Source organism: Haliotis rubra, unplaced genomic scaffold, assembly GCF_003918875.1.
Source record: "Haliotis rubra isolate DU_JTF1 unplaced genomic scaffold, ASM391887v1 Scf622, whole genome shotgun sequence".
NCBI lineage: Eukaryota > Metazoa > Mollusca > Gastropoda > Lepetellida > Haliotidae > Haliotis > Haliotis rubra.
Genome location: NW_025767327.1, coordinates 11,990 through 146,062, shown reverse-complemented (window position 1 = coordinate 146,062; position 134,073 = coordinate 11,990). Strand labels below are relative to the sequence as shown.

At 41.3% G+C, this 134,073-nt stretch overlaps 5 protein-coding genes across 5 annotated transcripts; 3 read left to right on the top strand and 2 right to left on the bottom strand.

The window, feature by feature from the left end:
* The first annotated feature begins 15,094 nt into the window (after nt 1-15,094).
* LOC124256272 (protein phosphatase 1 regulatory subunit 7-like) lies at nt 15,095-23,782 on the top strand. The gene is made up of 10 exons (XM_046690242.1): nt 15,095-15,150; nt 15,720-15,902; nt 18,002-18,067; nt 18,559-18,689; nt 18,911-19,073; nt 19,695-19,811; nt 21,217-21,321; nt 22,087-22,160; nt 22,223-22,235; nt 22,687-23,782. The coding sequence occupies exons 2-10, from the start codon at nt 15,738-15,740 to the stop codon at nt 22,882-22,884; spliced, it is 1,032 nt and encodes a 343-aa protein (XP_046546198.1). The 5' UTR covers nt 15,095-15,150; nt 15,720-15,737; the 3' UTR covers nt 22,885-23,782.
* Nucleotides 23,783-29,308: 5,526 nt separating this feature from the next.
* LOC124256271 (GMP synthase [glutamine-hydrolyzing]-like) lies at nt 29,309-61,663 on the bottom strand. Its single transcript, XM_046690240.1, has 17 exons — nt 61,559-61,663; nt 59,981-60,078; nt 59,152-59,243; nt 55,640-55,754; nt 42,264-42,361; nt 41,314-41,417; nt 40,983-41,176; nt 40,222-40,387; nt 39,934-40,085; nt 39,095-39,155; nt 38,547-38,659; nt 37,770-37,875; nt 36,882-36,997; nt 36,088-36,213; nt 34,599-34,714; nt 32,766-33,069; nt 29,309-32,199 (listed from the first exon to the last, which is right to left on the bottom strand). Exons 1-17 carry the CDS (start codon nt 61,620-61,622, stop codon nt 32,098-32,100), a joined length of 2,127 nt encoding a protein of 708 aa, XP_046546196.1. The 5' UTR covers nt 61,623-61,663; the 3' UTR covers nt 29,309-32,097.
* A 1,118-nt stretch (nt 61,664-62,781) lies between these two features.
* Nucleotides 62,782-67,420, top strand: LOC124256288. The gene is made up of 6 exons (XM_046690262.1): nt 62,782-62,898; nt 64,151-64,259; nt 64,374-64,611; nt 64,828-64,977; nt 65,730-65,934; nt 66,474-67,420. Exons 2-6 carry the CDS (start codon nt 64,161-64,163, stop codon nt 66,508-66,510), a joined length of 729 nt encoding a protein of 242 aa, XP_046546218.1. The 5' UTR covers nt 62,782-62,898; nt 64,151-64,160; the 3' UTR covers nt 66,511-67,420.
* Nucleotides 67,421-70,758: 3,338 nt separating this feature from the next.
* Nucleotides 70,759-84,274, bottom strand: LOC124256274 (inhibitor of growth protein 4-like). Its single transcript, XM_046690244.1, has 8 exons — nt 84,208-84,274; nt 82,441-82,512; nt 80,721-80,887; nt 79,744-79,855; nt 77,960-78,044; nt 76,989-77,139; nt 71,857-75,273; nt 70,759-71,824 (listed from the first exon to the last, which is right to left on the bottom strand). Exons 1-7 carry the CDS (start codon nt 84,242-84,244, stop codon nt 75,172-75,174), a joined length of 726 nt encoding a protein of 241 aa, XP_046546200.1. The 5' UTR covers nt 84,245-84,274; the 3' UTR covers nt 70,759-71,824; nt 71,857-75,171.
* Nucleotides 84,275-88,591: 4,317 nt separating this feature from the next.
* On the top strand, nt 88,592-133,602 carry LOC124256282 (neuralized-like protein 4). Its single transcript, XM_046690254.1, is given in 29 exon segments — nt 88,592-88,762; nt 92,574-92,928; nt 93,847-94,145; nt 96,717-96,840; nt 97,487-97,530; nt 97,532-97,576; nt 98,384-98,642; nt 101,652-101,739; nt 102,236-102,503; nt 102,991-103,153; nt 104,338-104,580; nt 114,691-114,769; nt 116,215-116,384; nt 119,311-119,445; nt 120,302-120,411; nt 120,413-120,442; nt 120,941-121,153; nt 121,630-121,728; nt 122,263-122,388; nt 123,113-123,286; nt 123,810-123,968; nt 126,932-127,111; nt 128,111-128,189; nt 128,936-129,043; nt 129,475-129,533; nt 129,535-129,614; nt 130,208-130,323; nt 132,452-132,599; nt 132,876-133,602. Coding segments are annotated over 29 exon segments (4,329 nt in total). The 3' UTR covers nt 133,081-133,602.
* The last annotated feature ends 471 nt before the right edge of the window (nt 133,603-134,073 follow it).

Below are 134,073 nucleotides of genomic sequence, written 5' to 3'. Positions count from 1 at the left end.
TTCTGCTGTCCCCCGCAGTGATATTTCTGGAATATTACTAAAAGGGACATAAAAATAAGCTCATTCACTCTTTCCACCATCAAACTGATGCAATTAGAATACCTTACAATAGGGCATTGAACCCAACAGTCACTCACACATCACTACCTAGTATTAATGTTCAATGACTCAACAAAAGTGATAGATTCAAAGAGACTATAAAACCGTCATTTGACTGAGTTTGTGTGTGTGGCGAACAATGATCAAGGGCCATACAGCCCCTCGGATACTCTGGCCAAGAGCTCTTCAGGGACCCTCATCCCAGAATCAAGGGGCCCTTTGTTCCATCGCGGTCATTCACCTACTACAGAAGTCAATACTCCCTCTTGAAATCCCTTTTACATGGAACTCAACAGCTGGTATGGAAGTTTACATTCACAGAAAACTATTAGGTACGTGGGTACCAACACCGTATCAGTGACATTTTTACTTGAAACATTGGTGAATTAGAAACGGAATAGAGCTGTAGTGGCAGGTTAACGATAAATCTAGCCATGCTATTCCCCTGCTAGCAGACATGATCTACGGCCATGGTGCCCACGTGGCTCTTCAGGGACCCTCATCCCAGTATCAAGGGGCCTTTTGTTCCATCGCGGTCATTCACCTACTACAGAAGTCAATACTCCCTCTTGAAATCCCTTTTACATGGAACTCAACAGCTGGTATGGAAGTTTTACATTCACAGATAACTATTAGGCACGTGGGTACCAACACCGTATCAGTGACATTGAGCTGTAGTGGCAGGTTAACGATAAATCTAGCCATGCTATCCCCCTGCTCGCAGACATGATCTACACATGGTCCCCACGTGGAGAGTCGAACCCGGACTAACAATTTGAAGAGCATTGTCATTATTATGGGCGGTCAAGCTTCTGTTGACGATGTAGCATGGCAGTGTCCAGGTTACAGGGGAGAACAATGTAGAGAATGGTGTGGGGTAATGAACGTAAACACCGCCAGAAGGGCTTGTGTAACCTGCCATCTGGAATACTGATGGTGCCAATGTGGTTTTCATGCCTGTCATCAATATGTTTAAGACATCCAACGTCCGCAAACGATTCAAAACAATTCCTAAAATTATCAAATGGCATAAATTGAAGAAAAGAGTACACTCAAAACAGTATTTTTCTTATGTGGAACAAAACGCAATTTTGGCATTAGTTGTTTGAAATTATGGACCTAGTTTTCTCACATTAAGCACAATATAAGTGTTGAAGTGCTATGTCATTATGATGCCTTTGTTTTCCGAGCAAAATAAACCAGAATTAAGCCCCTTAGATTATAACAAAATTGGTGCAAATTTAAACTGGACTCCTGTCTCCTGTGACTCCACGTTTATTTTCGTGTGACCTTGCCCTTTAAACTGAAAATGTTGTTTCATGGTTTCATGTACAGTAGATGGAATCCTTGCACTAAATCAATTATGTTGATATCAACCAATTGTGAACAAAAATAAAAGCCTCTTTTCTCCCGAAAAATCTGGCCTGTGGTAACATTAAAAGGACATAAACTACCTTCCTATAATTCGTTCGCTTTAAAACTAACGCCCGGAAGAATGGCGTTTCATTGTATGTTAGCAGAGGTTTTTTTAAGATGTTGCAGGTTAATTCCTTTGTTGAGGTATCACACCCCTTTATTATGGGCACCCTTCCACCTAATCTAACCCATCACCCTCGGCTTCCCAAAACCAACCATCTCTCTCCCTCCGTACAACAGTCATTACACAACGCTGTCTGTAACGTCACCACCCCACCTCCACCCCCATCCTAAAACTCTTCACCTCATTTTACCCCACATCCCCACCCCACCCAGAAGTTCACCCTCACCTATGTGTTAAGGACGTATGTGAGATTTATAGTAGCCCGCACCCCTGCGGGGCACGTGTGGGGTACTGCCTACGGCACGGCCAGACACCGTATGGACACAGGACTCCATATGTACCAGGCATGATAAATCAAGGTGATATTTCGATCTGTATAAGTGGTGGAGTGGCGGCCGGGCGTGAATTTGATTGACACAGCAATCGGTCGGATGTTTATATGTAGAAAGGTTAAACCGATGCTCGACATCGCGACGTCGAGATCAGGTGCTGTAAATTTACCAGGAACCTTGGAAAAACACAGTGATTACAGCTAACAGTAGTACGAACTGGTAATTCTGACAGTTCTCAGTTGTCCTTGTAGGCTATTTCTCTACAGCAAAGGTGGTGTCTTCGCTTCTGTTGTACAGCAGAATTGCGCATCAGAACAAAGTGAACTTTACTTCCGGGTACAGAAAGCATATACTTGTAAACTGAAATAAACATACCCATGTACAGCAAGATAACATATATATGTGAATTGATAGTTACGTCGTGATTGTTGTGCTGTCGAATCGTAAGACGACTGCACGTTATGACAATAATGTATAGATTCATTAAAAGCCACGTCTTAGTAGTGGCGCTGACGTCGTATGTGCTTACGCCGTTGAAGACGCTGCTGAATGGTAGTAACTACCAGTACTGGAACTGGCGCTTGGACAAAATTAGGTGAGTCTTAAACTTCGATCATCTGAGTATATAAGCGTAACTAAATTCATTATTTTCATTCTATCAGTTCGTATTCTGATGGTTCATTATAAAAGTCCGATGCGAAACCAGCAGAAAATAAGTGCATCGTAACTGCTTACATCACTGTAGCAGCATAGCGCTGCATTCATGTGAGCGGGCACTTGCTCAACAAATGAATAACACATTGTGAATATATGTATTAAATGTTTACTATGTAGTTATATTGATGTGTTGGCGTACATGTACCATATGTATTGTTTGTACATGCTTCTATAACTTGTTCTTCTTGTTGGAATAGAGTTCTATTAACGCTAAATCGTAACTCATTCACTCACAAAATGTATGTTTGTTAGATGAATGTATTACATCTGTAACATCACCTATACGTGCGTCAAGCGTGTTTATATAAGCAATAGTATATTTATACCCGGGTTCTAATAACGACAATACCCAGTGAAATCTTGATCAGATGATGGTGGGGCACAGACTGAATACTTTTCAGATATCTTTCTTAAAAAGGCGTCCAACAACTTGTTGCAGTTTTTCACAACACGCTTTCCAGATCATATAGCATATCCTTTTTGTGTAAAACGTGAGTCGAACAGTAATATACTGTGATAAACTATGAGGCCTACGGTAGGACATCTATAGTTTTCAGAAACAGTTAAACAGGTATTTTCTTAAACAGGTGACTGCATCCACTGTCTGGCGGGAAGGTCGGGGGTTGACTGGCGGGAAGGTCGGGGGTTGACTGGCGGGAAGGTCGGGGGTTGACTGGCGGGAAGGTCGGGGGCTTGACTGGCGGGAAGGTCGGGGGTTGACTGGCGGGAAGGTCGGGGGTTGACTGGCGGGAAGGTCGGGGGTTGACTGGCGGGAAGGTCGGGGGTTGAAATATGACACCTGCCTGTACATCGTGGGTTAAAACAAGGACAGGTCTGCTCGAGGTCAGAATAGTACATATGTTGGCACCTCGTGTATGGTATGTCAATTATGCAATGTAGGTCATCGGCTCATTGTACATTTAGCGTTTCAGGTACACAGATGACATTAGAGAGCATCTAACATGCATGGCATGGAATATACTTGAAGTGCCATAGCGAAAGATTTTCATGGTTTCAACATATGTTAAACTTACACAAAGTAGGATGAACATCGTAATTTCTATATAAGTATTTATATAATTACGTCTAAGATTAGTACATATTTTGAAAATTATAGAGAATGGTATTCCTTATGGATACAACCGGTGTTACAGGGGTCACAGAGTCTTTGGCCTCGTGGGATTAATGATATCTGCCCACTTCAGTATGAAGTGTGTCGTATCTCCAACAGGAGAGTGCAGTACGACATTTATTATATCAATATTATATTTATATTATATTATATTTAATATTATTAATATTAATGCTTAGAAGATATGGTTCACAACAGACATCCACTTTAAATAAGGAATAGGTACACAAAAAGGACTATTTCCAAATGCCATTCTTGCTCATGAATATATTGCAGTCGTGCTACAAACTCCGATATAAATAACATTAGGTAAGAAACTGCTTGATTTTCGCAAACATAGCCCAAAACCAATTTAGTAAAGGTATTTTTAACCTCGGATACCCAAATATTCTTGTCATTTACAGCTTCTATAACAACAGGTTACAACCCTTTCTGAGATAATTAGGGATATACATCATATGTATTGACTTAGACCAATAAGTGATAAAACGCTTGTGTGCTGAAAAAAACCGTGGATGCCTTCCGCACTCGCCCCTTATGACATGAACAGGTGACGAAGATTTTACCCCTAAAATTTGCTTACATGCTAAAAAATGTATCTGGGCAAATTCTTTATATTTACTCAACCCCCAAATTTCAGCTCTATATAACAGTATGGTTCACACGTTGATTCTATTTCTGAAGCCATGCCATATATTATTAAATAAAGAAGGGCTTAATATATAACCTTGACGAATTCCAACATTACACGGGTGTTGATTTTCAAGTTTATCGAAGGAGATGACATCTTTGTAGATCTACTAGAGTGATGTTGCTCGGCTTCGAGTCCCCACCATACCCAAACACACACACACACACACACACACACACACACACACACACACACACACACACACACTCTAACCGTGCCCTTTTTATGCTGATTGTCAGCTGTGACAATCATGAAACTAGAGGCGTCACAGCTTACAGGAAAGCACGTGTTCACCACAGCAGCCTCGCCCTACTAGTATCAAGAGTCAAAGCATTGCTGCAACAACAACACCAATATGTTCCCCCTCACATCAGCATTTACCCCTTGGTCAACTATGACCGGGTATTAACACGCTGGAATGTCACCAGGAACTATGTTAGTATACGCAATATATCCTACCCGTAGACATCGCGGTTCGAATTGGTCTTCAGCAACCCATGCTTGTATGAGACGACTAACGGACGGGATCGGGCGATCAGACACGCTGATTTATTGGACATGTCATCGTATCCCAATTACGCAGATCGATGCTCATGATGTTGATCACTGGACTGTCTGGTCCAGCCTCGATTATCTATAGACCGCCGTCATATAGCTGGAACATTTTCTCGCCTTAAATGGTCATTGCAAGAGTGGACGTGTTAATATGGCTTTCAGCGATAGCCCCGCAAAGTCTCGGCGCCAGTCAACAGAAATGGACTACGTGGAGCTCACACTGTTCTGCTGGTGGGATGTCCTTCCGTAGTTCCGATCCCTAACACTGAATACAGCAGTGTAGGTTGACATGTGGACACTTCTCACAGTTCAGGTATGCTGTGCTTGCGATACTGTTTAAGCAGCTTGGCTTCAACATGCACAGTGAGTCACACGCCTACCTATCACAGCATACCACACCCACCCTCTCAAGAGACTTGATGGGTGTGGCTCTGGATAACTTTCATGGGTATAGGTATAAATCGCTTGAAGGGTGTGGGCCAGTTGCTTTCACTGGTTCTGAGGGGTGGGTCTGAACCGCAGTCATGGGTATGGGTAGGAGTCGCTTTGAGAGGGTAGATCTGTGTCGCTTTGATTGGTCTTGTTCAGTTGCACACCAACACAGAGCAAACATCCAGTGACTCAGACCCACTCTTCAAGACCGATCTCGATGGAAAGGGCTCTGATGTGAGCTTCCATTCTGAAACATACACAGTTACCAAGATAACATGTAGTCAGTGAACCTCAAGGCCGAACAGACACCGAGAATCCGTCCAATGCTCTCTCTGGGGAGGGTATTTTGCAGCCTTACATGCACATACATACTATATCAAAACCATGCCATATAACAGTGTATGAAATAAGGCCCGTCCGACCGCCTGAGACGGGCTAGATTTCTGACGGAAGGTCTAAATTTACAGCTTGCCAGCCCGATGGTCTGGTAATTTTTTCGTAAATTTGAGTATATTCACCATATCTTGTTGTTTGGTCTGGTAAATTTGAAGTAACCAGCCCTGATGTCTGGCTTATTTCATGTACTTCATATAACCTTATGCAAACGAAATCTTTCAGGACGGTCTTGCATGCATACATACATTAAGTAACGTTTTGTGAGAAAAGCCAACGTCAAGCCATGGACTGTGAGAGCCGTGAGTGCATGTGCCCGATCTCATCTAGCAAGCCGTCTATCAGGACCACCCGGAAGTACGACAGGTGTCCCCGCCACGAGCGACAAAGGACACCAGAAAGTGACGTCATACATTGTAGCCATGATGGGAATCGATCCCGGGTTTTCGAACGCTTAGACCACATGGCTACCCCACCGCCCCTTATGGCAGTAGAAAAAAGACTGCAAATTAAGACGCTTCATAATCATACTCTGTGGTGTTTGTGGTGTTTGGATCGTCTTGACACAGTGAAGCAGTGACACCATGTAAAGGATGAACATGCATGATGTTGTAATCGAACGCTGTGGGACTGCATATAGTTAAAGCATGGGTTACTGACGTGCAGCAACATCCGTGTACAGTACACAGTGCAATCCTACGTCAATGGATATCAACTGACTGTATTGTCGGATGTTGTCGCTTGTGAACACAATACGTTTTATCAGCGTGTCATTAATATTACATGGGTCACAACAGTCGAGTCTGGACCAGTCAGGCAAGTGATTGACATCATGAGCATCAATCAGTGCAGTGGGACTATGACGACATGCATCCACCATATCAGCAACCCGGCTGACCACTCGATCCTGGGTGTCGCCTCTCACGAAAAACGGGTTCTGCTGAGGATTAATTCTAATCCTGAATCTTCAAAGATATCATGCAGTACCACAATCTATCTTCCCACTGGTGCCCAGGGAAAGATTACAGTGCGGAATCGGTCGAGAACTGAGACTGTGTGATTAACTCCGTTATCAACATGGTGTCGTCTATGTACATGTAAGATATGTATTGTAGTGAATGGTGTCAAGGACGGGGGGCGGTGGGGTAGCCTAATGGTTAAAGCGTTGACTCGTCACGCCGAAGACCCGGGTTCGAATCCCCACATGGGCACAATGTGTGAAGCCCATTTCTGGTGTCCCCCTCCGTGATGTTGCTGGAATATTGCTAAAAGCGGCGTAAAACCAAACTCAGTCAGTCAGTCAAGGACGGATGGTGATCTTCGGGCGTCAGTATGAAACACGACATTATGTCGTCGTCGATTGCACACTGAAGAAGGTTGTTAAAAGCTATTAGGAACAGTAAAACCTTAAAGACTGAAAATGCTTTTATGTAAAGTTTATTCATACAAACATTCAACCTAACATTCAACCAGTTTGAAAGCGGATGCCATCTTAGTCACGTTTGTCCAGTCTTGACAAGGTTACTTCCGGTTGATGAGGTCACTTCTTATCGTCTTGAGCCACCATGGGGGATATGCTGTCACTCAGTTCCGTGTCCTGAAAGTTTCAGGTGTGTAAATATATAGATATGATACATATAGTGTTATATAAATACCCACATTATTATTATTATTATTATCATTATAATATAATCATCGATACTGTCAGCACAATGACCTGACATAACTGTTAGGGGCTGTTTGGTAGCCATCGACTTCATAGATTCCTTTGTGTATATCATGTGAAACCCATTCAAATGATTGTAGTTATGCATACGGTATGTATATGTTCTTGACAGATTATGTTCTTATAGGGATACTCCAAGACAGACCCACCTCGACTAGTTTGTAGCACTTGCAGGCGCTCTCGACGCAGATGCCGATGCCGGAGTCGCAGCGGCTGGCACAGTCCACGTGTGAGGAACAGAGCAGGTTGGTGTAGACGCAGTAGCACAGGTACTCGTGGCAGACAGGGACGCCCCAGACACAGCTGCAGTGTCGGTGGTTCGTGCACTCATACATGGGGTTCTCTGTAGGTGTAGACAGACAACTGTTAGTGAGTGAGTGAGTGGGTAGGGCTTAACTCAGCTTCGTATTTCAGCTATATTACGGCGGGTCGGGTATGTGTGTAAGGAAAACCCATGGACACGCAACGTTGTCAAACCCGCAAGCATAGAATTTGACTGTTTAATCAAACATTCTGCTGTAGACTAGTTTAAGTGAGTGATTGGGGGTTAACGCGTCAACTACTACCACTACTACTACTCCTACTACTACTACTACTATAACTACCACTACTACTACTACTATAACTACTACTACTACTACTACTACTACTACTACTACTACTACTGCTACTTCTACTACTACTACTATACTACTACTACTACTACTACTACTACTGCTACTACTATAACTACTACTATGCTACTGCTGTAACTACTGCTACTACTGCTGCTACTACTACTACTACTACTACTGCTACTGCTACTAGCTACTACTACTACTGCTGCTGCTGCACTACTACTGCTGCTGCTGCTACTGCTGCTGCTGCTGCTGCTGCTGCTGCTGCTACTGCTGCTGCTACTGCTGCTGCTGCTGCTGCTGCTGCTGCTGCTGCTGCTGCTGCTACTGCTGCTGCTGCTACTACTGCTGCACTGCTGCTGCTGCTGCTGCTGCTGCTGCTGCTGCCTGCTGCTGCTGCTGCTACTGCTGCTGCTGCTGCTGCTGCTGCTGCTGCTGCTGCTGCTGCTGCTGCTACTGCTACTACTGCTGCTGCTGCTACTGCTACTACTGCTGCAACTGCTGCTGCTGCTGCTGCTGCTGCTGCTGCTGCTGCTGCTACTGCTGCTGCTGCTGCTGCTGCTGCTGCTGCTGCTGCTGCTGCTGCTGCTGCTGCTGCTGCTACTGCTGCTGCTGCTGCTACTGCTGCTGCTGCTGCTGCTGCTGCTGCTGCTACTGCTGCTGCTGCTGCTACTGCTACTGCTGCTGCTGCTGGCTGCTGCTGCTGCTGCTGCTGCTGCTGCTGCTGCTGCTGCTACTGCTGCTGCTGCTGCTGCTGCTGCTGCTGCTGCTGCTGCTAACTGCTGCTACTGCTGCTGCTGCTGCTGCTACTGCTGCTGCTGCTGCTGCTGCTGCTGCTGCTCAGCTGCTGCTGCTGCTGGGTTGCTGCTGCTAACGCTGCTGCTGCTGCTGCTGCTGCTGCTGCATGCATTATGCTGCTGCTACATGTTCATATTTTATAAAAGATCTGGTTGCCTCTACCTCGCCCAACCAGCATCTTCTGAAGTACCGAGTACCCAGTCTAAAGCACGATGTGCTGACGCTGCACATTACTCTGCCACGTGTGATGTCACGCGTGACATGACAGATTTTGACATTGATCTCCGTCAACAAATCTGTGTGGAGGAAACGGTGTGTTAACAGAGAGGGGTGGGATTTCTGATCATGTTATCACGCAAATACGATTTAAATTCCCAAATATTTACACATTGTGCTCTAGCCACGTTATCTCATTGACTTAGTATCACAGTATAACTGAGTTGTACCAAGAAATTCTATTTCCTCTGAGGAGTTAATAGTGTTAAGCCGGGTGGATGCTGTAGGCGAGGAAAAACGACTCACCAGGTTTGACCACGACCAGAAGAGACACAAGTGCCAGTGCTAAAAGCATGACTGTGGAGTATGCTGCCATCTTTCTTCAAAATCCCGGCTTGTTTACGGAGACACAAGTGATGTGAATTTGTCGTGGCAACTTATCTGCGTGGGACAATCGGCGGTTATCTTCCCGTGGATACAACTGTGAGGTTAAAACTGCTCCTTTATTTATATGGGTGACACTCGAGGGTTTGTCGAGAGAGAGAAATCCGGGATATCGTAGTCATTACTGCTTTTATTCCACTAATTTATGGCATTCGTCTCCTGTTTACACACTTCTCAATCCTCGTCAAGTCACGTGACACACTTGAACGAGAAAGTGGCGTGGTGTTTTATCGGAAGATGGAAAACAACAGCTTTACAAAAAATAACATCAGAACACTAACCGTTAGTTGTAGGTACAGTTATGATACATTTGCATGTAAATATTTTGTAGTGCGTGCATGTGCCAGTTTTGGGTGAAAACTCGGAATTATTAGAAAAAAAAACCGAATGCTGTTTACTTCGTAAATGAGTGCCAATTTTGGTTTCGAATAACATCTGTGTCGGTTTATCGAACAATTTTTATTCTTATCTGAACAAACCTATTAGTCAAACGTGATACACTTATGCTTGGCCATTGAAGCATGTATATGACATGATCGCCTTATGTGAACAATGAGTTTAAAGGCATCTACCCGGCTGGTTGGATAGCCAGCCTACCCTGCATTGGCTACAGCCCAGTGATCCTTGACTAATGGGGCCGGTAGGGTAGCCTGCTGGTTAAAGCGTTCGCTCGTCACGCTGAAGGCCCGGGTTAGATTCCCCACATGGGTAAAGTGTGTGAAACGCTTTTCTGGTGATGTTGCTGGAATATTGCTAAAAGAGGCGTAAAACCATACTCATTCACTCATTTAACTAATGCAGGTGACCGATGTGCTTTGCGCTTTCTACAGCAATATTAATGTAATGTCCCGATTGATGACAATATATTTTACCTGGGAAAACACCAATGTTGTATAGGACGTATACTGTAGGTTGACGACTTATCTAGAATCAGATAGCACATCGACCGAGGTCGAAGGATGGATCTTCGTCCTGGCATATAATTGTCACCTCGAAGTGTTTAGGTGTTCAACCAAGGAGGAGTGTGTTCCATATAGAGCGATTGAAAACACCATTTTTATGACCATGCCATTTTGTATAAATGAGAGGGAGACGCGTCTATATTCAACTCCAACAGCGAGCACTGCAGAACCAGGATGCTACAGTCCTTCTGTGACCTCTAAGTCATCAGATTCCAATACGACCGGAACCCTATTGGTGTCGTCCTGGTTCCAGGATCTGTAACAGAAAGACCTTGCACTTCAAGCCGAGTGGGAGGCCATGGGGGTAGTATAGTGGTTAAAGCCTTCTCTCGTCACGCCGAAGACCCGGGTTCAATTCCCCACATGGGTATAATGTGTGAAGCCCATCTATGGTGTCCCCTGCCATGATATTGCTGGATATTGCGGCGTAAAACTAATCTCACTCGCTCACTCAGGCCGAGTGGACTAATATTCCCCAATGTCATGTGAGTGAGTCACGAGCGAACACTTTAATCAATGGGCTACCACCGCCCCCATTCAGCCCAGAAGATTCCAGGTGGCTTATACAAAAGGCGGATACATGATCTATTAATGCAATTTATGTAATTCACGTTTACTGTTACTTGGAAGTTATTGAATTATCCTGTTGCTTTTTAAAAAAAATGTAGGCATGTGTTTATACAACACGTTTTAATCATTCACATTTTTTAAGAAAAGCAACAGGAAATTTCAATAACTTCCAAGTAACAGTAAACATGAATGAAAGACAATTAAATTCATAGAATCATACCAAACTCCCGCTCATTTGTAATAATACTGCTCTAGTTCAGTATGAAAAGTTGGCTTTGTATCTTTGCATGGAAAAATATGATTCTTTACAAAGACTAATTATGAGGTTTTAATAGACCATTACTTCCAGACTGGAAGCCAAATAAGACATGTCGTTTTGGTGATTTGATTTGGGTGCTGGTACTTAGCCGAAGATTCAGTGTTGGCAGCACTGGCATGATACTTTGCATAGGCGGATCCAGAGTGGGGGTGCAGGGGTGCGCACCCCCCACCCCACCACCAGCCCCACCCCCTTTGTGCTGAAAGTTTGTTAAATGACCATTGAAACTCGGGTGAAAATGAAGTGTGCACCCCTCCTTTTCTCAATAGTGTGCACCCGCCCTTCCTCAAAACACTGTATCCGCCCCTGCTTTGTTTTGTTTTGTATTTAGGTTGCTACCGCCCTTGTTCCCTACAACGACCTTGAACGTACATTCTGTACAGGAACTACACGAGAGATTTATCGAAACTGTGATCGGGCAGCTGTCACTGGAGAATGAGACGTGACAGCGGCACAGTGCACTGTGGGGTACAGTATAGACACAGGACTCCATGTGGGCTGTATATCAAGTAACTATTTCTACACACAGGTTCTATATATAGCAGAGGTCCCCTCCGTGGTGTGAAGGTGACAGAATAATCCTGCTCGCTCTTTACACAATTCTACCAATACCGACTCAGATTGTAAACGACCTAAACGGTAAACAGTCATATGTGTAGAGGTGACCAGAGGACGCATGTCCTTATTTTTAAGTCATATTGTGTGCGAGTTATTCTATGTAGTGAAGGGACATGTGTCCAAATTGGAATCTGACAATTAGTTTTTTAAAATAGAGAAACCCCATCTTCTTAAACCTGCATGTCGAAATATAACCCAGACATATTTTTTTAAATACAAATGTTCCGTGTAATACCTCTTTAAGTGTGTCGCGTTAACTAGCGGGGTGCTGGTGTGATCACAGACGTAGCATTTAACAGACGTTGTTCAGAGCGACGTAACAGACGTCCGTCCTGTACGTAGCAATAGACAGAAGAAACTCTTAACTTCTTTGAGTGGCATTTTAGAAGTTGGAAAGTACAATATCATATAAACCAAACTTTATGGAAAACAACTTCTTTTATTTCGTGAATGCGTGTTGTTCCTTCATGACAACGGTAAAAGAATCTGTATGGAAACCTCGCACTCACGAAATAAAAGAAGTTGTTATCCATAAGGTTTGTTCAATATGGAAGAAACTCTTGGCAGACATTTAATTTTGTGACCTTAGAAGAAAACACTTCCTTACGTCTACTGGGTTGTATTTACATGAATAGTTTGATCAGAACATACACCAAAAATGAATAGGTTGAAAATATCCGAAGGTCAAATGTTAATGAGGAAAATGAATACACATACATATACTCATGCCAATAATGGTTGTCACCCTCCTCCCATCCCAACCCCCACACACCTCACACCCCCACCTCACACCTCACCCCACACCCTCTCTCCAAATAAAAAAATTGAAGGGGGTGACAACCATTATTTTCATGAGTATATAAACACATACAGCACCCCAACCCACACATCCAAAGGATGCTCTGGTGTTTGAATGAACTGTGAACTGTGACAGTAATATATTATATACGTATTACGTGCCATTAAATTTCCTTGGTGTTAAAAGTTACCATAGTTTGGGTATGTTATGTTTATTCAGTAAGGGGGGCCACCGGCCCTTTATACACATACATGCCAGAAGGATTCAAGATATGACATGAAGCGCCATAAAAGTGACGGATAGAGGTATAATTGTAAAGAGATGTAAACACAAGATGAGCAGGATGGAAAATATCTCATACGTTTTTTCATAGCTAAAAATATATATTTAGCAAGGTTGTAAATAACAGTATTATTTTGAGAAGTAAACAGTAGAGCTATAGCTTGTTTTCAGAAGGGTATACATGATAAAAACGTGGTATGAGAGATGCTCTCAGATCGTGATAGAATGGACATTCAAGGCAAAAATGGTATTCATATTCGATCATAGGAAAAACACACAAGGGACACAACCGTTCGTTGCGTGCAAGACTTAAACGTCTTCCATATTCAATCATTAACATATGATTTGAACAGCGAAATCTACAGAGGACAATACAATATACCTTCACATTTACAGCACTAATGTAATATTCTTCTGACACAGTCATTTTTATCCGTCTGAAAACATCTAGTTTAGTATATTTTCAAGATCTGGAGCCCACGTTTGAAGATCAATATCAATACACCTCTGCTTAAATTGTATGAGGAAATTGTTTACATTTGTAATTTGTTGATCAACCCAAACATTTCCAAAACCATAGCTGAAGAGAAGTTTCTTAACTCTCAAAGCCCAACAATCAAGATTCATTGCAGCTAAAGGATACTGATATTTATATACTTTAAACAAAATAATATTCTTATCTTGACTTATTAACCTGGTCCAGTATTTCACAATGTTGTAGTAAGTATTAACCTTCAAAGAATAGCGACTTATTTCACCACGTGCACATATGTTCGGAGTTGTAATAGATTGGTGAAGTATTTGCTTACAGAACTTGTCATGAATATTTTGTATATTTGGTGAAGGATGAAAACCTCAAATTTCAGAACCAACAGTCACAGGACTATATGTATGCAGGTAGAGTGAAACACATAAGCGTACAGGTTTTCAGTGTAGTTTTATACTACGCTCGGGGCGGTGGGGTAGCCTAGTGGTTAAAGCGTTCGCTCGTCACGCCGAGGACCCGGGTTCGATTCTCCACATGGGTACAATGTGTGAAGCCCATTTCTGGTGTCCCCTGTCGTGATATTGCTGGAATATTGCTAAAAGCGGCGTAAAACGATACTCACTCACTTATACTACACTGAAAACCTGTATTCATACTTTAAATTACATATGTGTAAAGACAAAGCCACCAGCGCCATATGTCATGATAAGGGGACATCACGATGTGTAACATGGGTGAAACATTAAGCTGAGATACATGTACGTGAAGTGCCAGTCTTAGATCGTGTTGTACCTCAATACGAGAAAAATGCTTTCCTAAAATAGTGAACTCAGATTCTTTTTTTCATTATTTACATTTTATTTACTCTCATTTGCAAAATGATTGGATGATAAAACTGAGGTAACACTTATAAGAGTGAACTAAGATTCATGGCTTGACAAAGTCAGGGTTCGTATGTGAAAACACTTCTAAGTGAACTCAGTATCCTTAGTCAACAGAGCGCTTTTCTGTCTAAATGAAGTGAGTGAATGCGACTAAACTCACAACCCCGATAACACACCTCGTTACGGGCCACATGTGGCAGATAGCTAGTGGCTTAAAAAACTGCCACTAGTGATGAGCAAGTGGCCCACAGGCCTGATTAACTCAACTCGTGAAGTGAATGTATGAAATTCAGGGTTGCTTCAACTGGGTTTCCACTGTGCAATTTGTTACACATGAAATTCGTGTTTTATTGTGTATATTTTATTACATGTTTACGGTAAACTCTTTAAAATGTGTTATAACAGTGATGTTTGTCCATCGAGCAGAAAGAATTTATTAGTGGGTTTAATCGACAACGCTGAATTACCTCCCTTACATACAATCCAATCAGAATCTATTTTGCATTCGGAGCGAAGCTGAGCTTGATGTAAACTAAAGTTAGTCTTGACGTTTTATGGTGACTAAGTTGCGGAATATAGCCTTTGACGCATGCTCATCGTCAGTTCCTATTTATAGTATACATTTCACAATATTTCATTCCTCAGTGAAACTTACACAGATCAACATCACATTCGAGACTGTCTTCAGACATTTCCCTCAAAACAAAACAAAACAGTAAAGATCTTTCTCCACAGACGTAATATTCAGTGAAACAGTGTTTCATGAAACCCCCTTATAATATCTTTATTAAAAAAATATATTATAAAATAAGCAGTCATAATCACGCAAAATATTGCGACGCAAATACACAACATTGCTTCAATACGATCACTTACCAACCCAAACTAAGCCAATGAATTGTGTTTATTTACTTCAGGACATAATGTAGTAAGATATCTCATGTTGACAATCAACACAATTTTATTTATTTAATTTTATTTTATCTATCATAGTATTATACCACTATTGAGAAATTATTTGTAACAGAAATAGCTGTAATAATGCCCTAAATATTTTGAAAATAATATCTACATTTCTAAACGAGTATTCACGTTTTTCATTTCAGCGACAACAATAAACAGTCATGTCAGACAACAACAAAGATGAGGTAGCAAAACCTGAGGTTGAAAATCAGGCCGCAGCAGAAGCCACAGTTTCCAGCGAAGATGAACTTGAAAAGGAAGAACCTAAACCAGAACAGGCCATTGAAGATGCTCAAGAACTGGTCATTGTTGATCAGGATGCCTTTGTAAGTACATATTTTGGAAACTGTTGAATGTTGTGATGAAGGAACAAGAATTAGCTCTGAAACGTTGTATAAAGAATAAGAATTTGTTATCCATAAAAATACTTTTCATGTACATGTATTCATGTTCGTCCAAATTCTGAATGTCTTTCAAAAACTTCGGTACCATATCAGTTCTTGGGATTAGTTGTGTTTCAATTAATTGTAATATTTGAAGATAGGTCGTAGTGACCAAATGACCAAGCCATCATATTTTCTCATGATCAAACACAAACGCTTTGGGAACTACTGTTTTAGTGTTTGAAACACTTGACAATGGAACATTTCTAAGAAATTGTCAGGGCCTGAAAACATGTTTAATTCTTAGAAAACGCACTTCACTTACTGAAACGTCATGACTGAATATTTCTCGAAGACTCTGGGAAGTTTATGTTCATGATATATTAGTCATCACTTTAAAGTAGCAAGTTACATCATTTTACATTGGATGTGAAATTTGCCAGTACAATTTGCACAGTTTCTAATTATAAAAAAAAAGAACATCATGTTTTTTCTTCAGACTTATCTACAATAACAACCTGAACAGGAAAATCTGAAAAATCACGCTAACCAATTATTTTTGATGATTGCTCGTTGGCAATGAACCAGTCATCAATTGTGAGATTTCAACCAATTCCCAACATTATAGTCTGTTTGCAGTGAAAGCGTACCGATGAATTTCACTTTAAACAAAGAAGTAAATCAAATAAAGTGAAATAAAGATTGCGAATCCTCATAACTTTACCTTGCCAACTGAACATTAGTTTCAAATCGCTATTACTGGTATGTATTTCAAGGGGTATGCACATTAAATGAAATTCCGAGAACAAGAAGGGTTGGTTTCTACGGTAGTCTAAGTTAAGTTAACGCTCATCATGTACCGCACGTACATTTGTTTCACTGTTCCAACTACTGCGCGTACCCCCTTGTAATACAAACCAATAATAGCGATTTAAATCTATGATCGTATGTTAAACAACTTTTATCCTATGTTGAATAAAATTCTGAGATTTAAATGTTCAATTGGCAAGGTAAAATTATGAGGATTCGCAATCTTAATTTCACTTTATTTGATTTTAAATTTTTGTTTAAAGTGAAATTCATTGGTACGTTTTCACCGCAAACAGACTATAGTTGGGATGATTATATTGCTACTGGTGGCAACTCACAAAAGGCCCTTTCAACTAAAGTATTGCGCTCATTTACCATATTTCTAGGTTTGCCAGCATAATGACTTGGCTTGTGAGTTTCATGATATAAACATAAAACATCGTATCACCATGAGATACGGGGCTCCAGATAACTTTTCAGCATCAGGAGTACTTACTCCTTACTTTTTCAATATAGGAGTACTGGAAAAAAGTAGGAGTACATTTAGAGTATTGAATGGAAATTAATGGAGTATCAATCATCTTGTGTTTCGTTTCATATATGCACCACAACATTGCTAAACTTGTGTAAACAGGTCAATAAACAATAAAACAATACAATCAGATAAATATGTCTGTAAATGATTCTCAGATCATACACCATTGCTGTGGTGCGTATCTGCTATGTTTTCTAAATTATTTCCTACCGTAACATGTATATTTTTTATCTGTACATACGCCAATACGGCCCTTATCTGGAGCCCTGAGATAAAAGACCGCCTCCATGGTGTAGTGGTTAGAGCGTCTGCCTGGAGTGCGGAAGGTCGTGGGTTCGATCCCCAACCGCGTCATACCAAAAGACGTTAAAATATGGTACTTGTTGGTCCCTGCCTGGCGCTCGGCATTAATGGGTACAACAAGGACTGGTCGGCTCGGAGTCAGTATAATGTGTCTGAGTGGGGTATTCATGCTTCACTGCGGCATGGTATCTCAGTGGGCTAGCACTATAAAACCAGCTTCAGTCTGGGCTAGTACAAGCAGCCGCACATACACATACACACGCATGCACGTCGTCATATGAGCGAAATATTCTCAAGCACGACGTTAAACCCAATTCCACCACCTGAGATAAAACTGAATATTGTTCAGCATTATGTTCAACCCAGTTGTAATTTCTCCCGCCTCTTGTTGCAGGATGTTGATCTGAACCACAGTCGTATTGCTAAGATAGAAAACTTGGAAAATTTGACAAGATGTGAGGTAAGTGTGCAAGCATGGTGGTAAATGTTGCCAGAATGAAAACCTCCTGATAACATTTCCTGACAGCTTGAGAAGCAGCTCTAGACTCAAGACTGAGGAAGGGGGATATAAAATAGACTCCAATAGTTGTACGAGGAGCTAAATGGGTTGTGGTTGTCCATGACTCAGATGATTAAATGTCATCTTGCCCAATTTCCATGGATTGCTGTGAATGTTTGAAGACACTGGTTTGCCTGGTCCAGGCATGACATGTTTCCAGCATTTCAACATTGTCTTTCAGACACACTGACAAGCAATGTATTGCCATCCACAGACACTGTGTTATTTTCTAGTAAACAAGTCAACATAGATCATGTGATAGGTCAGTAGTGATAATATTACAGTCAGGTATGAGGTTTGTTCATTTTTCTATTGCAAGGTCAGCGTTGGAATTTATCGTCTGGTCACATATTAAAGGATTCTTGTTAGACATATTACAATATGTGTTTCAGACCCTGTGTCTCCGCCAGAACCTTGTGAAGAAGATCGAGGGTTTGAGCACTTTGGTGACGCTACGTGAGCTTGATTTGTATGACAACCAGCTGACCAAGATTGAAAATCTGGAGGAACTGGTAACCCTTGAGTAAGTCAACCTTCCACCACTACACTATAGTCTGTTTGCAGTGAAAAAATTACAATCTTAAATTCCCAATAATTTCTGGTTGTACTGTATAAAGAATGTGAGCTATAATATTTCTGTAATAACAATGGTCTGGTAATTGTATATTCAAAACGCACGCTCCATCCAGTGTATTTATTTTTTCTCCAGGCCGAGTTAAATGATGAACCCCTTTTGTTTTACAGACAACTTGACTTATCATTCAACCACATTAGGAAAATTGAAGGTTTGGAACAACTTACAAGATTGAGGAAACTGTTTCTGGTTCAGAACAAGATACAGAAAGTTGAAAATATCAACCATCTTGTCGAAGTGGAGATGTTGGAACTTGGAGCAAACAGAATCAGGGTAGGTGGTGACAGAATTAGGGTAGGTGGTGACAGCGTCAGGGTAGGTGGTGACAGAATCAGGGTAGATGGTAATGGAATCAGGGTAGGTGGTGACAGAATAAGGGTAGATGGTAATGGAATCAGGGTAGGTGGTGACAGAATAAGGGTAGGTGGTAACAGAATCAGGGTAGGTGTGACGGAATCAGGGTAGGTGGTGACAGAATCAGGGTAGATGGTAATGGAATCAGGGTGGGTGGTGACAGAATAAGGGTAGGTGGTAACAGAATCAGGGTAGGTAGTAACAGAATCAGGGTAGGTGGTAACAGAATCAGGGTAGATGGTAACAGAATCAGGGTAGGTGTGACAGAATAAGGGTAGGTGGTGACAGAATCAGAGAAGGTGGTGACAGAATCAGGGTAGGTGGTAACAGAGGTGTGACAGAATCAGGGTAGGTGGTAACAGAATCAGGGTAGGTGGTAACAGAATCAGGGTAGGTGGTAATGGAATCAGGGTGGTTGCTGAAAGTCAGGCTAGGTGGTAGCAGATAATGAAAAAGGGCCTGCCACGTATGATATTGAAGAGATAGGGATGTAGTGTTTTGTGTGTGGTCTTGTGCTTTCAGTTTGATTTTCCTTTACAGAATATAGAAGGCATTGACCAGATGACTGGACTGAAGAGCCTGTTCCTTGGGAAGAATAAACTCACCACATTGTCTGGGCTTGACACTCTGGTCAATCTAACCTGTCTCAGTATTCAGGTAACACTATTGTTCACTTTTATTTAATTTAAGGAGGCATTTTTTTTTAAAATAATGTCTTCAAAACATCTATTAAGGGATGTGAGGTATAAATGTTTGGTATGACAATTGTGGTGTATTTCAGCCTATACAAACAACATATGCAGTGAATCTGATTTTTCCTTCACAAAATAAGAACAATAGGGCAATAATCGAGGCAGGCTGTTTGGTAGTCACATGGTGAAACAAATCTAATAACTGATTGATAATCAGTTTGATTGTCTGCCTCGTTGACTGAGTTGTTGACTGACTCATTGTCTGCCTTGTTGACTGACTCATTGTTTGACTCATTGTCTGCCTTGTTGACTGACTCATTGTTTGACTCATTGTCTGCCTTGTTGATTGACTCATTGTCTGCCTTGTTGACTGACTCATTGTCTGCGGTGTTGTACTCATTGTTTGATTGTCTGCCTCGTTGACTGAGTTGTTGACTGACTCATTGCTTGACTCATTGTCTGCCTTGTTGACTGACTCATTGTTTGACTCATTGTCTGCCTTGTTGACTGACTCATTGTTTGACTCATTGTCTGCCTCGTTGACTGACTCATTGTCTGCCTTGTTGACTGACTCATTGTCTGCGGTGTTGTACTCATTGTTTGATTGTCTGCTTCGTTGACTGAGTTGTTGACTGACTCATTCTCTGCCTTGTTGACTGACTCATTGTTTGACTCATTGTCTGCCTTGTTGACTGACTCATTGTCTGCCTTGTTGACTGACTCATTGTCTGCGGTGTTGTACTCATTGTTTGATTGTCTGCCTCGTTGACTGCCTCGACTGATTGACTGACTCATTGTCTGCCTTCCTGACTCATTGTTTCACCTCCATTGTCTGCCTGCCTTGTTGACTGACTCATTGTTTCACTCATTGTCTGCCTTCCTGACTGAGTTGTTGACTCATTGTCTGTTTGTATTGTACTCATTGTTTGATTGTCTGCCTCGTTGACTGATTTGTTGACTGACTCATTGTCTGCCTTGTTGACTGACTCATTGTTTCACTCATTGTCTGCCTTGTTGACTGACTCATTGTCTGCGGTGTTGTACTCATTGTTTGATTGTCTGCCTCGTTCACTGAGTTGTTGCTTGACTCATTGTCTGCCTTGTTGACTGACTCATTGTTTGACTCATTGCCTGTTGTTGACTGACTCTTAGCCTTACTCATTGTTTCCCTTGTTGACTGATTGCCTTGTTGACTCATTGCCTGCCTTGTTAACTGATATGTTGATTGCCTTGTTGACTCATTGCGTGCCTTGTTAACTGATATGTTGATTGCCTTGTTGACTCTTTGCCTGCCTTGACTCATTCCTTCCCTTGTTAACTCACTCAATGCCTTCCTTGTTGACTGACCATTGCCTGCCTTGTTCTGCCAGGACAACCGTCTAGTTACGATACAAGGCCTGGAGTGTCTGGTCAACCTGGAGGAGCTCTACATTAGCCACAACGGCATCGAGAAGATCCAGGGACTCGACAAGAATGTGAGTACAGGGCTTTACAGGACCTGAAATGTTGCTAGCTTTACACTTACATGTTTGATCGGGGACAAGAAGTTTCCATAACAAGTCATTTGGGATGCACCAAAATGTGGCTGATTGAATAAATCCATTTATGAAAACTCATAAAACTGTCAGTAGTTGATGGTTCTTGAAACTTCATCTAGCATTGGCTTGAGACTTCTGAGCACACTAATGGTGAAGGTCCATTGGTTAGAATATCGATCTTCATGTGTAACCCATGCTTGTCATAAGCTGGAATATTGCTAAAAGATCGGGTAAAACCAAACTCACTCAGTCAGTGAGTGGTTGACACATGTCATCTGTTCCCAATTGCTCAGATCGATGCTCATGCTGTTGATCACTGGATTGTCTGGTCCAGACTCGATTATTTACAGACCGCCGCCAAATAGCTGGAATATTGCTGAGTGCAGTGTAAAACTAAACTCACTCACTCACTCACTTCTCATTCTGTGCAGTAACATCAGTGGAAGCATGGGACCCCTGTGGTCATGCATTGGATGGCCATATGTTTAATGAGTTCAGGAGTGGGCAAGTCAGTCAGAGCATGATGAGAAGCACATTGCTGTGGTCCCTGTCAGCATGGTGAGAAGCACACTGCCCTGCTGTGGAAGATTGAAAAATATTGCTCACAATCTTCAAGAATATTTCTTATTTACCCCTAGTGTATGTGCATGAAAGTAATAATAATTTTGCCAGATTAATGATATCATTTTGCATGTGTTTCAGCTGAGGTTGACAACTCTGGATCTTGCAGAAAATAAAATTAAGAAGATTGAAAATATTGCACATCTTACAGAACTTAACTTTGACCTCTACTATTTCTGTCATGAGTTTATCCGGCATCTTTCCAAATTCTGAGCAACCGTGAATTTTGGGTAATATAGCTGTCAATCGCTTCATACCTAATGTCTTATTTACCCTCCAAGCTGGAAAAGTCCTCTTCCATATCTCCTCGCTTTATGCATGGAAGTAATAAGTTTATGTTGCTATTTCCACATTAATGTGGGCTTTCCTGCGTTTTCTGCACAGTGGGAAAGTTTTCTTTGGTAGGCCTGAATAAGACACTACTGAAATATACTGACTGGACTCCTGGTCAACACCATCAATGATCCAACAGGATATATGTACATAACATGTCTATATTTCAGGACAATTATATACATGTAGATTTCAACTATGAAAGTGTGCATAAATCTGGTGGTAACAGTGTGTAAATTTGTAATTCAGTGTATATCACTTGAGTGACAGTGTCCTATGTATATCAGTTTAATGGTGATGATGTATGTACTTCAATTATGTAACGGTTTGTGTTGATGTTCATTTCAGTTCAATGACAACCAGGTGTCGAGCTGGGAGGATGTGGACGCTCTCATTCCCCTCAAGAACCTGGAGACTGTCTACCTGGAGAGGAACCCTATCTGGTATGATCCATCTGACAACAAGAAGGTGGACGTCAACTACCGGCGAAAGATCAAACTGGCATTACCGTGGATTCAGCAGATAGACGCAACCCTTGCACGATGATGATCAGCTGCAATTAGTGAATTCTTTGTCCAGGTGATCAAATGTGCTTTGAATTTGCAATTAAGTAAATTGAATATGTTGACAATAGATACAACTGTTTGAAGATGAGTTATATTGTTCAAATATCTTTATGATCAATTTTATATCTAAATCTATGTATAAATAAATTCATGTGTTTTTGGTTTTTAAATATTAAGTGTTATGGGATAAGCTTGAGTTATTTCTTCACAATAGGAAAGTAGTCATAACTACATGGAGATTTCTACCTGTTGATTTCACATTTATAAGGTTAAAGATGGGAACCTAATAGATCTGACACAGTTTGTGGCTTGGTTAATTAAGGGGTCAGTACGGGACAGGGTCCAACATGTTGTCCTTAGGTTCCCTGCAGTGCGATCCAGGGTTAAATGTGGACCTAGGTCCAACATGTTGTCCTTAGGTTGTCGGCAGTGCGATCCAGGGCTAAATGTGGACCTAGGTCTAACATATTGTCCTTAGGTTCTCGGCAGTGCGATCCAGGGCTAAATGTGGACCTAGGTCCAACATGTTGTCTTTAGGTTCTCTGCAGTGCGATCCAGGGCTAAATGTGGACCTAGGTCTAACATGTCCTTAGGTTCTCGGCAGTGCGATCCAGGGCTAAATGTGGACCTAGGTCCAACATGTTGTCCTTAGGTTGTCGGCAGTGCGATCCAGGGCTAAATGTGGACCTAGGTCCAACATGTTGTCCTTAGGTTCTCGGCAACGCGATCCAGGGCTAAATGTGGACCTAGGTCTAACATGTTGTCCTTAGGTTGTCGGCAGTGCGATCCAGGGCTAAATGTGGACCTAGGTCTAACATGTTGTCCTTAGGTTCTCTACAGTGTGATCCAGGGCTAAATGTGGACCTAGGTCAAACATGTTGTCCTTAGGTTCTCTGCAGTGCGATCCAGGGCTAAATGTGGACCTAGGTCCAACATGTTGCCCTTAGGTTCTCTGCAATAGGATCCAGGGCTAAATGTGGACCTAGGTCCAACATGTTGTCTTTAGGTTCTCGGCAGTGCGATCCGGGCTAAATGTGGACCTAGGTCCAACATGTTGTCCTTAGGTTCTCTGCAGTGCGATCCAGGGTTAAATGTGGACCTAGGTCCAACATGTTGTCCTTAGGTTGTCGGCAGTGCGATCCAGGACTAAATGTGGACCTAGGTCCAACATGTTGTCTTTAGGTTCCCTGCAATGGGATCCGGACTAAATGTGGACCTAGGTCCAACATGTTGTCTTTAGGTTCTCTGCAATGGGACCCAGGGCTAAATGTGGACCTAGGTCCAACATGTTGTCCTTAGGTTCTCTGCAGTGGGATCCAGGGCTAAATGTGGACCTAGATCTAACATATTCTACGTTCTCTGCAGTGAAATCTAGGGCTAAGTGTTGAACTGTGTCCTTGGTGTCGACGATGCTGTTTGTTTCAGCTGAAAACACAAGAGACAGATTTTACTCTTCACCTTGAAATATATCCATATCCTTGGAAAATTGTCCTTTGTACCGATACTGTTTCATATTGATTACCATTCCACAGCAGAAGACATGGCTTGTACTCTCGGGACAGTTGAACTTGTTTGTTGTGTTTTTAGATAGTTATTTGCTTACTCCACTCCTAGATTACTGTTACATTGTGTAGACTTTTGAATATCTTTCATTTTGTTTTGTTCATGTATCAAGAAATGATACTGTTGTTTTGTTAGATTAGGCTAGACCAATTTTATTTCTTGTTTTATGGATCCGCCTGTCATATTTTTCAAGAATAAGAAGAAAAAAAAGAAGTTAATTTTCCCCGCTCATAAAAAATAAAATCCTTGTTTTTATTGGCCAAAAATGTAAACATGTTTTTAGATTGTTTTTGCCCCACATACACTTCATAACTTGCCTAAAGTAACATACTTTGAATATTTAGAAGGAATATTAGTTTGACTGGTGATTTTATTTTCATTTTTTTTCCCTCATGCATTTAGGTTTTCTGAGGACCAAAATCCGTAAAACAAGAAATAAAATTGGTCTGGCCTTACCATGCTTTAAAGTGGAAAGCTTTACTTTGCAACAATTACATGTGACACAGTTGATGCTCCATATCAGGGCAAGTACTGTTGTAATTGCCACGGTCTGAGGTTGAGTGTGTCAGTCATGACACAGCTACATGTACTTATCACAAACAACTTGTTTGATTGACAGCTCTTGGTGGCTGAAATTGTACGTGTCCAGGCTGTTTGTCATACATGTACAGGAAAATATCGCCCTAATTAATTCTTAGTAGAAAAGTAACCTATCTGCAGCTGCGTCAGTTTGTTAACATTTTTTATTTGTGTAACTTTTTATGTGATGATTTACAGCATTAATGAAATAGCCATGTGTAATGTGATACTTGTTCTTACCACATCCTGGTGTATCTCATCACACTATGTACAGCTTGACATTATTTTGTATTTGTTTACCATATCACCATTATTTATTATAGATCACTCAACATGTTGGTGTGGAAATAAACATAAATTTTGTACATTACGAAATGTGTTTGTGACACTGGTTTGATATAAGACCGCAGTCCAAAGTAGCCCCTTCCAATAGCTAACATTCGGGCATACTGTCTCCCTTAAGTGAGGGGCAGTGGGGTAGTCTAGTGGTTAAAGCATTGGCTCGTCACGCCTAAGACCCGGGTTCAAATCCCCACATGGGTACAACGTGTGAAGCCAATTTCTGGTGTCCCCTGCCGTGATGTTGCTGGAATATTGCTAAAAGCGGCGTAAAGCCAAACTCAGTCAGTCCCTTAAGTGAGTGAGTGAGTGAGTTTAGTTTTACGCCACACTCAGCAACTCCCTTAACAGGATAGTAGGCTTACAATTGTCAAAGTGCTAATATCATGTTGTGGGGCCTAGAGTATGTATCTCAAAAGACTGGATACTTGATAAATTTGACACGTCCTTCATTTCTTAATCCTTCCACTCAGCTTTGGAAGACATGATGAACAGAGCTATTGTTTGTCGAATTTTGTTGAGGTTTGGAATTAATCTCTTCTTCAATGTTAGGTAGTGCATTGTCAGATTCATACCTTTATGACACCATATCCACCAAGGGCTTCACCGTTTGATATCCTTGGGAGAGGATTTTTATTTGAAAGATAATGACTCAAAAAATGACTTATCATGTATTAACACAAGAAACGTTCACTGAACGTTCTCGATGTTTTGAAAACCCTCTACCTCGCAGAGAACATAAATCTGTTTCTAATGACACCTGGCTAAAAAATACCCTCCTCAGACTATAAAATGGTGCTCCCTTGCTCAATGGTAACAGCAAAGATCCTGTTACTTCTGAACCTCTGAGTTAACCAGCAGGTACTGAGCACTAGGCCAAGTAATTCAGATACAGCAGAATGTTGCTGTAATTTTCATGTCATTAAACATCATGGAACATCCTGCATTGACTTACGTTTTGTGATTAACAATCTTCAGAACTAACTACTTATGCTCACGGCGCAGTAGGGTAGTGTGTGGGGCTGTGTATTGGCAAGTAAATTGTATAGCAGTATATTGCGAGTCTGGTACCTGTATTCAGATTCGTATTGCGATATTTTGGGAATTTCAGTTTTTGACAATCAGTGATATGGATTGTACATACAGAGCATATTTTCTACATTCTAAAGCCCTAAAAATATATGTTATGGTTTTAATAACAGAAATCACGTTAGATTTCATTTTGACGGATTTTCTTTTTTAAATATATTTTTTATAAGTAAAGCATGCTGCTTTGTCAATTAATTACAATGGAAAACTTCAGTGTCAATGAAAGTGTGTAGATTTTACCTTCAACCAAAGAAATAATCACAAAACATCATATATTTGTATTACCCAATATACCGGTCTAAGAAAAGACATTGCAATATGTATCGTCTGAAAGGCGTATTGTCATATACTGGTAATACCATGCAGTCTTTGTAGCCTGGGAGTTCAAGTATTTGCAAAATGTGAATCCATTTCTGGTGAATTATTACAAAAGACAAAATGTTGAAATATCACCGCTGCATTTATTTCAATTCAATCACCAAAAAAATCACACATCATTTCTTTTCCCATGACAAGCTTGAAATTACACAAATAAAACATTACAAGGAAGGTACTGTAAACCATTCAGAAGCAGTTCAAGAACACCTCATTTTACAAATGTTAATCTGCCATGGTTGGTAGGTATTGCAACAGAAAGCCTTCCAATAGTGGGTGTTCTTCAACATGTTTTGAGTAGCTGATATAGTTAAAAGTTACACTTCATTCCCAATACAAAAATATTTTATTTACATACTTACACCATGGCAGTCAAGTACCTAGTAATCTACTAGAAATATGGGTTACAAACAAATGACTGAAGTCAAGGAATAGATACATGCCTCCTCATTCAGCATGAACATTGACGAGAGAATTTGATACCAGGAGAACAATTGAGCACCTCTTTATTTCCACAAAACCCAAACTTGAAGTATCCTTTAGAAATATATATACTTCTTGCATGGATTTCAGATAAATAAGAAAAATCTGCCAACACAGTTGCCAGAGCACTGTCTGTTTCTCAAGATTGGTGTAAATATAATATATGATGCGAAAGAAGCCACTGAACAGTTCAAGAAAGGGACAGTTGCAAAACTTAAGAAAATCCTTTTTTCTCTCTGTATTTCAAGTTTATCCCTTTGAAAAATAAACAGTACAATTTTGTCAGAAGATTGGGATAAGCTCTTAGAAAAGACAACTTCATATCGAAATATGGACAACATATCTACTACCTGGGGTATATACAATTCATAATTTTCTTTACCAACTACTGAGTGAAAGATCCATTTTGATTATCAAGAGTTACTTAGTTTTGTTTAAACACTTCCTTTACCTTACTTCTTCCAGCTTGTGGGCAATATTGTTTTGAAATGTGCAGTCAAACATTTCACTAAAACAAGGAAAGCTAAAACTACTTTCTGCTTGCTCAGCACAGTTTAGAAACTGCATGCTACTACTGTGAATGTATAGTAAACCATCACCCTTATTCCATCTCCTGAGGTTGGGTGGTCAAGTAGTGTAGAGCCAGTGTTAGATTAGATCTGGGTTTGAACCCAGATGTTTCAAACTGATTTGCAGCAGGTTATGACAGGAGTGACATTTAACTTCAAAAGCAATTCCACTTCTGCAACACTAATCGACACAATTACAAATACAAATATTCAAATATCTTTGTCTCAAATAATTTATAATTGCTTTCAAACAATATATCCTCAAATCAACCTCGATAGAAGTAAATAAGGGATGACATGAAAGCACAAGTGTTCCTTTATTTTTTTCCAGGTTTCTTCACAAGCTATGCAATACAGAGCTTTTGAAGAAACCTTGGAAAAAAAATAAAGGAACACTTCTCCTTTCATGTGATCCCTTATTTTTGTTCCTCAGTATATTTTCTTGCCTTTTCTTCAACCTCTGAACATTTTGGAAACGAGAAACAAATAAAGTCTACGGTCTAAAAAAGAGATTTCATTAAAGTGTACGCTGCATATAGGACAAGTTAACAGGGGGCATATGACTGCAGCAAATGTGAGACAATTCTGCCGAAACATCACACTTACTGGTGTATGAGAGGACTGACTGAGTTTAGTTTTACGCCGCTTTTAGCAATATTCCAGCAACATCACGCCGGGGGACACCAGAAATGGGCTTCACACATTGTGCCCATGCGGGGATTCGAACCCGGGTCTTCGGCGTGACGAGCCAACGCTTTAACCACTAGGCTACCCCACCGCCCCGGCTGGGGCTCCAGTTATGTATACTTCAAGCACAGCAAGGAAGTTGCCAAAATGTGAGTCATTTTGGAAGCATTAAACAAGTATGTTCAGACGATATACTCCTACAGATACACAATCCACTCAAGCTGCATGTACGCAGGGATTTTATTCTGAGCCTTGTTACACCAAGCCCTCTTTGAGCTACGATAATTGTAAGCCTTAGCTCTAAAATTACTTTGAGCTGGCCTGGCCTCGGGACCCTGAATAGAACTCTACAAGTATCTGACACAGACAGTTCCTTTGTGCTGCAAGATAGAAAGAGGACCCATGGTATTAGTTTAATAATATTATTAATATATTATTATCAACATTGAGCTGAAAGAATTCTAGATGAAGGGAGAAAAGCCCTTATTGTACTCTGTACTCTGAGCTGTCCTCCTCTGCTACACATCTGATAAACACAATACTGTCCAGGATTGTTGCCTTGTTTCCGTCCTATTTTCTCAGTCGTGCTATTCTCCTTAAGACCATTTACATTTCATTAACAGTGTGGTGTGATTTGTCAATACTCCCATGGCACTATACAAGAAATGTCCAACTTTCAAGTGGACCGAGAACACTATATACATGATGTACAGGATGATGTCAAAATAAATCTCTTTATTTACAAATATTCACAGAAAATAACCCATTTAGCATCAACACAATGTTATTATCCAGTACTTACATAAGTTTGTAAAATGGAATCAGAAGTGAAATGAATTATAAGTAAATTACAAACTTTGGAGTTTCACAGAAATTCAGCAATAAACTCCATATATCTCCACATGGACTTGAGATAACCCTCATTACATAGCCTCCGCTCTGGTAGCGTTGGCAATCAAAAGTTTACATGACTCCTGCTGAAGAAGTCCTTGCCCATACTTCATGATCAGGGAGCTTACAGGACAGAAAAACTTATTTTAATACATTGATAGCTTAAGAAGTATAAATGTACTCATTCATTTCACCATTTTAGTTTTAAAAAGTTCTACTTGTGTCAGCCAAACGTCACTACTAAACAAAGACTAAAACCATGTTCCTCCGCTCATGGACAATCACATATATAGTCAGCACTCAATCCTCAGCACTAAACATTCAGCTATTGGCCAGGAACACATTCCCTTCTCACCTGGTGAACAAACTGTCATTGCAAAATGGCGAAAAAGAAAAAGAATTAAAATTATTGAAATATTTTCTTAAAATATCAAACAGTTAAAAAGATGTAATAAAAAGAAAAGTGAATTTGTCTTCAGCAACCTAGTATCATGATAACATCATCAATTTATACACATGCCTACTACCAATACTCCTCCACACAACCCCCCTTCCCCACCCCCTTCAGTCTGCAGTTATCAGTTTGATACAAAAAGTCTAACGTGTGATTATCACACACGTCAGTATGGCATTTCAAAATTATATGAACCTGAAATAAATGCACACATGTGCATAGAGTGACTATTCAGTCAGGAAAATCAAAACAGCTCTTTAAAACATTGCAAAAGGAAAGGCTTAATACAGTCTTGTTTCAGTAACAAATATCTTGAAAATGTCCAGCTTTTGATACGGAGGAGGATGGTAACAGAGCAAACAGAGTTACTTCCCTTAATTGCTGGAACAAAACATGCACGCTTCATAGACCTCATTATATCTTGCTTCCATGACACTTTCCTGCCTCGATGGACTACTGTCTACCATAATACTTCTTCACGTACAAGACCACAGATGGCACACACTGGAGGTCAGATTCCATAATGTTTTAATAAATATTATACCCATGTACAACTAACATGTGCTTCCACACCATCATTTGTCGAATCAAGTAACACAATCCTCCAGCAAATCTTTCAAGACAAGATGTGGTGAAAAGGAAGACTTAATCCCAATTCATTATTAAATATATTTATCGACAAAAAACAAATCCTTGTGATACTTTTCTAATTTGTGACACTTGTCACAAATATTTCGGAAGTTCAGCAAATGATAATGCTTGGCATGCACTCTGTCAATCATTCATCTAAACATTTCTACTGTTATGAGGCAGTGTTCGATGTTGTACTACAATGTTTTAACTACATTGTACATTCAGTAAGGGCCAGTGGTGGGCAGTGGCATGCTATATTAAGACTTGTACTCGAATTAGACAGAATTATCTGGAAAGTGCTAAAAGGAACTTATTCCAGAATCATCAGCCTTTTAAGAGTATTCTGGACTTTTCTTGTATTTTCTCAGTATATAAAGGGAGTTAACTCTTGCCTCTCATCTCACATAACATCTCATGTCACCTGACAACCCGCATTGTTTGTGATGATCATAAACACCCCGCCTAAGCCGAGTTCCTTAGCCGAGCGATGACTATTACCACCACTGTCTTCAATGCTATAATAACAGCTCTTGCAGTTTATCAGATTGACTTAAAACTGCCATAGTGATACCTGTTTTGTGATTTGTAGTGATTCATGAACTAAATTAATTTCATAATATAACTCTTAATTATATCACATTGCTTAGCTCTTTTATGGACAGATTCCCAGTTAAATATTTAGTTTTGCCTCAGGAATCAACACGTAACACTACTCACAAGCAAAGATTCATATATGGAGACCAAGCGCTGATTGTAATACAGAAGAGCAAGGATTCAAGCCCAGTGTCATACATTGTCCATGCTTATGTTTGTACATACACAAGTTCCTCCATCACCTGTAAATACATGGGGCTGATATGTCGTGAAAAAGGTGATATGTGTCTAATTTTATAGTCAGTGAAATGAGGCCTTTTAAAACTCGAGGAAGATAAATGAGCCTAACTTGGAGCATGAAGTTTGTGTCGACTCCCAGGCCTGACACTGCAGTAATGTGTGGGGTCCAATCATTAGTGCAATAGAAGCTGTGCTCATAGGCACTGACTGGTAGCAGTACTTGCTTGAATACGCTGCTGTTTGATGGTAATGAACAACCACAGAGCAAACCAAACATGTGTCTTCATCTGTCACAGAGGAACATTGTACATACAAACCTGCAAAATATTGACAACATAGCACACCATGTACACAGATGGAGTACACCCAGGTCTTTCAGTGTCTCACAAGGAGAATAAACATTATCGCCATTCACTGTAGACATTTCAATCCCCCTTTCAAAAGCTGAAGAACACTAATTGCTGAGGCAACAAAAGAGACTCTGTCAATGTGATCACCAGTTTGCTCATTGTTATCGCCCTTCAAGAAGTACCCTTGCCTGCTGTATCTCTCCGACAGCATATCAGCAATCACAACCTTGCCGACTGTGGAAAACAATTGTCCGGGCTACAATAATCCCAAAGTCCTAGGGCTGTTGTAACAAAACATGAAATACAGACAGCATGTCCATAATAAATAATGGCCACATATCAGCTGATCACTCCCACTCTGTGGTCCCCGGTGGTTTGGGTGTCAGGTCGTACAGGACGCGGGAGATCCCTGGCACTGTGAGTATAGACGTCACCATATCCTCCACAACCTGGGGAGAAAACAGTGAAGGTGAGCAGATCAGTTACACCGAGCAGTGAATGACAGGAAATCGTGTGATCAACAAGTTTATATACAAGCGAGTGAGCGAATGACTGACTTTGGTTTCATGCGGCTTTTCACCTTATTCTAAGTTATATCATGGTGTCAGCCTACTACCTAGGAAACCCTCAATTGACACAGGTCTCCACTTCAACAAATCTGCTGAAACCTATGAGCACCAACATGCTGCTCATAAACCTACAAACATAATTAGGACAAAATGGTATTTAAACCCAAACTAAAAGGTATCCTGTGTGCTCAAGGGACATAACTCTGCATTACACAGAATCTATCTTAACAGATAGCGCTTCAGTGCATTATTCTCTGCAGTACTGTATATATATATTAGACCCAATGGGTGTAATTCTGTATACTACATTCCAGCGACTTCTATTAATTCTTCGCCCAGTACCAACAGACCCTCAACATGGAACAGCTAGTCGACTTCACTTTAGTTTGATGCAAGCAAGCTGTCCATACATTTGTGAATGGAATAATCACTCAAAGGACCATCACCTTTGTTGACAGCTGTTTTCCAGGTGTTGCTGGGATGCCTGTCATAAAATCGTTTGTAATAAATGTCCGTATGACAACCGATCGCTGGCAGGAGGGGTGGTGGGAGGTCAGGTCCCTGTCGAAGTGTAGCGGGGCGATAATAACTGGCATCTGGCTGATAGCCCCGGTCTCCCCGGCGTCGTGTAGAGTCTTGGTTGCTAGGTGATCTACTTGCCGTAATGTGCTCAAAACACCCTCGGTCAAAAATGTTGGCGTGACATCTTCAATAGGGTGTTTGATGGACTCACCAAAGGCATACACAACTCTGAAATGTAGGAAGTCCACATAAGGATTCAGGGCATTGATAAATCTCATTCAGTCATTGGGGTGAGGAGACCCGAAAAATGTGTTCGAAATGCGTGTGTGTATGGACTTATGCCGGCTTCATAAAATGTTGGAACCTGTGACACCTTGCCCTAGCGTGGAACTGGGTACACCTCACAGACACAGCAAACTGAATCAGTTTCGTTATTCCTATTTTTCTCCCTATAATAAAACAAGCCAGGCAGGGTAATAATAAGTCCCACCTTGTAACATGTTTTGGTATGATGCGTCTGGGATAGAACCATCAACCTCTCTCTCTCCTGACAACCAATCAACTCCACCACAGGGGTAGGTCTTAAGCGGCCTTCACGTGGCAAACTAAAGTTTGACAATACATGTTGTCAAACTCAAGTTTGAGAGTGTGAACATTCCAACAATTCGCCACCAACACCAACTCGCGTTTTCACATGTCAAACACATGTTGTCAAACTTTCGTGTCATTTGAGTGCCATGTCATTTGAGCGCCATATCTTTATCTGTGCGGCCATGTGACAATTTCGTTGACTGCGATTGGTCGTTTCTGAACAACATGAGTTTGACAACATTTCACACGTCATCAAACTCAATTTGACAACACCGAAAGTTTGATGGAAAAGTTGGTGATAATAGAGACCGATCCTATTTATCGACAACATGTGTTTGACATGTGAAAACGCGAGTTTGACGACTTTTAAAAGTTTAAGAACATGCGTTGTCAAACTTAAGTTTGTTGTATGAAGGCCACTTTAGAGTGTTACAGAGTAGCTTGGCAACTTCTTACAAGTCAGAACATGATTATTGCATTGGTTTTGCAGTGTTTGCAACATATAGCAACCAGTGTCCCAATCACTTCCTATGAAAATAATCTCTGAATTGGTATTTTTGTCACAGAAGTGTTACAGAAAATGTGCTCAGTTGTCAGCTAGGTTCAGCTACTGATAAGTAGGCAGATTTGTGTTACCCTCTAGGCAGTACGGAGACACATTTGGGGCCCCGTTCTAGCTTGGCTCATCTGTTCAGCCTGTGGCAGATTCATGGGTCTTAGCAGAGCTCATCTATTAATACTGTGGCAGATTCGTGGTGTCATCTTAGCAAAGCTCACCTATTAATACTGTGGCAGATTCGTGGTGTCATCTTAGCAAAGCTCACCTATTAATACTGTGGCAGATTCGTGGTGTCATCTTAGCAAAGCTCACCTATTAATACTGTGGCAGATTCAGTCATTAGCAAAGTGGTGTCATCTTAGCAGAGCTCATCTATTAATACTGTGGCAGATTCGTGTTGTCATCTTAGCAAAGCTCACCTATTAATACTGTGGCAGATTCGTGGTGTCATTTTAGCAGAGCTCATCTATTAATACTGTGGCAGATTCGTGGTATCATCTTGGCAGAGCTCACCTATTAATACTGTGGCAGATTCGTGGTGTCATCTTAGCAGAGCTCACCTATTAATACTGTGGCAGATTCGTGGTGTCATCTTAGCAGAGCTCACCTATTAATACTGTGGCAGATTCGTGGTATCATCTTGGCAAGGCTCATTAAGTCCGCCCACTCTGGCTGCGAGTCTGAAGAAATGGCTGCCACGTAGCTGTAGGTCCGACTGTCTCCCTGCACAAAATGTATTCATGAGAAGACAAACATCTCACTGACTGAAATGTGTTCATGACGAGTATAGCATGTCCCTAAAGTACTGACAGAGGCGTTACCTGTACTCCAAACAAACAAGTACTGACAGAGGATCTATTCTAACCCTGGTCCTACCAAGGTAATATGGCGTTACCTGTACTCCAAACAAACAAGTACTGACAGAGGACCTATTCTAACCCTGGTCCTACCAAGGTAATATGGCGTTACCTGTACTCCAAACAAACAAGTACTGACAGAGGACCTATTCTAACCCTGGTCCTACTAAGGTAATATGGCGTTACCTGTACTCCAAACAAACAAGTACTGACAGAGGACCTATTATAACCCTGGTCCTGCTAAGGTAATATGGCGTTACCTGTACTCCAAACAAACAAGTACTGACAGAGGACCTATTCTAACCCTGGTCCTACCGAAGGTAATATGGCGTTACCTGTACTCCAAACAAACAAGTACTGACAGAGGACCTATTCTAACCCTGGTCCTACCAAGGTAATATGGCGTTACCTGTACTCCAAACAAACAAGTACTGACAGAGGACCTATTCTAACCCTGGTCCTCCTAAGGTAATATGTAATAAGTTACCTGTACTCCAAACAAACAAGTACTGACAGAGGACCTATTATAACCCTGGTCCTACTAAGGTAATATGGCTGCTACCTGTACTCCCAAACAAACAAGTACTGACAGAGGACCTATTATAACCCTGGTCCTACTAAGGTAATATGGTATGTTACCTGTACTCCAAACAAACAAGTACTGACAGAGGACCTATTCTAACCCTGGTCCTACCGAGGTAATATGGCGCTACCTGTACTCCAAACAAACAAGTACTGACAGAGGACCTATTCTAACCCTGGTCCTACTAAGGTAATATACCTGTACTAAGTTACCTGTACTCCAAACAAACAAGTACTGACAGAGGATCTATTCTAACCCTGGTCCTACTAAGGTAATATGGCGTTACCTGTACTCCAAACAAACAAGTACTGACAGAGGACCTATTCTAACCCTGGTCCTACCGAGGTAATATGGCGTTACCTGTACTCCAAACAAACAAGTACTGACAGAGGACCTATTCTAACCCTGGTCCTACCAAGGTAATATGGCGTTACCTGTACTCCAAACAAACAAGTACTGACAGAGGACCTATTCTAACCCTGGTCCTACTAAGGTAATATGGCGTTACCTGTACTCCAAACAAACAAGTACTGACAGAGGACCTATTCTAACCCTGGTCCTACCAAGGTAATATGGCGTTACCTGTACTCCAAATAAACAAGTACTGACAGAGGACCTATTCTAACCCTAATACTGACAAGGTGATGTGATGTTACCTGTACTCCGACGGTCTTGATTGGCAAGAGTGTGGCTGTCAGCTGGAACTTGGACGTGATCTCCTCGAGCCGATCCTGCTCTTGTTGCACCATGCAGGTCTTTACCTTGTTCAGGAGGGAGTGGGGCTGCACACACAACAACATCATAGTTTCACTAGTCATCAAACACTGCACAAAGTAATCATCTAACAATCTCAGAGTGAGGGAGTATGGTTTTACGCCGCTTTTGGCAATATTCCAGCAATATCATGGTGGAGGACACCAGAAGTGTACTTCACACATTGTACCCATGTGGGGAAATCAAACCCGGGTCTTACGCGTGAAGTGCGGACACTTTTACCACTAGGCTACCTCACAGCCCCACCGTCATAGAATAAGTAACCGACTTAACAAGTTGACTGCCACCCAAGTATACTCATAGTATCAATGTCTGGCCGAATTTGCCACTACAAGTTATCTCGTAGCTATATCAGTGGTATTGTATAACAAGTTTCACATGTTGGCAAAACAGCACAAGAAGCAATTGTCTCCTGGCGGTAACAAAGAACGCCAGGAGACGTTTGTTGTTTGTGCCTTTTTTGCCAACATGTGAAACTTGTTTTAAAATACCACTGATATAGCTACGAGATAACTCATAGTGGCAAACTCGGCCAGACATTGATACTAGAATATACTCGTGATAGGCAGTCAATGTTAAGAAGAGACGAGCCAGTGTTTGATATTTTGTAACTTTTCCACTCTATTCTATTAACAGTCTCACACAACATGCACAGGATGCAGTATATATCACTCACTGTCTTTAGTGCAGTGGCAAAGTCCACGATGATCTTCAGCAGGATATTGGTTTCAGCGAAGTCTTTCTCCATGTAGGGCTCATCCGCACATATCACTCGGATAGCCAGCCCTGGACCTGGAACACCACAAAGAGGATCTGTTTTACACTGTGTTTAGAACGACTCAAGCAATATCATGGTAGGGACGCCCGAAATGGAAATGACATTTCAATACATGTCATGCATATGGTGTGGCATAATAGCAATCTACTAAAACTGCACTTGAAAGAAGTGTTTGCCACTGATATGGCAATGTCCCCCGCTGCTAAAGAACGGAATATTTATAACATATTTAATACTTTTTATTTTTGGTCACATACAAGATGCCTGAAATGACTAGTGTCTGCATAATCACCCAATGTAGACTGTCAACATAATTGAAAACATTGGTTGCAATGTTTTATGAGATATCACGTTTACATAAGTTTGAAAAGTGGTCAAAGTGTCTTGGTGACCTGGAAGGTCAAGGTCACCCAAATCAACTGGTGTCTGAATAATCCCCCCAATGTAAGGTGGTCACCAAATTTGAAGACATTGGGTACAACAGTCCATGAGATTTCGCATTAACAAGAGTTGAAAAGTAGTCAAAGTGTCGTGGCGACCTTGAAGATAAGGTCAAGGTCACCCAAATCAACTGGTGTCTGCGTAACCCCCAATGTAGGCTGTCACCAAATTTGAAGATATTGGATACATCAGTGCATGAGATATCGTGTTAACAAGAATCGGGACGTATGTACGGACGGACGGCGCTGAATACATAGTCCCACGTTCCGCGTTGCGGCGGGTAACAATAAGTGCAAGTGTACAATGATATGCAGGAGTGTTGACATGTATGGCAGGGTGACTCACCAGGAAACGGATGTCTGTTGACCAGTTCCTCCGGCAACCCAAGGTCTCGACCAATCTTTCGGACCTCGTCTTTGTGAAAATCTTTTAAAGGCTCCACTACTCTACCCTGGAATGTAAGAAACACAGTCACTAATCAGCAACTGATGAGATACACAACATCTAAACAAATCCTCCATGGACCACTTGTTAGTTTGTTGCCTAACATCCCCATACAGTAATATTCAAGCCAAGCGACAGGTGATTGTAAATGAGTCTGGATCAGACAAACCAGGAATTATTATTTGCTATGACTGACTCACTGAGTTTGGTTTTACGCCGCTTTTAGCAATATTCCAGCAACATCACGGAGGGGAACACCAGAAATAGGCTTCACACATTGTACCCATGTGGGGATTCGAACCCGGGTCTTCGGCGTGACGAGCCAACGCTTTAACCACTAGGCTACCCCACCGCCCCTTATTTGCTATGAAGCCAGCTCACACATTTTGTACAATGTCATACCATCAACCAAATCACAAATCACAAAGTCTGGTCAACACCTGCCTGAGAAGGGCAGTGGGTTAGCCAGTGGTTAAAGCGATAGCTCGTCGATTCCCGGGTTTGATTCCCCACATGGGTACAATGTGTGAAGCCCATTTCTGGTGTTCCCCGCAGTGATATTGCTAGAATATTTTGAAAAGTTGCCAAAGACCAAACTCACTTGCCTGAGCTCACCACAGAACAAATCTGTTCAAATCTCCAACAAATCACATCTACATTGAGCAAGCCAAAGGGTACCTGTTTCCTGAGTTCACGAACTAGATCGGTATCATTGTGGTGTGTCTTGATGGCGTCAGCTTTCCCACTCGCCAGCTCGGAGGCACTCTCAATCAGGTCTGGACGTAATGTACCTGAATAAACAAGGGATTATCTAAGACTCCAAAATCAGTGTAGGCAAACTGGTAAAAATATGGAATAATTTCAGTTCTTATTTTCTGAAAAATCAGGTATAAGATTCTTCCTCAAGTGAACCTGCTATAAGTTAAATACAACTCACCACAGCCAAGTCCAACTTTAGTTCTTATTGTAATTAAATAACAAGGGACTTTTACTGACATTTGCTGCAGTCCTAAGATAACAAATAGAGTCTCAATAGCTCCCTGAAATCATACGCTGGATACAGGTGTCTACACCTTTAGGTGTGGAAGATCTAGCAGTAAACACAACGTGTGCACAGACACAGGTAAACAACACCAACGAGAAACAAGGATTCAGTTAGCTCTACAAATACCTGTCATTACATGACATATTTAAAGAATCTTCTCAAAGAACAGCAAAATGCTTACCTTGTCCTAAGAACACTTCTTCAGGCTGTAGTTTCAGTTCCTCTATCACCTCGTTAGCTACCTGCAGAATGACAGGTAAAGCATGTAGCCACATCTAATACACGTCAAAAACTCTCACATCACACAAAATTTTTGCTTGTTGTTTATAGCCACAGTCAGCAAGATTCAAAACATATGACAGTGGTCTGTAAATGTTCAGAGCCTGGACCAGACAATCCAGTGATTGACATCATGAGCATCAATGAATGGGGATCCCCCAGTTGGGATACGATAACATGCATCAACCAAGTCAGAGAGCCCGACACCCAGCACAGCATTATTCTAACCCAGATGTTTTCAGATTTTGGATCAAGAATGGTGAGTGAATGGCTGCTGTATCTTATTATCTGTATCCGAGAGCAACAGCCCCAGGTATGAAAACAAATTCCAGAGCTATGAATTCCATTGACATTTTTCAGTTTAGGCACATTCCAATTGGCTTTGGAATAAATCATTACAGATTTTAACTCTTTCAACACCAGTCAACAAGAAGCTTTCACTGCCATGACACCAAGTTTCCGAGACTCTGTGATGACAGATGATGTTGTAACTGATTATTCAGCCAGCGGTGTTGAATAGGTTAAAACAGAATCTCCCCACAATCCCTGAACAGACCAATTACCACAAAAAACCATATCATATCGTTGGACTATGGTTGGAATAATGCCAATGTGACTTAGAACCCAACTTAACTCAACTGAATGTGATACCTGATCACCATGACAACACCTAGAGGCTGCCCCACAGAACTAACATCGCTGAGTCTGATGCACCACTCGCATACCACCCCCAGAACATACCTTCATGAAGGTATCTCCAATGATTTTCCGCTTCTCTTCGGGGTTGGTCGTGGTGTTGAGGGTGTTTGTGCGACGCTTCCGGGAGTTTGAGTTGTACTTGTCAATCGGCACTGAGGTAGTTCCGTTGTAGAATGTGTGTGCCGAGTGAACCACTGATGAAAAGCAAACATGCAGAGTATAACGCATTATGCTGAAAAAATACAAACAGTTCCTTCTTATTAATCTCCTTGATAAATGGTGGTGGTGAGAGAATCTCTACACCATCTACCTCACAGTTACCTCCCTTACCTCGAACTTTCAGGCCCATTCCACTAAGAGACTCTTCAACTTGTCGACTCTCGTGTTTTCGCATGAAACCATTGTCGATGTGTACAGCAATCACCTGGTCATCCTTCAGAGCCTTGTGGAGGAGCGCGGCACACACAGTGGAGTCCACACCACCACTCAGCAGCATCTACACATGGAGGGACAGAGATTAAACAGGTCACCCCAGAAGAATGCAAAGAACAGTTCAGTAACACTGAACTCTGTCAACTTCATGTGGAAGGAATATACAATGGTATGAGATGTGTTACCACCTCGGTGAAACCTATGACCATCGGTATGGTGCAGACAAACCCCCCCAAAATGACCGTGGGCAACCTGGATTTGAACCTATAGTCACCCGCAGATTGCAGCTCTGCACAGAGAAATACAGCATGCCACTTGCACCACTAACAGCAAGCAGTACAGCAATCAGTACTGAGTGAGTGAGTGAGTGAGAGTTTTATGCCGCTTTTAGTAATATTCCAGCAATATACCGGCAAGGGGACACTATAAATAGGATTCATACATTATGCCCATGTGGGAATTGAACCCGGGTCTTCGGTGTGACGATCAAACGCCTTAACCACTAGGCTACCCCACCAACCCCAATCAATACTGATATAATACAGAAAATACTGTCACCTACCCACACAGCATCAAGAATGAAACTAAAACAGTATCTAATCTGTGCAGACGATCATAAAACAATGTGGACTGTTTTTGTCCTGGGACACTTCACGTACCAGGACTTTCTGTTCTCCAACTGTTTCCTTGATGTAGTCGATACAGGCTTTCTCTCGGCACTTCATGGTGAACGCTCCATGGCACTCCACTACGTTAAACAGGAAGTTACGCAACATCTGTCGGCCATTTTCTGTCAGGTCAACTTCAGGATGGAACTGGACACCATACAGTTTCAGCTTCTCGTTGGCGATACCTTTGTAAATGAAGGAGTCAGCTTGGGTTAGCAAGGCTTTGAACAATATTTCAGTGATATCTTTTGAATCCAGGAAATCTATGACTTGGTAATGGTTTAACATGCATAATTTCGAACATTGAACTATAACAGCTCACCAGCAGTGATGCTCCCCGACCGGGCAATGACCTGAAAGCCTTCTGCTGTTTCAGTGATGCTGTCTCCGTGGGTCAGTAGCACAGACTGCTGCTTGTCAAGGCCCCTACAAACACACACACACACATCAACAATGTGGGCATCAGCAGCATTAACAACGTACACATCAACAACATGGACTCTTCTGAAATATTTCAGTAATATTGTGTGGGCTTTAAACCACCCCCAGAATTTCAGCTGTATACTACATGTTAGCTCATTGTGGAAAGAATGAAACTGACATACACTGATCACTTCACAGAAATCTGTGAACCTAACAGGCTTTGAAACCAGGATCAGCGGATCCTGCCATAACAAAGGGAAACAATTATGAATACTATAAGTTATCACATCGTGTCTCGGGAAATACGGGGTTTTATCAGTCCCGAGTAAGATAATACAACCTTACGAGGGACCGATAAAACCATGTATTTCCAAGACACGATGTGATAACGCATTTATCTAGCCGAATGTTTTTACTAAATCAAAAGAAAACAAATCACATCGAATCGACTTGATTTTATTTATGTGAGATGTGGCAAAACGTTTCCTTGCTGCCATGTTGACACCAGCTGATCGATTGACCTCAATGCAGCGCACGTTACTAAAGGCTTGGTGATGCACGCTTTTCTCACTTCGCGTGGTCACCGAGGCGTGGCGGGATAATCTGACTTTTGTACTCCCTGCTCGCGGATCGTGAAGGGTGTACATGGTATTTTATCAGACTCACGTGAACCAATCAAAACTCGACATTCTGACATGAGGCTGGATAATGAATTATAGTGACTCATCGCCTTGGAAGCATCCTCACAACACTTCTCTGAAAACCTTTTATTAGTAAAATTATGGTACATCAGCATATTCATATTCACCTCAAGGTGACAGTGACAAGAGCCACAGTTTCAAGACTTACTTGAACAAAAGGCACTTTGATTCAACCGTGATGTCAAACTGTCCATCCTCTCGAACATCTGTTTTGGTAACCTTCCCTTTAAATTCCTTATTCAACATCTGAAACAACAACGTAACAATGGATGAATCAATAATCAATCTGAACAGATTTGGATAGTAATCACTACCATGGGTAATTCATGCAACCTGTCTGCCTTCACACACAAAACTGCACATCTAGTCTCATGGTCTGGACTGGGTAGAGTCAGTGAAGCATTCACAGAATAACTGTTACCATCGTCTTCTACAGCGACATTAATGCAGTCTGATGACAGCAAAAGGGGCTCAACAGATGACTTATATACCAAACTAAATGAGTTGGGATTATGAATATTTATAATGAAATTTTTCAATAGTGTGCTTAGTCTTTATATTTAAATTTATAATGAGTGACTGAGTATGGTATTACGACTTTTAGCATGAGGCCAGCAATAATGGTGGGGGACACCAGAAACAGTGAACAAAAATGTAATTTTCTGACTAAAATTGATATTTTATACTTATCCTGACTCATGCTAAATGCTTGTCTCCTTCTTCCTGCGAATGATAGTGGAACACTTGAAATCCCTTGAAGTTCCCTTCTAAAAAGCGGACGTAAAATCATCACTCACCCACGAGTAGTCTCCCTTGCCTCCTTTGGCGCCCTTTTCGGGGTCACATGACCAGCCATGTTTGTCACTCTCTCCGTGATGCACGCCCGACACACTGATTAACAGGGAAATCCAGAGTGCCCTGAGAGGGGAGGTTGGGAGGGCTGACCTCATGAGTCAGGATAAGTATAAAATATCAATTTTAGTCAGAAAATTACATATTTTTCCTTATCCTGACTCATGCTAAATGCTTGCAGAATCCGTCGGAATCGGTGGTGGGTCAGGCCACTTCCTGGATTCACTGGCTGTTGATTTACGTCCTGTATTACCCGCCATGGGAACTTATGACGGCACTGCTGATGATTCTGTTCTTCCAACTTCCCTCTGATGAGTCTGATTTGTCAGATTTCTTCCGAAACTTCTGACATTTTCGTGTTGATTTTAGATATACTAATGTTCCATTAGTTATCTCTTGCAACTCCATCTCTTGATGCGCGCATCAAGTGGAGATACGACCCTTCTTATGTACGAATAAGTCCTATACCAGTACAGGGTCTATCACTCATGCTAGCCTGTCCTAGACATGTGCATGGACTTGCTCTCCATTTGCTCTCCAAAGCGTTGGTTTTCACAAGTCACGTGATAAAAGGGTAAGATTTTTTCTCAGCTCCTTTGTGGAACCGTTAGTTGTTGTGCTACAACAAGTGGCCCAAATTGGTGAATGCCTGAGACGTCTTCGGTGGCAATGTCTCCGAGGTAGTGGTTGGCAAACACCATGTCCGATTTCCAAAAGCAGCCCTCCATTATTGTTGTAATCGAGCAGTTTCCATGCAAAGCAAGTGCAGACGCCAAGGCTCTGACTTCGTGGGGATTGGAGGCTCGTGGAGGCTCAAGTCCTGCTGCTTTGTAGGCCCTTAGTATGATGGCTCTCATCCAAATCGATATCGTTGTCCGTGAGACTTCCGTGGGCGTCTCAGTGGATAAGGGGATGAATAGGCGCTTGAATTTTCGTGTCCTTGTTTTTGTCCTTTGTTGGTAGACTTTCAATGCTCTGACAGGGCATAAGGATAAATCCTGTGTATCCTGTGGCCCAAGGACTGTAGAAAGTGCTGGGATGTGGAACTGTCTGTCAGGCTGGCCGGGCAGTTGGTTCTTGGCAATAAAGTCCCATCTCAGTCCTAGATGTACGATGTCACGATGTCTTGATTCAAATCGTGTTCATTCAAAGTCCAGAGCATGTATTTCTGACATCCGAGCTGCTGTTGCTAGGGCGATCAGATCAGCGTTTTGTGTGTCAGTAGTTCAAAGGATGTCCATTCTAGAGGCTTATCGGCGTCACTGGTGAGATGTTGTAGAACTACGTTGAGATCCTAGGCAGGAGCCTTAAATTTCTTTTGTTGGTCTTCCATCTTGAACGAGCATAGTAGTGCCAGTACCTCTGGTACCTTGGTCAGCTTGACACCCGTCTTCATGGTGATAACTGTGCTGAGAGCAGCCAGGTACTTTGAGAGTGTTGAACCTTTTAAGTGTCTCGTCTGTCGCAAATGACACAAGTATTCCGCCACTTGAGGATGGGTTGCTTTCACCGCCGTAAAGCCTTTCCTTGTTACATACTGTTCAAATCTCTGCCACTTGTCGTCGTACAAGTTGCGAGTTGATCTGCGTAGAGCTAGTGTTACTGCTTTCGCTGCTCTGGCAGAGTTCCCTCTTGTCTTCAGGCAAGCTTTGATACGCTCCACGCGTGTAGCTGGAACAATGCCGGATTCCCATGAGCTTGCTTGGTGTGTGGATGGCCAAGCAGGTTCGACCACTCTGGTAGTTTCAGGGTTGGACTTCCGAGTTCTTGTATGAGGACGGGAAACCATACCCTCGCTGGCCAAAAGGGCGCAACCAAAATCAGTTGCAACGTTGTCGTCTGCTTGATTTTCTGCATTACTTGTGGTAATAGTGCTGGAGGTGGAAACGCATAAGCGTTTAGTCCTTCCCATGAGATGCTTAAAGCATCTGTTGCCCATGCCTGAGGATCCGGAATCGGTGAGACAAATGTTGGTAGTTGTTTGTTGAACTTTGTTGCAAACAGGACTATGAGTGGAGATCCTACTGTCTGTATGACGAACCGGAACACTTCTGGATGTAACATCCATTCCGTCGGGGATGATTGTAGTGGACGAGATAGGGCGTCTGCTATGACATTCTTTGCTCCTAGAATGTGGCATGCCTTCATGTAGATGTTCAGGTCGTCCACGATGCTGAACAGGAGAAAGCTGAGTTTTAGCAGACTTGTTGATCTTGTTGATCCTTGTTTGTTGATGTAGAAACTACTGTGGAGTTGTCCGTGTGGACCGTGAGCCTTGCGTTCCTTAGTACGATCACTGCTTCCATCTCCAACAGGTTGATGTGCAAACTCTGATCCTGACTCGACTCGACCACATTCGACTTCTGAGTCCACCATAGGAGGTATGGTTTCAAGCTGTCCGGTAGTATCAGCGGATCCAGACTGTCGAGATGGGCGTTCACAAATATTTGTAGTGGGCGCAGCTGTAATATCCTCTGTGAGTCATGTCTTGAGCTGAGGTGAGTAGACCGATAATTCTTTGCCAAGCACGTAGTGTCAACGGAGAGAGCATTGCTTGAGATATCATATGTTGTATCTTGACCCGACGATCCTCTGGGACGACTACGGATTCACCGGCGTGATGAGTCGTATTCCTAGAAATTGAAGATCCTGTTTCAGCTCCAGTTCCGACTTGATGAGATTTACCAGCAATCCTAACTGAGTGAGAAGCCTGATGGTGAAATCTAGTTGCAGTCTGAGTTGACTGGGATCTTGATGAACTTGAATTCCGTTGTCTAGGTAAAAAGCACTGCGTAGACCTCGGCGATGTAGATATGTGATGATGGGCTTGGTCACACTCACAACCAGGGGGCCGATGATATTCCAAATGGTAGAACCTTCCACTGGAAGTGATGTCCGTTGAAAAGGAATCTTAGGTATTTCCTTGAGTCCAGATGTATCGGGATGTGTAGGTAGATCTATGCTGGCGAGGTAGTCTGATGGACGAACGAGATGTATCATCTTGAGTCTTGATTGCGTCGTCCAGTTTCTCTGTCTGGTCGGCTGCGTAGTTGAAGGCCAGCAGGTTGCTTGTAAGTGGTGGAGTGGCTTCCAACTGTATCTTGTACCCTCTGCGTAGTATCTGGGATACGTAGTCGTCCTGTAGTATAACCCAATTCTCCCAGTACCGTTGAAGACGTCCACCCACTGTCGAAGGTTGTACTGGAATGTTCCAAACCTGTCCTTCAGCGCTTGATTCCCCTGGCACCCCTGGGTGCTCGGCCTCTTCTGGGGTTGCTTCTGGGGGCTCCAGTTGGGCAACGAAAAGAACCTCTTCCTCCTCTCGAGTTGGAATATTTCTATTCTCTGGCTCTCTGGAGTCCTGCAAACTTGGATTTGTTGGAGTAGCGCTGGGACGTCTGGCGAATCACATTTGCCAAGGTATCTATGGACTTAATCATCATGACCTCCCTTGATTCCTGTGTAACCTCTTTGGCGACTTCTTCAATTCCTCCTCCGAAGATGGATGATGCTGACCATGGGGCTCTGTATAAGGACTTGGTGAACCGCTCACTCCAGGTGCACGCTGACAATAATCCTTGTCTCCTCAGGAGAGTCAGGCCCGCTGATGTGGATGCTAGATGCTCCGACATAAACTGCTGGTCCATTTTCTGAGTCAGTAGAGCAGAATATATCATCTGGCCATCTTAGGCGGTGGAGTTCTTGAACTTTCGAGGTGAGTGCTTTGTTGATAGCCCTAGACCTGGCTAGTCTGAAAAAGGTATGTCTAGTAGTCGTATCCAGTTGCGCTAGCTTCTTGTCCTCTATCTTGTTAGTCCTATAGCGGGAGTCATTGATGATCTTGTAGTCCTCATCAATCTCTGGTGCCTTCAGGAAGGGTTCCATGTGATGTAAGGGGAATTTCCTGGCATTGAACATCGGGATATGCTGATTCTGGAACTTGGTAGCCTTATCAAAGGCTGAGCTGAGACTGTCTGGTACTTGGGAGATCGGGTCGATAGGCAGAAAGATGAGTGTGTCGAAATCATCGTTGGACATCTTGTATGTAAACGCTTCGTCTGTGTCCTTGGAAGGTGATGCTAGGTCCAGGCCATTAGCAAGCCATGAGGTTACTTCCGCATCGGAGAATATGACCTCACTTTCTTCATCCAACTTAAACATCTCCCGATCTGACGATCCACGACGACGTGAGTCTCTGTATGAAGATCTGTATGTCGAACTGTGTGCAGGTGAACGATCCCGATATAATCGTGTATCCTACCTGAAGTCTTGAGATTTCTCTCTAGGCCTTCATGAAGGTTGATTCTTAGGCGTAGTTTCCCCTCTGTGAGATGTGGAGTGCCTGCGTGCAGGTTCCCGATGTACGTCAGAGTCCGATGGTGATTACGATCCGTATCTACGATGTCTGTAGGGTTCGGGAGAACGCTTCGATCTGCTTCTACGTGGAGAATTCTTAGCGGCTCCTTCAGGGACGTCTAAGGCTGAGGTGACATTGGTAGCGTTGTCCAGACTTCTAGCTTCAGATGGGGAAGATCGTCGGGTGCATGAGCCTTCGCGCAGGCTTCCCTCTTCTTCCAAGTGCTGCTGAATCTTCACGCAGGCTTGTAGTCATCGTAGTGGTCTTCGTAGCGATTTTCTCCTGCGCGAAGTGACGTTCCATCATTGACATCATCTGGTCTGTAAACTGAAGTTCTGCGATGTCTGTTGAGACTGCTGCAGGGTTGATGATGCTTCTGACAACGATGAGGCGTCTTCTAAAGCACGCTGCACTTGTGAAGAGTCTGCTATCTCTGGTACCCGATGTCTGCGGTGATAGGTCTTCTGTCAATGTCTGCGCTAATAAAGTTGCCGATGTAGCTGTAGAAGCAGCCTTCGTCTTCTTGCTGACAACTGTGACTTCAGGTATGAGGACGGGGGGGATCATCATACACGTCTGCTTCTTCCGGAGGTACAATCTCGGCAGAGAAGGATCTCGTTTTCTGCGTAGAGACTTCGACAAAGTCTTAGGGTTGTAGCCTTCTTCTTCTGCGTTGAAGATGATCTAGTCTTCTTTGTCTGTGAAGAGGACAGGTCGGTTGACGACAATCTCTTATTGGCGCCAGAGTTCATCACTGGAACAGCGACCTGCCCCCGTAAAACGCTCGGCAATTCACTGGAATTACGAACATCGGCAGTACACACGGTTATCAGCGCAATCACTCGTTTTAGACATGACTTGTGAATACCTTCTTACCCAGTCCTTTGCATGTCTATGAATGGAAAAAAGGTAATTATTAAATTCAACAGTAGTTAAATCCAGACAATGTTTACAGCGAGAGCTGGAAGAACAAGAACTAGTGCAATCAGGACATAATAAATGTGGGTCAGCCGCAGACAGCCGGTACCTACAACAAATGTAAACGTGATGAAAAAACATGTCAAACAACCAAACAATGTATAATTTAGATTAAATTCCAAACCATATTAGTAGTATACAATCCTAAAACCGTATAAAACAATAATTTTGATGTAAACAGTAGAGGACGTAACGTGTACGCGAGACGGTCCCCCGCCACGATACAAGTGACTACCTGAGAGGGGGTCCGCATTGCGCGTGACTGCCTGATCACAGACAGGGAAGTTCGGCATGTCACACAAAAACGCGTCTAAAAGTGTTATTTATGAAAATAATGAAACAAAATTTGCTACAGTCATTAATAGGTGTTCAAGTTAGTGATTGACATGAATGAAAGCGTGTAAAGAAAACATTAGATAGTCAAATTTTGACAAAATGTGCAAAATTTAGGCAAAATTTGACAATATTGAACAGCGAATTTCACCTATGTGCATATTTTTTCAGAAACTTACATTTAGTATTTTCTGAAAGCTCATTCATCGCAGATTCAAAATATATATGTAGCTTTCGAGGCACACCAGCGCACACCCGTTTGTTATTGTGTTGAAACATGTTTACTTTCTTAAAACTGTGAACCGTCTCGCGTAGAAGTGACTAGGAAGCGAGTCATTAAGGGAGGTAACTGATGCCTGACTAAATTGCTCTGTCAAAACATCCGTCTTGTGACTTGGACTGTCAGAAGCGTCGCATTACTATATATGGGGATATTTTTATTGCGTTACAACAAAGAGGATATAATAAATTAATACACATTTACGAATAATTTTTTTTTGTTCATACGGACTATATTATTTGGTGGAAGTATAATAATTGGAAAGAGGACTAAGAGAGGTGGTCACTTCTACCAGTGTAAAAACAATGCGCCTGCGTAAGTTTTCAGTTTGCTGTTATATTAGTCGGTTTTTGACGACAATTTGACCTATGTGCCAATTTCACAGAAATATGATTTTAATATTTTCTGAAAGCTTATTCAATGGAGATTTACCCCATGTAAATACTTTTCCATGTACACGAACGCACATAGGTGTGCCATCGCGTTGAAACATGTCTACTTTCCTCCCACTGCTCGTCATAGACAAACAAACCTTCCTCACAGATCCGTTCTTGGCGTGCGAGAGCCTCTCAGAATCACGAGCAAAAGTAGTCAGTTTTATCACGACAATTTGACCTATGTGCCAATTTCACAGAAACATGATTTTAATTTTTCTGAAAGCTTATTCAATGGAGATTTACCCCATGTAAATACTTTTCCATGTACGCGAGCATACATAGGTGTGCCATCGGCGTTGAAACATGTCTACCATCCTCCCACTGCTCGTCACAGACAAACAAACCTTCCTCACAGATCCATTCTGGCGTCTGAGAGGCGCCTCTCAGAATCCACGAGCAAAAGTAGTCAGTTTTATCACGACAATTTGACCTATGTGCCAATTTCACAGAAACATGATTTTAATATTTTCTGAAAGCTTATTCAATGGAGATTTACCCCATGTAAATATTTCCACATGTACACCTGAACGCACATAGGTGTGCCATCGCGTTGAAACATGTCTACCATCCTCCCACTGCTGCGTCACAGACAAACAAACCTTCCTCACAGATCCGTTCGCCCTCACGAGAGGCGCCTCTCAGAATCACGAGCAAAAGTAGTCAGTTTTGGCGACAATTTTTGATCTATGTGCCAATTTCACACAAATATGATTTTAATATTTTCTGAAAGCTTATTCAATGGAGATTTACCCCATGTAAATACTTTTCCATGTACCACGAGCGCACATAGGTGTGCCATCGCGTTGAAACATGTCTACCATCCTCCCACTGCTCGTCATGAACAAACAAACCTTCCTCACAGATCCGTTCACGCGATGCAGTGGCGCCTCTCAGAATCACGAGCAAAAGTAGCCAGTTTTATACGACAATTTGGACCTATGTGCCAATTTCACACAAATATGATTTTAATATTTTCTGAAAGCTCCTTCAATGGAGATTTGCTGTGTAAGTACTTTTTCAGGTACCGCGAGCAGCACATGGGTGTGTCATCGTGTTGAAACATGTCTACCATCCTCCCACTGCTCGTCACAGACAAACAAACCTTCCTCACAGATCCGTTACTGGCATCGCGAGCGACTCTCAGAATCACGAGCAAAAAGTAGCCAGTTTTATCACGACAATTTGGACCTATGTGCCAATTTCACACAAATATGATTTTAATATTTTCTGAAAGCTCCTTCAATGGAGATTTGCCTCGTGTAAGTACTTTTTCAGGTACACGAACGCACATGGGTGTGTCATCGTGTTGAAACATGTCTACCATCCTCCCACTGCTCGTCACAGACAAACAAACCTTCCTCACAGATCCGATGCAGCATCTGAGAGGCGCCTCTCAGAATCACGAGCAAAAGTAGCCAGTTTTATACGACAATTTGGACCTATGTGCCAATTTCACACAAATATGATTTTAATATTTTCTGAAAGCTCCTTCAATGGAGATTTGCCTCGTGTAAGTACTTTTTCAGGTACACGAACGCACATGGGTGTGTCATCGTGTTGAAACATGTCTACCATCCTCCCACTGCTCGTCACAGACAAACAAACCTTCCTCACAGATCCGTTACGCGTACGAGAGACGCCTCTCAGAATCACGAGCAAAAGTAGCCAGTTTTATACGACAATTTGGACCTATGTGCCAATTTCACACAAATATGATTTTAATATTTTCTGAAAGCTCCTTCAATGGAGATTTGCCTCGTGTAAAGTACTTTTTCAGGTACCTGCGAGCGGCACATGGGTGTGTCATCGTGTTGAAACATATCCATTTGAACTGACAGCTCTTCGGCGTGAGAGAGCAAGCGTATGCAAATAGATCACGTGACACCGGGCTGACCCGGTCGCAATATGCTGGCTCAATCAGTGATACAACAAGTGGTAAGTAAAAATTCAGTGGACTACGTTATCTATTTCCTAATGTTTATATCATTGTCATCATAAACACATTTAGTATAGAAATACATATAACACAGAAACTAAAAAGCGACATTTAACAGATGTGCGTATATGTGCAATGCATCTACCAAAATAAAAAGAGAGAATATCACGGCATTGTAATTGCTATATTGATTACACCCTGCCAACAACACTCAAAGATTATTTTATGATGTCACCAAAATTATATTTTCTTCTCTCTGTGTTGTACGGGATAGGTGTTTGCATAAGCCCGTGATTGAAGCTTGTTCACCGATCCTCATTTCTTGTGTTCGAAATAAAATATGTTTAAACTAAAGAGAAAAGCCGATGACAGTGTTCACAAGGGCTTTAGCATCTTCAAATACTCTTGAAGATTAGTCTTGAAGTACAAGAATAACTCCTCCTTACCAAAATATAACACTATATATGCAAAACACAATAACAATATCCATAATGTTATAAATTCGTCTATCAGTTGTTTTACAGACAAAATTTTGAGTATGTAATCATATCAAACAATTTTACTCTCCTTTTTTTCTCCATGAATATGTAATCTCTTCAATATTTGAGGTGAGTTGCTGAATTAATCATGAGGGTACTGATCATGGCGATGTATCTGGCTGATGAAGAGATCGTCATCACGTGATCGGTTCAATTGGCAAAAGATGCCATTTCCATGAGCAGATTTTGCCCAGCTCCATGTCAACTGAAGATTTGTCACAACTGAATAAACATGTCTGTGTCCTTTCACAGTTTATCCAAACACAAACCACGAAATGGAATAATTTGCAGTTAATTATGTGTTTTAAGCGATAATAAAATATTACACCACGGACCATTAAAGCACCATTATGCAGGAAATTACTGTCGCCGTGTCCACCAGACTGTCAGCCCGGCTAAGCTGTCTGCAAGCCCAATATATGTATATACCCGAAATAGCGTGCTGTATTGCATCACACCTGTTGCAGGTCTCCAGCCTCCCACCTGTATATTCAGCGATATCCAACTGCAGTCATAAACTATGCCTGGTTGGCGTTAGGCCTTGTCTTTATTCGGATCCATCCTCGCGGGAAAACAGTGTCACGTGTGTGATGGAGCAATTGCGTAATCTAACTGAAATTTAATTGTGTTGCATTCTGTCAAAATATGTGAAGACTAATACAAGTAGCCGTACTGAAGAATTTTAAATATGCATTTTCATAATTATACCAAATACATACAAAACATTCAGTGAAGGGTTTATACATTTTCGTTTTATAACAAATAATCACGATGCTCCCTGGAATAAATATATTTCTTCATTCTGCAGATGACTCCAGGCTGTCCAACCCAACATGCAGGACTGTACCGGGGTTGGTTGTTTTCCACTGTCCATGCTGGCGTCCAGGAGCGAAAACCTTTTCTGTTTCATAAATACATAGAATATATGTAAATAAAAAAAGTATCAAATTTTACCTGAAGTTCATCTGATAGCGTGTTTCGTTAGTTTTGTTGTGAAAGCGTATTTATGCATGTGTATATATTTCGCGTCTGGCGAAGTTACCTGTATAGGTACAGGGTAAGAGAAACAACATATTCTTACCATTTTAATATACTGTAGGGGCTGGGGAATGGGATAGTATCTTCAGGATGATGCTTGTTAATAAAATGCCGGCGTCATGATACACATTTCTTTCAAAGATGATGATGATGATAATTCGTAGATTTGATTTAAACAGTATTATATTTCCACAAAGACATGTAATATACATTAAACATTAATAAATTACAAAAGGAAAAAGGATCAGCAAATGCTTCTCCTAAAATTTGTAGATTTAACGTGCATTGAGCTTACTGACATAATGGCGACACAAAGTGCGATTTCTGAATGCATACATTAGGTACAACTTACTTATGTGCATCATCATTGTCAACTAATCATTTTTCAGCGGGCATAGGGTGGTTATCAGGCCCTGGACCGTGTTTGCAGAAAAACATCCTCAATTTGCAATAAGCAAACCCGTGATCAGTGAGCCGTTTCCAGCGGCTCTCAGAATTCCATAAACAATTAGCGTCTAATTAGTTTGTTTTCTTCATAACTTCTCTGTGTCATTTTACAAACAACAGAAAAAGTGTTATAGAGCGCATCCCATATCACATCATCGTATATTCACGGTTCTAAAAAATATCCATTTTGAAACTTTGCTTTTAAGGGGTTTTTGTAGCGTTCTCATTTGGTTGAAACAGTTTGCATAATATTCCATAAATGCTTCTGAAAATGTTATGTTTATCTGTTTGCGATATATCACAAACAAATAATAGTAATTAAAATACACCTGCCGTGTATATGGCGTATATATGTGAACCGTCAATACGATCGATATCGGTTCCAATGATTACGGGCCAGGTTTACAAGTCTGTTTTCTATAATCGTCTTGAAAATGAAATAATGCACGCTGATACCAGTGAAGATATTCACAAAGATATGTATCATAGCCTTAATTCACACATTAAAAACGTTTTGGGATGTGTTTACAAAATCCATGTGCATGCCGATGAAACTGAAGCTTCCGATAACACCTCACACATGAGGGCTTCAGGCTCCATTTGATTGGCTGAAACAGTGTCATGCGTTTGCAGGGTATTCTGTAAAACAGCATACCACGCTAATGCGAGCACAAGCTGACATGTATTCTCAGAGATCCAATATCGACCGCGTCAACAGCATGAGCTGTCGTCAAAAAGTCAAAGCGGCTGCATTTTGATTTAACACTAACTTTGATTAAGCGCGAGATGTCAACTAAAACTGACAGTGACTTCATTTTGATTCAGTTTCGAATACACCATTGAGTCTCTTACGCTGTGACAAGCAAAGACAACTTTACGTTAGTATTGAATTGATAGGTTACTTTTCACGATTACAAATCACGTGAAATTTTGTGAGGTGAACAGGTAAGATTTCGTAGCTGTGTAATGCTGAAATCAAGACACTATGTACAGTTCAGGTGCTTGAGACATGCATCATGGGACCCCTCTATTAGCGACAGGTAATGTTATGCGGTATTGGGAGGATTATGAGCGGCTTATTGACATTTGGCATTTTATATATATTTTCGGTTGACTGATGTTTTATCTTCAATTCTGTCGCACATAAGTAGCAACTCGTTCAATAACGATCACAATATACAAACCATTGTCAAAGCGTTTGCTTAGGACAATCTAAACTAGTTTAAATATTAAAAACTATTTAGGAATTGAGATCAGTAATATCATTTTAACCAAAACATCTGAGACTTCTATTCATTTTGGATACACGATAACAATAATTCATTCGCTTTTAAGAAGCGAGGCGTGTGCTGTATTTGCAGGTGAAGGTACAGAATCACGTCACTTCGGAAAAATATGCAAATGACTTTATAGTTGTTGCAGGATTACTCTTGGCGAAGTAAGTTTTTGATTCATGCAAGATGCAATGGCGGTAGAGGTCATAATAGTTTCAAAATGTTCCAGAACTCACTGCAAAGATGAATACTTTAACATTTCTAAAATTAGCCATGACATCCTCCAAAATAAATCACTTTTCAAATCGCGATTAATTATTTTACGTAACTTGCATATGTAAACAACCGACCCTGGAAATTGGTGTTTCTTTCGAGAAACCTGTTTATTCACGACTGTCAAGTAACCACCACGCTTGGTGATTTTACGGGACGCTTTAATCACCCGCACCGTTTTCGCACCCAATCCAGTTGGTTCCACGTGATTGAATTAATTAGGTGGTAAAGGTCCAAAGAGAAAAGGATATGTGCCGTATAGGGACCCAGGTGCTCTCACAACCGTCCTCAAGGGCGAAGAAGGAGAGAGTGACAAACATGGCTGGTCATGTGACCCAAAAGGGCGCCAAAGGAGGCAAGGGAGACTTCTCGTGGGTGAGTGATGATTTTACGTCCGCATTTTAGAAGGGAACTTCAAGGGATTTCAAGTGTTCCACTATCATTCGCAGGAAGAAGGAGACAAGCATTTAGCATGAGTCAGGATAAGAAAAAATGTCCTAACACATTGATCTCTGCTAGTATCAGTATTGTTGGTACCAAAGCACTAAATCAGGCTTTGCTTGTCTGAAACCGGAGGATTAAGGTGACAATATTCAAATAGCAAAGGGACAAACCTGCGAAATATAAATTGCAAATGAATAATTAGTTTCTATTGATGGTTGTCAGGAATAGTATATACAGATGGTGTAAATCCTTACAGGGTGTCTGTATCAGTGAGACAGAGAGGCTGTATCGATGGGAGGTGGTATCAAGAGATTATCACTACTCATGCAACATTACCTGAAGACCATAGCAGATGCCCAGCACAGGCAGGCCGGTATGGAAGATATCAGGATCGTACCGGGGGGCGTCATCGTCATTCACAGAACTTGGGCCACCAGATATGATGATAGCTCTGAAAATTTCATCACAATTATGATGCATCAGAAGTATAATAAGGTGAGGTGAAGTGAAATTGGGTTTAGCGTTGTACATGAGAATATTTCGCTCATATGACGACGTGCATGCATGTGTATGTGCTGCTGCTTGTACTAGCCCAGACTTAAGCTGGTTTTATAGTGCTAGCCCACTGAGATACCATGCCGCAGTGAAGCATGAATACCCCACTCAGACACATTATACTGACTCCGAGCCCACCAGTCCTTGTTGTACCCATTAATGCCCAGCGCCAGGCAGGGACCATATTTTAACGTCTTTTGGTATGACGCGGTCGGGGATCGAACCCGCGACCTTCTGCTCTCCGGGCGGACGCTCTAACCACTACACCACGGAGGCGGTCCAGAAGTATAATAACCTCAAAGCAGGTGCTTGCACTGTCTGATTATCCACGACAAAAAGTCATTTGTACATGCATGAAGTTCAAGGGTATGCTTTTCTGAAGGTAACAGGCAGTGGGCCTTGCAGCCTAACAGTGAGTGAGTTTAGTTTTACGCCACACTCAGCAATATTCCAGCTATATGGCGGCGGTCTGTAAATAATAAAGTCTGGACCAGACAATCCAGTGATCAACAGCATGAGGATCGATCTGCGCAATTGGGAACCAATGACATGTGTCAACCAAGCCAGCGAGCCTGACCACCCCATGCCCTTAGTCGCCTCGTACGACAAGCATGGGTTACTGAAGGTACATTCTAACCCGGCCCTTCACGGGTATTGCAGCCTATTGTATTCAAGGTGAGACAGACAATTTTTGTGTGATGCATTTGATTTTTGTATGGACAATGAAATTTCTACTTATGTCAGTTAAAATAATTCATTTAAATATTCATATGTCTTGACTGTGATATTGCTATCTGTCAAGTTTACATTGGTCATGTTTAATGAGTACATCAAGAATAACAAGAAAAATTTGTGTCCAGGGACACGGATGCCCCCGCTGCTGTAGGAAGAGTTCCCTACACTGAGTGTGCTCTGGTGAGTTGCATAGATGTTTATTGAACTTGTTCGTGAATTTTGTTCAATTATTGATCTTTATATGATAATTGAACAAAATTCACGAACAAGTTCAATAAACATCTATGCAACTATGAGATGCACACCTTTCGAATCCCAATGAAACACATGTAAAAGCTTAATCAATTTTGTTGAGCAGTTTTTGTGGAGAAATGGATAGACATAATCCCCTATTTCACTATCATCAGAGAGAAATTCAACAAAATTTATCTAAGTTCAAATGTCTCTAAACATACAAAAAAACTATAAAATACAAAATCAAAATATGAGATGCATGCCTTGAGAGTCCCTATAAAGCACATGTGTAATCTAAGTGAATTCCATAAAGTAGTTTTGAGGAGAAGTGGATAACATACACCCCCCCTGTTGGATGGAACGAACAGGCTGAATAGAACAAAATTCAACTAAGTTCAAACATCTGTAACAGTGACAGAATTAAGAAATTGCATAAAAAAATTTGAAATGCACACGTTTAGAGTCCCTTCGAAAGACATGTAGAAGTTCATTCAATTCGGTTGAGCAGTTTTTGTGGAGAAGTGGATAGACTTCATCCCCTATTACACTATCATCATAGAGAAATTCAGCAAAATGTACCTAAGTTCAAATGTCTCTAAACTTACAAAAAAACTTACAAAATATGAGATGCACACCATTAGAGTCCCAAGAAAACCCCATGTATAAGTTCATTGAATTCCACAGAGCGGAGCGGACACGGAGGGTAACCCTATATGCCCCCAGCCATATATGGCGGGGGCATAAAAATGTTTGAAAAGTATGAGTGTTTGCTGTTTATGTAATGATATTTAGGAGTGATCTTCCCATGGAGTCATGGTCCATATTACTTGGGCACTCACTATTCATTCAATTCTTTGCTTGAATCTCTGAAATAACTCTTAATCCATTAGATTTATGTGAATTCTGATGCCAAAAATGAAATCAGGGGTATCCAATTACCCCATGTACTAAATTTTGTTTAAATACACCAAAAAACAGCAATGTTGAGGGAAAATTAAGATATTTTGGGCGAAAACGGCGGTCTGCGAGTTTCAAGTACTGTAAACGTACTTATTTTCGCGTGGTGCAATTTTCACGGAATTGACAGTTCAGACTACATCGAGCGGTCAATTATTCGCGCAATCAGTAATTGCCAGAACTGCCAGCTGTCTCTTTGGCCGCCACTAATAGCAGTGAAAACAAACAGAGTGGCTTAACCTGTCAGGCGGCGTTTATTGCTTACTCACAGGAAATCCCTATCTGTGCGATATACTAGTACACGTAATCCGTTTACTCCCGGAAGAGATGAAAAACACATCAGTCTTATGTTCGAACTCTGGCGATTTGACGAATTAACTTATACTGTATATGAAGCTCTTTGTGATTTCAAACAAGCGGGTTGTTGTGAATAGAGATGATTGAGTGTTAGTGACTATTAAGCTTCATGATGTACTGGTGAATAAAATCTTAATGAATAAATAAAATACTGCTGTATTATTTCTTTCGAGTCGTTTCACGGTAATCTGTTTTGTATCAAACCATCTGTCATGTGACCAATTTCCATGGCAGCCACAACACATATTGCTGTTTTCGCTAAATCGGCAATTGGATTTGGCTCATTATTTCATTATGTTTTGGGAAATCCATTACAGCGACAGTTAAGTATGATCAGTCGTCATTTTAAGATTCCCGTTGATTTCTGTCTTCAAACGTGATGTGTTATGGTAACAACTTAGGGCGTGGCTTAGACTGAATGAATGATAGGTTTATTAGCGGTGTGTATAAATTTTCGGCTAAAATGTTTTCGCTGTAAAAGCGAAAAATAAAACCTCTTGAGAAATATAATACGTTTACAGTATTACATGTACAAAATCGATCCAAACCTGGACCCCGAATTTTGACACTTTATTTGCCTCTAAAATATGTATTTATGGTCTGATTTTTAAAAGAAAAAGTTATCTGAAATCAGTAGAATGCCAGCTATCAGACAATGTTATTTATAATCAGTTATCTGTAATATGAAAACAATCATGTGGTATAGCTACTTAAAATCTTTATCTAATCAGTATCTTTGAACCTTGTAACACCATTGACTCCAGACCTACAGATTCATATCAGCAATATTATTGTTGCTCTTGCATAATAATAAACAGTAATAGATCTTAAGCTGCTTGTAGCAGTATTCTTGCAATATGACAGGTACGGGCATGGATTAACAGAGTGTACCCTTGTGGGGAGATGAACCCAGGTCGTTGGTGTGAAGGGTCAACACTCAGCAACCCTACTATCTATACAACAATACAACATAAATCATACACATCTTTATTGCAACACCATCAACTCACTTGTAGCCCTTTTCTTTTATTGAGAACGCTGGAGTATCCAGAGGAAGAATATCGGATTCTACATTCAACTCCCGAACTTTTCTGTCAATCACCTGGAAGAAATGGTCATTATGAAACGTTTTTCTTTACAACAATGCACAAAGAAATGATCCACCAATATGCATGATATGATGACACCCTGTCCTGACTACACAATCTAGTGACTGATATTATGCGCAGCAAACCACTTAAACCATTACTCCGACAAATATCCAGTATTCCAAACTATGTGCCCTTAGCAGGCTATTTGGGAAACAATCATTACTTTGAACAATAAAGGGACATGGTCTTAACATCAGTCACTACCATGTGTCATAAATTGGGAAAAATGTAATTACAATTGGATTCGAACCCACACCCTCAGAGTCAGGCACCTAATCGCCAGCACTCAAAGTCAGGCACCTAATCGCCAGCACACAAAGTCAGACGCCTAGACCGCTCAGCTACCACGGCTTCCACAAAAATGGAAGTCAGACAACTGGTAGTCTAGACTGCGGACTCTGTGTACCCCTCTGATAAGTGTTAATTGGCACGGCTCCCATGGCCGAAAGCTATGAAATACATAGCCAGCTAAGCATATGAAAATACATCCCTGTTTATTGAACTACTACGACCACCATTGGTTGCTTCTGACCCAGAATTCCACCAAGGAAGATTAAAACAGCATTCTGTCTGTACAGCTTTATTGAAATGGTTTGCAACACCTGCACCAGTTAGGTGACTTATTATCAACTATAGTCTCATCTTGTACATGCATCATACTTTAATTCCATCAATCAAAAAGTCTCACTTTTCCATACTGAGCTCCAGCATCCAGAATGGCAATCCTCTCCGAAAGATGCACGTCTCCATTCACATGATTTGCTGTAGACCCATTCATTGTGATGTCTGAAAAAATAGTAATTACTTTGCATAGTGTTGAATTAATAATCGAGTCCAGCAGGGTAAGACACATTCTCTTCCCACAGAGGTTACATGTCGCATCTTCCTACGAACCTCTGTTCTAATACGACCCTTTCATGGTGCGAGTATTCAGGATTGGTTGCGATCAGATTTAGTCGTGCGATTAGCAACGTTGTTTCAAAAGTGATCATTCGCAAGGCCTCGGTAATTTCTGTATGCTTCAGGAAAACTAAACCTCTTCCCCTGCGCGATACGCAAATGTTTCTTCTAGACAGAACTCAGTCATGTAATGGCGACACAATGGCATCTTCATTGCCCTCGTTGACAACAGACAAGATGGCCATTAAATGTCTTGTGCGTCACATCAACACAAGTCCCCGTCTGAGGAGGGATATTTGTGGCCCCACATTTGCTTGTATTTGTCAAGTTGGATCTAAATCGTTGTAAAATGTGTTTCGATTGGATAGGAAGAAGGGAGATAATTTGTGTTGCGATTTTTGCTGCTAGGGGATTTTACGAGAACTGGGAAATATGGCCGTATTAGAAGAGAGGTTCGTAGGAAGATGTGACAAGTAATCTCCATGGGAAGAGAATGAACCACAAGACATGGTCACAGATCCGCTGGCCGATGCTGGTCAGACCACACTTCACCAAAATCAGTTCTAGCCATATGCCCCATGTGTAGACAGCAGGACTAAACTGCCTCACTCATCATGGAAGTAAAGTGTCCTTTAAAATGGAAAACAAATATGGGGACAGTGCAAATTCTGTAATAAGCTTCTACTACATCTTGTTTCCTCAGCTTAAAACACTGGGGAACTAACTGCCAGCTCTTCTGACATATAATCAGAATTTGCAATGCAGATGAGAAGGCCAATTTTACTGTTTTGGCGACTTCATTCATGTTCACGCGGCATGTATTTACTTGGACTCTGATCTGGTTGTAAGACATGCTGGCCACATGGTTAATATATGCATATGGCATCTGTATTTTATTAGGGAAATTATTATTGTGGTTTAGAAATTTATGTGGTAACGTATGATGACTTTCATACCTTCTCCCATGTGGTTCGACTAAAATAGATTTAAATTGAAAATTGCCACGAAATTAGGTGACCTTCGGAACACTTTGGCACCAGGTAATCCTTGTTTTGATTAATTAAGGCAAAACCAGCTATCAAATGGTCATTCTAACTGAAATCTTGAAGTATTCATGGAGAGAAAGGAGACAGTATTTGATAAGGCGATGCGAGTGCGCTGTCATCAATCTTCTTGTTGACACTTCGTCTGTTTAGAATTGCCACACGTTGTTTATTCTGACAAGTTTGCAAATCGTCCCTGACAGTTACAGAAATGGATACCAATCGGATCATCCAGATACATTTACCCGATACGCACATGCAAACATCAACGTACGACTTGGATCTTCGACTGTGGTCACACAATCCACAAAATCGAAACTCACCTGTGATTTCGCCCTCTCTTTCCTTCGAGGACATGCAAGTGAAAATTTCGCGGAAAAGACACATGAAGCCTATTGCGCATGTCCGCCGGGTCGGGGAATTCCGCAAGTTTCCGGTTAATGTCATATGCTATTTACCTCAGACGAATTATGTATTAACAGTTTGTTCGGAAGAAGCAGGTAGCGATTTTGTCTGCCTTATGAAAGAAATGTCAGTGTAAGGTGTCATGAGTGTTTGAAAACGATCTCTGATATTTGATTGTTATTTGGTCGTGTATTTTGACACCGACCAATTATACATGCACGTGTGCTGGTATACGACATTCTCCCAAGTAGATCACTTCTTTGGATAATCCATGACAGCTTCAAAATAGCTATTACACACACTCGCTCTCCCTCCCTTCCTCCCCCACCTCTCTCTCTCTGTCGATTTTGTTTTTTTAAACTTAGGAACCTTTATTAATCATACAGAAAGTATATAAAGAATTCGACACAGAACCAATTTAATCAACAATTGCTTCAATCACCTGAAGAAGGTCAAGAAGTAGCCCAGAAACATCGTGTTTTACAATAAACATAAGGTTGTCATCCATATACTCCATGTAATCGTCTTATAATCAATTGCTTCGTGTAGTTCACATTCGCATGGGACATGAAACGCACGCACGAATATATCGGCGACAGTAATCAGCTAGATTATGTGAGCGAGTGTTTCCACTCATCTGCTCATTAAACACACTGGAAAATCAGGTATCAGATCAGGCCAGATTGACACCAATGTTGCCTTGCCTTGAACAAATCTAGCGCAAACGAAGCTATACATACCACATCTCAAGTTTCTTATCTTTATGTGGCAGAACATACAAAACACTATTGAGGCGTTATTTTGGCCAGGTCATATTTTCGTTTTCCCTAGACAGTGTTCCGTTAATTTAATTTGGTGCCTCTCTGAAGGCTGGTCCCACGTGGTGCCAAGGGTGTAATAGTGCTCGGAAATCCAAACAATAACTCATCAACAGACGTCATGTATTTTCACAGATATGTATATATAGTTGTGCGGATATTATGATTTGGAGTATTTTCCTGTCATAAACCTTCACAAATCAAATATAAATACATTCGAACATAGATCATTAGCTTTTCTGTAATAGTTATATTATATGTTACAAATATAAGAGGAAAATAAGTCCGTTGCCACGGTCTTTTTACGACAGTTGTAGCAACGGTCGCCATCTTGGTTGTCACTTTTCTATTTCCTGTTTCACATGTTGACAGGAGCACAGTAGACGATAATCAAGATAAGGCCTGTTCACACTCACATATTCTGACAGTGGAACTGAGAGGTGGGTCATTAGTAACAAAATATGACACGCGTAAGTGTTCGATCTCGGCAACCGTTAAGTTGGATTTGGTCGGGAACGGGCACCTGCTGGTCGTTAAACAATGTTGCCGGTGGTTCTTGAGTATTGTAGAGGATCCGATAGCCTTATGTTCAATCCCAAGAGTCAAGAATCTATTTGTCATGTTTTAAAATGTCATATATTTTCGACTGAGCAGAAGCTAACTGCATCTCATATGCGAGTGTAAAAATATGATTTTTTAACACGTATACTCTTCAATTGCAACGAATTAATTTACCGTTAGGTCAATAAATATGCATTAACTTTCCAAATTACTTCTCAGTTAAAATAATTTTAAATGAAAACAAACATAATATAGAAAATCCTCCATTTCTCTTTCTGTACATAGTTGGAAGCAAAATGCTTGATTCTGATGTGAAATATATAATATATATATTCTTTCATTCACAACTGATTGTTTGACATCCCCCTCCAAAACAAAACAACAACAAAAAGAAACAACAAAATGAACAACATAAACCTCAAAGAAATAAATTATAAAAAACTATTTTATTTGTCAAAAAATTCCTTATAAACTTAGAATCCATCCAACCAATAATTTTTTTTACATACATGTATGAACAAATCAATTCTATGTCGTCAATATAGGTATATTTTCAATTTCCTTGAAAGATTGAAAGACCAGCTATGGATTATGCATCAGTGCAGTGAAATAAAGAATGCTTCATATTTCACAGTATACGATGAATAAGCCTTAGAAATCATACAAATAATTATTTTAGAGTTAGGTAACAAGGTTATTAATTATATAAGAATATATCAGGCAATACCCATTTAAACCACCCACCTTAATGCACATTATCTTCACCTTTCAAAATACCTCAAAATAATAACATCCTTCAGTCATTAACACCTATGTCTTTATTAAATACTGTATAATGTTCAGTGTCTTCATCTGTAGAGGTGTTCACTTCCTGATAATGGCGAAGTGTTACAAGTAGACCACTTCGATTCCATGTCTTCTATACAGAGGGGGGCAGTGGGGTAGCCTAGTGGTTAAAGCGTTGGCTCGTCCGCGAAGACCCGGTTTGAATCCCCACATGGGTACAATGTGTGAAGTCCTTTTCAGTTGATGTTGCTGGAATATTGCTAAAAGCGGGGTAAACCAAACTCAGTTAGTCAGTTAGTTCTATACAGAGGATCTGGTTGATGACTCTGGTGTTTTGTTTTACAGACATATCGACATGGCCGATCTGGGAACGGACATGATTACGAAACGTCCTCGGACTGCGCGGGACCAGTACACAGTCCTCACAGAAACACAGATTAAAAATATAAAACAGGTAAGTAGAACATGTCAGTCATTGAGTTCTTAGAAGTACAAAGTTCTTATCTATGGATGTGTTTACTTTATTCTTATTACCATTATTATTGTTGTTATTGTTAATTCTTTTCAGAACCCAGCAGCATTTTTCCACACAAACAAAGCAGCTGATCAACACACCCGAAACTGGGACCCCAACAAGCGGTATGTGATTGACAGAACCGCTACCAGCACCAACCAGCACCTGTACAGGGGACTAAGTCTGTCTCACCCCGTGTGTTGGATCGGGGAGAAGTACAACCGCTTTCCCCCTGCAGATCACAATACTGCACGGCTGGGGGCATCGCTAAGATGGGGGCCAGAGAAAACAGGTATATGTTCTAGTGACAAACTGGAAAAGGGATAAAAATATCCAGGACATTTTGTAAATTTGATGAATACTGTGAAAATACTGATGTCTGGACTATGACATTCACTCACTCACAACTAATTAGTAGTACCATTAGATGTGGTCCATCTTTCTTTCATAAAACGATCTGGACTACTGATGACTACATGTCCAGGTAATTACTTAACGTTTTCCCCAGGGTCACGGACGTTTGGACATTTTGATGGCGAGGACTCCCAGCGCTTTACAAAGATAGATATGTACAAGCGCCCCCCAACTAACCAGCCAGGTCGAGTGATTATGAGCTATGGACGACCAGGAGACGGGTACTACTCACAGCGAAATCCAAGTAAGGGTTGATGACTTAATTATTAACTCATTAAAACCAATGTTTGAAACTATCACAAGGGATGGTAGAAAGTCAGATGGGAACTGGGTTGGGTAAGAGGACACACATTCAACCTTCATGTAGTAAACTTTGATAAATTGCAGACATTTATTGGTGACAGTGGAATATTTTATATTCAGGGCTGCGTTTGCCCAATTCAGATGTATTTCACACCGGCTTCGAATTGAAACTGGCAGATAAGCTAATGAAACTAAAGTTGATAGATTATGTCTTGTATGCAAAGATCGATATATTGAAGATGAATACCATTTTTTATTAGTATGTAATGTATACCAAGATCTAAGGTCTTTACTTTTACCAAAGAAATATTATTTGAATCCTACTGTACATAACTTTAACATGTTAATGTCAGAGATAAATCCAGAAACTTAAAAAATTTAGCAGTGTATGTATATAAAGCTATATGCGTCTTAGACAGTCATTTGTACATATTGTAACATAACCGAACCGTATGTTATTGTTCATATTGTATATTGTATATACTCTCTCATAGTCAATTGTAAATGTAGAATGGGCCTGTGGCGTCCACTAGAAGAAATAAAGATTGATTGATTGATTATAGAAATGTACAACACGATAACTCAATTTTAATAAAATTACCAAATGCAAATGATCAAATCCCAAAATGCTCCCCCTCCTTTACGATGACACTCCCTCCCTGAATGATAGTGATGGTAAACTTTGTGTTGCAGACATGACTACCTGGTTTGGGGCCAGTCTTCCATTGAACCGCACAGTCATTCTTGAGGACATTCAGCCTAAAACATTCGCTGACTACGAGATGATTCGCCAGCACAAACAGGCTCACATTTCTCGCAGGATAAACCAGTGGCCGGAGTTCTCTGAATATACAGACAAATTTGCCCTGTCATCGAAAACAGAACCAAAAATCACCTCGTAAGAATTAATTATCCCTTTTATGTATCAGAGTGGTAGACTCCCCACTTTACCATGTATTGTTTTCATATATTGTTTTACAATGTCTTCCCCTGAATGAAGGTGAGGTGAGGTGAAATTGGGTTTTACGTCGTGCTTGAGAATATTTCGCTCATATGACGCCGTGCATGCGTGTGTATGTGTATGTGCGGCTGCTTGTACTAGCCCAGACTGAAGCTGGTTTTATAGTGCTAGCCCACTGAGATACCATGCCACAGTGAAGCATGAATACCCCACTCAGACACATTACACTGACTTCGAGCCGACCAGTCCTTGTTGTACCCATTAATGCCGAGCGCCAGGCAGGGACCAACAAGTACTATATGTTAACGTCTTTTGGTGTGACGCGGTCGGGGATCGAACCCGCGACCTTCCGCTCTCCGGGCGGACGCTCTAACCACTACACCACGGAGGCAGACCCCCTGAATGCAGAGCAATGGACTGGAAGCAATTCATTTCTGCAAAAACAATATTTACATTACGTCTAATTTATTTTTCAGATTGGAGCAAAGAAAGAGACATGTTTTACAAGCATAGAGAGAGAGAGAGTTCAGCATTAACGAAGACCAAAGCTGTCCAACAGCATTAGTGCACCACCGTCGTGCCGTGCCAGATTCTAGAAGACCAGAGATATTAAAACAATATCTTTTTTCGTGGTAGGGAAGGCTTTCTCGTCTCCGGTGAACAGGACAATTTAATCACTAATACTGATTTGTATAACTCCAGCCAGTGTACGTTCTGGAGGTCATAAGATGTTTCTATTTCTTTTGCCGGTTTAGGTTCTTGAGGTCACAAACTATTTGTCTCTTGCCAGTTTAGGTTTGGAGGTCACAAGCCATTTGTGTGGCTGTCTCAGTACAGGTTTTGAACATTACAAGATAGTTTTATTCCTGAAGCTGGTTTAGGTTTTTCGGGTCATTAGTTATCTGTTTTTGGACTTTATTGAATCAATAGATGCATACCCCTATCCCATCTTATTTAACTTGTGTTCTAAAGGCTGGGCGTAGTTTACACTGACTGATGACTCTCATGCCTCATTGCAATGACTTGATAAACGACAGTGACACTGAAATATTGTTTGGAGTGGATTTCTCAAACCTGTTTTATCAATGAATTGTTATTTCCTAGTTAGGGCTTTGTTTTACAAACTGGATCATTGTTTAGAGATATTTACAGTAGCAGTTTGTATCCTACATTTACAGAAATTTATCTGATTTGTACAAAAATTAAGAGAGTTTCAAAATGAGCTATAATACTCTTTTCTTACTGTCTCAATGTGATGATGTTTTTGAATATTTTTATGCTCACAAAATATTTTGCACCAAATCCAAAGTATTTAGTATTGGTATTTTCATGTGTCAAAGAGTCTTGGTACTTTAGAGGCGTTTTGGCACACACGAGAGAAGACATCCTTGTTGACCACATGGAATTGTATGGAACCAACCATAATTAACATGGAATTGTATTGAAGCAAAATGGAATGACAAAACACAAACAAGGGAACTTATGGAACATGCATGGAATCCTATGGAAAGAGTATGGAATCATAGAGAACAAACATAAAATTGTATGGAACCAACAGAATCTTGCAGAACGCAGAATTGTATGAAAGGAACCAATCTTTTCCCACTGCACAAGCGAGATTACCCCAGTCTGCTGATCTATGTTGATTATTTATTCACACTTTGTGAATGCTGGTACATTTGTTGACAGACCTCTCGCTGGTCCAAGGTACAGTTGTCTCAATCCAGTATATTATACAGTTGTAAATAATGTATATTGTACATAGGAACAGGAATGGAAATAATGTATATTTTGTCAATTTGAAATAAATTATAGAAACAACTGATTTGTTTAGAGGAAGTATTTGAAAATTGCTCAATTTGGGGTGTGTGTGTGTGCGTGTGTGTGTGTGTGTGTGTGTGTGTGTGTGTGTGTTTGGTTTAGAAAGAAGGAGGGAAAGCCCATGAACACAGGTCTGACCTTTTACCTTGGGGTGGGGCCACAAACACTGGTCTGGGTTACATGGAAGGCCACAAACACTGGTCTGACCTTTACATGGGGAAAGGCCACAAACACTGGTCTGACCTTTACATGGGGGAAAAGACCACAAACACAGGTCTGACCTTTACATGGGGGAAATGCCACAAACACAGGTCTGACCTTTACATGGGGGAAAGTCCACAAACACAGGTCTGACCTTTACATGGGGAAAGGCCACAAACACAGGTCTGACCTTTACATGGGGGAAAGGCCACAAACACAGGTCTGACCTTTACATGGGGGAAAGTCCACAAACACAGGTCTGACTCTTTACAGGTCTGACCTTTACATGGGGAAATGCCACAAACACAGGTCTGACCTTTACATGGGGGAAAGTCCACAAACACAGGTCTGACCTTTACATGGGGAAAGGCCACAAACACAGGTCTGACCTTTACATGGGGAAAAGGCCACAAACACAGGTCTGACCTTTACATGGGGGAAAGTCCACAAACACAGGTCTGATCTTTACATGGGGGAAAGGCCACAAACACTGGTCTGACCTTTACATGGGGGAAATGCCACAAACACAGGTCTGATCTTTACATGGGGGAAAGGCCACAAACACAGGTCTGATCTTTACATGGGGAAAAAGGCCACAAACACAGGTCTGATCTTTACATGGGGAAAGGCCACAAACACAGGTCTGACCTTTACATGGGGAAAAGGCCACAAACACAGGTCTGACCTTTACATGGGGGAAGGGGGAAAGGCCACAAACACAGGTCTGATCTTTACATGGGGGAAAGGCCACAAACACAGGTCTGACCTTTACATGGGGAAAGGCCACAAACACAGGTCTGATCTTTACATGGGGAAAGGCCACAAACACAGGTCTGACCTTTACATGGGGAAAGGCCACAAACACAGGTCTGACTCTTTACATGGGGGAAAGGCCACAAACACAGGTCTGACCTTTACATGGGGGAAAGGCCACAAACACAGGTCTGACCTTTACATGGGGAAAGGCCACAAACACAGGTCTGACCTTTACATGGGGAAAAGGCCACAAACACAGGTCTGACCTTTACATGGGGAAAGAAAGTCCACAAACACAGGTCTGACCTTTACATGGGGAAAAGACCACAAACACAGGTCTGACCTTTACATGGGGGAAAAGCCACAAACACAGGTCTGACCTTTACATGGGGAAAGTCCACAAACACAGGTCTGATCTTTACATGGGGGAAAGGCCACAAACACAGGTCTGACCTTTACATGGGGAAAAGGCCACAAACACAGGTCTGACCTTTACATGGGGAAAGGCCACAAACACAGGTTACATGGGGAAAGGCCACAAACACAGGTCTGACCTTTACATGGGGGAAAGGCCACAAACACAGGTCTGATCTTTACATGGGGAAAGGCCACAAACACAGGTCTGACCTTTACATGGGAAAGGCCACAAACACAGGTCTGACCCTTACATGGGGAAAGGCCACAAACACAGGTCTGACCTTTACATGGGGGAAAGGCCACAAACACAGGTCTGACCTTTACATGGGGGAAAAGTCCACAAACACAGGTCTGACCTTTACATGGGGGAAAGGCCACAAACACAGGTCTGACCTTTACATGGGGGAAAGTCCACAAACACAGGTCTGATCTTTACATGGGGGAAAGTCCACAAACACAGGTCTGACCTTTACATGGGGGTAAAGTCCACAAACACAGGTCTGATCTTTACATGGGGGAAAGGCCACAAACACAGGTCTGACCTTTACATGGGGGGTCCACAAACACAGGTCTGATCTTTACATGGGGAAAGGCCACAAACACAGGTCTGACCTTTACATGGGGGAAAGTCCACAAACACAGGTCTGATCTTTACATGGGGGAAAGGCCACAAACACAGGTCTGACCTTTACATGGGGGAAAGGCCACAAACACAGGTCTGACCTTTACATGGGGGGAAAGGCCACAAACACAGGTCTGACCTTTACATGGGGGGAAAGGCCACACAAACACAGGTCTGACCTTTACATGGGGAAAGGCCACAAACACAGGTCTGACCCTTACATGGGGAAAAGACCACAAACACAGGTCTGACCTTTACATGGGGAAAGGCCACAAACACAGGTCTGACCTTTACATGGGGAAAGGCCACAAACACAGGTCTGACCCTTACATGGGGGGCCACAAAAAGTCACACAAACACAGGTCTGACCCTTACATGGGGGAAAGTCCACAAACACAGGTCTGACCCTTACATGGGGGAAGTCCACAAACACAGGTCTGACCTTTACATGGGGGAAAGTCCACAAACAGGTCTGACCTTTACATGGGGGAAGTCCACAAACACAGGTCTGACCCTTACATGGGAGGGAAAGGCTACACACGCAGGTCTGACCTTTACATGGGGGAAAAGTCCACACACATAGGTCTGACCTTTACATGGGGAAGTCCACAAACACAGGTCTGACCTTTACATGGGAGGGAAAGGCTACACACGCAGGTCTGACCTTTATATGGGGGTGGGGGGGAGAGTCTACAAACAGGTCTGGTGCTGACAAACCAGAAATGATAACCAGGTCAACCTTGGATTCAAACACAAACAGGATTCTGGTAGGGCTAAACGAGATCACGTGCCCTTTGTTACCTTTCTAGATGACAAGTCAGAAACTGACTCAGAGATTCAGTATTGCCAACCAATCAGAATGCAGTACTTACCAAAGCATCATGGTACATGGATTCAACTCCATTCTGCTGCGATCTGGTTCACAAAGCACACACGACTCAGTGTTCAATTATCAACATGTTTATATAGTGATATTTACAAATGTACAATGGTTAACATTAAAATGAGAAACTGTACAATTAAAACAACCTCCGAGCAACATGACAGATCAAAACAAGGATCTAAACACAGGTACTCCTCATGACTTGCTCAGGACACTAGGGTATTGATGGCCATCTATTTCATCATAGCTGACAACATTGCCTCTCTTCCATTCCTGTAAAACATGTTACTTCAAAACATTTAAAAGAAATAAGGGATACACTCAACTACCTAGGATAACCGAGTTCTATGACATTGTCACAGACATTGTTTCAAAAATATTGTTGGTATTTCAGCAAAACTGAGACAGGAAAACATAACAAAGAGTAAAAATACAGATAAAAAGACCATTAATCGTATTTGGAAGGAAAGATGCCAATACTGAAAATATGTTTCAGTTGTGGTAAAAAAATATCTTACATCTGTGTCAATGGGAAAAGTTGAGAAACAGTACTTACTGGTAGCCATAATATAGCACTGTTTGTGAAACAACCCGACTATTGTTTAAAGTCATTGTTCTGCCTTGTAAAATATGAGGAATGTAACTTTCACAAGGCCTCACCAATTCAGGTACTTTTTAACAAATAAACCTGTATATTCTTTCTCAATCCACCAAGACGACTTAACTTGTAACTGTATCCCCCTCATTGTTCTCATCTAACAGTTTCATTAATAAATACTCCCCCTGAATATCCAGTAGCTGAGATCAACTGGCAGTAAAAGCATTCCTGGAGTCTCATTACATTCACTTCTGCAGCACATGCAGTTTCCTGACAAACTGGCCAAAAGAATAACCTAAATGGGTGTGACCTTTTCAAAAGGATACCAATAATTCATGTAAATAGTAAACCTTGTATGACTAAAACACTTGACAGGGTTGTGTAGATAACTATGAGATTGCTGCACCTGTGAAGTGCAAAAGAACTTTTTCAAATGCACATTTGCCCTATTTTGTTAAAAGAAAATGTGAAATTAGTGAAACAAATGAAGTAACACACAACCTAATCCAACTTTTGAACGGAACATCATCTGAAGGTTAGGGAGCCAAAGGGAGATAACACAGATTTTCCCCAACACCTCAGTTGAATCAAAGCCTCAAACACTAACTGCCAACTTGACAAAGCAATAACCTCGGACAGTTACATTGGTGTTGATCAGTGGGCCATCTGTCCTCCACAAACACACTGCTGGGTAGCACACACAACTGAATGTCCAGGAGCAACACACATACCCCACTTCCATATCCAAGACACAAAATGCTATAACCCAGCTTAACGATTGCTTGTAATAGTAATACCAAGCCAGAAACAAGTTTGACAAGACAGCTTGTGATGAGAATCAGTGTCCACATATGAAAGTAATGGCACACAGCCTTGCCAGACAGGAAGTCTAGAGAGATCTGGTTATCCTTATGATGGGGAACAAAATGTCCCTGTGGTGAGATCAAACATGTACACAAAACATCCAACAATATACAGTCATCAGTCAGAAACGACTGAATGTGTACAGGAAATTGTTTTCTATCAACATTTAAAGGAATAATTTTTGACAAACATTTGAACTGATCATGCCGCTGCACCTCCACCAGGAGACTACAAGACTGCACTCATCTTATGAGTTGTGAAAGTGTCTTAAATAGATAAGTTAGATAACTACTGTTCTATAACTAGACACAACTGAGTATGGAGATAATATGGGAGGATACGGAGACAAATAAATACTGCAATGTTCATGCACACTGTGTTCACCCTTACAACAGTCATATACTGGAATAACACCGACTAGAGGCCCCTGCTTCAACAACACACGTATGGCGTCAGTCCTCACACAATGAATGAAACAAATGTTCTGGTAAAATACTGATAGAACGTTACTTTGAAAAAGGAACTGCCCTATACATGCAACTATAATAAAGATATTTTATTCAGAAATACTCACTGAATATATCCTGTATGTATTGTTGATCTGGTTCAACACAGTATTAAATTCATATCTACTGTGGATGTATAGTTAAGTCTTGTATTTAATTTGCTGTAGAATTTTCAAGAAATACTGCTGTCAATAAACAAAGTACTTCTGGCAGCAGCTTGACATGTTCATTAGCACACAATAACAACTCAGAATCAAATTTAACATTAATTCTAAACTTAAAAACATTTCAGCTTTCCAACTTGCAGTACTGGGTAAAAGCAAACTGTATCCTCAAGTAGTTTACAAGTTTAAAAAAACAACAGTTTTCAAGGAACACAAATGAAATGAACACATGCAATATGATGCAAATAAAACAGTGGAACAGAACCTTTAATGTATGTACAAAGTACTGGCTAAAAATGTTAAAACATCAACAACATTTTGAAAAGTGCTCATTAGTCAGTACATAAATTCAACATGAAATATTAACATGAAAACTTCAACTATACCATGACAGTGACCCTTCAGACCGGAATACCCTGGTAACCAGGACGATAAACCCACTCATACAAGACGCCTCTGCGCTGACAACGGCACAATGAGTCCTGTTACTATGACAACAGTGACCTAGGAACCTGGTGTCTGCAAATTTTCAGGAAATGACTGTAGTCAAGATGGCAGAATTTTGTGAATATTTATGAAATATTAGCAAGTGTTATTCAAAAAGAGGAAAATACTGGAAGTTTACTTTACGTATGGAGGACATATTTGTTACTGTTCTTGACAATCGACATGGCCACAGTAAACTAATGACACAGACAATACAATGTCCTAGCAGCCTCTGGCAGTGTTTCCTAGTATAATTTATAAGAACCAAGATGATCAAGCACCTGTTTCCTTCTCTTGACGAGAAACATCACTCACTGTTTCGTAAGTGGACTGAACTATAGCTTGTTTAAGATTCTGCTATCTCAACATCTGTCAACCCAGATACTGATGGTACTCATAAAATCCCTACAACTGTCTGGCATGTTGAACTATTGGCGTTTAATCAGTCAGAGCGTGATAGAGACTGGTTACACTGACTGACTGAGTTTGGTTTTACGCCACTTTTAGCAATATTCCAGCAACATCACGGCGGGCCTGGATACACAATAGCACTACCTGTGGATGAACACATATTTACATTCACACACGTACTGAAAATATGGAAATAATAGGTTGTGCTCCAAATGTGCTCCATGTGTGTTTGTGAAAACTGGGAGACACCTAACGTACAACTCTGACAACCATCACGTCCAGAATGAGCACTTGTGTACAAGATGTGTACTCCATATATATGGGCATAAATCAGTTCATCAAGAGAACTACTGAATCTCACAATGTTATTTGCTGAGTCACACAGTAAAGTGCTAAAATCTCACAGGTTAAGAATGATTTGGGATACAATGAACAGGTTGCAACCCTCAACAAAACCCACAATAAGCTGGGTCATTCTGTCACGTATGCATTGAAAATACAAAAATAGATCAGACTGAATAATGATATAATAGTGTGATACATCTTCAACCTGTCATTGGACTGTTGTATATTTTGACCTCTAATCAACAAAGAATAACTCTCAAGTAGGCAAGACAATATCACTTCAATGACGTCTTCCTGGACGTGAGAATAACAGGCACTGAGCAACTCACAAGATGCAAACTACAGTGATTTTTGTTCCGGTGAGTCCATATTTGTTATTATCAACATTTTGCATAATCAGAGACACGTGATTGAGTTCGGAGATGAATGAGTTATCCCCCTTACCACCTCTGGGTGACATCAGCATCAACTCAAAATGGCATAAGCTATAAAAATAGGATAAATCAGTTAAATTAACCTAATAATCTGCTACAAATCTGAACATGATCAGTGTGATACAAGAAGATTCTGTGAATATTTTAGATACAACTGAATGGAATGTTTGAGTTACATTTGAGTTTTTCTTTGAACAGCCATTTGTCCAATCATTAATGTTACTACTTCTTGTCTCCAGGTAATTAACACTGCAATGCAAGGTAAGCAAGACTAGATATAACATCACTATAACTGCCACAGAGCAAAACTTGGGACACATATTCATCACATATGCTTTTCTCACATTGCCATGGTAACTGAAAATCTCCACAGAATCAAACCATGCTTCCGTAACACTTGCATTATTTTAAATCAAACATCCATCAGAAACTAAAAGATCTCCTTGAACCTAAGCTGATAAAAAGAAGGAAAAAAACGTCAATCATATTTTCTTTCATTTAAAATCTATCCTCTCATTCCACTGTCCTTTGATCTGGACATCTTGGCACAATGTTCAGCAGAGAGACGTTAGCTTGCTCTCTCTGTAATGCGAAACATTAAAATCTGAGACTCAAGTAAAACAATGAATGAACCAATGCTGATTTCATGTGAACAAAGTTCGGAGATCACTTCTTCTTTCTTTCTTCCTGACAACGGGGGCAATACCACTTCCCCTTTGGTTTGGTGGTCAGACCCACACAGGCAAAGTGGAACCACTCGATGGGACACTGCAACAGAATTGAACTGGTTTACAATAATCAGCAGATTGAAACACTTAATAGGACACTGTAGAGGTCCTGACATGGTTATATTGTGATCAACAACTGACAAAAGTGGAACCACCAAAGGAAGCAGTGAACAGAACTGACCCAGGTGTACCATCATCAGGAACCTTAAAACTTGGAACTATGGTAATCTGGATAGTGTTTTAGAGGTGAGGTGAGGTGAGGTGAAATTGGGTTTTACGTCGTGCCTGAGAATATTTCGCTCATATGACGACGTGCATGCGTATGTATGTGTATGTGCGGCTGCTTGTACTAGCCCAGACTTAAGCTGGTTTTATAGTGCTAGCCCACTGAGATACCATGCCGCAGTGAAGCATGAATACCCCACTCAGACACATTATACTGACTCCGAGCCGACCAGTCCTTGTTGTACCCATTAATGCCGGGCGCCAGGCAGGGACCAACAAGTACCATATTTTAGCGTCTTTTGGGTATGACGCGGTCGGGGATCGAACCCGCGACCTTCCGCTCTCCGGGCGGACGCTCTAACCACTACACCACGGAGGCGGTCGATAGTTTTTGAGAACATGAATAAGATTATACTGATGCTTTCCATAGAAAGACAAATGGTTATCATCAGGTTGGGTTTCTTCACAAAGCTGGTCCAGACTGTCAGGGGATCAGGGTAGGTTAGTTACTACAATGTACACATGCTATATTGGGGATAAATCACATTCTGTGTGCATGTATAGCTGTGTATTCATACTACAATGCAGTCTGTATAGTGAGTGAGCGTTATGATTTGGCATTGCATTGCAATATCTCAGCCGAACAGCAACACTGCCAAGTGACAAGTGTGTGCTGAATTCATGCTCTAGAGGACAAATTGTGCTGTTATATTTACTTATCTTGACCAGATATCTATTCAACAATAACCCGGGAAAAGAACGCCCCACTCACTTTGGGAGGACAAAGTCCACTCATGGCTCACATGAAATGACTTCTATGAATGGGATGTCAGATCTTCACCAACAGACATTTGTATCAGAGCAAAAGATCTGATATTATAGACACTGCCATTATACAAGCATATTCAGCTGCCCATATGACCAACCGCTCCCCGACCACGTCATACCAAAATACGTTAAAATATGGTACTTGTTGGTTCCTGCCTGGTGCTCGGCATTAATGGGTACAACAAGGACTGGTCGGCTCAGAGTCAGTATAATGTGTCTGAATGGGGTATTCATGCTTCACTGTGGCATGGTATCTCAGTGGGCTAGCACTATAAAACCAGCTTAAGTCTGGGCTAGTACAAGCAGCCGCTCATACACATACACATGCATGTCGTCATATGAGCGAAATATTCTCAAGCACGACGTTAAACCCAATTTCACCTCACCTCACCATATGACCAACTAATCACAACCCCAGGGGTGAAAATAACTTTAAAATTGCCAGTGGACTCAGTGGTACAGTGGCACATGTAAAATCACTTGCCCTGATAATTTTTCCACTATACCGGCCTATTTTCTTGTTGATTTCTTAAATTAACAGCATAATTAACATTGGAAAGTCAACTGGACACTGGTACAGCCCGATATATGACAGAAAAAAAAAACTGGACTCGGACATCGGGCAATGGGTTATTTCCACCCCTGAACCCCAAGCCCTCTCCCTACACAGGGTGCCTTGTGTTACACCATTGCTCTACTCACATCCGTGTTGTCACATCCAATCATCTCTCCATACGACACCTGGTGACACAGGCAGTAGGTGGGCTCGTTAGGGTCGACTGGCATGTCCAGGACGTCGGACGGGTGGGTGATCGACGGGAATGGGGGAAGTGGTGGGTCTGCTTCAACTGGCCTGAAATAAGATCGCACAATATAAATATACAGGTCCCGGTGTTTGCCACAAGTGTTCAAACGAAGGTGCTAGTTTGGTTATAGCTCTAAATTGTTCTGCAATTCAGTACAAGAGAAACATTCGTTCAATTAATGGTGACATGCGTGAACACCCAGGTTATAATTTGTCTTCAACCATACTTGTCGTAAGAAGTGACTAACGTGATCGGTGACTTGGATGATTCACGTCATCCAGTGTTCACGAATAGCGTCTGACCCTCTGACAAATCCGCAGATTTGCCAGCGGTCCGATAGAAGTATACAACTCGCCCGGCCCCAGTGTCGGACTGTATATTTTACAATGACTTTGACTGAAGTTGTTATATGGGACATGTGACACCTGTTTGCTGTTTATAAATCTTATGTTTGTTTATACTTTCATTGCCAATTATAAGAAATGTTAAATCTGAAATGTGTGTTTAATTTTATTCTAAGGGTCCTGTGAATTTTCAATGGGTCAGACAGACATCTGAAAGTTACAGGACCCAATGTCCTGTTACTTTAAAACACCATTCGTGAACACTGGTCATCACATCCCAAGCCGATGCTCATGATGTCAATCACCATTTTCTCTGGTACTGACTCAAACAGTTACAGCTTTCATATAGCCGGATTATTCATGAGTACAGTGTAAAGCAACAAAACAAAACAAATAATTAAAAGTGGAAATCAAATCCACCAAACTCCTACTCTTGTGTGTCAAAAGAGTTGTCTCCCCTTACAGTGTCAAGATTTCTGTTCAAGTGCAAAAGTTACATGTCTTTTATTATAAATCATCTTACAATAGCTGTCCTTTCTTCTTTTTCTTCTTAGGAATTTCATCTTCAAATTCTTCTTTCTTCTTCCGCTTCTTTTCTTTGTCCTTGTCTGGAAACAAACATCTTCATATTAATGGTTTCTAGGGTTGGGTATTGCCAAAATTTTCGTATTGCGATATATTGTGATAGGTGTTGGCTCATTGCAATATGTATTGCAATATATCGTGAAAGTGAAACACATGGGTTAAGGTAATAAATTACTGTTTCCTTTCTTTTGAAACAATGCCACTGGCCACTGTCAGGACTCAGATGTAATTGTACAAGAGATCAATTGAAAATGTTTCCAAATTGAAGGCTTCGCTCTAAAGTTTGGAACTCAAGAAAAAGCGTCTGCAGCAGCGTTCGTTATTTTTGTTGGTTTATCCTTCCAACGAATGCCGGTACCAATCTATCTTTTCTATTTATATGGTTTAAAAGTCTCGCAAATGCAATTATATGACCAATAAACATTCTCAAAACTATGAATGTATTATAATGTAAAAGACGAATGTTATTAGCAGTTTGACTACATCACAAAAATTGCCGATCGTATCAGATGAACCGGTTCGTGAAAAGTGTACTGTGAAGTTCGAATTGCAATATACCGTTTAACCGGTATTATCGCACACCCCTAATGGTTTCTCTCTCCAACATGGTCAACACGACATAACCCTAAGTGTACCTGAAGTAGGCTGTGTTATATGTAGACATCAGTTATTTCAATAGACAAGTGACATCACAGAAATACATAAAGAATGATTCACGCCATCACAGCAGTAAAAACACAACTCTCTCAGCGTGACCATCTATTACCGTCTATAAGCCGACCCCATAGATAAGCCGACCCCCAAACTTGACCCTTAAAATCAGTGTCAAAATGGTATGTTTCGTGCATAAGCCGACCCCCCGCGATGGGGTCCTAATCGCGACAAACACAGACCACAGACAACTGGCGGTTACCAATAATTATAACTTTGGTCCACATTATTAAAACAATTCACAATCATATTGCGTCTACTCATGCATCGATATGAAGTGTAGTTGACAGAAAATGGATAATATATTTTGTTTCGCTAAATATCATACATATTGTAGTTAGACGATAACATGTCAACAAACTGGCTTGCTTATTACCGCCTTGTTTTCCATGGACTGCTAGTTTACAGTAACATCGGTAAAAATGTGTGAATTTAAATGGCTTGCTTATTTTACCCCATTCCATGTGCGTACAACTTACCGCGTTCATGAGGGTCCATATGACCTTAGTGTTGATTATATATTTTACATTTATAGAGCAAAAACTGTAATTAAAATTACACAATGGTAGGATATATTTCTTTGGGTTAAATAATAGTATTCTGTATTATATTTTACTGATGACTGCGCCAGAATTCATCCCGCTATATTATTGTGCATGTTTGAACTTGATCGCCGGGAAACGTGTGCACTGCTGATTGTACGATAAATGTCATAATGACTAATATGTAATAATATGTTGAAATAATGAAAACGCACAGGTTAATATGTATTTTATGCATCATTTACAACATAAACGCTGTAATTGTGGCAAACATCCTGGCAGATGTACCGGTAACCTGTAACATCGTCCTGGCAGGGCACTGGGAGCTAAAAAATATTTCCGTGAAATTGTATTTCACAGATAAGACGACCCCCTTCAACAGACATATTTTTTTGGTCCTCAAAATTCGGCTTATAGACGGTTATATACGGTATTTAATGGGAAACATGGTATTAGTCAAACTGCCTACTTTTCTTGCCCATGTCGTGATCATGGCCTCGTGAGCTGGATGACGTCTTGTCTTTCAGATCGGCCTCGAACCTGGCCAGGTCAGCGTCCAGCTTCCTGATGTGTTTGTCCACCTACAATGCAGACACAGGGTCACAGGTACACTGAGTATAGCAATGCACACTACAGGTCAACTGAAGAGACTGATCTGCTAAAATGCTATGTGCTAAATTACAAATATACTCATGTAGGCATGAACATGTACAAACCGTTTCTTAATCAGAGAATGAGTGAGTATTGGTTTACACAGCTCTTAGCAATACTACAGCAATATCATGGCAGGGGACAGAAGAAATGGGCTTCACACATTGTACCCATGTGACAAGCAAACGCTTTAACCACTAGACTACCCCACTACCCCTCTCTCCATCAAAGAACATGTAAGACAAGGGGTAAATTTAGAGGCAGACCCATGTATAGAACCTAACACAACAACCTACAGTTATAACGAACTCAAGGGGTCCACTAACTTTAGTTTCTTATAACTGTAGTTAAAACCATAAAACATACAGAAAGCAGCCAGGACCACAAGGCCAGTTTGTTATATCTGTCAGTTCATTAGACTGACTGACTGAGTTTGGTTTTACGCCCGTTTTAGCAATATTCCAGCAACATCATGGCGGGGGACACCAGAAATGGGCTTCACATTGTACCCATGTTGGGATTCAAACCGGGTCTTCGGCGTGACAAGCCAACGCTTTAACCACTAGGCTACCCCACTGCCCCGTCAGTTCATTAGAAGTGTGTTTGTAATATACATAGTTCAGTGTATATCCAACAACCCTCAAATCTGCAATACTTACTATATCTTCATAAAAAGCCGGAGTATTTGCTGCTCTTTCTATTGCTACACATCTAATGACTGTTTAACAAACACATACTTTAATTTCAGGGACTGAATGTGTACTTGAGATAAAATTGTGACAGTGGTATAATTACCATCTCGTAGGTCTGCATAGCCAGCTGGACCTTGTCATCTCCAAACTCCTTGCTCTTGGAGAACAGCTTGGTGATGCTCTCCAGGTGGTCTGTCCGTCTTTCCGGCACCATCCCGCGAACATTGTCCAGGTACTCCTCTGCCAGGTTGTCGATCTGCTTCAGCAGCTCTGTCAACACACAAAGAGCAACAAATGTGATGTGTGAAAATTGAAAACAAACTGACACTAGCCCACTAGTCATTTAAAGAGCAATTTAACTAGAATTGACAAACTATCCTCCCTTGGTAGACAAATTGGATGAAAGTTCACATGATTTTTATCAGAACATTTTGAATTGCTATGAAGATCTTATTATACCAGTATAAAGGGTACTGTTATCATGCTAATTATTTCTATCAATGCAAAAGGTTAAACCTAAATCTAAAACTCAGTGCAATGGTACTGTTACAAGTGATATTTAAGTCACCTCTCCAAAACAGTATCACTTGTTAAGTGAGACTGAAAATCTGCAATTCAGATCTGGGACATTTGCTTCAGACTTCAGACAAATATTGTCCTCTTGGACAAAGAACATAAGGTGTAGACAAATCCTTTCTGTTAATGGATATCACCTGTTAATGCAAATCATGACATTTTCACCACAAGAGAAGAGGCTGGAGCAAGCAGGCTATTGCTAAGTTGTAAGCCAAGGGAAATAAGCCTAAAGAATCCAGTGAGTACTGGGAGAGTACACACATCCTCCGGCCTCCTCATGAGCAAATAAACATGTTGACTCACTGTATTGATTTTTGAACTGCAGTGAACACAGATGCTTAGAGAAGTCTTGTTGGGACCCTGAGTCATAACACCGTTAGTAACCAGTGCTGACAAGCCATGTTAGTGAAACATGAACATTTTATTAAAAAAATGGGATTGATGGGTATAGGTAATATTCACTTTTATGTTTATTCATATGCAGCATGTCACATGTATAAAGACATAACATGAATTAAAATTTTACACATGATTAACTTGAAAACTCAGGGTCCAAATAGGAAGCAAAAATAGGTCTAGGTGAAGAATTGTTACTGACTAGGGGCAGACTACTGACCTCTAAGCAAGCCTTGATAACCCCTATTGTGACATACTTTAATAAGATTCAAGTGCCAGAAGTCAAGACTTTCCTGGGTCTATCTATTTCATATGAGGTGAGGTGAGGTGAGATGAGGTTCATGTTGTACTTAAGATTATTTCGCTCATATGACAACGTGCATGCATGTGTATGTGTGGCTGCTTGTACTAGCCCAGACTTAAGCTGGTGTTATAGTGCTAGCCCACTGAGATACCATGCCACAGTGAAGCATGAATACCCCACTCAGACACATTATACTGACTCCAAGCCAACCAGTCCTTGTTCTACCATTAATGCCAAGTGCCAGGCAGGGACCAACAAGTACCATATTTTCATATCTTTTGGTAGGGCGCATCCGGGGATCGAACCCGTGACTTTCTGCTCTCCGGGCGGACGCTCTAGCCACTATATCACAAAGGTGGTCAAGTGAGACATGAAGGTTTAATGATTCAAAGTTCAAACAAGGATTCTTTACAAGACTAGCAGTTAAAATATGTGTACACATTTGATTCATAAAAACATATTTGATTGAACAGAATTCTTCAGGTTGGCAAAATCAACATCCTTAGAATGATCCTCAGCTTTACAGACCATATTGAACTATCCTTACCCTGCGACCTCTGGTCCAGATCTCGCATAAGGTTGAAATTTCTTTGAAGCTCTGATGGTAAGGACTCCAGACCTGAAAGATAATAAAACTGTCTCTAGTATCTCCATATATCCCGAACGGTACAGATAATGAATCTGTCTGTCTTAATCATGTTGCTGCACAGAGCTTCAATGCATTTCAAACTATTCACTAAATGAAGACAATTTCAAGAGTCCATTTTTTTCATCACCAAAATACTAACGTGACATTTTTACATGTGATAATATCTGACGAGGACTGATTGCAGTGTTACCTGGGATCATTGGTTGTATATCTAACACTTCCTTACTGCCAATAGGAAGTCCAGTTAGTGATAAAAGTTCACATTTGATATTTCATAAATCATAATGAAACTTCTTCAAATATTGGGCACAATGTGTTAAGCCCATTTCTGGTGTCCCCCGCCGTGATATTGCTGGAATATTGCTAAAAGCGGCGTAAAACTAAACTCACACACTCTTCAAATATACTACTCAAAAGAAGTTAAGGACCACTTGATTGTTTCATATTACAGCCAGTTTATATAATCTGTCATACCATGGAACACAAAGTTCCTTTAATTGAAGTAATCATGAAATCTGTCAGAACAATAACCATCACAATGAGAAGTGGTGGTGCTGTATTCTAAAGGTGCTCCCACAACATTTTATTACCCATTACCATTCACAGGATTCTCATGTTTCCTGTATGAACCCTTGATATTAATCATTCGAAGGTCAGGACCTTTTGGATTGTACGTCAAGGTAAAACCATTGAAAACTGTTTCAATGAACTGAGTGAATGTTCTGAAGGATTACTTATGAGTTGAAAATCCAGCGAAAGAAATATCTCGCTATCTTATGCAGTTACCACCATTACTGTCAGGACTGAAGGAAGCTAAAACAATCGGGGACCTGCATGAGAATTTCGCCAAACTTCAAATGAAAACAACTCAATCCCTTGATACGCAAGACCGTTTCTTCCTTTTCTTTACATATATTAGATTAATTCATATTGGGGCAGTAACACATCATAGCAGTGTATGAAATAAGCCCAAACCCCCAGCCAGACATAAGGGCTGGTAACTTCAAAATGTTACCAGTCCAAAATGGATTTAACCAGACCAGACACCAAGATATGACTCAGATGCATATAACATCTTGAATTTTTACCAGACCATCGGGCTGGCTAGCTGTAAATCTAGACCTTCCGTCTGAAATCTAGCCCATCTCGTGCGGTCGGACGGGCCTTATTTCATACACCGATCATAAACACTGGCCCCTAGACACTGGCCAGGGTATATTAATATGTGCGATCGTCTGACCTGTGTGGTTTCACCTGCCTTACAATGTTTACATGGCTTACGATAACGATCGCGTTCCGACGTATTTGGCAGGCTTCCAGAAAGCAATAAAATAACAGTAAACGTCATTCAAATCGGATGTAATAGGGCATTCTTCCTACATGCGTTTCATAAGATGGGTAGTCAAGCTACACAATTATCCTATTGTTATGTTCTGTCTTTGTTTTTTCCTAAAGTTCTCAGACGATGAAAAAGTGACATATTGCGCCAAATTTTGAGATCGACGCGGGTCCATTTAAAAACTTTTGACACTACTTTTTTTGACAAAGACAATAATTTTGCAGTGCACGTGGGACAAAAATGACATATAAAGTGTGTTATCGTATGTTGTGTTACAATTATACTAAATCTCAGTGAACAGTAACCGATGACAGATGAATACTTACTGTCCAAATAATGCTCCAAATACATTGCAGTCGCCATTTTTCTGGAGCAAGTGTCAAGGTCGAGTGAAGTTCGAGGTAATGTATTCCTAACGTCAACCGTTATACGCGATACCGTTATAAAGGCCCGCTGCTGACAATATAAAGCACTGTGAAAACAACACAAACAACGCCTTTTGTGTTGCCCAGGGTTTTCAAAGCCCAGGATACTCACACTATATGTGCAGTGGAACCTGTTTTTCAGATGGATCGTCTCTAGATACATTCCAGCAGGGATTTTATACAAAAGTTTATAGAATAACATATATAATGTAGACTCCTGCTATATCATCTACACTTATGTACTTACAACTGTGATAGGTTTACGTCGTTTTTAATCATGTCCCTAGAGCAAACCATCTCGACTATTATTAGATGAGAAAAGTGCCGATCTGTAATTTCTGATTTCTTTTACTTTCATATCAAAATGGATATTATATGTCCTCGGTGTTAAAACTCGCTACCCGTGTGTTACCAAACACAAATGTAAGCTCAGTTACATAACATTACTTTCTGTTGCATGTACTTCATAAAACCAGACTGAGAGTTCGAAAGAGTACAAGGATGTATTTTCAAAACCGATATCGTAAGTATCATGATTCTGCACGGTTGGTTTTAAAACAAAAATAATTGGACAACCAATCATGTCGGAAGGAATGATTGTGGTGAGAAGCAAATATCTGAACTGTATATTCCACTACTGCTGAATGAATATATATGTTAGATGTAACTTCCTTAAGTGGCAGTTAGAAGCTGGAATGATGAAGTGGAACACTTTTTATGGATAGACAACTACTTTGTTGCAGTAGTACTTGCGATGTTCCGTTATCAAGCAAATGATACACAACACGACGACGAATTATGTGGTTTAACGTCGGCTTGGGGCGGGCGCCAATTTCGCCGATCGGGCAGGTGGGTTTTAACATTAAATTATGAATAACTGGTAATAGGGGATAAACCACCGTGCCCCAAAAAATGTAAATGTAGGGGCTTTAACCTAGATAAATTTAGAATGGAAACGTTTAAAGCATGAGATGAAAAGAAAAGTAAAAAGCCGAAGTTATAAAGGGAAAGGAGGGGGAAAAACCCAGTAGTATTTGTTGATAAATGAGAGATTGAGTTAAAACTAAAAATAGATATAAGTGGGGGCCATGCATTGGGGGTGGGTTACCAAGGGGGTATAGCATAGTGGGACATACGAATGAGTGCAGGTAAGCTGCATAGTTTTAATATGGGGCTTGTAGGATATGCTGAATTGATGTGCCTCTCTGGAACACAACATCTATGTTGGCTTGCTTCTTAAAGTGAGGTGAGGTGAGGTGAAATTGGGTTTAACGTCATGCTTGAGAATATTTTGCTCATATGACGACGTGCATGCGCGTGCATGTGTATGTGCGGCTGCTTGTACTAGCCCAGACTGAAGCTGGTTTTATAGTGCTAGCGCGACCGCGACCTTCCGCTCTCCGGGCGGACGCTCTAACCACTACACCACGGAGTCTAGACTAAGGCTTAGTCTCTGAATATATATAATTTTGATAGTAACAAACAAGCCCATTTAAATTGAAAAGGAGCCCTAGGGAGACCAGAGATTCAGAACCTGGAGAAATCTAGACTTGCTTCGTTTAGGGCTTTAGCACTACAGGGAAGGCTAGGCTGTAGGGAAAATAATGTGGTTCAGGGACTGTGAGACAGACTACACGGAGGCGGCCTGCTTCTTAAGTGGTCTCATAGATGTTGTGTTCCAGAGAGGCACATCAATTCAGAATATCCTACAAGCCAACGGTAAACCACCTACAAGCAACAAAGAAGACCCTTCAGGCGTTGTCTACCACATTCATTGCGCCTGTGGTGACTCATACATAGGAGAAACGTGCCGCCCCCTAAACCTACGAATCAAGGAACATCAGACATCTTTAAAGAAAAAAGACTCCAAATCAGCCATTTCCGACCACACCCAAGCCCACCCGAACCATACGAGTATCCTATGTTTGGTTTCTTCAGGATACTGCATCACACAGGTCTTGCACCCAATCCAGCTATAGTCAATGTCACAGTCCCTGGACCACATGTTCCTCTACTCCCTGGCCCTCCCTGCAATGCTAAAGCCCTGTATGAAGCAAGTCTAGATTTCTTCAGATTCAGGATTTCCAATCTCACTGGTTCTCCTATTCAATTTAAATCGGTTTATTTGTTGCTATTAAAATTATGTATATTCAGAGACCAAGGGTTAGAATACGAATCCAGCCAGTAATACTTGCAGTCGTGATTATTGCACTTTCGGCAAAGAAAGAAGTCCCTGGGGTACTTTATTATGTCGTTTTAAGACTAGGTACATCGTTAGGGTTCTTTTGTGTGTGTGTGTGTCTTTAAATGTTCTTTTTCATCTCAGAGTCTGGGTGTTTGGCTGCATCATCTGTGGCGTCTGTTTCAGCTTCGTTAACGGCACGTCGGAAGTGGGTAAGGGAATCATCGCTATTTTTGCGATTATTGCAAAGTTTGGCGTTATTTCAGGGTGTGCCAGCGTAACGAACGAGGAAAGCCTGAAGGAACGTAGATCGTGCACTTATAAACACTTGGACGACACCCGTGTAAATATCATGATAACACATAATGAATCCCAACTGGTGTGTATATCAGGGTCCCTGCCTATCATCATCTGCCCTTTGTACACAGATGTTAAGAGATTATTTGAGGGCTGAAAGCTGCTATTTGGATACATGTGATGTAAGTTAGTATAGTTTCAGGACGCATTCGGGGCGGTGGGGTAGCCTAATGGTTAAAGCGTTGGCTCGTCACGCCGAAGACCCGGGTTCGAATCCCCACATGGGCACAATGTGTGAAGCCCATTTCTGGTGTCCCCCGCCGTGATATTGCTGGAATATTGCTAAAAGCGGCGTAAAACCAAACTCAGTCAGTCAGGACGCATTCAGCACGGTTCCAGCACCATGACGACGGCAGACACCAGACATGGGCTTCTCACGTCGTGCCAATGTATAGAATCGACTCCGAGCATTTGATGTGACCATAACCTAGTACATGTCTACACCAGCATCCCAGTGTGCTGTGAGGTTCACGGATTTGCCTGCACGGGTTTGGGGCAAATTAAGTACATACTGTCTTAGTCTGTCTGTGACTTTAAATCTTAACTCACCCACTCACTTAGTCTGTCTCACAGTCCCACATTATTTTCCTTACACCTTAGCCCTCCCTGCAATGCTAAAGCCCTACATGAAGCAAGTCTAGATTTCCTTAGGTTCTGAATTTCCAATCTCACTGGGGCTCCTTTTCAATTTAATGGGTTTATTTGTTACTATCAACAGAGATCAAGCGTTAGTCTACTACTGTCTTTACGACCGAGTTCAAGATATTATATACTCAGATTACCTAGATTCGTCTGATTTTGAGTTGTTTTCGTACAAGTAGAAATGAAATGATATACGGAAAACTATCGTATAACGCCATCTACGTCTGTTATTGCTGCGTACATGTATGTGTTTACAGATCCTTCTTACTGGTCGTATGCAGGCGTCCCGTATATAGCTGATCTCTAACGCTTAATCTCTGAATACATATACTTTTGATAGAAACGAATAATTCATTTCAATTGAAAAGGAGCCCCAGTGAGTAGAGAGACTTCTTCATTTAAAACTTTACCCTTGCAGGTAGGGAAAGATGGTGAAAATAATGCGGTTCAGGGGCTGTGAGAGAGTTAAATAAACTCTACTTTTGCAAAAAAGCTGCTATTTGTCGCATATAATGTTGATCAGACTCTCTCTCTCTCTCTCTCTCTCTCTCTCTCTCTCTCTCTCTCTCTCTCTCTCTCTCTCTCTCTCTCTTTCAGTGTGTGTGTTTAAAGAGTAACTCTCTTGTGAGTAGACTTGTATTATTATGCATCAGAGGAGGTACAACCCCACCAATAAAGAAATCACTCATACGCACAAATGAATAAATTTGAAATTTATACGACCTAGTTGATAGTATCAATAAAGGCATACCAAAACAACGATAAAGATAAACGAGGAGAAGAATATTTGTGGAGTAAAAACGTTGCAGATTATAAACTTTGGTGATAACATCATGTGTATGATGTCGGACATCTATTCATATCTGGGCGTACATGTATTGTTAGTGGTTAGGCGAATACTATACATATTTTTGCACTCTCAAACCAAATTATATACATTGGACAAAATACTATATTCCAACAAAAAGAAACATGTTATCATTTATAAGCAATCATAATCGTTTAAATGTGTTTTTGGTTTTGCAAATTAATACTGAGCGATAAAATATACGCTTTGAGACATTTTATTGTTTTGCTTTGCTGGTTCATCGCTATTCCACCACAATGGCGGCGATGGCAGTGTTCCACAGCAGGACAGGGACACTTGTCACACTGAGCAATGGCAATCGCACCGCCCAGAGAAACCATCCCACTCAGGAATTTAACAACGGGGTTGTACTTAGTGCAGATCCGCTGCGGGATAACCAAATTTTTGAAGTCAAAATTGATAAAAAGGTTAATAATTTCTGCGTAGTGGTTGCCAAGTTTCAGCTTTGACTTTGACATTTTCACACTCTATCTTGTTTACAATGAAACTATTGTACTCGGTTCAGCTCTTGTCAAAAATATTTTCAATGTAGCAATATTCGTTTTAATTGTTATAAGCAAGAATGTTGTAGCATGGTTTCCTGGGTTAGAAAAACTCACATTAAACTGTGCACTCTGTTTTTTACAATGAAAATAATCAGTTACTCAGAACCAGTCTTTCTTTTTGACAGTCCTTGCAGGATTGTCTGCATTTTTCTTGCACATGCACACCCATTTCGTTTCATGAGTACTTTGAGAGTATGTCAGGTCTTAGAACAAATGGTTGAACTGTTTCCTATGGTACAACTGTTTTGACTGGCACCCGTTCACAAGATGCAGTCTGGGAATACTGATCCAAGTCTGAGTTTAGTAAAGTTCTCTTTCAGTCAAGCAATCTAAATAATAGTCAACATGATAGCGCAACATTCCACGGAAAATGGACGCAATGAGCCAATTTTGTGCAAGACATCAATCTGATAGGCCTTTGGTATAATGACTGCAGGGATTTACATGGAGTCCTGTATTTGAGGGTCCCAGACACTTAAATATTATTATTAATACTGTTATTGTATTGTGTAACATGATCATCACATTGTTACAGTAATTAAATTGCAAATAATACCATAACCCAGTAAGTAGCAAACTCAGTGATAACTTTTTGTCACCTGATTGGAATTTTTACAAAAAGTATTTGGAGTTTTTCTGAGACCCCGTGGATGCGCTTAGTAAATTTGGTTTCGTCCATTGTCAATTTTTATGCGTATAGGACACGGGAATTCGCGTTCTGTAAATCCCTGTGGCTGTTGAAGAATATCCTATCAAAAGTGCATTATATCCAGAAAATGTCTTGATGCCATTTGTTCTTGAAAAATCCCTATGCTGTTATTATGTGTATGGACATGCTTTATTATGTGCCACTGTTCTCCAGTTGTAAGGTGAAATTTTGCTCACTGCAATTAAACAGTATTTACTCTATGTTATTGTTTGGTGTTCCCTTTTTGTAATGGAATATGTTCTTGGTTGCAATCCATTCCTAAAATACACATTAAATGTAATACACACTGATATAAACTAGATCTTGAAATAATACTGAGAGCACAGCCACAAAACCGTCAATTCATAAAACATTCATAAATGTTAAGAATGATGCTTTCTGTGACATGCACAACATATTTGTGTCTTTTTGAACTGATATGTAGACAATTTGTCAGATGTGGCTTGTATGTATGATAGCACATTTTAACAAATACACAACTGCATTAAGTTTAGGACTTAATATGAAGTGGTACATGCTCGTTTGGTTATTTCAAGATTCATGCAAATCTTTCTATGATCATCAAATATATTAAGCGTTGACTGCATAAATAATTTCTAGACCTAAATGGTAGATTAGTTATGGATTATATCTTGTAAAGCTGCTCTAGGAATGTAGGTTTCCTGTGATAAAATAATACACCATTAAAGCCCTAGTTTACTACTACAAAATATTCTTGGTAAGTATAGTAACATTCGAACAGACTTCCATGAATATTTATGAACTGTCATTATAATGATTAGCAAGCACATAATTCCTGTAAGGCACAGATGCATTTTGTTAAAAGGAGGAAAAACCCAATATTCCACCCCACAGAAAGAATATTGATTCCACTAGGGCACGATTAGGTTTGATTCATTGAAAATTGAATCTGACACCTTAGTTTTGATTTTCGATAACCATTATCACTATTTCGATTCGATATCTGAATACCTATTTAAATTGTTTCCACACAGCCAGAACAAAATTTTAACTCTAGCAGTTTTGAGCGCTGAAATAAGGCAAAACGTGATTGGTTGATGCAGGGCTAATTATCCAATGAGAATTGTTGTTAGTAGACATCGCCTAGTTGACAATGGATTTCACTTTAAAAAAGACGACTCTGAGAGTTAAATGAAATCTGATGTTTTTACTTATATGAAGAAGCGAATGGATAATGATTGAATCAAGGGTTCAATATCGAAAATTGAATTGAATCGAGGTCTGGGTGAATTGTTGCAGCCCTAGATTCCACATGTTCTTCATTGTGAAATGTTTTTCAGATGTCTTCTACTTAAGTATGAGAGACTTTTGAGATTATTCCAAAGCTGGCCAGTTTCTGACTGAATAGTATACCTTGATATCAAGTATTGAAGTCGAAGCCAGTAACAACAGTACTCACAGACTGGAAAATCTCATGTCATGTAAACTCAGTGTAAAGTGTTTCAATAGCACAGCATGTTTCACAAACTAAACCTAGGGTATTATTATTCTCAGTGACAAAGAGGCATTATTAAATATTGTGGTTGAAGATGGATCAAAAGTACTCTTCTAGTTGGTGCACCCAAAGAAGTGTCCCCGAAGAAATCACTTTTATAGTTGAGTGAAACAAAACTGGATTTTAGAATTGGCTAATATCAGTGTTTGAACATAAGCACTCATTTTTCTCACGTCGAAAGTAGAATGCTCAATATAATTGTTGAAATGTTAATGAAAGATGCATGCAGGATAGATTGATTGTATTTTCATTCATAGAACTCACCTCAGTGATATACCACATAGGTATAGCAGTGTTGACATACGTATGACTTCACTACAGGTAAAATGATGTGTGTACTGACACAAGTACACAGGATATTAGGAAGAAGACTTTCGTTGATTCATAAATGCTAAATTCATATACGACATAAGTAATTAATCAGTCAGACAATCTACAGTTTGTTTCCTTTTTGTTTTCTTTTGGCCAGGGAAATAGTAAAACAATGAGCCGAAGTACCCTAGATGTTGTGTGTGATCTTTTGTCAGAAATGAGAACGTGGTGACATGTTTTGTACAATGTATATCGTGATGTCATCACAGAGCATCACTGAGCAGAATACAAAGCTGGCTGACAGCCAGGCACCGTGAGGGTTAAAACTATAGGCTGCACATTGAGAAACAGGAACCTCTGTCTGTACCTACAAAACAGGAAATGGGGTCAAATAAGGGTCCAATGACGTCATTTGTTTATCAGTTGGCACCAGTGATGTCATATTGCAAGGGACTTAAGCCATGGTGTGGTTATTAGGGAAATAGAGTTCTTGGTAAATGTCTAAAATATGAATTGATATAATGCGAAATATGAATTAGTTACTTTTGATATCTTTAAATGTTTTTTATGATGAAAAAGTGCCAGACAAAAAACAAATATTATTGCTATGTAAGTTCCAAAAGGCATATCTAAACTTCCTTAAGAGAACTGCCTGATTCACACTTGAAGAATACATTTCTGCAAATGCTGTTATAAAAGTAGTACTTTTGGTCTGGTTTATAGGTGAACTTAAAAAGTAACACATTTCCTCAGAGCTGAGCACATAAATGTCTTTAAACATGGGAAAGATTGCCATTCAAACAAATCCCTTTTTTTCAACAAAATCAACTTTCAGAACTGTTCAACAGAAATCCTTGACACAAGGAGTCCTTGTATCAGTTTGTTGAATATAAAATTATACTCATATATATGGTTATAGACTTATTACTGTGAATTTCTCTATTTCTAAATCAAATTAAACTTAAAAGGAATTCTGTAGAAGTGTTTATAACTGTGAGATTTCGAAAAAAGATTCAAATTAAACTTTTTTGTGCTGTTTGAATTATATATGCTCCCAAGTCATTGCCCCTAGTTGAGAAAAAGAACTTTCCACTTCTATTCATGACTTTCAACTATGTTTTACTTTCTCTTCTCAGGTTAATTCTTGGAGTGGTTCTATAGAGATTGGAGTGACGACATGTGACCCCAACAACCTAAGTTTCCCCATCAGTGCCACAGGATTCCGGGAAGGCACATGGGTCATGTCTGGAAGCTCCATCCTCAAAGATGGACACTCGATGATCGAGGAATATGGGCGGGACTTAGATCAACTATCAGAGGGAGATCGTGTTGGGGTGATGAGATCAGCTCAGGGTGTTTTACATTTCTATGTGAATGGAATGGACCAAGGCCCTGCTGCTACTGGGATTCCTACCCGAGTGTATGCTGTTGTGGATATGTATGGGAAATGTGCACAGGTGTCAATAGTGGACTCAAATAGCAGAGATGCAGGTAAATGTCATAATACTGTAATATTAGAATGACTCATTGAAGGCACATCCTATTGTGAAATGTATCTGTTGCCCTTTCAGTTCTTATGAAATCCTCGGACCCATTCATTTCCACAGCTCCCATGTTTGGGGAGGTGGGGTAGCCCAGTGGTTAAACATTCGCTCATCACACCGAAGTCCCGGGTTCGAATCCCCACATAAGTACAATGTGTGAAGCCCATTTCTGGTGTCCCCTGCCGTGATATTGCTGGAATATTGCTAAAAGCGGTAAAAAACCATACTCACTCACTCATTGTTATGATGTTCAATGCCCAGAAACTAAGGCTAAAGTAGATGTACTCGTATAAGCAAATTGCATGGTTCAATCAGATTGACTTTTAACTCGATTTGGATTCTTTGCAATAAATAAGAAAATCTGTCCTCAAGAAAACATTGCTGTCCAGGTTAGTTCATTCATATCATACAATTATAACGTGCAACATCAGTCATAGTGTGAGTTACCTTGGGGCTCAGCATTAAGAGGTTGAAACGAGGACTGTGGGACGTGTGAGTTACCTTGGGGCTCAGCATTAAGAGGTTGAAACAAGGACTGTGTGACGTGGAATCAGTATGCTGTGTCAACAGGGTGACATATACTCAACTGTATCTCTGTGGGTTAGCAGTATAAATGTGGCATTAGTCTGGACAAATGTGAACAGTCACACACACACATGCTTAGCTTTATATACTCGATGTGTGAAGCCCATTTCTGGTGTCCTCCACCGTGATATTGCTGGAATATTGCTAATAAACTCACTTATACACTCAATATAAGTGTAATAATGTTAAATGTGACGTTAACCCAGATGCTCCTTATGTCTTAAAGATTGATTCCTTCTCTGACAACTTGTACTCACTCTCTTTTTCTTTGATCTTCTAGCCTGTGCTGTGAATGCTGCCAGAATAACTAATGACATTGCCAATGAGCTTGCGAACGAGTTCCTCGCGGAGTTATCCAATCAGATTGCCAATGACCTGGCTGCCAGTCGGGATTTCGGAGCTGGAGTGGATGATGATCGGCATCATTCTAACGACCGGCTCACTTTTCATGAACGCTGTGGAACGCTTGTAAAACTGAGCAACAGTCGCCGAACAGCAGAACGACGCCGACCTATGGATGAGTTTAATAATGGCGTTGTAATGACCAACAGACCACTGAGGGATGAGGAGGTGTTTGAGGTATTTATCATTTTGGTGGCCATGAGTTTACATGATCACATATTTAGACATGAACCAGAAATTATCTGTGTTAAATGGTTTCATGAAAATGTTTTTGAATAATACATGCAAATTGTGTCATGAAAAATCTTTTTGGAAATATGGGTTTTGGCATGTTAGATGCTTGTAAACTCAGCATTTCTCAGTCATGTCAATTATGTAGCTAAATTTCAACGAGTAGAATCACAAATATAGTATGACCAGAAATTATTGAGAATTTTAGGATGTTTAATTGGATTTGTAGTATGAACAACCTTGACCAGCTATCAAGTGTTTGGTTTCATTCAAGAGAGACAACTCCGTTAATCCTTTTTCATTAGTTTGTGAAGAGTTATCCCCCTTTGTTTACTTGCTAGCAGACGCCATTTTCAGTGATCCTCAGTATGGATGATTTAGAGAAGAGGAAGTTGATTTTAGAGTATTATAACAAGGACATCAGATCAGCTAAAGTGATTTCAAGTAGAACAGGTAACCCTTTGTCCACTGTTTATTGTGTTTTGAAAAATATTGCAAATGGATATGGCATTGAGCACCAGGGAGGTGCAGGTAGGCCCAGAAAATTGACTGTCGGTGACAGGAGGCGGCTTGGTATTCTTGTTTCTAAAACAAACGAAGGAGTTTAGAATACTTAAGGCCGGATATGATTGATAGAGGAACTGTGTCTGTCTGTAAGGAGACAATTAGAACTTAGCTGCATGCAATGGGTTGGCAGAAAAGTTGAGGAATTCCATCACCAATCATGAAACCTGAACAAAAGGAGCGAAGGTTGAACTGGTGCTTACAGCATAGAAATTTTAACTAGGACAATGTGATATTCTCAGATGAAAGTTCTGTATGGCTGTTTCCTAATACACTGAAATTCTGGACCAAACAAACTGCAAAACCTGTGTATCAGCCCCCAAAGTACAGTTTCCGAAATTTAACGTCTGGGGTGGCATATCTGTGTTAGGGGCAACGCCCCTCTGTGTATCTGAAGGGAATATGATACACAGAGGTACGCAGTACACAGATATCCTCGAGGGACATTTACTTCCATCTGCTCGCGTGTTCTATGGAAAGTCTTTGGTTTTCCAGCAGGACAATGACCCAAAACATCGTTCAAAGCATTCACAGGCCTGGTTTCGAACCCAAAATATGACAGTATTAGATTGGCCAAGCTATAGCCCTGACCTAAATCCAATAGAAAATGTTTGGGGACTAATGAAGGAAAGTGTCAATAAGAAAAATCTGACAAATATTGCTGAAATGAAAGAAGAGGTGGTCCGATATTGGGACAGCATGGACCTTGACTTTCTAACTTCTTTGATCAGTAGTATGCCCCGCCACATTGAAGCCTGCATTGCTGCCCATGGTGACTTGACAAAATACTAACTGTTCACCTGTCTTTGAATCTGGAGTTATGTTCTGCGAATATTCACATTTAATACGTGAGTAATGAGTGAAAAAAAGAAATTTACAATCTTTAAATTCTCAATAATTTCTGGTTGTACTGTAGTCTTCTGTTCTATTGCTACTATTTGATCTGTAAACAAGTAGTTCCCAGGATGAAAAAGAAGGGTTTTTCGCATACGTAACAACTGATTTTTCATCTGGAATGCATCGTTCTGGCATGTCTGTCTTGTCACACAGTTTTTCATAAATTCACACTGGTGGCCAGTACTTTGTGTGATGTGGAATTACCATGACAACTGAAGCCTGTAACATCTGTCAAAGGAAACAAAGAAGTAGTATCATTGATCATCAGTATTACCTTAAACACGAAATGAGGACAAGAAGATTTGTCTATTAAGATTTGCTTGAAGCATATAACTAGTAACCTGACCTGTAAACATGGCCTAACAGGGATACTTGATGTTTCAGTGTAATTGTTTGTTTTGTTTTGATAAGTGTCATGACAGCATATTTCAGTGATGTCAGTATTGTAGCCGATGATAGGTAGTACTACTGGATGAAATAATAAGTCATTTGATTTGCCTTGAAAGTCAAAATCGATTATTAATTTATTGTATGGTATAATCAATATGGAATGTCAGATAACATCGTAAATAAAATGAAAACTGCAGTTAAGTGGGCACCACTCACAAATGATCAGAAATTATTATGGATCATGTTGATTGATTTTAGAGGCATTATTGTTGGTGGGATATCAGGATCAATAAACAGCTCAAATGTGTTGGAATTAAACCATCCGCTTGGGCGAAAAGGGAGAGAGTGACAAGTAAGGCACGTCACATGACTGGTTTGCGCGGGGAAGGGCAAAGGGAGGTAACTCGTGGGTGAGTGTATTTATACGTCCGCTTAGGGAACTTCAAGGGATTCAAGTGTTCCACTATCATTCTAAAGGGAGAGGGAGATAAGCAAAAGATCATGAGTCAGGATAAGTATAAAATATCAATTTTACTTAAATAATTACATCTTTGTCACATTTGCTCCGTGGATGCAGTATGTCCAGTGGGTCTTCTGTGATAATACTGGATGCCTTAACACAACCATCCTCGCTCACTGGTTCATGTTGGTGTGGTGGTGTTGTAGATTCGACTAGATCGCCTCGTGGACAAGTGGTCAGGGTCTATAGAGGTGGGCATCACTACACACAACCCAAACAACCTGGAGTTTCCAGCCACCATGACCAACATGAGGTCTGGCAGCACTGCTGGTGAGGCCCGTCGCAATGGTGCACCTGGTATAATTGTCAATCATTACGTAACGCATAGTTCACCATTCATATAATTGTCAATCATTACGTAACGCATAGTTGACCTGTACAATGTCAATCATTACGATTTTCAAAGGGCACCTGTATAATTGTCAGTCATTACTTAATGCATAGTGCACCTGTATAATGTCAATCATTACGTTTTTCAAAGGGCACCTGTATAATTGTCAGTCATTACGTAATGCATAGTGCACCTGTATAGTTGTCAGTCATTACATAGGGCACCGGGGTGTAATTATGTAATATTACACAATAGTGTAATTGTCTAATATTACACAATAATGTCAGTCATTACTCAACACATACCATACCTGTGTTATTGTCAATCACTGCACCTGCTTTGGACAATGGACACATACTGTAATTGTCATAACATAACACATATTGGACCTGCTATATTTTGTCATGCTCGACGTCCAAACTATTATCAAATGTTTCCCAACTTGACTACAATAAGATTTGAGCTCTTTACATTTTCCTAATAATCCGAGCAATTGCTTTTGTAAACAGATAATTATATGTAACATTTCATTTGTGATGAAATGTGACTTTATGTTTGCAATGAGGAAAGACGTCTGTGTTCCAGGTACAATAATGATGAGTGGCTGTGGTATTCTGACCAATGGCAAGGGGGACAAGGAGAGAGTATGGCCAGTATAACCTAGATGAACTCACGGTGAGTCAGTAACATATCAGTGTGTGACTGATTGGACAATTTCAGTGTTTAGAGAAGCAATATAAATCTTTATTACCTATGGAATGTACTTGTATATATGTATATCAGAGCTCCAGATAAGATTTAGCTCATGTGGGTACTGTACCCACTGTATTTTTTTGGAGTGGGTGTTATGAATGTTGAGTGGGTATTTCATATTCCATTACCCACTGCTTTCAAATATGTGCGTATTTCAGTCATTTTACTCACCCAAGTATTACGTCATTGAGTAAGTTTACAGTACAACACTTGTCCTATACTAACAGTACAACTTGATAGCAATCAATGTCTTTTTCATTACGCAAGCGATTTTTATAAATATATTCCGTACGCATTTGTTTTAAACTTTTTGCGTATCTAACATTTTAAATGCGTAATTAGTACGCAACAATTATTTTTCAATGCATAATTGGAAATTTTCTATGCGTATTTTACCCGGATAACGCAGCTTATCTGGGCCTCTGTATATATCTACTACAGTATTCATCACTGCCATGTATATATTCACCTGGAATGGGAGGTCAGATTAGGTTGCCTGGTTGATGTCATACCCTGTTGTGTGAATCGATGATTATGATGTTAGTCACTGGATTGTCTGGTCCAGGTTTGTTCATTTGTATAAATTACCCCAAGTATCACTGAGCATAATTAAAAATTAAAGAAACATATTAAGCTTTCGTATAGATGTGTATTGTTTATCTAGATGTTTGATGTTGTATATATATTACACAAGAAATGTTCTGTATAGTTGTTTGCCTGTCATTACAGGAAGGCGATATTATTGGCCTGGTGAGGAAGTCATGCGGTGCCCTTCATTACTTCATCAACGGTGTGGATCAGGGTATTGCTGCTCCAAGCACACCCAGACCTGCCTGGGGCGTGGTAGACCTGTATGGAATGGCTGTTAAAGTGACGATGCTGGACCGAGCAGACCCAACTTACCCCAACAACCCTCCTGCCCCAGAGCGGAGAGCCAACAGCATCTTCCGTCAGTATCCTGATATGTATGATGAAGAACCATTAGAAGGTATGGTCGAATGCTGTGATCTTGCCTTCAGCTTGTCTGTTTTTACTGACAGCTTTCAGAAATACACACAGGATATATGGTAAATCCAGTCCTTGATGCCCTAGTGCTATGTGCCCTTCATGTCATGAAAGGCGGTACATGTGAAGCCAGTCCTTGGTGTCCTAGTTTTAGTACCCTTCATATCATCCTTATTAGATAGGTGGTACATGTGAAGCCAGACCTTGGTGTTCTAGTTTTAGTACCCTTCATATCATCCTTAATAGATAGGTGGTACATGTGAAGCCAGTCCTTGGTGTCCTACTTTTAGTACCCTTAGGCTGAACATCATCCTTATTAGATGGGTACCCTTCAAATCATCGGTACATGTGGAGCCAGTCCTTGGTGTCCTAGTGTTGGGTACCCTTCAAATCATCCTTATTAGATAGGAGGTCACATGTGGAGCCAGTCCTTAGATAGGGTGTCCTAGTGTTGGGTAGTGTTGGGTACCCTTCATATCATCCTTATAGATAGATAGGCCAGTCCTTGGTGTCCTAGTGAACATGTCAAGCCAGTCCTTGGTGTCCTAGTGTTGTTGGGTACCCTTCATATCATCCTTATTAGATAGGCGGTACATGTGAAGCCAGTCCTTGGTGTCCTAGTGTTGGGTACCCTTCATATCATCCTTATTAGATAGGGCGGTACATGTGAAGTACCCTTCATATCATCATATTAGATAGATAGGGTACATGAAGCCAGTCCTTGGTGTGTCTAGTGTTGGGTACCCTTCATATCATCCTTATTAGATAGGCGGGTACATGTGAAGCCAGTCCTTGGTGTCCTAGTGTTGGGTACCCTTCATATCATCCTTATTAGATAGGCGGTACATGTGGAGCCAGTCCTTGGTGTCCTAGTGTTGGGTACCCTTCATATCATCCTTATTAGATAGGCGGTACATGTGGAGCCAGTCCTTGGTGTCCTAGTGTTGGGTACCCTTCATATCATCCTTATTAGATAGGCGGTACATGTGAAGCCAGTCCTTGGTGTCCTAGTGTTGGGTACCCTTCATATCATCTTTATTAGATAGGGCATGTGAAGCCAACAGTGTTGGGAAGCCATCATCCTTATTAGATAGGGCGGTACATGTGGAGCCAGTCCTAGTGTTGGGTACCCTTCATATCATCTTTATTAGATAGGGTGTCCTAGTGTTGGGTACATGTGAAGCCAGTCCTTGGTGTCCTAGGTGCTGTTGGGTACCCTTCATATCATCATGATTAGATAGAGGGTACATGTGAAGCCAGTCCTTGGTGTCCTCGTGTTGGGTACCCATCATGTCATCATTATTAGATAGGCGGTACATGTGAAGCCAGTCCTTGGTGTCCTAGTGCTGTGTACCCTTCATATCATCATTATTAGATAGAGGGTACATGTGAAGCCAGTCCTTGGTGTCCTCATGTTGGGTACCCTTCATATCATCATGGCTAGATAAGCAGTAATATAAAACCAATTCTTGGTGTCCTATGACTTCATATTGCTGAAATATTGCTACAGATAATATAAAATCGTTTGTTAGTATTGCAGGCCTGGATCCTAATATACAGTGTTCAAGCCATTTTGTGGGGGGTATTAAAATGGACTCCATCCATGCGTCCGTCCGTCCGTCCGTGCACATTTGTCTAAAACCGTTCAATATTTCTTCACCAAACTTGGCACATAGATAGATCTGGTGGTGTACTGGTGCCTTTTGGTAGTTTTGGAATTCTGAATTAAATATTTTTGGCATTTCCATGGCAACAAGGTCGACTTAGACTGAAATTGGTGGTAGTGCTCTTTTCCGGAGCAGAACTCTAAAACCGTTCAATATTTCTTTACCAAACTTGGCACATAGATAGATCTGGTGGTGTACTGGTGCCTTTTGGTAGTTTTGGAATTCTGAATAAAATATTTTTGGCATTTCCATGGCAACAAGTTCGACTTAGACTGAAATTGGTGGTAGTGCTCTTTTCCGGAGCAGAACTCTAAAACCGTTCAATATTTCTTTACCAAACTTGGCACATAGATAGATCTGGTGGTGTACTGGTGCCTTTTGATAGTTTTGGAATTCTGAATAAAATATTTTTGGCGTTTCCATGGCAACAAGTTTGACTTAGCCTGAAATTGTAGTAGTGCTCTTTTCCGGAACAGAACTCTAAAACTGTTCACTATTTCTTCACCAAACTTGGCACATAGATAGATCTGGTGGTGTACTGGTGCCTTTTGGTAGTTTTGGAATTCTGAATAAAATATTTTTGGCGTTTCCATGGCAACAAGTTTGACTTAGCCTGAAATTGTAGTAGTGCTCTTTTCCGGAGCTGAACTCTAAAACTGTTCAATGTTTCTTCACCAAACTTGGCACATAGATTGATGTGGTGGTGTACTGGTGCCTTTTGGTTGTTTTGAAATTCTGAATAAAATATTTTTGTCATTTCCATGGCAACAAGTTTGACTTAGCCTGAAATTGGTGATAGTGCTGCTTTCTGGAGCAGAACTTTAAAAAACCTTTCAATACTCTCCTTCCATTTTTCTATATACACACCTAAATATTTGACATAATCATAACTTGTAGACATAATCATGAAGAGTATTTTTCCATTGCGGGGGATATTGATGACTTTGTCTTCTTGTTTTGTATATCAAGTCATGATTTTGTATTTGTGGAGACTGTGAGACTTGCTTTGATAATGTATTTACATCTCACTTTCTGGAGACAGTGGGACAAACTTAGATAATGTATCCTCATGTTATGGGGTTTCGCTTAAGAATATCCGATCTTTTCTCAGTACTCAAATGAACAACTGTAAAACATGTCACTAACTTATGAAAGAAAATAATATCTTAAACACAAACCACCATCTGAGTGTTTACGATATCTGTGTGATGCAGTTCACCTCGTAGCATGTGTAAAGACTGCCATCTTGAACCATGCAACAGCAAAAAAGATAAATACACATTTCCCAATCTGAGATACCTATTCACATATCACCTTCCCCACAGAAGAAGATGGAGAGAAGCTGCTGTTCAACGCACATTGTGGAGCTCATGCTGCCGTCATCAACAACCACCGAACTGCTCACAGGCCGAAGTAAGTTGACACTGGAGTTCTTAGTTACCAGTTTACTTTACATAGGTAATCCAGCTCAGATAGTGGACAAAGGGGATTAACAGCACTGATAGGTGATAGTGAAGACAGGGAAGCCAGTACTGATAGGTATTGGACAAAGGGGATTAACGGCACTGATAGGTAATGGTCAAAGGGGATTAATGGCACTGATTGGTGATAGTGAAGACAGGGAAGCCAGTACTGATAGGTATTGGACAAAGGGGATTAACGGCACTGATAGGTAATGATCAAAGGGGATTAATGGCACTGATTGGTGATAGTGAAGACAGGGAGGCCAGTACTGATAGGTAATGGACAAAGTGGATTAAGAGCACTGATTATTGATATTGAAGACAGGGAAGCCAGCACAGCTAATATAGTGCTCATGGTCTCTCACTCCTGATAAGCTGTATGATTGCTGATGCAGCTGACAATCCCAGCCCTTCTCCTCACTGCATCACTGTCGTCTGTGTTTTAGTGCTCTAGATGACTTCAACAATGGTGTTGTGCTCACAAATCGATGTTTGCGTGCCAATGAAGTTTTCGAAGTTCGACTGGAGAGAATGGTTGACAAGTGGGCGGGGTCTATTGAGATCGGGGTGACGTTACACTCCCCCGAGGAACTAGACTACCCCTCCACTATGACCAACATGCGCTCCGGCACCTGGATGATGACTGGGAACGGCGTCATGCACAACGGAACAACCATTATTGATGAATATGGTCAAAACTTGGATCGCTTAAAGGTAGATGTATGTTATTTTTATTGCTTCTTGAAAATATATCGTATCTAAAACATTTGAAATACTATTGTAATTAAATACTAATGGATTACTGAGATAAGTTTGACAGCAGGCTTTGTGTCATTACATCAGATACTTTCACCACTTTCTGCAACAAAATACATTTCATATTGCATGGGATTTCTGTCCTCCATTTTGGTTGTGTGTTGTTGGTGATAAGGTTATTTTAATGGCAATTTTGTCTTCCAGCTAAGTCTTGTAATAAACATTTCCACTCAAACATTCCTGCCATGGTACCAGATACCTATATCAAATTGATTCTAAAATTTATTTCAAATTGTCAACACAAATATCTGTTCACTTGAGTCTAGATATGCAAGTTGTACAGGTACATAATGTCTATATGTTGATGCTTCAAGTACCAACGGCATCAGACACTACCCCACGTGAGTACCACACATACATAATACATGGATGCTGTTTATGCCAGGTGGGAGACAGAGTGGGCGTCGTCCGCAAACCAGATGGAACGTTGCACTTCTTTGTCAATGGAGTTGACCAGGGTCCAGCAGCATCCAGTGTTCCTGAGATGGTATATGGGGTCATTGACCTGTACGGTCAAGCAGCACAGGCTACAATAGTGGACCAGTCAGGTGGGGACATAACATAAGCATGACTCATGCATTTTATTCTGTGATGCTCCTGCCAAATATTGGTATGAAAGGAGGCCTTGATAATTGAGAGATAAACATACTGTGTTTTCAGTGTATATGTAGAGCTAGATTGCTCATATGGGGGTGGTGGTGGAATTGGGTTTAACGTCGTGCTTGAGAATATTTCGCTCATATGACGATGTGCATGCGTGTGTATGTGTTTGTGCGGCTGCTTGTACTAGCCCAGACTGAAGCTGGTTTTATAGTGCTAGCTCGGAGGTTTCAATTCCTACTGAGATACCATGCCGCAGTGAAGCATGAATACCCCGAAATTGGCCAGACACATTATACATTGTAAACACAAAATAAACCAACCAGTCCACATTTGTACCCTTTTGTGTCTGAGCTCATTGGCAGGGACCAACAAGTACCATATTTTATCAGCCGGGCCGCTTCGCTGTTTCCCATATAGCATCTGAACTGCGGGGATTGACGCCATTCAGACCTTCCACACAATATGATTTTCACATCATAACCACTACGCCATCAGAGCTGACGATCGATTGCTACATGGTGTGAGCAGGATAGCTTGAATATAGTAATGAGCACACAGTTATAAAATGAGCTGTTTCAGGAAGGTGCTTAATTTGATCTGATCAAAATTTTATCTAAGATAGTCATGTTACAATTGCCCTTCAATTGTTTTGTTTGTTTAACGCAGCACTCAGCAATATTCCAGTTACAAGTTGCCCTTGAAATACAGCATTGTAAGGAAAAAGAGTACAGTCCTTTGACCCTCATCACAGTTATTGTATCAGCTGTAGTTCACCAAATATTGATCCATTACATTGATCTGTACACAGAGGCGTTAAACAACAAACTATACTGATAACCTGTGTTCGTCTGTGTCTTCAGCAACCCACGCCTGTTGTATGAGGCAACTAATGGCATCAGGTGGTCAGGCTCGCTACCTTGCTTGATGCATGTCATCGAATCCTGATTGTGTAGATCGATGCTCATGATCTCAATCACCAGATTGTGTAGATCGATGCTCATGATCTCAATCACCAGATTGTCAGCCCCAGATTCGATTATTTGCAGACCACAATTGTATAGCTGGAAAATTACTGAGTGTCACTTCAAACAATAAACTGACAAGAGCAAATTAATTGTGTGTGTTGCAGAAGTGCTAAGTTCTCCTGACCTCGAGTCCAGTGTGTTCACCGATGTTGATGATGTTCGGTTCCACCACCTGCACGGCCACAATGCAACTGTCCTCAACAACGGCAAGACTGCCGCCAGACCAAACGCTACCGGAGAGTTCAACGATGCAATCGTGATGAGCAGTCGTCCATTGAGAGACAATGAGCTGTTTGAGGTGGTCATTGAGAGGATGGTTGACCGGTGGTCAGGGTCCATAGAAGCAGGTAAGGACCATTGGTTGTAGCTGTATGTCTCATGGGGTGAAACGACCCGTGAAGATCCAGGGTAGAATAGGTCTTCAGCTACCCATGCTTGTCACAAAAGGCGACTATGCTTGTCGTAAGAGATGACTAACGGGATCGGTTGGTCAGGCTCACTGACTTGGTTGACACATGTCATCGGTTCCCAAATGCGCAGATCGATGCCCATGCTGTTGATCACTGGATTGTCTGGTCCAGACTCGATTATTTACAGACCGCCGCCATACAGCTGGGATATTGCTGAGTGCGGCGTAAAACTAAACTCACTTACTCACTCACATGTGGTTTTGTACTCATGCAGTGGAATAAATAGCGTTATTGTGGACAGTTTCATTTAGTTAGATGGACAGAATGTTAGGCCTGGCTCAGTGTATGGTGTCTCAGTTTCAACAAGGGGAATCAGGGGTCTGGGTGTTGAGAGGGTCGAGGACAAGCATGAGAATCTGCTGCTCAGAGCCATGACTGATGGGAACAACACATTGGAACAACACATGGGAACAACATGAATAGGTTTCACACATTTGGCCAACTCATCATCTCAATTAACCTGTAGCTGTCTGTGTTTGTTTTCAGGGATTTATGTAGATCTGCTCTGAGGCGGATATTTTGGCCCTATATCTGCAGCAAGTCACATTAAACATTCCCAGATTGGAATTAGAAATATTGAACTTCGTTTTGAAATACAATGAAAACTTGATTATCCCGATCAAGATTTTAGTCGTAACTAATAACAAATGTTATAGGTTTGTAGGAGTAACTGATAATGGGGTCAATAATAAGCTGAAATACTCATTATTTAAACATCTTCAGACATGTTAAAATACCACTTGGTTTAGTATCCTAGATAAATCACTTGTTTAAGTATATGAGCACTGGAGATATCTCTGCAGCTGAGAATTCAGTTGGTCAACACCAGGTTAAACTGAGACCTTAGCATTGTGTGACTGGATAGATATTGTGCAGGAGTATAGGTTGTAAAATTGTATTTGGGTGATCAGAAAATCAGGATAACTATAGCAGGATCAGTAACACTCCATCAGTGTCTAGAATCTTCGAGGTTCTTGGTTTGACATCCAGCTGTTCATACTTATAAGAGACAATGTCAGGCTTGATGACTCCAGCATGTTGTCATTGTAGCACCATCATTGGTGTGTTCAGAATGTCAACCACTAGTTTGTGTGCCAAGACTAAGCTATATACAGCCAGTTCAGGCGGCCATGATATGTCTGCCATGTCTTGGAACAGGAATAGATTAAACATTAAGGGACCGTTCATAATTTATGGCTAGGGGGTGTGATGATGATTTTTGTGGAGAAGCATGTACAATGTGAATGACCCCCCTAAAATGTGTGTAAAAAATAAGTGATCCCCCCTGAATGTCATGTACAAAATCAATGAGCCCCCCTCCCCTTCCCATAATTTCTAAGCATAATTTTAAACATAATTTTATGTACAAAATTGCTGACCCCTAGTAATGCGTGTGTACAAAATTGCTGACCCCCAGCTCCACAGAAAATGGTGCCCCCCTAAAATCATCATCACCCCTAGCCATAAATTATGAACGGTCCCTAACTGCGATGTCATTTAAACATATTACTCTTTTGAGTAAAGTTATGAAATGACAATCTTCATCTTTGTGTTTGTTTCCTTTGTGAGTTGTTCTTATCTGTCTTCAGTTTTACATCTTTTGGTTTCCTATTGTCAGTAGTTCCTAGAACAGCCATTTGCACACATTAGAGTGGGCTATACCATCCCTAGAGTACATGTGCACCTGATGTGAGATATTTTACTGACACCCCCTATTGTTTTATGTAACACTTTCATAACTTGATGTATGAAAAAACAGAAAATAGAACTTTGTCATTTTTAATGGTTTTTCCCCAGTATTCATACTAAGCCCAACCACATGGATTGTTGTTCGTGTTATCAACCCCTGGCTTTACTGCCAATACCTGAAATACAGTACAGAAGTAAAGGGGCCTTTGTCACAATTCAAGTTAGAACAAACCAAACATGAAAGACCAGAAATTCTTCAGGGCTCCCTCACACCAACTCCAGATGCCCTGTTGTTGTTTTTTGAAAACTGCAGATCCATGTGACGGTTAAACTCCAGTGTTGACCATCACTCACTCATACATTGTACTTCAATGGTGTTGTTCAGTCTGTACCCAGGCATGTTGTCTCACCGACCTCCGTATATAGCTGCGATATTGCTGACAGTTATCACCCTCCAAGTCATTAAACATCTTTTCCTGTGTTGCCCATCGTGCGTCAGTTGCTCGCTTTCGGGATTCCGGCAGCCTAGTTGTAAGAGGCAACTAAATGTATAGGGTGGTCGGACGGTGACTTGGTTCCTAGCATGTCAGTGTACACCTAGTGTGGGTCATTGCTCATAACATCAATCACTTGCTTGCCTCACTTACTCTTCTTTAGGGACGGTGGGGTAGCCTAGTGGTTTAAGCGTTTGCTCATCATGCCGAAGGCCCGGGTTCGATTCCCAACATGGGTACAATGTGTGAAGCCCATTTCTGGTGTCCCCCGCCATAATGTTGCTGGAATATTGCTAAAAGCGGCATAAAACCAAACTCACTCACTAGTCTTGTCTACTTTACCAAGCTGCTGCCATATAGCTGGAATATTGCTGAGTGCGGCATCAGACTACGAACAAGAGACAAAAGTTATGTCAAGTTTCATGTTGATATGTTTATATGCCACTGCTGTATATATACTGATGTGCTGGGTTTGACTGTGGTTTCACCGTGTGTCTCTAGGTGTCAATGGGTGCACACCTACCTGGCCAGATCATGTCACGTCCCTGAAACAACACGGGGTCAAACTCGGTATGTTGCATCTACTTAGATACTAGTCATGTTTGCACGTTTGGCCTTCACCTTCATATTTAAGGTTTGAAATTGCGCCCCCAAATCTGCTTGTCCCAGATTGAGGCCAGAGAGGTTTGGACCTTGAATAGAATGCCCTTCCACAATAGTGCATGAAATTGTTCCGCTTTTTGATTGATTTTCATGTGTTTTTGATGTCCTCTCTCAACTTCTAATTTTAATTGGTGAATGTTTTCTCTTTATCTGTATGAATGTTCTTCTCTTTAAAACTCCCATCATGTACAACCTAGTTAATGCTGGTTAGGCTGAGCTTCAAGGAACTGCCTGTCTCTGTCTGCCGATCTCATCTTGTTCACCATGCAGGGTGTCCACCACTGCAGACACCACGTCATCCTGTACATAGCTTGTGAACTTCTAAGGGACTGTTCATGATTTATGGCTAGGGGCTGTTCATGATTTATGGCTAGGGTGATGATGATGATTTAAAGGGGGTCACCCAATTTGTTCTGGGGAGGTAGGGGGTCATCAATTTTGTACACATGTACGAGGGGTGTCAGCAATTTGGTACATAAAAATATTTAAAAATTATTCTTAAAAAAAATGTGAAGGGGATCATTGATTTCATACATGACATGCATGAGGGGTCACTTACGTTGTATGTAAATTTTAGGGGGTCATTCACATTGTACATGTTTGCCATAAAAATCATCATCACCCCTCCAGCCATAAATTATGACAGGTCCCTTATGACTCAGTGACAAAATCTTCAAATTATTTCTTATTCATGCAAGGAATGTTGCTTGTTACATGCATGTATTTTCTGCAAGAATATAATTTCAAAAGGAAGAAATTCTGTTACAAATTGCATGATTCAGGCCCTGAATAGAACACATTCTGAATAGAAATTCAATTTTAGAAAATGTTTTGTTAAAAAAACAAGTAAAAATAGTCATCTATTTATGTGGAATCATGTTTACTTTGGTGTATCTGTTATCCCTAACTACATTTATCCACTTACAACTGAACTGTAATTGCCGTATTAAGTGCCCCACTTCAGTTAGCTCCCCTGATCCATTTCCAGATGGAACTATAGGTAGTATTTATAAACACACTGTGCAGAGCTAACCTGATTGACTTGTGCGGACTCCAGATGTCTTTTACATATTGTACCTTTATATCAAAATTGTTTTAGTTTCATTCATGTTGGAACTAAGTTTGATCTTTGCCACTCTGTCGCTCAGGACAAAATTGTCTTTCGTTTTGGCGATGTTATGATATAATAATAGATATCGAGTTGCTTGGAGTGCTGAAATTTTACTGAAATTCCTGTAATCTTATATATGTTAATGTTTAGCAGGACAGTGATGGACACCCTGCTTCTTTGCTTGTATCCAATAACTCAAGGTGTATTGCCACTAATACACACACCTCATATATATACAGTCAAATCCCGATGAGTCGAATGCCGCTGTCTCGAATATTATGCATAACTCGAAGTACCTGTCGGTCCCGACCATTCCCTGTTATAGTTGTCATCATTTGAACACCGGTTACACGAATTCGTCTCATAAATACACACGATGACTCGAAGAAAATTTGGTCCCATGAGATTCAAACAACAGCAATCTTGTATATATAAGCCGAAGTCAGTCAATGAGAAGTTGATTGGTGTAGCAAACTGATCCAATTAACAAACCAGCGCGGCTCACACCGTTCCGCCTTTGACGGGTGAGTTCAAAAGGCAGATTAGTGATTTTACGGAAATCACTGTCTGTGCTAATCAGACTGGAACTGATAAGGTGCCCCTATTAGTGATAGGGAAATCATTAGATAAACAAATGCTTAGTCGGAGGAATTAGGACTGGATCATCTTTTTTGTCTACCCTCATAGACATACCTATGTCTTGAATACATCGATAAGTCGAAGTTATGACTTGGTCCCCAGAGATTCGACACATCGGGATTTGACTGTATATGGATACCCCGGCTCACTGACAGCAGGACGAGTACCAGTGCATCACTCAAGTCATTCCATACACAGTGTTTGTGATACAGGGGCAGTGTGCAAGGACTAGTAACCCAAATTATCCATTTCAGTTTCCAATATTCTTAACAGTTGAGTACAGTATGAAAATATAGCCAAAAATAACATATAACATTTCTGTCTTTCTTAACCGTGGTTGATATCGGCCCTTGTCCACTAAACAGCCTTAAAGCTATGTGTATGTTTAAGTATGGGACTTATGATAGTTGTGTCACAAAGACACTTTGTGGAACTTGGCCCAGAGGTGTGGGCTGATCCCCAAGCTATTGAAGTCGATACAGGGTTGATGCTCAGATCATCAGAGGCCCTTGTCCTTACACTAATGCACAGCGTTTTTGATATTGCTGTCCCAAGAATTCGAGTAGTTAATTTCAAACACTGAAGACAATACTGTTATCCAAGCAATATGGTTTCAGGTACACCCTTATTCCGAGATACCAGGTATTCGAGACAGATCATATCCACTTTGAATCTCTGCTGGTAACAATGGATGAAACCATACTAAAGCAGCAAAATAATATTGTCTGTTTATGTTTAAGATGCTGTAAAAATTTTTATAAAGACACTTTGAATCTATGCAATCATTTCCATTCATAATGACCTGTACCAATCGAATATACCTGATGTTTCTGACTAAGGGCAAGTATAAGTCTCCAGACTATGAGGGCGGTGGGGTAGCCTAGTGGTTAAAGCTTTGGCTCGTCACGCCGAAGACCTGGGTTTGATTCCCCACATGGGTACAATGTGTGAAACCCATTTCTGGTGTTCCCCGCCGTGATATTGCTGGAATATTGCTAAAAAGGGTGTTAAACCATACTCACTCACTCACTCCAGACTATGAACCTAGGCCTAGTGTCGTGGAGCAATCTTAGTAACTGTTGGACTTGACAATAGGTGAAGCTGTAGGGGTGAAATGGTATACCGCGGTATTTGTTTTCTCTTCGGTTCGGTATACCGTATTGCAATCCAAAACTTCAGTATTTTCGGATTTCGTACCGTCATTTTAGTTACTTTTGAATAAAAATTCTAAAATGTCTAGAAATCGAGTCAGTTTTTCAAAATCTATGCATTTCTTTGCAAGACAGCCGCTATTTTCCCGAAGTAAGTTCTCATATACCAAACCAAAGCGGACCGAATCGAACCGGACCGAACCGAAGGCCTTGTACCGCAATAATACGTACCGTACTGTAAGAAGTGTACCATTTCACCCCTATGGAGCTGTGTCTTTGTGTTGGTTTCTGCATTATTATTTAACAGATTTCATGTTTGACCAAATCAAATGTAATAAAATTAGCTGTATTTTTGTTTTCCTGGGAAAGGATGTGTGAGATGCTCATCTTGCTGTGTGTCCTGTTGCTTCCTCTGTGGACAGTTGCTGCTTTGCATGGACTTTATTTTACTAATGCGGTGTAAAACAATATTTATTCATTCATTTCCCTCCACCCTGTCAGCATCATGGGTTTCTCCATTGTGGTAAAGGCTTCAGACCTGCATCACCTTGGACTTACCTCGCACGTCCAGCTGGCAAGCTGTAATGTACATGAAATGTTGCTGATACTGACACCCAACTAAAGTCCTAACTCACTCACTTTGTTCATTAACCTGAAATTATGAACTAACAATCTTGACTCTTCTGCTGAAGTAGACTTTCAAAATGATGGCCTTTGTGTGTTTAAGTATTGGAGATTTACAAACAAATCTGAAGACTGTTATTAAAAAACACTGACTTCCCATACTTAACACAGACGTGATGGTTGTAGCACTGACTGTCATAAGTCCCATACTTTAACACAGACATGATGTTAGTAGCACTTACACTGTCGCAAGTCCCATACTTTGACACAGACATGATGTTAGTAGCACTACTGACATGTCGTTAGTCCCATACTTTAACACAGACATGATGTTAGTAGCACTTAACACTGACATGGTGTTAGTAGTCCCATACTTTAACACAGACATGATGTTAGTAGCACTATGACATGGTGTTAGTAGCATACTTAACACAGACACACGACATGGTGTTAGTAGCACTGGCTGACATGGTGTTAGTAGCACTGTGACATGGTGTTAGTAGCACTGTGACATGATGTTAGTAGCACTATGACATGATGTTAGTAGCACTATGACATGGTGTTAGTAGCACTATGACATGGTGTTAGTAGCACTATGACATGATGTTAGTAGCACTATGACATGATGTTAGTAGCACTATGACATGGTGTTAGTAGCACTATGACATGATGTTAGTAGCACTATGACTGTCGTAAGTCCAATACTCTAACACACACGTGTGATGGTTGTAGCACTATGACTGTCGCAAGTCCCATAGTTTAACACAGACATGATGTTAGTAGCACTATGACTGTCGTAAGTCCCATACTTTAAAACAGACATGATGTTAGTAGCACTACGACTGTCGTAAGTCCCATACTCTAACACAGACGTGATGTTAGTAGCACTACGACTGTCATAAGTCCCATACTCTAACACAGACATGATGTTAGTAGCACTATGACTGTCGTAAGTCCCATACTTTAAAACAGACGTGATGTTAGTAGCACTACGACTGTCGTAAGTCCCATACTCTAACACAGACGTGATGTTAGTAGCACTACGACTGTCGTAAGTCCCATACTCTAACACAGACATGATGTTAGTAGCACTACGACTGTCGTAAGTCCCATACTCTAACACAGACATGATGTTAGTAGCACTACGACTGTCGTAAGTCCCATACTTTAAAACAGACGTGATGTTAGTAGCACTACGACTGTCGTAAGTCCCATACTCTAACACAGACGTGATGTTAGTAGCACTACGACTGTCGTAAGTCCCATACTCTAACACAGACATGTTGTTAGTAGCACTATGACTGTCGTAAGTCCCATACTCTAACACAGACATGATGTTAGTAGCACTACGGCTGTCGTAAGTCCCATACTCTAACACTGACGTGATGTTAGTAGCACTACGACTGTCGTAAGTCCCATGCTCTAACACAGACATGATGTTAGTAGCACTACGACTGTCGTAAGTCCCATACTCTAACACAGACATGATGTTAGTAGCACTATGCTGTCGTAAGTCCCATACTTTAACACAGACATGATGTTAGTAGCACTATGACTGTCGTAAGTCCCATACTTTAACACAGACATGATGTTAGTAGCACTACGACTGTCGTAAGTCCAAACAGTAACACAGACGTGATGTTAGCAGCACTATGACTGTCGTAAGTCCCATACTCTAACACACACGTGTGATGGTTGTAGCACTATGACTGTCGTAAGTCCCATAGTTTAACACAGACATGATGTTAGTAGCACTATGACTGTCGTAAGTCCCATACTTTAAAACAGACATGATGTTAGTAGCACTACGACTGTCGTAAGTCCCATACTCTAACACAGACATGATGGTTGTAGCACTATGACTGTCGTAAGTCCCATACTTTAACACAGACATGATGTTAGTAGCACTACGACTGTCGTAAGTCCCATACTTTAACACAGACATGATGTTAGTAGCACTACGACTGTCGTAAGTCCCATACTTTAACACATGACATGATGGTTGTAGCACTACGACTGTCGTAAGTCCCATACTTTAACACAGACATGATGTTAGTAGCACTATGACTGTCGTAAGTCCCATACTTTAACACAGACATGATGTTAGTAGCACTATGACTGTCGTAAGTCCCATACTGTAACACAGACATGATGTTAGTAGCACTATGACTGTCGTAAGTCCCATACAGTAACACAGACATGATGTTAGTAGCACTATGACTGTCGTAAGTCCCATACTTTAACACAGACATGATGGTTGTAGCACTATGACTGTCGTAAGTCCCATACTTTAACACAGACATGATGTTAGTAGCACTATGACTGTCGTAAGTCCCATACTTTAACACAGACATGATGTTAGTAGCACTATGACTGTCGTAAGTCCCATACTTTAACACAGACATGATGTTAGTAGCACTCATGACTGTCGTAAAGTCCCATACTTTTAACACAGACATGATGTTTGTAGCACACGACTGTCGTGAAGTCCCATACTTTAACACAGACATGATGTTAGTAGCACTACGACTGTCGTAAGTCCCATACTCTAACACAGACATGATGTTAGTAGCTGTTACGACTGTCCGAAGTCCAAACAGTAACACAGACATGATGTTAGTAGCACTATGACTGTCGTGAAGTCCCATACTTCTAACACAGACATGATGTTAGTAGCACTCACGACTGTCGTGAAGTCCCATACTTTAACACAGACATGATGTTAGTAGCACTACGCACTGTCGTGAAGTCCCATACAGTAACACAGACATGATGTTAGTAGCACTATGACTGTCGAAGTCCCATACTTTAACACAGACATGATGGTTGTAGCACTATGACTGTCGTAAGTCCCATACTTTAACACAGACATGATGTTAGTAGCACTATGACCGTCGTGAAGTCCCATACTTTAACACAGACGGGTGATGTTAGTAGCACTAATGACTGTCGTAAGTCCCATACTTTAACACACACGTGTGATGGTTGTAGCACTATGACTCGTGAAGTTTTAAACACAGAAGTCCCATGACTGTCGAAGTCCTCATAACTTTAACACACGTGTGATGGTTGTAGCACTATGACTGTCGACATACGTCGATATGAAGTCCTATACTCGTTAACTTTAACACAGACGTGATGGTTGTAGCACTACGACTGTCGTAAGTCCCATACTTTAACACAGACGTGATGGTTGTAGCACTACGACTGTCGTAAGTCCCATACTTTAACACAGACGTGTGATGGTTGTAGCACCATGACTGTTGTAAGTCCCATACAGTAACACAGACATGATGTTAGTACTCAAATGACTGTCGAAGTCCCCTTACTTTACACACACACGTGTGATGGTTGTAGCACTACGACTGTCGTAAGTCCCATACCTTAATAAAGACTATCCATGCTATCTGAGAAATTGTAGAACATTCGGCTTGCATGAATTTTAAAAAATAGCAGTCCAGTGTAAGTTGTGTTTGTGTTACATGATTATGTTTTTGCCACTTTTAAGTCGATCTCTAGAATGAATTTCTTCTTTGTGACATACACTTGGAACACCTACGAACATGACAAAATGTCCAATTTAATCATGTCTGTTATCACCTGCCGCTGGTTTCAGGAGTGACTCTCATTAAGCCCGAGGACCTGGACTTCCCCAACACCATGACCGACATCGAGTACGACACATGGATGCTCAGGTTGGTGTTATTCAGGCTTTTGTTCTTTAATCCTGGTTTTAGCAATATTCAAACTATATGATGTCAGCAGCCTACTGTTTGAGTATGGACAACACAAAACAATGAGTGCTGTTGGTGAAAAACATTGAAAAAATGTATCAATTTTGAACAAAATCGCAAATTCTTTTAGCAAAGTTACTGCCAAGGGCACTTAGTTTGGAATACTACATAAATGCCTGCAGAAATAAACTCTGCTTATCAGGCCTAATTCTTAATACATATTTATGCGTTATCACTGCAAAGGTTGCAGTTGTCACTGACAGAGGTTTTACACATTGTTTTCTTACCTTGAAAAAGTCTCCTCTGATGGCCTACTGTATGTCTCCTCTGATGGCTGGCCTACTGTATGTCTCCTCTGATGGCTGGCCTACTGTATGTCTCCTCTGATGGCCTACTGTATGTCTCCTCTGATGGCCTACTATATGTCTCCTCTGATGGCCGGCCTACTGTATGTCTCCTCTGATGGCCTACTGGCTCTACTGCCTACTGTGTGTCTCCTCTGATGGCCTACTGTATGTCTGGCCTACTGAAGGCCCTACTGTATGTCTCCTCTGATGGCCGGCTGCTACTGTATGTCTCCTCTGATGGCTGGCCTACTGTATGTCTCCTCTGATGGCCTATGGCCTACTGTATGTCTCCTCTGATGGCGCCTACTGTATGTCTCCTCTGATGGCCTACTGTATGTCTCCTCTGATCTCCTCCTCTGATGGCCTGTCTCCTGATGATGGCCTACTGTATGTCTCCTCTGATGGCCAGCCCTCTGTATGTCTCCTCTGATGGCTGGCCTACTGTATGTCTCCTCTGATGGCATGTACTGTATGTCTCCTGAACTAAAGGCCTACTATATGTCTCCTCTGATGGCCTACTGTGTCTCCTCTGATGGCCTACTGTATGTCTCTGGATCTGATGGATGGCGGCCTACTGTTTGTCTCCTCTGATGGCCGGCCTACTGTATGTCTCCTCTGATGGCCTACTGTATGTCTCCTGTGATGGCCTACTGTATGTCTGACCTGAAGGCCTACTGTATGTCTTCCTCTGATGGCCTGTATACTACTATATGTCTCCTCTGATGGCCTACTGTATGTCTCCTCTGATGGCCTACTGTATGTCTCCTCTGATGGCCTACTGTATGTCTCCTCTGATGGCCTACTGTATGTCTCCTCTGATGGCCTACTGTATGTCTCCTCTGATGGCCTACTGTATGTCTCCTCTGATGGCCTACTGTATGTCTCCTCTGATGGCCGGCCTACTGTATGTCTCCTCTGATGGCCGGCCTACTGTATGTCTCTGTGATGTCTCCTCTGATGGCCCTACTGTATGTCTCCTCTGATGGCCAGCCTACTGTATGTCTCCTCTGATGGCCTACTGTATGTTTCCTCTGATAGCCTACTATATGTCTCCCACAGTGGGTCAGCGATCATGCAGGATGGTTCTACAATCAGAAACGGGTACCCACTTGATCTGGATGCCATCGTTGTGGGATCACGCATCGGCATGATGAGATGCTCTGATGGCAGTCTGCACTTCTTCCTGAACGGAGAGGATCAGGGCGTGGCATGTCAGGACATAGCCCCAGGTAGGTACAACACACCAGGTAGAAATAGTGTTCCAGGTAGAACAATGTCTGCAGTTGACTTGTACCAGGTAGATCCATGAAGACAAATTGTCCCAGGTTGACATGATGTGCAGGTAGACACAATGTTCCAGGTGGACAAGTCACAGGTAGAGACAATATTCTAGGTGGACAAGTCACAGGTAGACACAATGTTCCAGGTGGACAAGTCACCAGTTAGACACAATATTCTAGGTAGACAAGTCACAGGTAGACACAATGTTCTAGGTAGACAAGTCACAGGTAGACACAATGTTCTAGGTGGACAAGTCACAGGTAGACACAATGTTCCAGTAGACAATGTTCTAGGTAGACAAGTCAGACACAGTCACAGTAGACACAATGTTCTAGGTAGACAAGTCTGATATTTCAGGTAGAGTCACAGGTAGACACAATGTTCTAGGTAGACAAGTCACAGGTAGACACAATGTTCTAGGGTAGACACAGTAGACACAATGTTCTAGGTAGACAAAGTCACTAGGTAGTCACACAATGTTCTAGGTGGACAAGTCACAGGTAGACACAATGTTCTAGGTAGACAAGTCACAGGTAGACACAATGTTCTAGGTAGACAGGTAGTCAATGTTCAGGTAGACACAATGTCACAGGTCAATGTAGGTAGACACAATGTTCTAGGGACACAATGTTCTAGGTAGACAAGTCACAGGTAGACACAATGTTCTAGGTGACACAAGTCACAGGTAGACAAGTCACAGGTAGACACAATGTTCTAGGTAGACAAGTCACAGTTAGACACAATAGGTAGACACAATGTTCTAGGTAGACACAATGTTCTAGGTAGACACAATGTTCTAGGTAGACAAGTCACAGTTAGACACAATGTTCTAGGTAGACAAGTCACAGGTAGACACAATGTTCTAGGTAGACACAATGTTCACAGGTAGACACAATGTTCTAGGTAGACAAGTCACAGGTAGACGTGTGTTCTAGGTAGACACAATGTTCCAGGTAGACACAATTCTCTAGGTAGACAAGTCACAGGTAGACACAATGTAGGTAGATAAGTCACAGGTAGACACAATGTTCTAGGTAGACACAATGTTCACAGGTAGACACAATGTTCTAGGTAGACAAGTCACAGGTAGACACAATGTTCTAGGTAGACAAGTCACAGGTAGACACAATGTTCTAGGTAGACAAGTCACAGGTAGACACAATGTTCTAGGTAGACAAGTCACAGGTAGACACAATGTTCTAGGTAGACAAGTCACAGGTAGACACAATGTTCTAGGTAGACAAGTCACAGGTAGACACAATGTTCTAGGTAGACAAGTCACAGGTAGACACAATGTTCTAGGTAGACACAATGTTCTAGGTAGACAAGTCACAGGTAGACACAGGTACACACAATGTTCTAGGTAGACAAGTCACAGGTAGACACAATGTTCTAGGTAGACAAGTCACAGGTAGACACAATGTTCTAGGTAGACACAATGTTCTAGGTAGACAAGTCACAGGTAGACACAATGTTCTAGGTGGACAAGTCACAGGTAGACACAATGTTCTAGGTGGATAAGTCACAGGTAGACACAATGTTCTAGGTAGACAAGTCAGGTACAATGTTCTAAGTGGACAGGTAGACACAATGTTCTAGGTGAGACAAGTCACAGGTAGACACAATGTTCTAGGTAGACAAGTCACAGGTAGACACAATGTTCTAGGTAGACAAGTCACAGGTAGACACAATGTTCTAGGTAGACAAGTCACAGGTAGACACAATGTTCTAGGTCACAGGTGACAAGTGTTCAGGTAGTCACACACAATGTTCTAGGTAGACAAGTCACAGGTAGACACAATGTTCTAGGTGGACAAGTCACAGGTAGACACAATGTTCTAGGTAGACAAGTCACAGGTAGACACAATGTTCTAGGTAGACAAGTCACAGGTAGACACAATGTTCTAGGTAGACAAGTCACAGGTAGACACAATGTTCTAGGTAGACAAGTCACAGGTAGACACAATGTTCCAGGTGGACAAGTCACAGGTAGACACAATGTTCTAGGTGGACAAGTCACAGGTAGACACAATGTTCTAGGTGGACAAGTCACAGGTAGACACAATGTTCTAGGTAGACAAGTCACAGGTAGACACATTCCAGGTAGTACAGACAAGTCACAGGTAGACACAATGTTCTAGGTAGACAAGTCACAGGTAGACACAATGTTCTAGGTAGACAAGTCACAGGTCATGTTCCAGGTAGATACAACACAATGTTCTAGGTTGACAAGTCACAGGTAATGCGTGGTAACTTGGTAGAGACACATGTTTGTAAGATAGAGGCAGTCATCGTCAAGCTGATTTTATGAAGATGGCAGAATCCATTTCAAATAAAACCAGAGAGGGGAAGGTCGGGTTAGACAATGTTAAAAATACTTGTTGGTCCTTGCCTGGTAGGCATTAATGGGTAGAGCAAGTCACAGGACCAAAACACACACACTCCACACCAGCCACCCTACACTCCACCCTGTGCACCACCCTATTACCCTACCCTATTACACCACAATGTTCTAGGTAGACACAATGTTAACCCCACCCCCTATTACCCTATCCCTATTACCCCCATTTATAAAACAAAAAAAAAAACAAACCCATTCCCTCCCTACCCGGTATAATTGTTATGTTAGTTTCTGACATCAAATTCTCGGAACCTGAAATTTTGGGTTTTTCAATATCTTAACCATGTATTATGTTCAAAAGAAGTGACTGTAAATTATGTCTAAATCTTCAAAGACAATACAACCTTTTATCATGAAAGAATAACATTGACCTAATCTATTGGTCACATGATCATAACGGGTCCCCACGGGTGAGCATCTCATTACCCACCTGTTGGTCACCATGATGTAAGTATGTTGTTTTGTGTTGCCAGGTGTGTACGCCGTGGTTGACCTGTATGGTCAGTGTGCCCAGGTGAGCATCACCAGCGGGTCAGGTGTGCTTCCGACAGACAACCATATCGTCATAGCTGACATTGAACAGAGTCTTTCATCAGCTCTTAATTCAGGTCAGTACCATGTGTAAGGGAAACAGATGACTTGGGGACATCTGCATTATTTTATCAGATGGGATATTTCTCTATGTCACTAACAAAGTTGAAAAGATCACCAGGACAGTTTGGTTGATAATCAGTGTCTCAGAAAAATGAAAGCCTGGACTGTTAATCTAAAATTGAAATACATCCACTGGACTGATATGAGGTCAGGGAAGGCAGTTGACATTTCCTTTAATTCTTACTGCAACTTTTGCCAGGTTGGTCTTTGTTTCTGCAGACTTTTGAAAAGTACAAAATATTGTCTGATCCTGGCAATATAATTCCTTAAATGATGCAATAATTTGGATAATGGAGATTTTATGAGTGTTTCCAGTAAGACAATTCTGCACTCAGAATACAAAGAGAATGTTACTCAGAGTCAACAGGGCAGTGTGTTGCCTGAGGGAGATGTGCTATATGTAGCATCATCAAGCAAGGGAGGGTTGTTTTTCTTTGAGAGCTTTTGCACTTTACTTGCAATAATTAGCACTCATTTGCTGGCTTAGACCAGTTTAGTTAATGCTGAAGGTACCCTTTCAAACATCTAATGGTTTATTGCTAGATGTGGTTTCATTATTCAGGCTAGTAGACCATCATGGATAATTTCTATCCTTACACTTGCTTGATAAAGCTGCTAGCATCTCTATCCTAACATTGCATGGAAAGTTGAAAGTTAACTCTCCCCAGTTGTTTACTGTACCGAGTTTTAAACCGTTTGTCAGGCTTCTGTATTCTCTACACTTGTCCATCTTAATGATTTTACATCCTAAGTTTTCTAGTGAATGATCAGTTAGTGCTCAGCATGTAATCTCTTCTCTAATAATTTCAGAAATAACACACAGATTTAGTAATTGTTGTGGGAAGAATATTGTGATAAAGAACAATGGCTGCACAGCTAACCGAGTGAGGAACTTCAACCACGGGGTGGTGTTCAGCTCTGGAGCCACTCAAGTATGATGAGCTATTTGAGGTGAGTTTGAGAAGTCTACAGTTTCATTGTAGTATGTTATTTCTGCAGGATGGGGGTGGTGGGGTAGTCTAGTGGTTAAAGCGTTGGCTCTTCACGCCAAAGACCCAGGTTCGAATCCCCACATGGGTACAATGAGTGAAGCCCATTTCTGGTGTCCCCTCGCCGTGATATTGCTGGAATATTGCTTAAAGCGGTGTAAAACCAAACTCAGTCAGTCAGTCTGCAGGATGGATGAGTGGGTCAGATAAATATAGTGTGGCATGACTTTAGTTGCCAGTTTGAAGCCCATTCTTCTTGGAAACCAAGAGATTTTGCTGAAAGAGTTTAGAAATACAATCCTCATATTTTCTGATGTAAACATTTTTAGGCCACTAAAATATATACTTAATCCCAAAAGGAAAGAAATACTCCAAATATAGTTGAAATTTTGCCTTGTAATGTAAAACAAAAAGTAGCTAAAAAGACACATGTAACCATGGTAACTTTTCTTGCCATCAGATCAAAGTTGAGGAGGTGTCCAACCAGTGGTCTGGGTCAATACATATCGGCCTGACAACCATGGCCATCTCGGACTCTACCCCCCTCTCTCAGATCCCAGCCAGCGCGGAGGAGATCACCTCAAAGGTCACATGGATTGTCTCAGGATCGGAGGTGAAGAAGTCAGGGAAAACTATCAAAGAAAACTATGCCCCATCTCTGGAGAGATTAGAGGTACAGTGGGACAGATGATGGCTTCTTGTGTTTGTTGTGGAACATTGTGTGAAAGAGTGGTTAAAGGATTTGGCAGTTTTATTTTCTTGGCCTGAGAGAATGTCTGTGCTGTGAAGTAAAGCGGTAAGTGCTAAACTGATCAGCGTCAGGGCATTAGTCAGATCAACCAAGTGTTTTTGTGTTGACTTCATTCCTATTTGCTGGAGGTGCATCGTGCTAGGTAGCTGGTAAATGCTGAACACCTGGGTTAGATTCCCGACATAGGTACCATGTGAGATGACCAGTTCTGATGTCCCCTGCCTATGATAGTTCCAAAAGCGGAGTAAAACCAAACTCACTCACTCACTGGCTGGAACTGCCAATTGATCTGGAGCTAGTCTTCCAGTAAAGGGGAATCCTGTTGAAAAGTAAGATGTAGTTACAGCATTTGTACATATTAAACATTGTTAAAAAACTTGCTGTTCTATTTTCGTCAGGTGGGAAACAGAATCGGTATCCGCAGGTGTTCGGATGGCACTCTTCATATCTATCTAAATGGGGAGGATCTTGGAATAGCTGCTTCCAACATTCCAAAGGTAAACATGTCAGCCAGAATATCTATTTAAATCACATGAGTCACTTTGCTGCAACACCGTCCATTGTGTTCAACATTTCTCTTCAGTCTGACCACAGTGGTTGCTCCATGTTGGTGAGTCAGCCTTATCAACACAGTAATCAAGTCAATGGTTTATAACCTAAACAAATTCTTCCATTGCAGCCTGAGTCTGAGGACAGCCACTGCCAGGCAGTTGATCATCTTCAGTTTCTTACGCCTCCAGGGCGGTGGGGTAGTCTAGTGGTTAAAGCGTTGGCTCGTCACGCCGAAAACCCGGGTTCGAGTCCCCACATGGGTAAAATGTGTGAAGTCCATTTCTGGTGTCCCCCGCCGTGATATTGCTGGAATATTGCTAAAAGCGGAGTAAAACCAAACTCTGTCAGTCAGTCTTACGCCTCCATACTCTTGTGATTATCTTTGGATCCTGTAATGTTTCTTTGAAGTATTCATTGAGTGCTCCTTAATTAGCCTTCTGTAAATGTTTAACATTGTATTGTCCATTGTGTTCCTGCAGAATGTGTTTGCTGTGATAGACCTGTATGGATCGGTGGAATCTGTCAGTATTATCAGCAGTGCAATAGCTGAGACCCCCAGTACCCCCAAGTCTCCCCCTGTCATCCTGGACCAAGTGGATTCCCAGGTGAGAGACTGACAAGTCCAGTGTATTTACCAGTGATGTACATGGTGTCCATAAGACAAACGACGCGTCCGGGTTAGAACTGATCTTCAGCAACCCATGCTTGTCGCAAGAGGCGACTAACAGGATCAGGTGGTCAGGCTCGCTGACTGGGTTGACACATGTCATCATATCCCAATTGCGTAGATCGATGCTCATGCTGTTGATCACTGGATTGTCTGGCCCAGACTATTGCTGCGTTAAACAACAAAACCAAACCAAAAAAACTTAATGTACCTCGGTCTGGTATCAGTGGGATAAAACTAAAACTGGTAGCTTCAGAGTCTGTGTACAGTGTCTGATTGGAGCATCCATGTTAAAACTGTGGCACAGTGTCACAGTGGGCTATAGAAATGGTACTTGCCTGTGCTAATACAAGAAGGTATACTCCTGCATTTGAACACACAGGTGCACCCACTCACACAAACACATGTAAGCAGACAGAAACATTCATGCATGCCACTATATAAATGCATCAAATACAGTGTGTGATATAAAACCCCATTTCACCTGACCTTAGCTACCATTTACTGTGTGTATGGTCGCATGGACAACTGATATGAGTTGCACAAACCCCATTCCCTGACACTCGCAAGTTGTTCCTATATATCATTCATACAGCAGTATGGATGGCCTCAAAAGCTACACTTGGTCATGAATGTTCCACGTCACGCTGGTTTCTGTACAGGCTGATCGAGACCAGGACCACGACACAATGGCAGCAAGTGTTACCAGTTTCCATGGTAACCATGGGAAGAATATTCTGCTGAGCAACAACAACCTGACAGCACGCCGGGTGGCCAGCTACAACCAGGGCATCGTCATGTCACACAAACCTCTCACACGCAAGAAACTGTTTCAGGTAGACTGGACCTTGCTTGCATTTTAGACTAGGGCTTGTTGATGATGAACTGGTACACGCGCATTATAGTTATGGGGCTGAGAAATGTATTGTGGGGCATTATACTGGCGACACCTTCAGCTCCTGAAGACCAGGGGGATTTTCCACATTGTGTGAAGTCTATCGCTGGCATCCACAGTGTTTTGGCTTGCATAAGGCTGAAAAGCTGCACTTTTATCACTTCTAAGTGACTACTAACTTTGGATGGCAGGTGTATGTACAATTGGTAGAGTAACAAAAAAACAAACCAACCTCACAAAATAGACACTATTTCGGCTTGAAAAAAAATAAGAAAAGAAAACATTCAGTCCTTCAGTAGTGAGCCATAGAAGTAATAGAAACAGTCTTTCCAACTATCGGTTGTAGCACATGAGGTAAATGCTTAATGTACAAACTGAAACCTGTTTCTGTCAACAACAATATGTTACACATTACAAACTACTGAGAGAGCCATGGAGTATGAAGCTAAAGTGTCATGTTGCAGGTTCGGATTGACAAGCTCAATCACCGCTGGAGTGCCTCCTTGATGTTGGGCGTCCTTGGCTTCTCCTGCGAACGCTACAACTTCCCTGTCTCAGCCATCAGTATTAAAAAGTCATCACTAGTCGTACATGGGGACAGTGTTTCTCTCTGCGGGTGCAAGGTAGGCAACAGCGACATACATTGGGACGTCGTCTCCTTTAGGTGCAAGGGAGGCAACTGTGACATACATGGGGACATTGTCTTCTCCTTTAATTGTCTTCTCCTTTAGTGCAAGGGAGGCAACTGTGACATACATGGGGACATTGTCTTCTCCTTTTGGTGCAAGGGAGGGTGAGGACAACATGCAAGGGAGGACATACTCTTTTGGTGCAAGGGGAGAGTGACATTGTCTTCTCCTTTTGGTGCAAGGGAGGCAACTGTGACATACATGGGGACATTGTCTTCTCCTTTGGTGCAAGGGAGGCAACTGTGACATACATGAGACATTGTCTTCTCCTTTTGGTGCAAGGGAGGCAACTGTGACATACATGGGGACATTGTCTTCTCCTTTCCTTTTGGTGCAAGGGAGGTGCAAGGGAGGCAACTGTGACATACATGGGGACATTGTCTTCTCCTTTTGGTGCAAAGGTGTGACATACATGGGGACATTGTCCTTTGGTGCAAGGACAGGCAAGGGGAGCCAACATACATGGGGACATTGTCTTCTCCTTTTGGTGCAAGGGAGGCAACTGTGACATACATGGGGACATTGTCTTCTCCTTTAGGTGCAAGGGAAGGCAACTGAACTGTGCATACATACATGGGGACATTGTCTTCCTTTGGTGCAAGGGAGGCAACTGTGACATACATGGGGACATTGTCTTCTCCCTTTGGTGCAAGGGAGGCAACTGTGACATACATGGGGACATTGTCTTCCTTTAGGTGCAAGGGAGGCAACTGTGACATACATGGGGACATTGTCTTCTCCTTTTGGTGCAAGGGAGGCAACTGTGACATACATGGGGACATTGTCTTCTCCTTTTGGTGACAAGGAGGCAACTGTGACATACATGGGGACATTGTCTTCTCCTTTGGTGCAAGGGAGGCAACTGTGACATACATGGAGACATTGTCTCTCCTTTTGGTACAAGGGAGGCAACATGGAGACATTGACATACATGGCAAGACATTGTCTTCTCCTTTTTACAAGGGTGCAAGGGAGGCAACTGTGACATACACATGGGACATTGTCTTCTCCTTTTGGTGCAAGGGAGGGAACTGTACAAGGGACACATACATGGAGACATTGTCTTCTCCTTTTGGTGCAAGGGAGGCAACTGTGACATACATGGGGACATTGTCTTCTCCTTTTGGTGCAAGGGAGGCAACTGTGACATACATGGAGACATTGTCTTCTCCTTTTGGTGCAAGGGAGGCAACTGTGACATACATGGGGACATTGTGCAAGGGAGGACATACTTTCCATTGTCTTTGGTGCAAGGGAGGCAACTGTGACATACATGGGGACATTGTCTTCTCTTTCTTACATGGTACAAGGAGGAGGACATACAACTGTGACATACATGGAGACATTGTCTTCTCCTTTTGGTGCAAGGGAGGCAACTGTGACATACATGGGGACATTGTCTTCTCCTTTTGGTGCAAGGGAGGCAACTGTGACATGAGACATGGGGACATTGACATTGTCTTCCTTTTAGGTGCAAGGGAGGCAACTGTGACATACATGGGGACATTGTCTTCTCCTTTTCTACAAGGGAGGCAACTGTGACATACATGAGACATTGTCTTCTCCTTTAGGTGCAAGGGAGGCAACTGTGACATACATGGGGACATTGTCTTCCTTTTGGTGCAAGGGAGGCAACTGTGACATACATGGGGACATTGTCTTCTCCTTTAGGTGCAAGGGAGGCAACTGTGACATACATGGAGACATTGTCTTCTCCTTTTGGTGCAAGGGAGGCAACTGTGACATACATGGGGACATTGTCTTCTCCTTTGGTGCAAGGGAGGCAACTGACATACATGGGGACATAGGTGCATGACATACATGGAGACATTGTCTTCTCCTTTTGGTGCAAGGGAGGCAACTGTGACATACATGGGGACATTGTCTTCTCCTTTTTTGGGAGGAGACATTGGGGACATTGTCTTCCTTTTGGTGCAAGGGAGGCAACTGTGACATACATGGGGACATTGTCTTCTCCTTTTGGTGCAAGGGAGGCAACTGTGACATACATGGGGACATTGTCTTCTCCTTTTGGTGCAAGGGAGGCAACTGTGACATACATGGGGACATTGTCTTCTCCTTTAGGTGCAAGGGAGGCAACTGTGACATACATGGGGACATTGTCTTCTCCTTTTGGTGCAAGGGAGGCAACTGTGACATACATGGGGACATTGTCTTCTCCTTTTGGTGCAAGGGAGGCAACTGTGACATACATGGGGACATTGTCTTCTCCTTTGGTGCAAGGGAGGGAAGGACATACTGGGACATTGTCTTCTCCATACATGGGGACAACTGTGACATGGGGACATTGTCTTCTCCTTTTGGTGCAAGGGAGGCAACTGTGACATACATGGGGACATTGTCTTCTCCTTTGGTGCAAGGGAGGCAACTGTGACATACATGGGGACATTGTCTTCTCCTTTAGGTGCAAGGGAGGCAACTGTGACATACATGGGGACATTGTCTTCCTCCTGCAAGGGAGACATACACAACTGTGTCATACAGGTGCAAGGGAGGCAACTGTGACATACATGGGGACATTGTCTTCTCCTTTTGGTGCAAGGGAGGCAACTGTGACATACATGGGGACATTGTCTTCTCCTTTTGGTGCAAGGGAGGCAACTGTGACATACATGGGGACATTGTCTTCTCCTTTTGGTGCAAGGGAGGGAACTGTGACAAACTGATACATTGGGACGTCATCTCCTTTAGGTGCAAGATAGTTCCAGTTGATTGAATCCGTTAACTGTAAGAGTGAGAAAGTGTCACCTTATGCACCATTATGCACCATTCAGGTGTGGTACTGCCATACAGGTTTCAGTGAGAGTTACAAGCCGTGTTTGTATGGAGCAAGAGCCCATGTTGTACTATCAGATGTGATGTTGACTTGTTATCAGGTGCGAGACCGCTTGGCCTGCAACTTGGATAGCCTACAAGTGGGACAGTACGTGGGTCTACTGGTTGATGACGAGAACTGCCTCCATCTCTACATCAACGGAGTCGACCAGGGTGTTGCAGTCAGAGACGTCCCTACACCTTGTTTCTGAATGATCGACTTGTATGGCCAATGTGAACAGGTAATATATATCCGATTGTTAAAATTTAGATGACATAAAAGAGGATGACAATATCGGACCTTGATGTATATAACACCTTTCCTTGTTGTAGAAAAGTTCAGTTAAGGTCTAGAAGCTATATTTTTTGTCTTTTGTTGGCATTACTACACAATTGTTCTTGTTTATGTTTTAAGGTTTGTCATGACTAATCTAGTGATTGTGGGTTTCACTTGAATGGTAAATGAGTGTGAGTGTGAGTGAGTTCAGTTTTACACATATTTAGCAATATTCCAGCAATATCACGGCGGGGGACACCAGAAATTGGCTTCACACATTGTACCCATGTGGGGAATTGAACCTGGGTCTTCAGCGTGGCGAGCGAACACTTTAACCACTAGGCTACCCCATTGCCCCTTGAATGGTAAAAGTACCATAGACCTTAATGCTGACAAGTCGGCAATCATCTGTTGACAGTCTGCCACTTTAACCACTCATGTGAATTCTGCGTCTAGTAAAATTCTGATCAGTCTAGTACGGCTCAGCTAATTCAGAGCTTAATCTCTGAATACACAATGCAACTGAAATGGTACTTTTCTCAGTAAAAGTACTAGATTCTCTACTTCACTGAGAAAGTGTAAACCCAAACATCTGTTTCAGCTATAATAATCCATATGATTACTCAAAACTTGACTGAAAATGATGCTCAGAGCCATGTTTGTCCCGGCAGACTGTTCAAATCCAAGTCACTGACTCACCTCTGGGTTGTTGGTCATCGGTTGTTGGATACAGCTCCAGCTTTGCCAGTCTAAAAGCAGTACAAGTCCTTTGAGGAATACAGGTGTTGTTGGTGGCCATAAAACAATCGACTTTTTACCTGATTGAATTGAAATTTGGCAATATTACATTCAGGGTACTGCTGTTGATCTGCATGGTCATGGTTTGCTCAGGGGGGGCTATACATTGTGTGGATATTGTAGTGTGCAACTTTCTAAGTATTTCAAACATTATTTGGCCTTGCAGGTGACAATAGTAAGTGAGGAAGGGAACATGCCGCCCCTCAACGTTGGCGACGACCGAGAGAAGGCAGACATTGATGATGGTGAGTGGTTACCTGACACATATTGACAGGAAATGCAGTCAAATTGCTCTTTTAATAATAATAATAATAATAATAATAATAATAGTGGGTATTTATAACTGCACCTGTATCCGTGCATTCAATGCTTGCTCAAGGCGCTACAAAAAGGGTAAAGCTATGTACAATGTATACATGACACTACAAATAGTTGGAGTTAAAAAGGAAGAAAGGATCTAAGATAAAGCTATGGAGAAGTAATGAGTATTTAGAAGGGACTTGAAAGAGTTCAGTGATTCGGCACATTTGACGTCAGCTGGCAGTGAATTCCAAAGCAATGCTGCAGTGTAAGCAAAGGTCCTCTGGCCATAGGAGACAAGTCTGACTTCAGGGACTGCATGTAAGTGATGATTCTGGGATCTTAGACATCATGCAGGGGTGTACAGTGTGAGAAGTTCAGACACACATTTGAGAAAAAGAAATAGATATGGTAAGACAGATTGAGATGTTTATGTCACTCCCTGACACCATCCTTCAGTAAAGAGAAGGTACAGGGTATTTAGCAAAACAATCATGAGTGACTGAAATGACCAGTGTTTGATCGTGCTATTTGAAAAACTCTGACCAATCAGAATGAAGTGCATAATTAATGGTTGAAATGGTGACCTCATTTCCAATCTGAACCAGGTGGATTGAGGCTGTTTGTTTTGGAATAGAATGGAGATACAGTACCCTGCATGATGTTCGTGAATGTGACTGGTTTGTTGCAGTGGTGAAGGAGAAGCAGGGAGGCAGGATGGTGTGTGACCTGTCAGTCATGAGGAACTGTGAATATCAGAATCTTTGCTCAAGACTACGCACGTCATTGGGCTTACCAGGTAAAACAAATGTTGTACTCACTTAGAACTGCCAATGTTGTTTTGTAGAGACTGCACTTTATTTCTGTTCCTGTTGTTTATGTGAAAATATTCTTAATATACCACTTCAAAGAAGCTAATCAACACAGGAGTTGGTATACGATATCAGTGAAGCTGTTGTGTCATGCTAACTGAAGCTACATGACTCATGTTTTCTTACATTCCAAACCTGGTAGGAATAGGTCTTCATGCTTTTCTTGAAGGAAAACTGCAATATCGGGTTAGAATTGATACCCAGGAACGTGTCCAGGTCATGAGAGCAGACTAATAGAGTTGGTGGTCAGACTCAGGGAGACACCCATATGCTTCATTATATCAAGCTCTGTCTTATAGATTTGTATGAATATTGCAGATAAATAAAAGAACAACCAATCTGTATTGTGTTATTTCAGATGGGTATTTCGACATGCAGTACAACATGTGCTACTGTGAGACCTGTCATAAGATGAGGGGGAGACGACTTCTACGTGCGGAGGGGGGATCCCCCCAGTGATTATGCTATACCTTTCGGCTGGTGCCGATTTGTGCTCAGGTGAGCTGTCTCTAAACTGTTGAAATGAGAAGTTACGTTTTCAAGTTTACAAATCATTCATGTGTCATCCTGTATCAAAGAGATGCCTGCGTGGTGTTGTGGTTAGAGCGTCCGCCCGGTGAGCGGTAGGTCAGGGGTTCGATCCCTGGCTGCGTCATACCAAACGGTGTTAAAATATGGTACTTGCTGGTGCCTGCCTGGCGCTGGCATTAATAGGTACAACAAGGACTGGTCGGCTCGGGAGTCAGTATAATGTGTCTGAGTGGGGTATTCATGCTTAACTGTGGCATGGTATCTCAGTGAGCTAGCACTGTAAAACCAGCTTAAGTCTGTAGTAACCTAGAATTGAAATACTGAGTTGAGACTAGTGAACGTCCAGGGAAACTGGTTGCTTTCTACATAAGCCTCTACTCTTAATGAGCTGCAATGAGCTATTTAAGTCTTATTTATTCAAATTAATGTAAAAACATCACACATGTAAAATCTTGATAATGCAAAGGCTGTGTAAGCTTTTTACCATAAGAAGAATAACCAGGGTCTCCCCTGAAAGAGCCAGGGAGATTTTGCATAATGCTGGTGTTTCTGTCTTGCAGAGCTCCCTGTAAAGCCCACTCACTGAATGTGTTTGAGAAGTGGCACGCTGCGTACCATGGGACCAGGGTGGAGGTGGTGAGGCGGATTCTGGACTACGGTGATCTCTTACTGCCAGGTATGTGAGCTGTACTCACCTCTCTACTTAACAAGTATTCAACACATACTGAACAAATACTCACATATTCTCAACACATGCTCAACACATACTGAACACATGCTCAACACATACTCAACACATACTCACATACTCAACACATACTCACATACTCAACACATACTCAACACATTCTCAACACACTCTCACACATACTGAACACATACTGAACACATACTCAACACATATTCAACACATATTCAACACATACTCAACACATACTCAACACATATTCAACACATACTCAACACATACTCAACACATACTCAACACATACTCAACACATACACATACTCAACACATACTCTCAACACATACTCAACACATACTCAACACATACTCAACACATACTCAACACAAACACATACTCAACACATACTCAACACATACTCAACACATACTCAGCACACACATTCTCAACACATACTCAACAAATGCTCACACATTCTCAACAAATACTCACACATTCTCAACACATACTCAACACATACTCAACACATACTACTCACACACATTCTCAACACATACTCAACACATACTCAACACATTCTCAACACATACTCAACACATACTCGACACATTCTAGCACATTCTCAACACATACTCAACACATTCTCACACACTCAACATGAACTCAACACATTCTCACACATTCTCAACACATACTCAACACATTCTCACACATTCTCAACACATTCTCACACATTCTCACACATTCTCAACACATTCTCAACACATACTCAAAACATACTCAAAATCTACACATTTCACACATTCTCACACATACTCAACACATACTGACACATTCTAGCACATTCTCACACACTCAACACATTCTACACATACTCAACACATACACATACTCAACACATACTGAACACATTCTCACACATTCTCAACACATACTCAACACATTCTCAACACATTCTCACACATACTCAAACACATACTCAACACATTCTCAACACATTCTCAACACATATTCATACACATACTCAACACATTCTCAACACATACTCAACACATTCTCACACACATACTCAACACATTCTCACACACATTCTCAACACATACTCACACACATTCTCAGCACATTCTCAACACATACTCAACACATTCTCAACACACTCACACATACTCAACACATACTCACACATACTCAACACATACTCACACATTCTCAACACACATTCATCTCAACACATCACTCAACACACATTCTCACACATTCTCAACACATACTCAACACATTCTCACACACATTCTCAACACATTCTCAACACATACTCACAAACTCAAACACACATTCTCAACACATTCTCAACACATACTCAACACAGACTCACACACACACACATTCTCACACATTCTCAACACATTCTCACATTCTCAACACATTCTCAACACATTCTCACACACTCACACACATATTCTCAACACATACTCCACACATTCTCAACACATACTTTACACATTCTAACACATTCTCGACACATTCTCAACACATACTTGACACATTCTAACACATTCTCTACACATACTCAACACATTCTCACACACTCAACACATACTCACACATTCTCAACACATACTCAACATAAACTCAACACATTCTCACACATTCTCACACATTCTCAACACATACTCAACACATTCTCACACATTCTCAATACATACTCAACACATTCTCAACACATACTCAAAACATACACATTCTCACACATTCTCACACATTCTCAACACATACTCAACACATACTCAACACATACTCACACATTCTCAACACACACTCAACACATACTAAGCAAATACTCAACACTAAGAATTTCACTTTTTCAGGATCACTTTCACTGTACTTGTCTGATCAAGGGTAATACTTCATTAGTTGTAAATGTCCACTACCTGCATTTTTCAACAGAGTAATGCATCTTGATGCAACCCAAATACAATGCAGTGTCATGGATACTTATATCAGACTAACAAAGGTAGTGGACAGGCAGTGTTGCAGTGTACCCCAGTGACCTTGTACAGATCTCAGTAGTGAGGTAGCTGCATGAAGAAAACAACTAACTCTATCTTTCATCCCCAGGTGACCCAGCAGGGGGGAAGAGCATCCTCATTCCACAGCCACAGGTGTTCACAGAGAAAGCCAAGCCAGACAGCTTCGGGGGCCAGCAGATCTTCTTCTCCCCTACAATACGATACGCAGGATCCTCGGAGTTCGCACCAAAACACAGGTAGGCATTCTAGATCTCACATTGGCTTACCAGATCTCACTTCAGCATACCAGATAACAGGTAGGGGTGTCAGGTCATTGGTAGGAATATCAAAACACAGATGAACATTCCAGATCACCATTCCAGATGCCATACTCCAAAGGGATGGATCACCACACACTCACTGATTTGTCTGGTCATGACATGTCATCGTCATTTAGATGGAATGTTGCTATGTGTGATGTAAATTAACAAGCAAGAACTCAAATAATTTATTAAACTGTGTTCATGTTTCAGATTTACAGACATCAAAACCAAGAAACTGTACCAGGCACGAGTTGCATTCCAGGTGTGGGTGAAACCAGGGTCGTACAAGGTCGGCCCACAGACCATAGAGGCCAGCGACCCCATCGATCCCAAGTTTAACAACAGCGAGCTGGAGTGGTCCACGAAGGAGCGAGGCTCCACCATGTTGTATGCCCTGCTGTTGAGAGTGGAATGAACAAAGTGATGTGTGTGAGAGACCTGAGAGAAGTGTATTCATCTTTATGGCTGTGAACCAAATAGGATCTGATGGTCTTCATTACATCTACTTATGTGAACATGTATACTGTTGGATATATAGCTGGAACACTGATGACTTGATACAGTACTTAACCCTATACCTCAAACTCTCCGGATCATGTTTCGAACAAAGTGACAATCTGTGTGGTCATCAGAGTAGAGGAAGGGGTTGTGATCACTCATACTCCAATCAGGCTTCAAGACTTGTTCCTGGAGATCTAATGTGGTCTTGATGCCAATTGTACTCTTGAGAAATATTAGTGAATCCATTCTTGAAGGATGTATTGAGGATGTTCAGAGGATGTTTAAAACAGATGGAGGAGACTGCCCAGTGTTCAGATTCAAGCATTATCAACCTGTTGAAGATTATATGTGGGATTAGCACTTAACCCAGGCATGTCATTCTGGTAGTGATTCTAGTGTCATGTTACCGAATCAGCTTATAACCCTGGGTCTCATTCCACAAAGAAATCTTAGGGCAAGGCTGATTCAACTACCATACGTTAACATAGCATATGTTATATTTGGGATTACACTTTCTTAGTAAAGTACAGATTCTAGTACTTTTTTGGGTTGAGTCCCATCCGGGATTCGAACCCACACCCTCAGAGTCAGGCACCTAATCGCCAGCACACAAAATCAGACGCTTAGACCAGCTCAGCCACAGCGGCTTCCACAAAAATGGAAGTCGGACAACTGGTAAGTGGTCTAAGCGATTAGGTGCCTGACTCTGAGGATGTGGGTTCGAATCCCGGATGGGACTCAACCCAAAAATGTACTAGAATCTGTACTTTACTAAGAAAGTGTAATCCCAAATATAACATATGTTTCCTTTGACCACTTTCTAAAATGTCATTGTGTATTTCATACGTTAACATAGGCTAGGATAGTCGGACTTCTACGATTGCTTTGTAGAATGGAGCTCTGGTAT

Coding starts and splice junctions, on each gene's coding strand:
- LOC124256272 (XM_046690242.1), top strand. CDS start 15,738: ATGTCAGACAACAACAAAGATGAGGTAGCAAAACCTGAGGTTGAAAAT. Junction 19,074..19,694: donor TTGGAGCAAACAGAATCAGG/GTAGGTGGTGAC, acceptor TTTCCTTTACAG/AATATAGAAGGCATTGACCA. Junction 21,322..22,086: donor TCCAGGGACTCGACAAGAAT/GTGAGTACAGGG, acceptor CATGTGTTTCAG/CTGAGGTTGACAACTCTGGA.
- LOC124256274 (XM_046690244.1), bottom strand. CDS start 84,244: ATGGCGACTGCAATGTATTTGGAGCATTATTTGGACA. Junction 79,856..80,720: donor CTATGCAGACCTACGAGATG/GTAATTATACCA, acceptor TCTGCATTGTAG/GTGGACAAACACATCAGGAA. Junction 77,140..77,959: donor AAGAAGAAAGGACAGCTATT/GTAAGATGATTT, acceptor ATCTTATTTCAG/GCCAGTTGAAGCAGACCCAC.
- LOC124256271 (XM_046690240.1), bottom strand. CDS start 61,622: ATGTGTCTTTTCCGCGAAATTTTCACTTGCATGTCCTCGAAGGAAAGA. Junction 34,715..36,087: donor TCAAGACCGTCGGAGTACAG/GTAACATCACAT, acceptor CATTTTGTGCAG/GGAGACAGTCGGACCTACAG. Junction 32,200..32,765: donor GAAAACAGCTGTCAACAAAG/GTGATGGTCCTT, acceptor TTTTCTCCCCAG/GTTGTGGAGGATATGGTGAC.
- LOC124256288 (XM_046690262.1), top strand. CDS start 64,161: ATGGCCGATCTGGGAACGGACATGATTACGAAACGTCCTCGGACTGCG. Junction 64,978..65,729: donor CTACTCACAGCGAAATCCAA/GTAAGGGTTGAT, acceptor TTTGTGTTGCAG/ACATGACTACCTGGTTTGGG. Junction 65,935..66,473: donor ACAGAACCAAAAATCACCTC/GTAAGAATTAAT, acceptor TTTATTTTTCAG/ATTGGAGCAAAGAAAGAGAC.